A 105,933-nucleotide genomic window follows, 5' to 3' on the forward strand; every position below is an offset into this window, starting at 1 on the left:
TCCCAGAATGGCCCTCAGGAGTGGTTATTGAAACGGCTTAGGGAGCAGCGCGAGCAGCGCGCGCCGTGCGAGTGTGTCGGTGGAGTCGACTAGTCTAGTCGACTCTGCGCTGCGGAGGGGGTGGCCAACAACGGGAACGGGGGCTGATGAGGCGCGGCTCGAACAGACAGCCGTGTCTCTGAATTTAAGTGACTTTGCGGCTGCCTGTCGGGCTGGCTGTCGGGCTGGCCGGCCGGCGACCGCAGACCGCACGCCGACACGTGGTGGTGGCGGGGCCGCGCTGTGTCCGTGACCCCCCCCCCCCCCCCGCCCGGCGGTGTTGGATTGACTGGCAGGCCGATTGGGATTAGCGAAGCTACCGCAGTTACACATCGCGAGTTAAATTCGGGAACTGTTTAAATATAGAGTCCGTCATTACAGTGGTGGCCCCGGGCGATCGGAGAGATTGGAGGTTGGGGTGGGGGGAGATTGAACGGCCGGGCACGTGACTCCCTTCTCCGCCGCTCTCCAGCGCGGAGAGGCCCTCGGCGAGGCGGGCGAGGCGGACCTGGCGGGCCGGGGCCGCAAATGAACATTTACTGCGACACACGTCTCCATTACGGCGGGGCGGGGGACACATTCAAATAAGGAAGGCGCGGACGAAGACGCTGGGAGGTGGGCACTGCTCCCCGCCAGCCGCGCCCTGGGCAGCGCAGCGCGCTGAAAGGCGACCTCGCACTGCAGCGGCTGCAGCGCCCCATCAACGCAACGTGATACTCGAATAAAAACAGCCGGCGAGGTATTAAGTTCGAGATACTCTCGCCGGCCGCGCTCCAGCTTCATCATTATTTTTACCTCTTTCCTGCGCCGCGCGCTGCGGGTCGCTGCGGGTCCTCTACTACTATGGGCCGCGCTATCAAAAGTTGGGAACGGCGGCAGCTTCTAGTGTGGGGACGGCCCCCGGGCTCACCTCCCCGACTGCCACCCAAAGTCCCTCCCTCCCTTCCCCCGTCGCCTCCACTGGGCGAAGCGACGTCCAATTAAAATCAAATTAAACTTTTCGAAACAGATTCGAACTAATTTGGTTGAACCGCGGCGCGGCCTGCACGCGGCCGGCGCGGGGACTTTGCCTTCTTAACGGAAAAGGAGCGCTGGGGGGCTGCGGGGGCTCAGCGTCCTAATCGTTAAACGCGCCCCTGGCCCCGTGGCCCCGAGGCTGAGGCCGGCTTCTTCTGGGGTAACTTGAGCAGGGACTTATTGGGAGGTACCCGTCCAGAGCGCTGCGACGGGTGGGGCGCCTGGTTCGCCTTGGAAACACCGGCGACGCCATCTGTATCAAACTGGCGGTCGCCAAACAGATCTTCAGCAAAATGGTCCGAAGCTGTCACAACGTCACAAAGTTACTCCACGAATATAGGTGCCTGTTGGATAAGGTGGCAAAATATGGACATCTAAGGACCACATGCTTTGGCTCTCAAATTCAAAATTTGTCGGGCTGGCAAAGCTCCCTGGTGTCTGCCCGTTTGACTTGAGCTCCCTGCTCACCCGTCTCTGCGTCGGGCCGCCTAGCCGCGTCACATTGACAATTCCCAGTGACTTTGCATCGGCAGGAGGAACGGTTCCATCCTACGGCTTACACGCAGTCACGTGCACACACACACACACACACACACACACACACACACACACACACACACAGACGACCAAGATCGCACTCCTCCGCCATTCTTTCCAACTTTTGAGCCCCCCATGTGTCAGCCTTGAACTTGGTTCAGGGCGCTGCGGGCTGCAGGGACGGCGCTAGAGGACACGAGGGCACTCCCTCTCTCTATCGACTGCTGCATCTGCATCCGATGCGACGTGCCCCGTGCTGGTCGTCCTTGGGCTGGCCCCCGCCTGCTCCTAAAGCTCCCGTCCTATCTCCTCCTGAGCTTGACCTCTATCTGGCTCGCGAGCTCGCGTGCGGGGCGCGGCCGAACACGCCAAGTTACTGTCCGGGCGGCCAGTCGGGGCTGGCTCTGTCTCTCTCGCACCCGCAGGGGCAGGGGGCGACGTCTCGGGGTGCAAGAGGGACGGCCTCGGGGTGGAGCGTGCGGCAGTGGTGCGGCACTGGTGCGGCACTGGTGCGGCAGCGCGCAGCGAATCCCTGCTGTCTGCAACTTGGCGTGCGGAGATTAGTGGACCTAGTGAGCCGAGCCAGGGCCGGGCCGGGCCGGGCCACGAGTCACTTCATTTCACGGCTTCTGGAAGGAAACCGCACACGGGCCAAACGAGAGTAGTTGTTGTTGGCTTCATTTTCAAATCCTTGCCTGCGGCGGCCCTTCGGCGGCCCTTCGGCCCCGCCGCCCCCTTTGGCCGCCTCCGTGGTCAAACTTTCTTTTCAAAACATTTCCCTTGCGGCTCAGCCCTCATCTTCCGCGCCGAGGCCCGGCAGGGCAGCAGGGCGCACGCCCGGCAGGGTCACCTCCGACACTCTGCCTGCCCTAGTGCCCCTCTCTCAAATAATACAGCTGGAGGGAGAAAAAAAGTAGCTCGACCGATATTTCCAAGGATATCTCTCCGAGTGACTTTGAAGATCCTTTGTTTGTTTTTTTTTTTTGGTTTTTTTTAGTACGCGGCCGCTTTGTGCGTCGCACTCCAGCCGAATATTTTGGCTCTGTGCTCAAAATTTTATACTTCTTTTTTTTTGAAAGGTTTGAGATTTTTGCAATTCTTTTACCGGAGGCCACCACGCCCATCGACGGGGCGGACAAAAAGGCGAGACTAAAACGACAAGCAGCGACTGCCCCTTAATCAGTGTGGTCCTTTGAGGGGCGGGAACACAGGGCACACTGCCTCAACAGACTGTACCGCCGGTACCGCCCCGCTGCCTCGTTTGAGCCACCCCGCACAGAGCTCTTTACTTTTGCACTGTACCGACTTAGGCAGGCTGAGTGTGCTCGCGCGATGCGGACAGTCAGTGCCGCAAGTGCCTTGGCACACTCGCCACCGCCAAAATCACAAAGGGAACATGAAAAAAAGGGGGCGGGTGCACTCACGTTCAAAAACCGTTAGGGGCGATGTAACAGGTTCATTAGGTGTCCCTTTGGTCCCCCATCACGCGTTCCCTCGGCATGCCTTGCGGGGCCCCAATCGACCATATACAAGTCAATGTTCCACACTATTCAGGCCCTTAACTTAAAACTTAAGCCCCACCCGACCGGGCCTCGCACGCCTGGGGGTCTGCTGCTGGGGCTCCTGTGGGAGGCCCCCCTCTACCCACGCGAGAGGAGTATCAGGTTCAGCGTGACGTCCGAACGCCCGCACGCACCCACTCTTTGCAAAGGCCGACAGGCGGCGGCTCCAGCAGCTCTCCAGCAAACCTTTTCCTCCAGAATGGCCAGCTCTCCTCCGCAGAGAGGCGGCCCCTGCCAGCCAGCAGACAGGCAGTACACAGGCAGCCGGCAAGCAGCGCTACCGAGCGTGGGCTGGGCAGCCCGGCAGCTCCAGTTCACTTCCGCTTAGAGGCACGAGACACCCACCGGCACACACACAGACACACGGGCGGGCGCGCACCTACTCACACACACAAGCAGGCATAGAGACACACGCACGCACGCACACATACACACACGCACGCACGGCACCTGGGCGACCTTGTTAGCCCTGCAGGCGCGTGACGGGCTTCCAGTTCAGCTAGTTCGCGCCGAGCCCGCAGCCCTCCGAGTGCCGCGTCGTCAGCGTCGGCGTCAGCCAAGGCGTCAGCCAAGGCGTCAGCGCGGCCCTGCGCCGTGCGGCAGCTGCGTCGGTGGGGACGGTCGGGACGGTCGGGACGTGGCGGCAGATGGAGTCGGCCGAACTGCAGCGCCACAGCCACGGCAACGCAACACTGCCGCACACAATCACACACACACACACACACACTCGCAGAGAGTGCCACCCTCGACACCGCCCACCGCAGCGCTGCCGCTCGGCCTCCCGATCGTGTTTTTCCGCCTCTTGCTCTGAGAGGGAAGTCCGAGGGGGTAGTGCCCGGGGGCAGCGTTTAGCGCCGCCAACGGGGCCGACGGGGCCGACGGGGGCCTCGGGGGGAAGGGGAGAGAGTCGCGGGAGGATTTCGGGACGCAAATAAATCTGGAACCCGAGTGGGCTCTATCTTCGGGAGGCAGAGGGGCGTGGCAGCGTGTCCAGCCAGCGGCCAGCCAGCGGCCAGCCCAAGTCAAACAGACGCACTTCCCCACACGCACACACAGTGCGAGAATGTGGGGCGCGGCAAAGAATAATTTCCAGCGCGCACCCTATCAACCGCCTTGTCACGGGAAAAAATTGCCGTCTAAATAAATGAATGTATATCGGGTGGGGCCGAGCGACCGGGGCGATTCGCATTAGGCCTCGGCCTCTGCCTCTGCCTGTGTCCGGAATGCGTCTGCGGCCTGCTCGATTATGGCGGGCTGGCCGAGGCCCGGCGGGGCCCTACCCGGCCTTTCCGCGGCGCCATTTACCAGCCGGCCGGGCCAAGGCGGCCAAGGCCCTCCCGAAGCACCCCGGCCTCTGCCTCCGTCTTGCGCCGCCCGTAATAACTCTGCAGCCGGGGCGCGGCCGGCCAGGCCTTGGCCGGGCGAGGCCGGGGGCTCCGGGGATAGGCCGACTAATGCTGCGGTCTCGCCCAGGGCTGCGGAGGTGGTGGCCGCCCTGGCCGCCCTGGCCGCCCTGGCCGCCCGCCACACTGGGGATCCGTTTAGGCTCCGCCGGGCTCCGCAGGTGCGTGTTGTGTTGCGGGGGCACTGCTTTCGGCCTCGGCCCCGGCCGGCCGTCGACCGCGCGGTGCGTCTCCGTCCCCGGCCTCGGCCGTCGGGTCGTGGCGGTGGTGGTGGCGGTGGCGGCGGCGGTGGCGGCGGCCGGGCCGTGTTGATAGAGCCAGACCCGGCTTGAATTTAATCCACTACTCGCGGCGCCCGCACGGCTCGCGCCCCACTTTCGGCCCTCGTCGCGAGTTTTGTATTTCCAACAAGACCAGAAGCAGTGGTCCGCCGCGCTTATGCCAGTCTTTGCCGCCCGGCTCGACTTCATCCGTATTAGGTTGCAGCGACGGAATAACTTCCTAGATTCCCTTCGGGGCCGCTGCCCGTGCTGCCCGCGCTGGCCAGCCGGGCGGGGTGGGGGCGGCGCTGGCTCCCCATTGGTATGCCGCGTGGTGTCTCGGAACACAGGGAGCCTCTTTGGCGCCACGGAGACGAAACCCTGGCCGCCATCCGGAACCCCGTGCTGGGCTAGGCTGCTGCTGCTGGAGTACAATCCAGCCTGCCCTTGAGTGCCTCGTCCTCATTAAGCCGGGGCGACTTGCACTGCAGCAGCACCAAAGCTCTGCGCGGCGGTGGAGCCAAGCAGGCCAAGTGGACCAAGGAGCCCAACGAGGCCAAGCAGCAGGACGAGCGGGCCCGAGGCACGCCGGCCGGCACCCAACGGGTGAGCGCAGCTCGGCGCAGCTGATTTTGACGGTCACCAGTGCGGATCCCGACGAGGGTGGCCACTGCAATGTGTTTGACAAGTGATATTGGAAGGGACGCGTTGCGGGGCTGCGCCGGGCTGGACGGGGGTGGCGGCAGGCCGGCGGCAGGCAGTCGATCCATCTTGGACTGCGACAAAGCGGGCCGAAGCGGCTGAACCGGCCCAAGCCCGAACGAATAAAACAGACTGACCTAGGCCAGGCTGGCCTCCGGGACGTCCGCCAGCGTCCGTCAGGCCGCGGATCCGTTCGGGTCGACCCTGAGGACGACTCGAGCATGAATATGGTCATCGGCAAGCTGTATGTAATTAATTGGAGGCCCGAGGCAGACGGAGGCCAGTGGGTCCGGCTGAAGCGGTGGCGGACTGCGGGCGGCGAGGGTCGGCGGCGAGGGTCGGCCAGCCCTGGGCCAGCCCACGCCCCGCGGGGCCACTGGGTTGATTTACGCGACCACGGTCCCTTTTCACTCTGGCGAATCTGTCAGACCGATCAGCCGTGTCCGATGGATGTCACCTCTGAAACTCGGCCTCTATCTCCGTCTCTGTCTACGACCGGGCGGGGTGGCGCGGGGCGGGGCGGGGGCGCCCCGCGTGTGCTGCAAGGAAATGCTTTCAGCCCTTCTCACCCGGTGCCATATTTCCACGGACCGGGCCTGGCGGAGGGGGCGCGGAGGGGGCGGGGCGGGGGAGGTCCACGACGGGACGGGCCTCCGCGTCTTGCCGCCGTCGTACCCATCTTGTAGGCGGCCCGGCCTGGCCCGCGCGGCCCGCCCCGCCCGACATCGACCGTCGGTACCCTGGCCCAGGCCTCACCCCCACCCGCACCTTGGGCATTGGCATTCCACGAGGTAAGACGAAATATTCCCAGGGACATGCCTGCCCCGTGCCTGCCCGGCCCGGGGCCCGGCCCGCGGCCCGGCACGACCGCGCGTTCCAGGCTGCTGACTTAACCCTTGCCGTGGACCCGAAGGCCGGGAGGCCGAAAGGCAGGGGATCATTGGAGCCATTCCGAGTCAAGTCGACCGCGCTGGGCGGCATGAGTGACGTCACGCTGCAGGCGATAGCACCCCGCGCACTAAGTACCGCTACTGCGGAATTAAATTACAGCCGGTCGGGTTGGCTTGCCGCAGATAGCGTGCTGTCCATTCTTGCTCTGACTGTGCCTCCCCCCCTCCCCCCCCCCTCCCCACTTGTCGGGCGACGGCCCGCACTTGGCCCTGGCGCAGCAAGCTCCGGGCGAACTTGACGCGACCCCCTCATTTGAAATCGCTGCGGGTTCAAATACTGGCAGGTCCAGAGGGCGCTTTATCTTTTTCTTTTCTCTTCTCCGTCTTTTTTAATCTGCCGGATAGCGCGGCGTGCGGCGGCGACAGATCCACCGACTGCCCGGCGGACTCTGAGACTGTCGGAGACCGTCGGAGACTCTCAGAGGCGCGTCCCTTTTCGCGAGCCAAATCCGATTTGTCACCAAATCACATCGGCGCTGATCTTTTGGCCCTCATATTTATGCATGCCGCCTTGTATTCTGTTTCTCCGCCTCGTGTTCTGTTTCTTCTCCCTCGCGACCCCCGCCGACGTCCCGACGTCCCGCGGCGCCCCGCGGCGCCCCGAGCCCCGCCATTTGAATCGTCTGGAAAGTGGACCCGGCGTCAACAGCTGCCTGTCGTGTTTGAGTTATTCCTCGCGGAAAACACACTCGTTACTGCCAGGCGCCCCGCCCCGCCGCGCCCCGCCACGCACCCCGCGTGGCAACAAAGCCAGTGACGTACACGTGCCAGCCAGATAAGGCAGTTCGTCGGGCCGGCTCGGCTCGGCAGCCCCTGCCGCCCCACTGTACAGGGCTCGGCAGGCCTCGCGGCCTTGCGGCTCCACTCGGGCCGCTTCATCTCGCCTGGGAACACAGTGTAGCGTCCCAATGAGATAACAGTACCTAGAGCCGCCGCTGCCACCGCCGCGCCACTCAGCACGGCGAGCGGGGCGGGGCGGGGCGGCTTGTAATTCATGGATGAAAGTGTGCAGCTGCCACCTCATTCACTTTCACTTCCACAGTTATTGCGGCCCTCGTGCCGCAGACTCCCGCAGACGGCGCGCTGCTGCCAGGCTACAGAGGGGAGGAGGGGGAAGCCTCCGCGCAATTCGTCCGGGGTGGCGGGGGGTCGAATGGAAGGAAAACTTTGTGCCTATGACGGGCTGCGCCAGCTACACGACACGCTACACGGGCAAGCCGGGCAGGCCGGGCAGGTGGACCGGTCGATCCGAGCCAATGTAATGACCTCTTGACGTTGCCGATGCTGCGGCGCTGCACGCTTCACTGCGGGGCACACTGCCGGCTGCGCTGCCCTGTGCCCCCGCCGACGGGGCCCTTCCTAATCCAGTCAATGCTGCCTCCGGCTGCCTTCCGGACCACTTATGCGTGCGCTGCAGGCAGGCAGCCAGGCAGGCAGCCAGGCGGGCGGGCTGCCGGAACCGGGCGGGGTCTCTGTGTTTGACATGGTAATCGCCGTTTGCTGCATTGTCCCTTCCCCCCCACCACGCCGGGGCGCCAGCTCGCCGGGAAGCCCTTCACCTCCACGGCCGCGGTGGCGGTGCGCGGTGCGTCAGACACAACTTTTTCAATGGGTGTATCAAATCCTGCCGCCGGGGGACCTGCAGTGCCGGCGCTGTGGACTCCCCCCTCGGAGCCGCCGGGCCGGACGCCCGAGGCCCCCGTCGAGGCCCCGGCCGTCCTCGGCGGCTGCAACACCCCAAAGTGAGCAGGGCGTGCGGTTGCCACACCCCGGTCACGTCCCGGCCCGCCTTGCCCGGCACGGACGCCTTCTGACCACCCGAGTGGGCCAGGACGTGCGCGGCGGGGCGGGGCGGGGCGGGGCGGGGCGGCAAGAGGAGGACTCTTCACACAGCCACGGCACTATCCGCCCGCCAGAGCTGGGCTCCGCCTTTTACTCGACTGACCAGGAAACCTCGGTTCTCCATTTGCTGACGCCCAGGCCGAGCCGAGCCGAGTCGGACCGGGCCGAGCCGTGTCGAGCCGAGCCGAGCCAGTTCCGCAGTCGAACAGCGCTGCGCCACACCGAGGAGCGGTCCGACTGGGCCCGACCGTAGTGCGTGCTTTAATTCGCATGACAAACTGCGCGGCTGCCTTCGCCGCGTTGGGCGTCGGGCTTGGTTCTTCGGCGAGGTGCGGCGGCGAGGCGTTGGCAGGCGTCCCAGCCGTCGTGGCGTCCTGGTCCGGCCTGGCTGTGGCTGGCTGGGCCTGCCCACCCCACCTTGACAAAGCGCCGCGTGACCGGCAAAGAAAGGGCGGCCGCGCTCGTCTTCTTCCTCCTCGCCAACAAAAAGAAAGCCGTATAAAAAAGAAATAACTACGTAGCTCTTGTATCCCCTCGGATCAGGCCGTAAGCCGTTGTGGTCCAGCGCGCCGACGCGCGTCTCCCCGCCCCGCCCCGCGCCGCGCGGCCGTGAGTCCTAAGCCCGCGTTAATCATCGTTATAGAGGACGGCGTCCTTGGCGTGGCCGAGCGTCGCGACCACTCGGAGGCTGCCCGTCCCTTCCGCCGGCCGGCGGTGCAATCCAGTTTTTATTCCCCGCCAAATGGATCGCTCCGCGCGCGGCGCTCTCCGCGAGGTCTGGCCGTCCGTCCGCCGCGTTTGGCGTCCACGACGGCCACCTCCCGCGGCCTCGAGGTGGCCGTCGTCCCCCCTCGGCCGCGCTGCTTCGCCCCGCTTACTCCCGCCGTAATTGCATCCGTCCCTGCAGCCGGCCGAGGCGAAGCCCGCTAACGCCCTCATTTTGCCGGTCCGTGGCCGCGCTGGTCTCCGCCGCCTCGCCATGGCCTCGCCGGGGATCATCCCGGGTGACGGATGCGTGAGCCGCTTCTTCTGGGCGCGGGGCGCGGGGCGGGGACAGCGGGGCGGCACGGCGCGGCCGGCCGGGGAGCGCCTGCGGTGGCGAGGGTAGGCAACCCGGAGCGCACCGACGACCGCGGTCCACGCGTTTGCCTACCTCCCAGGGGCTCCGTAAGCAGCCCTCGTCTGAATATTTACAGGGCAGCCTCGTCGCCTCGCCACCAGAGGGCGCCGCGATTCGCGATTGCCGCGCCCCGCTGCCTCCGCGTCCACGCTCTTTTTCTCCCTCCACTGCGCCGTGCCGCCGTGCGATTTTTGTCGCGAGTTTCGCCGTGAGGCGCCCTGCCGGCCCCGCCGGCCCTGCCGTCACCGCGCCACTGCTGCTTTTTGGCAGAATCCTGTTTGATACGGCGTCGTGCTGCTGCTTTTTATGGAACCTCCTTGTGTCTGGGTTTGATCGGTCTCGCGGGGGATAAAAGAACGCCGAAGCAAGAAGGGGACGAGGGGGCGGGGGGCTTTTTTCAGTGTATAGCCCGGCAAGCCGGCTGGCCGTTGCTGCGCGCTGCGGCGGCGCGACCACAACACCTCGGCCTGTTCCACTTTTATGAAGGAAGTTGCTTACTTGGTAATGGCGAGCCGGCGCGGCGGGGAAGCGGGCGAAGCGGGCAAAGCGGCGAAGCCTTCGTCGGCCCTGCATCATCCCACACGCCACACGTCTCCCTGCAGTTCGGGGCCCTGCTTGTCCTCGGCCGCGCCGAGCCGCACCGCGCCGGGCCGGGCCGTGCCGAGCCGCGGCCGAACATTTACTTACCTCTGGATTGATGGCGCTGCAGTTTGTTTTGTTTTACTTTTCCCGGCTGCGGCCCCGGGTGAGGCCCCGGGTGAGGCCCCGGCCGAGGCCCCCGCCGGCGAGGCCCCGGCGCCGCGCTCGACTTAGAACGGATTGGCCGCTCCATCATACGCGGCTGACACACTCGTTGGGGCCGGGGCCGGTCAATAAGCCTGCGGCGCGAAAGCGAAATGAAGGGGCTGCTCGGCCCGCTTCACCGTGCTGCAGGTGGAGCGGCGCTCCCCGCAGTCCACAGCCTCGTCCTGGGCGGTCTGGCTGACTGGCGGGCTGGCGGGAACGCAGCGAGGTGATTCTTTGGGCCTCGGCCGCCCTGATTGCTCACTCTGAATGAACGCGGTGGGGCCTGCCTCGGCCTGCCTCGGCGTGCCTGGGCCTCGGCCACCAGCGGCGAGCCTGATTGGCTCCTCAGAAACACGCGGGCCGCGCTGGAAATCGGAATAAGCCCGCGCTCGATTTGAATACCTGAATATCCAGGTAATTAGAGAGGTAGAAACGTCGACGGCGCGCTCGGGTGGGCGCGAGCACGGCGAGCACGGCGTCAGCCAGCGTCAGCGCCCGTCTCGACGAGTCGGCGGCCCTTAACAGCAGCAGGCTCACCTTTGGCTCGACGGCGAGGCGCGGCGGGGCAGCGGGGCCGTGCCGCCACCACAAGACATAAATATCATCATAAACGGACCGCCTTTACGAGCTTGCTATACTCCGCGCGTCCCGTCCCCCGCGCCTCCCCCGTCCCCCGCGGCCCCCGCCCCTCGAAGGAGAATATACGAGTCGGCCAGCAAACCGACATAAACAGACATATCAGCGGGGAGCAAACAAAACGTGAGGGCCACTGGCCACGGCCCGGGGGGGGTGGAGCGGTGCTCGCCGTCCTGGCGGCCGATAAGCCCGGCGATCTCTCCAAAAGTTTGCCGTTTGCGGTGTCGCGGGGCAGGTCCTTCCACTCAGCGAGGGCGTATCGGTGGCGCACTCGGAGGAGAGGAGAGGAGGTACTCCAGACAAAAAGGGGCGGAAAACCCCGCCAAAACAGCAAGTTGTTGTACTTCCCCGGCAGTCCGACGCCGAGACGCGGCCATTATTAATGCGCGTCCACGGCCTCCGCCTCGGCTGGGCTCGGCCAGGCTCGGCTCGGCTGGATACATAATCCAGCGGCTGAAATCAGACATCGATATTGAATTATCCGCGGCGCGCTGCCGGCCGACGCTTGGCGCGCTTGGCGCGCTTGGCGCCGTTGCGGTGTGACGCAAACCAGGCCCTGTCGGCGCCACGGCCAGTCCACGCCGCCCGTGACACATCGCCGCCATTCCGACGTCCCCGGGCCGGCCCGCCCGGACCGCGCCCGCGCGCCAGGAACCGTTTATTTATACTTCCCGATATCGCTCGCGCCTCGCGCCTCGCGCCGCCTGCTTCCTCACTGTCGTCTCGTCATCCTTTCGGCCGCCCCGCGCCCCACTTGGAGCGTCGCCGCGCCGCCGCGCCGCTCGCCGCGCGAGTCGAGCGAGGAATCGAATAAGGCGGCGGCGGAACCGAGTAAAAATGGCGGGAATCGCGGCCGCACCGCAATTCGGCCGAAGCGAGGCAGCGAGGCAGCGCTCCGCCGTCTGAGTAACTAAGAGCTGCCTCCCGCCCCGCCCCGCCTCGCCCCGCCCCGCTCCGGCCGCCAGATGGCATTTTTAATGCCTTTTATTCATCATATTGCCCTCGATTCGCTCAGCATTCCATTTCCTCATGGAAATGCGCATGCAAACCGCACGACGGTAAACGAATGAGCAAAATCAGGCGGACGACATGCATGGCCAGGCCCGGCCGCCAGGCCCACAAAGAGGAAAAGGGGCAAAAAAATGGAATGAACGGAATTTTAAAGCGCAGATCGGCAGGTTGGCGAACCTGGCCGGAGGCTGGTGGTGAGGTTGGCAGGCCTGTGTTGCGAGTGGTGCAGCCTGGTGCAGCCCACCGGCCATCAATCTTTTACGCGCCTTCCTCGCGCCGCTGAGCGCCGAGAGATGGCGCCACTGAGCAGCCCATCAAGGCGGCCACCTACGCCATGCGCTATCTGCCCCGGCCGCCCCGTCGCCCTGCTTCGCCTTCTCGCCGTCACGGGTGTGCCAGCATCGCCAGCATCGCCAGCATGGCCAGCATGCACGGCCCGCGCCACCCGCGCACCGGGCGCTGCGTGGGACAGGCCCTGGGGCGGCCTCCCGGACATCCAGGGCACTGTACATACGGTACTACATGCCGTCGACAGGGGGGTCCGAGCGGGCCGCGCTCCACGCCGAGGCAGGGAGGGCCAAATCAGCCGCCGGCGGGGCCCTCCTACATTATTCAGCACAATCAATTAACAAGACGCTGTGCCATCCGGGTCGGTTTGTCGAGCACGTCGGGCAGGTCCGGGCAGAACGGCGGGGTGGGGCGGGGCTGGGCGGGGCGAAGCAGCCCACCACGCCGATCCATTTTTCCGGCACCGTGCGTCGTGCTCTCTCCATATCGCCGCGATGAAGTGCGCGCTGCTATCGGGGCGCGTGGGGCGCCGCGGCGTCCTGGGCGGCGTCCTGGGCGGCGGTCGGTATGGTCAGGATGGCGGCGGCCAGCGAGGAAGGCCCTCTCTGGGGTGGGCCTCGCTCGCAGCAGCCTTTGCAGGGTATACAAGCTCGCAGTGGTACCGTTTGCCGGGGGCTGGCAGGGCTGGCGGGGCAGGCGGGCAGGCGCTGCGAGGCAGTGTGCGAGGTGAGGGTAAAATACGGCCGAGGTCCTTTATCAGGACGTCGGTCGGTCTTACTCAGGAAAGGGCTGCGCACTGCGCGCTGGGAGCTGCCTGGCTGGCTGGCTGGCTGGCTGGCTGGCTGGCTAGGACGCTGGCGCCGCCACTGCTGGCTGGCTGAGGCTGAGGCTCTCTGCCGACTCCAGGCAACGCACCCCGTGTCCTTGTGCACGCGCCGCCCCCGACCGCCGCGCTGCGGGACACCAAAAAAAAAACAACAAAAACAACTGAGTCCCAGCGGTGGTCCAGCCAGCGGGGCTGGGCCCAAACTTATTAAAATTCTTCCAGATTGCTCGCTCTGTTGTTGTTTTTTGTTTGTGTTTTTAAAACTGGGAGGGACGGCTGAATGGCGTAATTGTTATTTCAAAATTCAAATGTGACGAAACGGGGAAGCTTTTTTTACCTCTCACGAGACGGACTGGGCCCGGGAGGAGCCTAGTGTCGTCTCGTCTATTTCATGCAAATGCTCCGAGGCTGGGGTGACGCGGGGCGGCCGCCGTCCGTTTTCGATGGAGTTTCGGCGACGGGTCATGGCGCTGACGGCGGCGTGACGGAGGCTGCGAAGTACCTGACCACGGCCAAGTCCTGCGGCGCCGGCGGGCGCTAGCGGGGCCGTGGGCGGCCGGCGGGGGGCAAGGAACCGGGGGACTGGGGTGGGGTGGGGGAGGAAGAGTGGGGACGGAGTAATTTTCGCGGGGTCGGGTCAAAGCACATGCCTCACTGGTCAAAGCACTACTGTGGGCCTGTGGGTGGGGGAGCACTGAGCAGGCGAAGCAGGCGACACGCCCGCCCGTCTGCCGGATTCCCGGCTCCAGCGGCACCAGCAGGGCCAGCACCCGGAGCGGGAGCAGGCCGAGAGCGGCGGCAGCGCCGAGCAGTTGAACCGTCTCAGCAGGCAGTTGGAGCGGCGCGCGCGGGGTGCGTGTGCGCTCCTCCTCTCGGTCTAGGCCTCGTTCTAGGCCTGTAGGCCAGTCTAGGCCGGCCTAGGCCTCGGCCCAGGCTTCCGGCCCAGGCAGCGGCCTGCACGGCCTGCACGGCCTTGGCCTTGCGCGCGAAGCGACGCGCTCGGCCTCCAAAGTGAAACATGTGCCCCCCGCTCATTATTTGCAGACAGAGGCGAGGCTGACGGCGCGCTCTTCGCGCACCACGCGCTGCTGCAGGCTGGTTCCGAACTGGGCGTCTCGCTCTCTCTCGCACTCATGGGGCGCTCCGCAGCGGTGCGAGAGAGACAGACCGATGGACGCCGACGCCCCCGCTCGGAATCGGCCTGCTGCGCGGGGCCGCGTTGGGGTGGGAGGCGGCGTGGATGAGGATGAAGCGGAGCAAGTAGGGTACCCGGTCGTCTCGGGGGCGTTGCGGCACGTCAAGGCAGTGATACATAAGCCTGCCCCGCCCCGCCCCGCCCCGCCCCGCCCCGCCTCCCGACGCAACCCTTGCACCTGCAGCGCCCTTCTCGGAGGCCTCGCCCCGCCCGCCCCGCCTCGCCCCGCCTCGCCCCGCCGGCACACACCGGGAACAGCGAGGGCCCCGCCCCGGCCTGTCTAAACACCGCCCCCAGGCTCTCCGCGGCCACGGCGGGGGCGGACGGGGGCGGACGCATTCAAAGTCTGGCCCTCGAAAAAGTGCTGCCTAGCTCATACAGCACGACAAAAAGGCGCTCGCCGTAAGAGAGCGGGAGCGTGGCGGAGCGTGGCGGAGCGTGGCGCACCAGAAATATATTTATACCCGCGTTGCTCCCTCCTCGCTCGCTCGCCCGCCTTTTGTTTTCCCCTTTTTTTGTTGTTTTCGTTGTTCGACTTTTGTTATTGTTGCTTTATCAAGCCGAAGCCGCAAGCGGAACACCTAGCACCAGCGGCCTTCGCGCGCGAAGACCCTCACCGCTGCGCTGCCGCCGCCCCCTGCAGGGCCCTGGCCGGCCCTGGCGGCCTCGGAGTGCTTGAGAAGCACTAGTTGCAGTCGCAGGGCGGCGGCTGAATCAAGGTGCAGACTGCATCTCTCCCTCACTCTTTCTCTGTCTCTCTCTTTCTCTCTCCCCTCCCTTTCATTCCTCTTCCTCTCTCCCGCAGCAACAACACAACTTTTGCTCGCGGCCGGCACGAATAAATGAAAATTCTTACTGAAAGCAAAGTGAGGCGACGACGCTGCGGACGACTCCCCCTCCCCCTTCCCCTTCCCGCCCCTGCCAGCCTCACCCACCGCCCCCTGCTGGAGAAAGTTTCAAAGACGGAAATGCAGCTGAGTGCGTCGAGTAATTGTAAATGGGCACGAGGACGAAGACGACGGAGTTGTGTCGGAGTGGGGCCGGGCGTGACGACACTTGTCATAATCTGGGAGGGGAGGGGGAGGGGGAGGGGGAGGCGAGGGGGAGGGGGAGGCGAGGGGGAGGGGGAGGCGAGGGAAAAACGGCAACTTAAAGCGTCCGCGACGTCAAACTGACGAACAGACGCGGTAACTCAATTACTGCAGCCTGCAGTGTAAATAGAAACTACTTAACTCGGGCGGAATAATGTTCCGGGGCGCCGCGCCGCTGCGTTGCCCGGCGTTGCCGCTTTCACGGTTTGCAGTGTAAACACAATGACACTTTGTGGCGTGCGGCTCGGCGTGCGACAGCCTCCATGATTGATGACGGGCTGCAGCAGCCTCTCCGGGACGCGCGGCAACGCCCCCGCGCCCGCCCGCCCCGCCCCGCCCGCCACGCCACGCCACGCCACGCCACGCCCACGCCACGCCACGCCACGCCCCCGCCCCGCCACGCCACGCCACGCCACGCCACGCCACGCCCGCCCCGCCCGCCACGCCACGCCACGCCACGCCACGCCACGCCACGCCAACGCCCCGCCAAAGGTTCCGATGTGTGGCCGGTAGGGGGCGCTGGTGTCATTAGTGGAACAGGGACCAAAATAGGGCTCTCCTTCTCCAGGACGGCGAGCGCGCGGCGCGGGCGGCCGCCGCCTCTGCCGTTCATCACCCCGGCCAAGCAGGCAGCCAAGCAGGCAGCCAAGCAGGCCGTGCGCCATCTGGGGCGCCGCCCCGCCCTGCGCCCCGCCACGCCCCGCCACATGCAAGCTCATTTCGGAGACCAATTTAGAAGGACCATTACTTATTGAAGACTTCATTATAAGCTTTGCTCGGGCGGTGCAGGTCGCTCACGCCGCCAAGTGGCAAGTGGGGGAGGGGGGAGCGGAGGGGCGCCGCGACTCCACACCAAGACCGACGACATCGTCACCCTGCTGCAAAAGTCGTGTCCGGGGCGTGCTTTTGATTCGGCTCCAGGAGGACGCCTTCGTCGTGCTGGTCGCTGTGATGGTGGCCGCAGCGCAAGAAGCTTCCGCGACGCAACCCCTTCCCCCACCCCCGCCGTCTCACCTCGGCCGCCGTGCCCGCGCATCGACGCCCTGGCTTTCCTAATTTCTTCGCCCTCTGTTTCAGGACCGGCAGCGACGTCGGGTCAACGCACTCGCCCCTAAGTGAAGGATCGGTGAGTGTTGCCGCTTTCTTTGCCTTTACTTTATTGTTGTTATTTCACTTCTCCTGGAGGCGGGTCCCTCAAGGAACGCGGCCCGATGACGCTGCAGGGCGCGAGGGATGGTTAGTCGGACTTATCAAGAAGTAATCGGACGTCAGAAGCAATTATCTCGACTCCAGGTCGGCCACACTCTCTCCACCGACTGCTGACGTGATCCTGGAGCGACGAGCGCGACGCCATGGCGACGTCTCGTCACCCCCTTCCCTCCCCCTCCGCCGCCAAAGTCCGACGGACCTGTCGGACTCCGCCGTGAAATTCGGTGCATTCCTCGCACTCCCCGGCACTGGCAGGACAGCGTTAATTGGCCTCGGAATTAAAACGGCGCGGCCTTCCGGCCAATCACGGGGCGGCGTCGCGCTTCCCGCCGAGAGCGAGGCCGCCCATTGGCCGGCGCGCCGAGGCCCCGCGCCGCCATTGGCCGGCCCGACGGCGCGGCCGGTTCGCGCTTCGCCCGCTTCGCGCCTCGTCGGCGATACTGACCGAGGCGATAAAACGGGATTTACCGGGCAGGGTCGCCGTGCGGCAGCGCCGGGCAGCGCGGCCGTACAGGTGGGCGGCAGTCCCGGCCGTCGTCGCGGAGGTGTTGCGACACGCGATGTGCACGCCGCGGCACGCCGCGCACACGCACGCACACGCACGCACACTAGCACCACCATTCGTTCAAGAGACGACGCCACAAATCGCTGCTGCTCGTGCCAACAACAGTAAAAATAAAAGTCTGGCACTTTCCGCGCGCGCAGTTGTTACCAGGGTCTTTTCCTGCTTCTCGCTAGTGCGAATGTGTGCGTGTGGGTGGGTGTTGGTTGGTGTTGGTGGGTGTTGGTGGAGCCGCCCGTGAGCGTGCTTTGAGACAATCACCAGCCGCCGAAGGGCATGCGCTGCTTGAAGCGTGCTGGGCAAGAGTGGAAATACGACACCCACCCGAGGTCACCCTTCGAGTCCTGGAACTGGGACTCCAGCCGCCTCCAGCAGAGCCTGTCCCCGAACACGCTCTAGGGCCTGCACGGCCTGCACGGCCTGCCGGGCGACGCGGTCGGAATCTCCGAACGCGCTTCGACGGCCCGCCGGTGACGCGGACGGAATCTCCGAAGCGTGATTTCAGAGGGAAATCAGACAGACGGCAGTGAAGCCGGGTGCGACAGAGACAGAGGCCATGGAGGAAGCTGTCTGCTGATGGCGCGGCAGCGCGGCCCGTCGCCCCACGGCTCTTTATGGCCAATAAAGACGGCCGCGACGACTTGGCGGGGTGAGGCGGGGCGGGGCGGGGCGGGGCGGGGCGGGCGCGACGAGTACGCCAGTAGGCGCCCCCACAGGGTGTCGGCGTGCAGCTGACCATTGCGTCTTGCGCCCGCCGAGGCGCCGCCGGAGCGCCGCCCGTACATTGTAGCCTTTATGCGGTGGCGCTGCGCGCAGCGCGTAGCACTCGGTGCAGCAGGCCGATTCCGAGCAGTGCTTCGTCGCTCTGTCTCTCTCGCACCCCTACGGACGGCTCGCGACCCGGCGGCCACAGGCATTGGGGGCGCCACACGGGAGGGGAGGCCTTTCGGGCCGCTTTCAGGATCTCCCCTCCTGGACCAGCCTCGACCAGCCTCGACCAGCCTCGACCAGCCTCCGCCACACACGCCCAGTCCAAATTAAGCAACGCGAGAAAACCGAGGCCGTTTTTAGTGTAGCAGAGCCTGGCCGACGGGGGTTGCTGCTGCGCGGCTGCGCGCCTTTAGCCTGCGTGTGTTTCCGCCCGCCTGTGCGGAGCGGGGCGGGGCGGGGCGGGGCGGGGCGAGGCGCACTGCGGGCCGATTGCTTCCCCTTCCTGATTGACACTGAAGTGGTTCTCCCGCCCCGCCCTGCCCCGCCCCGCCGCGCCCAGCCTTCCCGCCGCCGGACGTCCGTACGTCCACCTTCCAATATCGGCAGCCACCCACCTGAGCCCTTGCCCTCGCTGGCCGCCGGGCCGCTGGGCCAGTGGTAGCAACACAGCCGCGGTGCGCTTGAGCCGTTTAAGTGGCGAGGCTGGTAGGGCCCAGCGGGCTCCACCAGGCTCCACCAGGCCCAGCGCCCTGCCCGTTGGTGGCCTGTGGCTGCCTGTGCCTGCGGGCTTACCGGTGGGCAGGACCAATTCCGGACAGAAACAAGTGTGAAGCGGTGGAGGGAAATGATGCGCTGGCAGAGCTGAAGCGTGCTTGTACCGCCTCAGTTTTGCCAGTGATGTAACTTGTTTGGGATTTGTTTTGTTTTTGTGTTACTAACGCTCGTTGCATTGTGTGTTGCAGGCTGGCCCGTGGCACCACATCGCGCCCACCCCGCCGGACGCGCGGCCCCGTTGCTGCCCCGCGGAGCGGAACGCCGACTGACAGACCGACAGACAGGAACGAGCAGCCGGACGGACAGACACACGGCGCTGACGGACCGCGAGGGCGCGGGCCGTTTGAAAAGCAATAATTAGTTGGTGTCTATCGGGGCGCTGGCGCTGAGCTGGCGCGGCCCTGACGGCATGTCGGGGCCCCCACGATCGCCTCCACGCCCGCTGGGGCTGGACATGGCCTCGGACGCGGCCTCGGACACCGACAACGCGCTCCTCTAAGCGGCGGCCATGCACGGCGCGCTACGGCGGTGGCTGGCGGCCGTGGCGCTGGCGCACTGCCTGTCGCTGTCGCTGGCCTGCCCGTCGTCGTGCGAGTGCAAGTGGAAGAACGGCAAGCAGACGGCGCTGTGCGTCAACAAGGACCTGCGCGACGTGCCCCAGGCCGTGGACCCCGGCACGCAGGTGCTGGACCTGTCCAGCAACGCCATCCGCGCGCTGTCCCGCGAGCGCTTCCAGAGCCTGGACCTGGTGAACCTGCAGCGCATCTACCTGCCGCGCAACGGGCTGACGGAGATCGCGGACAAGGCGTTCCACGGCCTCACCAACCTGGTGGAGCTGGACCTGTCGCACAACAACCTGACCGCCGTGCCCACGCACGCCTTCAAGGACTTCCCGCTGCTCATGCGGCTCTCGCTGAGCAGCAACCCGATCCGCAGCGTGGCGGCCGGCGCCTTCGTGCCACTGTCCTACCTCATCAACCTGGAGCTCAGCGCCTGCGCCATCGAGACCGTCATGGACGACGCGTTCGCCGGGCTGGTGCAGCTCGAGTGGCTCAAGCTGGACGGCAACCGCATCAAGGGCATGCACGGCAGCAACATCCTGCCCAAGACGCTGCACGGCGTCGACATCCACAACAACCCCTGGGAGTGCGACTGCGGCATGGTGGACCTGCGGCGCTGGGTCGCCAACTACCGCCACCCGCTGGCGCAGGAGCCCGTGTGCCGAGGGCCGGCCAGGCTGCGCGGCCGGCCGGTGCGCGAGCTGGCCGAGGCGGACCTGGCCTGCCTGCCGGAGGTGTTCCCCACCACGCTGTACCTGGAGATCTCCGAGGGGAAGAACATCTCGCTGCAGTGCAAGGTGAACGCAACGCCCGAGGCCAAGGTGTCGTGGTACTTCCAGGGCAACGTGCTGCAGAACGACACCGTGGTGGCGCCCGGCGTGCGCCTGCTGTACTTCGTCGAGGACGGTGGCACGTTGCAGAAGAAGAGCGAGCTGTTCATCTACAACACCAACACGGAGGACAACGGCACGTTCGTGTGCCAGGCGGAGAACGCGGCGGGCAGCATGCACGCCAACTACACCATCCGCGTGATGGTGCGCGAGGACCCCAAGCCGCAGGCCACCGCCTTCCCCATGGAGTACGTGATCGCGGGCGCCGCGGTGCTGGTGGTGGTGGCCGTGCTGGTGTGCGTGTCCGTGACGGCCTGCATCATCTCGTGCAGGAAGCGGCGGCGGAAGCGGCGGAAGGCGGAGACCGGCAAGGCGGTGGCGCTGCACCAGAGCCAGACCGGCCAGAAGGAGGCGGCCGAGTGCATCGCCGTGTCCACGGCCGGCGCCAAGATGAACGGCACCGTGTTCATCAGCGACCGCCAGGACTACGGGCACGCCGACTACGAGCAGAACCCCGACCTCATCAACGACGCGGAGAGCGTGGGCAAGGACAGGCGCCTCAAGGGCGGCGACGAGTCGGGGAGCTACCAGGAGGGCAGCGCCATCGACGACCTGCCCGCCAACGCCGCGCAGCCGCAGCAGCCCGTGTGGAACGCGTACGCCGTGGCGGGGCCCATGTCGGTGCCCATGTCCGGACCCATGTCCGTACCGGTGTCCGGCGCCGTCGACATGTACCACACGCAACCGCTGTCCGCCGACGTGCACCTGTCCGCTGGCCGCTTCCTGGACGGCGACGGCTACCCGCTGGACTACGGGCTGCCCAAGATGCCGCTGCCGCACCCGGGCATGTCGGTGCACCAGCCCATGGGGGCCATGGCGGGCGTGCCCGTGGCCAACATGTACCGCACGCTGCCGCACAAGCCGCGCGCGCTCCACGCCGGCGTGGCTGTCCGCCGCTACTCGCGCGAGGCCGAGTTCCTGTCTCGGCCGTCGCCGTCCTCGTACGACCCGTTCCTGCCGCCCGACGTGCGGTACACTGTGGACGGCTACCCCACCACGGCCGCGCCCGTGCCCGTGTCGCCCGGCGCCACGCTGTACCCGGCGGGCACGCCGTCGACGGTGCCCGAGGACGGCATCCTGCCGTCGCCGCCGTCAGCCTACAAGACCGACGCGGCGCTTCCGTCCCCGTTCCCGTCGTCGGCGACGGCCTCGTGCTGCATGGTGACGCACTGCCAGCCGGCCGCGCGCTGCAGCGTGGCGGCACAGACGGGCGAGGAGGGGCCGGGCCCCAGCAACGCGCTCACCGAGAGCCCCGACGAGGGCTACGAGGGCGAGGGCGTGGACGCGGAGATGTGACGCAAGCAGCGGGCCACCGCGCCCGCACAGCCTGCCCCCGGCGCGCAGCCCTCCGCGCAGCCCGCCTGCACCTGCCCCGGCAGGACGCCGCTCGGCGCCGCGCCGGCCCCCGCCACCCTGGCGGCGTCCCTGGCGGGGTCCCTGACGGGGTCCCTGACGGGCACCTTGAGCAAGCGGCCGCCCCTGCCGCCCGCCAGGCAGCCCGCCAAGTGAAGACTTCTCACGCCGCACGAGTGTGTGTCGTGCCCCCAGCTCAACGCCCGCTAGGGTGACCCCAATTTCTTTTACACAACCAAGTATGCATGTATCGCATTCGTGCGGTGCGGCCCACAGACGGCAACTCAATGTAGAGACATTGGATGGCGACTGTGGACTGGAGGACTGAATGCCAGTTGTGTTTGATGCCGCAGTGTTGCGTTTGGCCAATGGCAGAGATTTGTCAATAGGATATCAAACATTTAACTCTGTTTTAATAAGCCTTTTTATACTGTACGATGATTAAGACGGAAGGTCATGTTTGTACAAACTGTATGGGATGAATTCGTGTACATAACAAGAGTGACTGTGATGTTTATAGTGCGTGTGTGAGCCCGTGTGCGTGTGTAGTACGGTTGTGAGCAAGAAGTGAATGAATAAAATAATTTCCTAGCAAAATTGATCGTGGCCGTGGTACTTGTTATCGGCTACCCTTTGGTTTTGGACACGCCCGGTGGTTGTGTCGTTGTGAAAGTGTGGAGAGAAAAGTTATGTACAAATAATAGTGTAACGTTATTTTGTTCAAAAGAAAATGTCACGCTCCTATCCGGTCCTGCTCATATTTCCCCTCTCCCTGGTTCTGTCATTTCTTTCTTTCTTTATTTATTTTTTCTAAACAATTCTAGAAATTTTTGAGTTGAGTTTTGTTGTTTGCGTTTCCAAAATAAATGGCAACTCTCTGCACTATTGCCGGCATGTGACAGCAAGTGCCTTACTTAACGCTGTCCTGTACTCGTCCCACATAGTTGCTTACATACTCGGACACAGTAGAAGTAGAGCAGCCGCGTCGTCCACGCGTCGACCAGGCTGGCCACCGGACCCGCCTCTCTTTGTTTTTTCTCTTATTTTTGTATGAGTTATCATTGCCGTTTGTAATAAGAGATTTATTTAAGCGACGAGAAGGGAATCCTGTTAATTCGTGGTTAGTGTGATCTTAACTGAATAAATGTACATAGGACAGATGTAAATTTGCATTAAAACGATTAAAAAGATGCGCACCTTTTTCTTTTCTCGCCTCATCACAAATGCCACACTGTGAGCACGCCTGAGTGAGAGGAGGAGAAGAAGATGGAGAAGAAGAATCAGAAGGAGAAGAAGAAGGTGGGGTGGGGCGGTGGCTTTATTACGCGTGACTAGAGAAATAGAGGTAGTCTGGTCTATTATCTCATTCCCAGATGGGAGGCAGTGAGTGCGCCTGGTCGGGGACGATGAAGGGTGGGAAGGGCCCGCTTGAAAAATGTACACGCTTTCGGCATGATTTAAGGGTGGCAGTCCTCAATTACCCTGCAGCTGGAATGCGCTCCAGCCCGGAGCCTCCAGCCCGGAAGCTGGCTGCCCCGGCAAAAAGTGAAGGGTGAGCCGCGAAGCGCCGCGAAGGGGAAAAAGTGGCCAAGAAAATTGGGGCATCAACTTTTCGAGGAGATGAACACCTTTTTGCGGTCCGGCTCCCCCGGGTTTGTAATTGGGAGGCCTGCCGCGCCCCGCCATGCCCCGCCATGCCCCGCCATGCCCCGCGATGCCCCGCTAGGGGCCGTAATAAATTGGGGCATTAAAATGAGATGTATTGTGAGAGCGCGGGCAGCTGTCAGCGAAGACGGCGGCGGGTTGCCACTCGGTGCTCTCGGCCGACAGCGCCGCGGATTTGCGGCGTTTCGTCATCCGGCCCTGAATGCGGCAACCCTACACGCGGCCCCCGCCGCCCCGTTCGCCTACGCACAATCACGCGACACTCTTCACCCAGCCTCGCGTCTCCTCCTGCACCCGATTCGTGACTCGCCAGCCCAGCGCAGCCTAGCGCAGCCCCGTGCGCCACATTCGTGTAACGTACTGGCGCCCCGAACGCGTCTCTATTTAACAGCAAAATCGTAAACGATAACATGAAATTTTAGTACGCACTAAATTGAGGCCCAGCAGCGGGCCTGCGAGCCCTGCAAGTGGCGTTCGCACCGTAAGAACGCGCTGCCGCCTCCCTTTCGCTTTTCCCCCTCCCTCCCTCCCTCTTTATCCCCCTCTCTCTCCCCCTGGCTGCTGCTACGGCCCTGCTGACGAGGAGCAGGTCCGCCCCGCCGCCTGCCGGCCTGGCGGTCTTGAATCCCAGTCGTCGTCGCCGCCAAAGGTTTTTCTGGGCACTTCTTGGCGACAGCTTCCCTCGGCCTTGGCCAGGCCCGGCCAGGCCCGGCCAGGCCCAGCGCGCGGTGGCCGCGGTGCAGCGGCTAAGGGGCGATCACCTCCGCCAGGCGGGCCGTAACGCCACGCCGCGCCGCCAGCGGCGATAATGGGAGTATATCGCCGCCATCGCCGTTCCCCGGGACGCGCTCTTGTTGTTGGCTTTTTATTTTTATTTGTTGTTGTTGGCGGCGCGGCGAAAGTGTCGTGATATGGAGAGTGCCTTTTGCCTGGCCTTGCCTACATATCCCGGCGCCGCGTTTTCGCCCGCTCCGCCCGTTTCGCGTGGTTTGTGGCCAGGGCCTGGGCCTGGCCGGCAGAGCGCGCTCGGAATGGCGGAAATATTCCAGTTTGGTTCGGCAGCTTTGTCGGCGGCCGACGTCGCGCGGCCCGCGACCGCCGCCATCCCCCCGCCCCCCGGACGTACGGCGCGCCGCACTTACAGGAAAAAAACACGCTCCAAGTTCCAGATTCGCAGCATTTCGCCAAGTGCCGGGGTAAACGCGCGGGAGTCTTAACGGTGACGTTCCGCGGCAGGCCGGCAGGCCGAACCGACCCAGTCCCCAGCCATAAATATGAAAATTGTTTGGAACAAGTCGGAGGTACACTGGATCCGCCCACCAGTCGGAACCACGTGAGACTCTGACGGGGACCGCGAACACACTCGCCGGGAAAGCAGCCCCCTCCGCGCCCCGCCCCTCCCCGCGCGGCCCCCAAAGGTCCACAATGGCGTCGGCGAGATGACATGCGAGGAAACACCCGGCGAGTACAACAACTGGAGACGTCCCCGGAGCTTCCTGGAGGGCCCTGGAGGCCCTGGAGGCCCTGGAGGCCCTGGAGGCCCCGAAGGTTCTGGAGCTGGAGGCCCCGCCGCCAGCCCAGCAGCCCCAGCAGCAGCCCCGCGATGCACTGCAAGTGGAGCGGCCTGTTCTTGACCCATATTTCGACTGTGGTGCTGGCGGTCCTGGCGGTGTGCTGGCGGTCCGCTCGCAGGGAAAGGGGTGGGGGCGGGGAAACCATTGGCACGCATTTGCCACACAGTCGCCCCATAGTGCTGACTTGACCAGACCCTTCACTGGACGAATCCAATATCGCTTCCATAGAGCCACCCCCGGCGACCGCGGCGACCACAGTTGGCTGCTACTCCAGCTGACCAGGAATTCCGCAGTGCCGGGCTCGTAATTTTTCGCATTGCGTTGGTGGGGGGTGGGGGTGGAACCGGAGAAAGGGGGAGGGGTTGGCTGCACCTAACGACTTTTCCTACAAGTTTGTACCTGGGAAGTAAAAATGGGCTTCCACAATCAGGGGGTGTTAGAGGTTACGCCCATTCAACAGCCCTGAGGCGACGCCGCGAGCGCAAAGTCGAAGAGTAGCAAAAAGTCGCCAAGAAAAAAGAGGAATAAAAAGGGCAAGCTGAGCCGTGAACGAAGTGTCTCATCAGGGCGCGTCCCGAATCAGCCACGGTACCCACTGGACCGTGTGATCGGCGGCCCGGGTCGGGACGGGTCGGGACGGGCTGCGCGCGCTCTCTTTTTGTTTGAGAAACGAGATTAAAACTCTCTAAAACTTTAAGTTGATTTGCAGACTAACCCCCCCTGACAAACTGAGGGCCAGGTCAACTCGGGGGTAACTCGGGGGTAACTCAGGGGTAACTCGGGGGTAACTCGGGGGTAACTCAAGGGGAAGTCGGGGGGAACTCGGGGGGAACTCGGGGGGAAGTCGGGGGGAACTCGGGGGGAAGTCGGGGGGAACTCAGGGGCAAGTCGGGGGGAACTCGGGGGGAACTCGGGGGGAACTCGGGGGCAAGTCGGGGGGAACTCAGGGGTAACTCGGGGGCAAGTCGGGGGGAACTTGATCGACTCGCCCAAACACTAGAAATACGCTCCAAACTAGCACCGTTGCCTTTGTCTCGTTGCCCCGATTCTAAAAGTGCCCCTACTTGCCCCTCTAGCTCAGCGGTTCCCAACCTTGGGGTCGCGACCCCAAATGGGGTCGCGAAAAAATTTTGAGGGGTCGCGGCGAGGTGGCTGGGGTCGCCTGGGGTCGCGGTGGTTTCCCGGCTGGCCCACACGCCGAGCACTGGCTGCTTAAATGCCGCAAAGTTGATCAAAACGGTCACAAATGTGTGTAAAAGATCGTGTTTTGGGTCGACTTTAAGCATCCACTGCTTCTGATCCGAGGCGGTAAATCGCCCTCCCTCAACGGGCAATTGGTCTTTGGACCTTCCTTTTGCATGCCTTTGTTACGGAGTGCGATTATCTGCCTTAGTTTGGGAGCAGTTTTGCCGCAAAGTTGATCAAAACGGTCACAAATGTCTGAAAAATAGTGTTTTGGGCCGACTTTAAGCATCCACTGCGTCTGATCCGAGGCGGTAAATCGTCCTCCGTCAACGGGCAATTGGTCTTTAGACCTTCCTTTAGCATGCCTTTGTTACGGAGTGCGATTATTTGCCTTAGTTTGGGAGCAGTTTTGCCACAAAGTTGATCAAAACACGATTTTTCAGACATTTGTGACCGTTTTGATCAACTTTGCGGCAAAACTGCTCCCAAACTAAGGCAGATAATCGCACTCCGTAACAAAGGCATGCTAAAGAAAGGTCTAAAGACCAATTGCCCGTTGACGGAGGACGATTTACCGCCTGGGATCAGACGCAGTGGATGCTTAAAGTCGGCCCAAAACACGATTTTTCACAGACATTTGTGACTGTTTAGACCAACTTTGCGGCAGTACTGCTTCCAAACTGAGGCAGATAATTGCACTCCGTAACAAAGGCATGCAAAAGGAAGGTCCAAAGACCAATTGCCCGTTGAGGGAGGGCGATTTACCGCCTCGGATCAGAAGCAGTGGATGCTTAAAGTCGACCCAAAACACGATCTTTTACACACATTTGTGACCGTTTTGATCAATTTTGCGGCATTTAAGCAGCCAGTGCTCGGCGTGTGGGCCAGCCGGGAAAACACCGCGACCCCAGGCGACCCCAGCCACCTCGCCGCGACCCCTCAAAATTTTTTCGCGACCCCATTTGGGGTCGCGACCCCAAGGTTGGGAACCGCTGAGCTAGAGGGGCAAGTAGGGGCACTTTTAGAATCGGGGCAACGAGACAAAGGCAACGGTGCTAGTTTGGAGCGTATCTCTAGTGTTTGGGCGAGTCGATCAAGTTCCCCCCGACTTGCCCCCGAGTTACCCCTGAGTTCCCCCCGACTTGCCCCCGAGTTCCCCCCGAGTTCCCCCCGAGTTCCCCCCGACTTGCCCCTGAGTTCCCCCCGACTTGCCCCCGAGTTCCCCCCGCCTTCCCCCCGAGTTCCCTCCGACTTCCCCCCGACTTCCCCTTGAGCTACCCCCGAGTTACCCCCGAGTTACCCCTGAGTTACCCCCGAGTTGACCTGGCCCTCAGTTTGTCAGGGGCCGCCAAACCGACGCGGGCCGCGCAGCCGTGAGGCGTCACGTCGGCACCATGGCGCCGCATCAGCCTGGGCGGCATCGGCAAGCATCGGCCAGCATCGGCCGCGGGGACTGGCGGGGACGGCGTGGACTAGCACGTACTAGCGGGGACTAGCTGGGACTTGTGGCTCCATTGGTACGGATTTATTGCGCCCTTTCCATACCCCGCCACGACGCGCCCCGCCCCGCCCCACCACGCCGCGCCGCGCCTCGGCCAGAGACAGGCCAGGAAATTGGCCGCAGGTGTGTTATTGGGGGATGGGGGGGCGGACCAGGAGGCGGACCAGGAGGTGGACCAGGGCGGGGGGGTGGACGGAGTAGGGAGTGCTTCGCTCGGCTTCGCTTCCGGTGGTGCAGGCCCGGCAGGCCGCACCGTCGCGTACAACACCAGCGCGCTGCATCCAATACAAGAAAAGCAACAAAAGAGGGAACAAGGGAAGGGCAGACTGCGGAAACGCAAACAGACCACAAGCAAGTCACCCCGGCCGGGCGGGGCGGGGCGGGGCGGGGGCCTCGGGGGACAAAGGCGCGCCAGGAAAGGTTTGCGGCCCCGGCCAGCCCCGTCCGCGGGCGGCCGTGCCGGCCAACCTGCGAGGGTCAACTTGGGAGTTTGCCTCCGCCTTAAGTTCTCTTGTATCCAATTTTCAATCCCTTCGGACGCCCTTTGGCCGCGAGGCCCAGCCCCGCCCCGCCGCTCCCCTTAGGCACATTGAGAGTTGGACCCGGCCGCCAAGTTTGTCCATAAATACTCGCCTAACTGAACTGACCCCTGCAATGAGGCCTGCAACTTTGTCCCTCCTTGTCAGATGCGGGAAAATTATTCCGCCAGCAACGGACTTAATTTTTACTGCGACAACTACTGTTCCAGTTCTTCCGCCCTCCGAAATTCGAACGCGGGAAAGCAGCGCGTCGAGGCATGCTCCAAACACGTTTGCCAAACAAAATTTAACGCAAAAACAGAGGACCGGAGATAAAATTAACAGATGAAGAAAATTTGAGCGAAAGAGGGCGCCCCGGCGAACCGGCCCGGAAATTTTTGGTCGTGATCTTCCGCCTTAATCAGCAGCGGCTGTGCGTGCACTGTGCAGCCGGCCCGTCGAGCGCTGCCCTCTCTAGGGGCGCAGTGACGCGCGTGCACATGCAGCGCCCGGTGTCGCCGAGTCTGACGCCCCGCAGCACCCCGCTGCCTTGGAGGCCGCTAGCGCTGCTAGGCCAGGCAGGCACCATCTGCGACTCACGCCGTTGGTCGCCGCGGCTCGGCTAGGCGCGCGCGGGGGGGAACGGGCGGGGCGGGCGGCCCCCGAGGCAACATGCTGGCCAACAGTTTATGAGAAAGTGATGTAAATTATAATCGCATGAGTCTCTCCTCGCATGCCCGCGTCTAGCTTCCAGAGCTATGCAGCACAGCAGCCTGCCAAAATTAATGCTCTTATCACACGGGGGTTGCTGGTCCCAGGTCCCGAGGTCCTGTGTGCCTAGGTGCTGTACGATCTACGGGCTCCACCTCCGCCTACACTGCAACACTGGCGCCTGGCCTGGCTTGGCCTGGCTTGGCTTGGCTTGGCCTGGCTTGGCCTGGCTTGGCTTGGCCTGGCTTGGCTTGGCCTGGCTTGGCTTGGCCTGGCTTGGCCTGGCTTGGCTTGGCCTGGCTTGGCTTGGCCTGGCTTGGCTTGGCCTGGCTTGGCCTGGCTTGGCTTGGCCTGGCTTGGCTTGGCCTGGCTTGGCTTGGCTTGGCTTGGCCTGGCTTGGCCTGGCCTGGCTTGGCTTGGCTTGGCTTGGCTTGGCTTGGCTTGGCTTGGCCTGGCTTGGCTTGGCCTGGCTTGGCTTGGCTTGGCTTGGCCTGGCTTGGCTTGGCCTGGCTTGGCTTGGCCTGGCTTGGCTTGGCCTGGCTTGGCCTGGCTTGGCTTGGCTTGGCTTGGCTTGGCCTGGCTTGGCTTGGCCTGGCTTGGCTTGGCCTGGCTTGGCTTGGCCTGGCTTGGCCTGGCTTGGCTTGGCTTGGCTTGGCCTGGGCCGGGCTCCTAATCAGGCGTTCTTCTTGCTCGCTTTCCTGCGTCGCCGCGTCTGGCTTGTCCGTTGTTCGTCGGCGAGGTGCTGGGCTTGGTGCTGGGCCGCAGTGCACCTCCACGACGGCCACGTGCACACCACGCAGCGCACCCATGAAAAGTTTTAAAATATGTGTTTTGGCCGTGATGAAAGTTGCCCCATAAATTTGGCGTCCGACCGCCGGGCCGGGCAGCCCCGCCGCCCCGCCGCCGCACCGTATGCACCGGCGGCGGAGACGCTGGCGGCATGCTGGCGAAGACGGTGGGGGTCGTCCTCGCAGTGCGCTCGCAGTGCCGCCTGGCGCACTGTGGACACAGCCCGCCACAACGCGCCGCAACGCGGTGGCGGTGACGTCAGGCGTCTCGCTTTTTGGTCCGGACTGCCGGAGATGGTCATTGCCCGGCACTGGCCGCGCGCAATGGAGCGAGAGGCGAAAACGGCCTCCTCGGGGTTGGGCAGTGGCGGGCAGTGGTCAGTCCTGGCCGCCGCCCCCCCACCCCACACCCCCCACGCCACGCGTTCATTCCTTGCATTATTCAAGCGCGCCGCGTCCAGCTTTTAAGCAAGATTGCATTTAGTTACATTCCGCGCGGCCAAGGCCCACGCCCGAACCGCGGCCCGCCCGGCCCCGCCCCGCCCCGCCCCGCCCCGCCCCGCCCCGCCTTGCTGTAGACCGGCGTGGCGTCGCTCCGCCGCTCGCACGCGTTTAATGGGTCGAAAGCGGCCTGCCGAGACGGGGGCGGGACGACGGGGCGGGACGACGGGGCGGGACGACGGAGCGGGATTCGGCGGCCGACATTGTATCGGGCTCGATGGGGAGGGGCAGCGGGTGCTGCAGGAGGCCATGCACGCGGACCGCGCGCGAGGTCAGCGGCGTGCCGCCCCGCCCCGCCGGGCCTGGCCGGCCTTCCCTCTCGCTTTTATGGACTTCAATAAATTCTTAAGCCAACTTGAGGTGAGGGTCGCTCGCCTCGCCGTCCCGAGTCCGACCCGTATCAATCGGAGGGCGGTGCGCGGCCACCCCGGGTCCGGGTACCCTTGCAGCGCGAGTGTTAAGACGGCTGGGAGCGAAAAATGGCCGCCGCGACGGATCGAGGACGCCGTCGGGACGCCGTCGGGACGCCGTCGGGACGCCGTCGGGACGCCGTCGGGACGCCAGGCGCTGGCTGCTGGATCCGCCCGGGATTGCTATTATTCCGCTTGACCTCGCCTCGTTTATATGGGCGGCGCGGCGGTGGCGGTGGCGGCGCGGCTGGCGTAGGGCGTAACCCGATTCCCCTTTGCATTGCGCTCCGCGCTGATGACTCAATCTCTCTTCAATTTGACCAAGGCGCGGCCCCGCAGCCCCGCGGCCCCGCAGGCCGCCGTCTTGCAGCGGCAAGATGTTCCATCTCGTGAGTGGTCGGGGCTACGTGCGCTAACAGCGGCTCCATCCCCGTCTCGGCGGGCCGGGGCCTGGCAGGGGGTGGCTGCTGCAGTGGGCCCTGCGCGCTGCCCCTGCAGCCTATGCAGCCCTGCAGCCCTGCACTGGCGTTCAATCACTTCGCTTCGTCCAGCAGTCCGCCGTTCCCATCACATCATGCCGGCCGGGCATCCGCATCGCCCCTCCCCCTCCCCCTCCCCCCCTCCCCCTCCCCCCAACTCTCTGCGGCGCCGACTGCTGCTGATTATCGTCGGATTTGCAGCGACCTGCGGAATGGAGTGCTGGAACACCGAGCCGCGCACGCCGCCTTCCAGCGTTGTAACTACGCGAGTGTGTGTGTGTGTGTGTGTCCGTGATTGTGTGTGTGAGAGAGAGAGAGAGAGAGAGGTGTTGGGGGGTGGGATCAGGTCGCGTTGACCCGAGATCTCATTAGGGCACATGTTCTGGGCATAGCCGTGGCGTAGCAGCGGAGGTGGCGGAGGTGGTGGAGGTCCCACACAACATCAACAACAACAACATCATCAGCAGCGACAGCGCGCGAGGCACCAGGTGCCGCGAGTTGCCTCCGAGAGCTCCCGGTGTTCGAAAACGACACCCCACGGTGCCGCGGCGCCGCCCCGCTCCAGCCCAGCATCAGAGGGGAGGCCAGCCAGGTACCAGGACGAGGGGGCGGCCGTGCGGGCGGTGCGTGGGCTGGCCCCTCTGTGTTGCAACAACCCGCGTCGCCAAGCAACATCGGCGGCAGGCGGGCCGAACAGCCATTTACATTTCGAACAATTTTTTTCCCCTTTTTTTCTCAAAATCTGTTCCGAGTTTCCAAGTACCGCTACTACCTCAACGCGGCCGTCATCGTCGCGAACCCCGACCCCCTCCAAGTCTGCCGAGTGGAGCTTGCCGCCTCCAAAATGCGCGAAATCTGTCACCTGCAGGCCGGCCAGTGCGGCAACCAGATCGGCGCCAAGGTAAAGCACCCCACGTCGTTGAGGCACTGGAAATCGGTCGGGAAATCGCGGGAGGCGCGGCCGAGGCGCGTTTTCGCGGGATTTGCCTTCCCGCCGTCCTTGACCCTTTCCCTTTTTCTTCCTTTTTTTCGGCCGGAAGGCAGTGGGGGCGTCCTTATAAATCGTATCCACGTCACGGACGCGCACCTCGCCAGATAACTTGGAGACTATCGACTGCTCGCTCGCCTGGCTCCAACCTCCGGGCGACCGCCTTGCCCAAGCCTTGCCTCTCCCTTCTCCCTTTCCAGTTCTGGGAGGTTATCTCTGACGAGCACGGCATAGACCCCACCGGGACGTACCATGGTGACTCGGACCTGCAGCTGGAGCGCATTAACGTCTACTTCAACGAGGCCAGCGGTGAGTCTGAAGGGCCTGGCAGGGCCTGGGAGGGCCCAGTGGGGCAGGGGGCGGCCGCGGCGGGTAGCCCGCGGCCACGTCAGATAGGCGGCGCGACGCGGTGGGCGGAGGGGAAGGGGGAGTGATATTAAAGTTTGCGCCGCCGCCACCGCGCCACGGCCCTCACATCACCGGACCAAGTCCCGCTGCTTCGCGGCTTCGCGGACTTGGCGGTGCGGCGTTCGTGTTTTTGTTCCTTCTTTACCTTGCCATAACTGCCATAACTGACCGGCCGCTCGAGACTGCTACTCCGCGAGGCCCGGTGGGCCGCGCCGCAACACGCGCATCACTCCAACTTTCCGCCTCGCCGAAAGTCGGAAGTGGCGATCATGGTTGTGGCAGCAGCACGCTGTTTGCAGCCTGCACTGTCGGCATGCAGTCCGGATGCTCCAAGAGACTGTAAGGTCGTTGGCTGCTGTTCGTTTGCGCACACTGTAAAAGCGGTGAGGTCAGAGTGGTCCAAAATTTGGTTGATAATTTTTTTAGCAGATGATACCTTCACACTTGAAACATACTTAAAACTACTATACACATGAAGGTGTCAGCGTGCTTTTACTCTCGAGTCCAGAAACGAAGCGCGTATCCTAAACAATATAATAGGGGCTGGCTGCCGGGGCGGGAAACCCAACGAGTATTGACTGAGAAATTTGAAAGGGAAAAGAAAAAAATTTGAACTCTACACCCCCTCCCCAGTCTTAATGGGGAGGCCTCCTGCTTTACTTCGGTGTTCGGGATGGGAACCGGTGCTATCAGGTACCTGGGGTTAATCCCGTCAGCGACTCTAAGCGTTCGCCGGGGGACCCAGTAGGACCCCAAAGCTCAGGCAGCTGGGTGAGAGCACCCAGTACGAAGCTCTTAGAGGGGCGGGACGTAGAGTGAGACGACAGAGAGACAGAGAGAGACTCAGACAGAGAAGAGGTTTGGTGGGAGCTTTTTGTTTTCGTAGGGTTGGTTGTGTACCCCATGGTACCCCCACTGTCCGGCGCTCCCGTACCGAACATACAGCGTTTTAGGCCAGCTTCAAAGGACTTATCATCGCCTCCCCGACAAGTCAAGGAGGCACCACCCGCAACCACACACCGGGTGGTCTGGATTGATGGATCAAATACTCCATCGCTCCAGTGCCGAGGCCAACCCGCCGAAGCGGATTGCTTTTTAGACACCCACAGCGGAGTGGCCAGGTGAATGTGACTCTGACCACTACGCTATCACGCTTGTACGTCTGGCAGCGTGTTGGACGACGGGTTTGAGTTGCACTGGGAGGAAGGCGGTCGAAAAATGTAATGAAATGATGGGATTCGATCCCCGGACCCCGCCATCGGGATCACACGACTTTACGCTCTCGGCCACCACGGCCCATGATGAGGGGATCGGCGTGAGGTGGGTTCTTGACGCAACAGGACTCGACCGACCCGGTCAAAATTTCGCAAGAAGTTGGGGGAGTCGAACCGCCGACCCTAGCATTGGGAACCGACGTCTCTACTCCCTGGACCACCACGTCCCATGCACGGAGTAAGCTCACGTTCACGGCCTTCAACCGCACTGGGTGAGGCAGTAAAATTAAATGGAAATATTTGTTAGGAGTCGAACCTCCGGCATGTGGGTCTGTTGCACACGGCTCCGCTCGGATGGCCTCGAACCACCACCCTTAGGATAGTAAGTCGAAAAAACTTATGTGACGCTGGTATTCGAACGCCGGCCTGCGGTAACTCGATCCCACGTCTCTAACCTCTCGGCTATCACAGCAGTTGTGAAACGCGACGGGTCATCTGCTTTCATTAACGTTCGTTGAATGAGATTTTTGGAACACTTTAATAAATATACCTAAAAACGACCTCTAAAACACTGAGTTTTAGTCCATTCATGACACTTCTTTTACAGTGTAACCCCACCCCCAGCCCCAAACACAGAGGATATTTAAATTAATTAAAATTCCCTCGAAAGGGATAGTGGCGAACTCTAAGCTTTCACCCTCAAAATCCCCCTTGGGTGTTGACACTCTTTATACTCTACGTCCCCCCCCCCCAAAAAAAAAGTCTCGGGGTGGGATTCGAACCCGCGCTCTCCTCCCTTCCTCTCCCCAGGCGGCAAGTACGTGCCCCGCGCCGTGCTCGTCGACCTGGAGCCGGGCACCATGGACGCCGTGCGGTCCGGCCCGTTCGGACAGCTCTTCCGGCCAGACAACTTCGTGTTCGGCCAGAGCGGCGCGGGCAACAACTGGGGCAAGGGCCACTACACCGAGGGCGCCGAGCTGGTGGACGCCGTCATGGACGTGGTGCGCAAGGAGGCCGAGGGCTGCGACTGCCTGCAGGTGAGCATAGAGTTCACCAGATTGATTCCCCTCATACTACACGGCGTGGTGCGAGACCCTCCCTCCTGTTTCGTGCTCTGCATCACCGTCGCCATGTCACAGGGCTTCCAGCTGACGCACTCCCTGGGAGGCGGCACGGGCGCCGGCATGGGCACCCTGGCCATCTCCAAGATCCGGGAGGAGTACCCGGACCGCATCATGTGCACCTACAGCGTCGTGCCCTCCCCCAAGGTCCCCGACAGGCTTGCCGACAGGTCCCCGGCGTGCGCGCGCGAGGCACGGCCACGCCGCCAGAGAGTGGTCCAGACCGGCGTTGTGCCCGCAGGTGTCCGACGTGGTGGTGGAGCCGTACAACTGCACGCTGTCCGTGCACCAGCTGGTGGAGAACACGGACGAGTCCTACATGATCGACAACGAGGCGCTGTACGACATCTGCTTCCGCACGCTCAAGCTGACCACGCCCACGTTCGGCGACCTGAACCACCTCGTGTCCGCCACCATGTCGGGCGTCACCACCTGCCTGAGGTACCGTCCTGGGAACGGCCCTCCGTCCAACCTTGGGGCCTTTCGGTCCTGGTTTCCCAGGACGCGGTTTTACAGTGGGCGAGGGAGACGGCAGGCTCCGAAGGCGCAGCCAGTTCTTGCCGACCGCGTCGTAACGATGCCGAATCCGCGGCGCAAACGTTCTCAACTCGCTCGCGCCTTACCGACCCGCCCTGCTTTTCTCGTTTTTGCTCGGTTTTTCCCATTTTTCTCCTCGGCGACTTCCGGGGCAGGGCCACCGCCCTGGCCGCCCTGGCCACTGCGCTGCACGCTAGCGCACGCTGCAGTGCTGCGTATTGAAACTCCATAAGCGAGGCGGAATATAAAGCAAAAAAAGTATCGCCGGCCCGGACAGCCCGGACCGCTAACGCCGATAAGACTGCATCAATATTCTGTATCTGCGAGCGCGCCGAGCGCGCCGAGCACGACCAGAGCGCGGCACCAGGCAGTGCAGCAATACTTTTCTGGCGCAGCGCCTTCAATCTTAAAATTTGATATCGACCGGAATGAGCTTGGCATTGGCAAAGATCACGAGGCTACATCCCGGCCCGACCAATCCCATCGCTTGGGTATGCAAATGAGACCCCTTTCCCTCCGGGCCCGCCAGGCCCGCCAGGCCGAGGCCGGGGATGTAGAACAGTCGCCACTGCGGCCTTGCGTCGCTCGGGGGGGGGGGGGCTTCCCTAAAACCACTCGGCTACTTTCTGACGCCCACATCTTTACGTGGGCATAACCCCGCGACCCTGCTTTTAGTGCGGGGACACTGGCCGCGCTGGCCGCGCTGGCCGCGCTGGCCGGCAGCCCCTCTTTACGGCCCGCCCCCTCCTCCTGCTCCGGCGCAGGTTCCCCGGCCAGCTCAACTCGGACCTGCGCAAGCTGGCCGTCAACATGGTGCCCTTCCCGCGGCTGCACTTCTTCATGCCGGGCTTCGCGCCGCTCACGTCGCGCGGCAGCCAGCAGTACCGCGCCCTCACCGTGCCCGAGCTCACCCAGCAGATGTTCGACTCCAAGAACATCATGTGCGCCTGCGACCCCCGCCACGGCAGGTCGGTCGGGGTCTAAAAAGAGGACAAAAATGAAAATTTTCGAAACTTTGCGACTCTTTTCCAAGTTTGGCTTCTCGAAATTTTACAACCCTTCGAAAATGTTTTTCTTTCACTTCTAGATATTTGACGGTGGCGGCCATCTTCCGGGGACGCATGTCCATGAAAGAGGTGGACGAGCAGATGCTGAACGTGCAGAACAAGAACTCGAGCTACTTCGTGGAGTGGATCCCGAACAACGTCAAGACGGCCGTGTGTGACATCCCGCCCCGAGGTGCGCCGCAGCAGCCCACACGGTGTCGCCGGGGAAGGCCGTCGAGGCCGTGCACGCCGCAGAGCCCGGCCCAGTCCGCGCCGTGCGATTGCGCCAATCGGGCGGCGGCCAAAGCGGAACTACGTGGACCTGCCGGCGGATGTGCCGATCGAAATTGGGCCGGGCATGAGGAAGCGCCGCGAGGAGGGCACGAAGGGAGGCGGAAAAAGTGGAAGAAAGAAACATGACGTCCAGTCAGGCGGCCGTCGGGGGCTTTCGACATCGGCGTAGCGGGGCGCTGCGGCCTTCGTGTTTAGGACCATTCCATTCTTTGCCTCCGCCCCACCCACCCCTACAGCCCCCGGGGGCCGCGAATCCTTCAGGTCAAATCAACCGTTCGTTCTTTGCATTTCTTTTCTTGCTACTTTTGAAACAGGCCGCACGGTACGATGGGCTTCGCCGGGCTTGTCGGGAACAAGACCATTGTTCGCGACTTGACCCTCCCTTCCTCCATCATCTTCTTCTTCTTCTCCAGGTCTCAAGATGGCCTCCACCTTCATCGGCAACTCCACGGCCGTGCAGGAGCTGTTCAAGCGCGTGGGCGAGCAGTTCACCGCCATGTTCCGGCGCAAGGCCTTCCTCCACTGGTACACCGGCGAGGGCATGGACGAGATGGAGTTCACCGAGGCCGAGTCCAACATGAACGACCTGGTGTCCGAGTACCAGCAGTACCAGGACGCCAGCGCCGAGGAGGAGGGCGAGCTCGAGGAGGAGGAGGAGGAATGACGGTCGCGGACAAGATCGAGCTAAACTGTAAAATTCTATCTAAAATTATTGTTCTTGTATAAACATTGTTAAAAACAACTTTTGAAGGGAAGGCCAGGTCTAGAGTCCTGTCGACAGCCCGGGAATTCCCCCCAACAAGTTTCTTCTCCGTCGTGGACGTTTTACAGTAAACCTTTTTTCCTAAAGAGTTTTCACGTCGCTAATTTCTAATTTCCCCCGGATTAAACCCCTCACAACGACAGGCTCATTCAATTATTCACCTCGGCACTACTCCGCGCTCTGCCCGGTGGCCGGCGCGCGGCGTAGCGACGCCGATACCCCGCGCGTCGGGGCGCCGGCCAGTGGTTGGCGGTGCGGCCGCCAGGCGGCAGCAGGTGGGTGGTCGCCTCGGCGGTCGCCGCGCCGCGAGTCGGCATGCGGGGTCCCGGCTCCAGCACGGCCCGCTGTCAGGTGGTCAAGCAGGTCTGCGAGGAGGGGGAGGGGAGGTGAAAGAGAGACTAGACGAGTACGAGTAAGAGCAGCCCTGGCTGGGCGTAACTGGCTCAACGTTTCGGTTGCGCTTGTTCCGACCGCGAGAGACAGAATCGGAAAGTTTAAATTCTGCGTTGAGCATTGTACAGAGCTTACCAAGGTTTACGTATGTGAATTATTTAATTTGAATTGGTAGTCTCTAATCTTAGTGTTGCATAAAAAATTTACATAGTGCCCAAACATTTTGGGGCGTACGGAATTTTCTTCCACTCGTCGGCCGGCTGGTGGTCGACTAGGTCGAGTAGGAGGATGATGAGAGGAAGAGACGGGACCGCGAGCGGCCCCCTTACCCCTTCCCTTAGGTGGGGCGGAGGTACCCGCGGTACTCCCCCCCCCCCCTTTCCCCCTCGCCGCCACGGTCCGGCTCGACTCTTTGTGGCGCTGGCTTTCGAGCGGAGCAGCTCCGCGCCGAGCCCAGCCGAGCCCCAGTGTGGCCGCCAGCGGCACCTACCTGGCCGCTCGCCCAGCCGCTCGCTGTCGGCCTGTCGGCCCCTCCACCCGCCGCGCCCCGCCACGCCCCCCGCCGCGCCCCGCCACGCCGTGCGCTGGTGCGCTGGCCGCACCTCAGCAGGGCCTGGCCGCCGTCGCGCCGTCGCCGCCGCCGCTCCAGTCGTGCGTTGAATTCCCCCGCGCGAGGATGTCGTTCGTGATCGCGTTGGTGGCGTTGGCCGCCGTGGCGCAGCCGTGCCTGGGCCACGCCCAGCCGCAGCCCCTTGCCCAGCCGCTGGCGCAGCCGCAGCCCCAGCCGCAGCAGTACCCGCCGCCGCCGTACGGCCAGCCCGGAGGCATCCCGCCGCCCGGCGGCTACCCTGGAGCGCCGCTGCCCGGACAACCGGGCTACACCGGCGTCGGCGGCGTCGGCGGCAGCGGCTACAACGCGTCCTACTTGGGGGCGTCGCCGTACGGCCCGGCCAACGGCGTGCCCGGCTACCCCGGCTCCAACGACATGTTCCGACCGGTGTACGAGTGGTTCAAGCTGGACTTCGCGTGGCCCGACGAGAACCTCAAGGCGGCGGCCCTGCGCGCGTCGCAGTACATCCCGGAGAACAACGCGCTGGCCGGCATCAAGGTGTGGCGCGACCGCATGTTCCTGTCCGTGCCCCGCTGGAAGGAGGGCGTGCCCGCCACCCTGACGTCGGTGCCCGCGCAGCCCCGCGGCGGCTCCAACGCGCCCCGGCTCGAGCCCTTCCCGTCCTGGGAGTGGCAAGAGCAGGGCAACTGCTCCGCGCTGCAGAACGTGCACGGCTTCGAGATCGACAACGAGGGCAGGATGTGGGTGCTGGACTCCGGGCGCGTCAACACACGCGGACGCAACCAGGAGAACCGCTGCCCGCCCAAGCTGGTCATCTTCGACCTCAACACGGCGCAGTTCACCGACAACTACTACAACAACGGCTACAACATGAACTCCGGCAGCTCCATCCCCGGCTCACCCGGCTACCCCGGCCCCGGTGGCGCCTTCAACGACCCCAACCGCCCTACGGCAGCAACCAGCCCTACGGCTCCGGCAACCAGCCCTACGACCCGAACAGGCCCTACAACCCCAACAACCCCAACCAGCCCTACGACCCGAACAGGCCCTACAACCCCAGCAACCCCAACCAGCCCTACAACCCCAGCCAGCCCTACTCCAGCAACCCCTCGGACCCTCACTACCGACCCAGCCAGTACTCCAGCAACCCGGCCGACCCCAACTACCGACCCTACTCGAGCAACCCGTCCGACCCTAACTACCGCGACCCCAACTACAGGTCTGGCTACGACAACAACTACAACGACCCCTACAACCACAACAACCAGTACGGCGGCGGCTTCGGCAGCAACAACCCCCTGTACCGCAACAGCCCCAACCGAGGCATCCGCGTCATCAAGTCCTACACCTTCCCCGAGGAGGCGGCCCAGCGCACCAGCGCGCTGCTCAGCAACATCGTCCTCGACAGCAACGACGGATGGTGAGTACCGCATCCAGGTGGGCGTGGCAGTGGCAGTGACGTCCAGGGCGTCCAGGGAGTGCCGTCTGTGACTGGCTGCCTGACTGATGGCGCTTCGACCCAGGGAGTCCTGCAGGACGCGCGTCGAGTGGCGGGGAAGGCCGCCATTTCTAGCCTCAAAATCAGAATCCCCGGTGGCGTCCCCCCGCGGTCGATCCTCGCGGCGACTCTCGTGGCGGCCACATCGACCACGCCCCGCGGAACGAGGCGTTCCCGGGCTCGCCGTCACCGAGGTGGTTCTCGTTCGCCACCCGGCCCGCGGTTCCCACCCTCCGCGCGCCGCCATGGTGCCGCCATGGTGCCGCCCGCATCGGCACACGCACGCCGCGCACGCACTGGCACACTGGCAGGCGCGGTCTGGTAACAGGTGGAGGGTGGCAGGTGCAATGTGACATGCATATGCATAGCGTTCGCGGCGTTCGGCACCCTCCGGCCCGCGGCCTCTTGTTGTTGTTTTTATTTAGAGCCAAGGGAGAGGGGTGCCGCGGCCGGGAACACCCCTTCCCCTTTCCCCGGCCTGCCCTTCCTGAAAATTAAATACCCACCCTCTCCCTCCGACTCTGCGCCGGCTCGCTGGCCTCCCTCGCGCACTTGGCGGCCACGATAATGAGCCCAACTTTTAAAACGGCGGCGGATGGACGAGGCGAGACGAGGCCGGCTGGGGAAAAGTTTGCGGGAGGCGTATGGCACCGCCAGGGGCGTGGCGTGGAGGGGCGGGGCGGGGCGGGGCGGCACGACGAGGCGGCGGTCGAGAGACTGTACAAGTACACGCTGCGGCAGTTAGCGCCGCTTGAACTTGAACGGAATGAACTCGGCTCGGCGACCCTGTCCGTGCCAAGTGGAGGTGCACGGCCTGCAGTCTGCACGGCCTGGTCGGCCTGCAGGGTGTCTAATTGCATTCTCACCCCCGCCAGACAGTGCGGCGCGGCCCGTTCCGGAAGGAGGGGAGGGGAGGGGCGCAACACAGCAAGCACGCCGTCGACCCGAGGGCGGGGGTCGAGGCGCTAGCGAGCATGCCTCGTTTCTCGTTTTCGCAACCCGCCGCCGTCACCGCGCGACGCCGCGACGCCGCGAGGCCCTCCGGCTGCATAGCGGACCGCGGCGCGCGTCTTCGGCGGCGCGCTGTACTTCTCGGCGACGTTGCCAAGTGGCGGCAGGTAGCGCCGCGACGCCGCGTCCACGTCAACGCCGTCGACGCGACGCTGTAGGAAACTATCCGCTGCATGCTCCGGCCAGTGCCAAGTGGCGCCGTTGGTTCGCCGGGGTGCGCTAATCCGCCCCGAGGCTGTCGAGGCTCGCGGGGCGCCGGCAGTGGCGTGGCCGGGAGGCGCCATGGACAGTGGCGGAGCCGGGCCTGCGGGGCCACCGCGCCCGTTCGGTGCACCAGGGCGCTCCGACCGGGATGGACACTCGTCCGGCCCCGCCCCTCTGCCTTGCCATCAGACCGAGTGGGTCCGGCGGGGTCCGGCGGGGTCCGGGGACCGTGGGGACGGCCGGGCTAGGCGGCCAGAGCTAGCCGGGGCGGCGGGGCTCACTTCCGGCGAAGCACTGAGATGCATCGGGCGTGGCCCGGCGTGGCGGTGCCCCGAGGCCCTACCGTTTCGCTGGCTCATCGCGGCGCCGGTAGCAGGCCGTGCAGGCCGACAGGGTGATCGATACCCCGCCAGTCTGTGTACGAGATCGGTGCTACGCGCCACGCCCATAGCACGCCCAGCAGTGCACAATGTCAATCGGGTCGGCTCCGCGCGCTGCTCCCAGCCGTGCAGACCATAAAGCAGCCCGAGATTGCATTCAGCGGCCGTCGTCTGGCGATAGCGGCACGGCGACGCGGGGCAGCACACCGGCTGGTCGCGTCACTGGAAGCTAGCCGAGCCAAAGCCCGCGAGCCGGCGCTGTAAACACCCAGGCCAGGGGGCGCAGGGGGTGGGGCGCTGCCCTTTGTCTGACGGGGCTGCGTAGGGCAGTGCTTGGCCTACATCGCGGCGCCGCCCGGCCCTGCCCGGCCCTGCCCGGCCCTGCCGCACTGCCGGGTCAACGCCCGCTCCACCCACGCACACACCGCGGCGCGCTGCGACGCGCTGCGACGCCCAGCGTCACCACTTGCACTGTCGGCACGGCCCTGCACGGCACGCCTACGGTGCCCACCACGCCACTGGAATGCGATGCCCGCCGGGCGAAATGACGGCACGATACACTGTCGTCAGCACGCAGGGCGGCGTGGCAGTGGCGGTGGCCCATATTCGACGCGGCCACCCCAGTGGGCTACGAGGAGCGCGTCGTCCAGCAGTCCGGTAGCCCGGCTAGCCAGCCGGCCAGCCAGCCGCCCCTCGGCCAGCCCGTTGCCGTTGCATCGATCCGCTTGCCCGGGCAGCCGCAGCGCCGCGCCGCCCGACCGCTCGCTGAGATATCGTATCGTATCGACCGCACGGCCGCGCGGCTAGCTTGTCCAGGCTCGTCCAAAGATGGCCGTCACCGCGAGTCGTTAGCACGGTGGTTGTCACACTGTGTGCGAATTCCCGAACCTTCCGGGTTCTCGGCGTCTCTAGGCTGATTCCGGTAACAGTCATCTCGTCGCACTCAAGGGCCACACTCCCTAAGGGTGCGAGATAGACAGAGCGACGAAACATTGTTTGGAATCAGTCTGGACGCACTCACCCTCTCCGTATCGCGCGACTAATGAGTCATCGTGTCACGCTCTCTATCAGTTCCGTACCTGAGCCGAGCCCCTCCACAATAATGATAGTGCTTCCACCGGCGCCCTCCCTCCGTCGAATGCCACCTCACCAACACCACGGCACGCCGCGCCCTATGCACGTGTTCACACACGTCCTGGCCGCGCGTGTGTATGTGTGTGTGTGTGTGTGAGTGTGAGTCGACAAGCAGTCGAACAAAGCGTCAGGGCCGTGCACCCTTCCCGACGTGACGGCCTGCACGGCCTGCACGGCCTGCCACCTGCACCTCACGGAGCGCACGCGCAAGGCTGGGTGGCCGCCTTGCCACCGCCACTGCTTATGGCGTGCGCGTGTGTTACTGCTTTTTCCGCCTGCCAACGTCGCCGGCGTCGCCAGCGTGGCGCGCGGGTTCGATCCCCGGCCCCGGTGGGGGACTTTCCGTGCGCCGTGCTTAGCACTTGTGCGCACACACAGATGCAGCGCCGCTAGGAGTCGCCACTCCCGAAAAAAACAAAAAAACATTCGGGAAAAGCAAACGCGGCGAAGGTAAATGTGACGCTCGCGAGTGAAAGCGGCTGTTTATTTCGAGGCGTGCTTTTGGCCGCCGAGCCGCGGAAACCGCCGCGGAGGCTGGCGGCTCGGTCTGGGCGCTCGGGCTGGCCGCTCGGGCTGGGCGGCGGGCGACTTGCGGGAGCTTTGATTGCGATTCAAGTCGAGGCAACGCGTGTCGGTGTCGCCACGCCGCGCTCCTCACTGCACGACGTGCACGACGCGTGCGAGTGCATATTCATATTCATGTTCACTTTACACTGCAGCGGCGGCCAGGCGGGCGCGGCCGCTGCACCCGCGGCCCGGTCGGCGGAATCCGTCGCAATCGCAGAAAAGGAGGAAAATCCGGACTTTTCGACCGCGGTTCCAGCGATCTTCCTCCTGCCCTCGCGCAACCTGCAGCGGCGTGGCGCGGCGTGGCGCTTGTCGGGGTGGCTCGGCGTTCGTGCCGGCACCGCGCGGCAGTTCTATTCGGACCTGTCCATCACTCGGGGGGAAATTGAGGAGCCGCGTGCCGCCCCGCGAGGTGGAGGTGGAGGCCGCCAAGGTGGAGGCCGCCCCCACGGCCCACGGCCTCGGCGAGGAGGGGAGGGGAGGGAGGGGAACATTCCGTGGGAAGTGTCCCCTGGGCCGGGCTGCCGGGGCTGCCGGGCTGGCTAATGGATTATCCCCGACTCGCTAACCGGCGGGCGGTACGTGCGCGCACCTGTGCCGCTTCCCGCCGCGGGGCTCGAGGACGCCGACGGGGACGCCGACGGCCCTCAATGGACGGCCTGTTCGTCGCGGTGCGTTCAGCGCGTTCAACTCGGACGACTGGAGGGACGGGGTCGGCGTCAGCGCCTCCCAGAGACCGAGAGTGCCGCGCGGCGCCGCGGCGGGTATTCTAATCGTCGAAGCGGTGACATCAGCGCGCTGCCGGCCGCGCCGCCGCGCCACTAGCGCCTCGCTCGAATCGCTCCTGCCGCCAGCCGCGCCGCGCCGCGGTGCCGCGATTCGCTGAGCCGGTCGGCTGGAGCTGGCTGGAGCTGGAATGTAGGACGGAGCGCCGCGGCGCCGCGATGACCCTCATGGCGCTGCAGCGCTGCAGCGGGCCCCTTCCACACAGCCACACACGCGCGGACTGCAGCCGAAGCAGTCCTTGCACTTTAACGCGATGCCCCCCTTGCTCAGCGCCTTTGTGTGTTTCCAGGTGGGTATCTCTCGGCCTGGCGGCGGCACTGTAACCGGCATCCTGGAAGACTGGAAGGAGCCCGTGCACGCCGTCTCGGTGAAGTATCGCACGGCGGCGGGAGCGCCGTGCTCTGGCCGGGTAGGCCGCCCGCCCGCACGGCGGCAAGAGGGTGGCCTACCCCGGACGAGGCAGGCGCTCGCCGCGCGGCCCCGCGGCCACGCCCGGAATGTCGTAGTGATTCCCCCCTTATCCTGACGCTTCGTGACGACCAGACGGTCTCGTAACTCTCGTCGTTGTCACCGTCCGGCCTTTGACCTTTGCCGTCCAGAAAGAACACACTCCGAAAAGTCGGAGACGGAGGAGCTATTTGTTTGTTTTTATTCATTGTGCTAGACGGCCGCACTGGTAAAACTATCCCGTCTGTTCTCAAGCGTAATCTGTTTTACGCTTGTAATCAAGCGTAACAGGCTCATCCGCTCGGATTCCCCGCTCAGCTCGGGGATTTCTTGTCTAGGCTTAAGTGTAACGTCTTGAAACGTAACTCGATGCTCGACCCAGGCACACAGTCGTCGTGCTTTAGTTTTACCAGTGCACCCCCAGCCCTCCTAATTGCTGGGCGCCCCCTTGTTCTGCACACGCTGCCTTGACTCACAAAGGGAGGGCGAGGCGACGCGGCGCCCGCCGTTCCGCCGCGGCGAGGACTTGGACTGGTGAGTCATGCACTGCCCTGCTGGACGCGGCTGGACGCGGCGCGACGCCAACTAGACGAGTCTAGGTGACGCACGCCGCGTTTAGCGACCGCCCCTCCGTTTTCGTTTTGTTTTTCGTGTGCTGTAGCCTCCGTTGATGGGGGAGTAGTAGAAAAGTATAATTTGGAATTTTTTATTTATTTTCGCATTGCGCACGTAATTGTGGTATTGTTTTCCAGTCGGTTCACATAAAGCTTGCAGCAGCACCCACACGTATCGAGCGCGGCTCGGTCGTGTACACTGTAAAATGACAAGTACGCATATGCATGAGCCGCTTTAGTGATAATTCGGCTCGATGGCCCGTCGTTAGGGACGGACGGACGGCCGTTTCCCGGTTCCGGGCGGGCGGGGCGGGGCGGGGCGGGGGCGGGGGGCGGGGCGGGCGGGGCGGGGCGGGATGCCCGGATTTGGTGTAGCAAAGCGTGACACACTGTCCCGCCCCGTGCACGTTTTAGCCTCCCGAGTTATTTTCGAACTCTGCTTCCCTCTGACACTGACCGTGACTCCCCCCGCCGAGGCCCAAGGCCACCAAGGCCTCGCCGCCACCCTCCCCGACGGCGTCTCTGGCGCCCCGTCCAGGTCGTAGTACAGCACGGGGGTCTGGAGCGGCCGAAGGGGCCGTAGCGGAGGCAGAGGTAAAGGTAAAAGGGCAAACAAAAGAGTGCCGGTCCCCGCGGTCCCCGCCCGCTTTCCAGGGTTCCAGGTGAGTGGGCGCGGCGCGCTCGGCTCGCTTCGGCCGCGGCTTCGGCTCCCCTCGGGCCGCCTCGGCCGCTGCAGGCCGCATGCAGTCACGTGACGGCCTGACGGCCCGACGGCGGTGCGTTCCGTTACCGGCGTTACCGAGTACCCTCGTACCTGTTCGCATGCCTGCCGGGCCGCGCCGTGGCGAGCCGCGCCGGCCAGTCCGAGCCAGCAGTTCAAGGCTGCGCCGCGTGCCGCGGCCTGCACTGCAGCCCACCACACTGCACCACACTGCACTCGCCGTGCACCGCAGGGCCGCTGGAAAAAGCGGCAGATTATTTTCCTGGATTGTTTTGGTTCGAAAAGGCTGCGACGCGTCCCCGCCGGATACCGCCCGATGGTACAGGCAGATAGGCGGACCTGTCACTCGCAGTGCCGCACTCACGCACTCACTCACCTACACTAGAGTCCCACAGTGTGTACGACTCTAGCCCACACCCGTGACTTGGCGGGCCGGCCGAGCCCGAACACACACCAGGGGAAAGTGACGCTAGTCGCGTCGCGAAGGGACGGCCGCTACGACGGCGTCGCGACGCGTCGCATACTCGCCGCCGGCCTGCCCTGCCGGTCCTCCCGGAGAAAGCTATTCCCACATTTCCGTTTCGGCTACACTCGATTTCGGCACGGCTCTGCCGGCTTCATACTTCATGATGCCGGCGCCCAGTGAGTCACCCACGGGTCCACCGCTCGGCTTCCGCGGACGGCCGCGCCGCCAAGGTTATCCGGAGCAGGCTATACTCAGGTCGTGATGCATGTTTGAGTCACTGCCGCTGTCTCTATCGCGCCTGGGTCGCTCCATGAGTGCGAGAGGGACGGCGCGGCTAGCGCGGCCGGGCTGTTGATGGGCTCGGCGGTGACTCAGGCTCGCGCAATCCGTGTTGTCATAATGGACACGCGCGTCTTCTCAGGTCTTCTCAGGCACGGCGGGGCTAGGTGTTCCAAGTCCTACAGCGTCTCTAGAGTGTCACCAGGGGAACCCGCGCGCGGCAACGCCGCCGCTCCGTTTTTCTGGTCTTGTGATCGCCCGCGGCTCCTGCATCAAGGTCGTCTGCAAGTCCGCCATGCTGCGCGTCTCGATGCGCTCCGCCGCCGCGACGCCCCGTCCCGCCCCGCCTTACCACGCCACGACGAATCCGAATCTGGAACCAGCGCGTGCAGCCGGAAAGGAAGTGACTGGCTGTGCCTGGCTGACACAGGGCGTCGCCGAGTGCAAGCTGTCGCCGTGGAGCGATACTCTTTCGGCACCACGCCACACGCCGCCAAAGTCTCGGGTATCTCGGCCTGATAGCCGAGCGTCCGGCCCACTTAAAGGCACCCGGACGCGAAGCGTCAAAAAGCAAAAATTCACACGCGAGTCATACCCGGTGTGAAGGTCGCAGGGGGCCGAGACGTCACCACCCCGCAGCGAATCAAGCTGTGAATACAAATTTTGGGAACGAAATCTCGTTCTGTCGCATTAGCATTCGGAATGGAGAGAGAGAGGTGCTCCTCACGTTCCCCCACTCCTACCGACGCGCACGCAAGTTCGTTCGTTACTGTCAGGAAGACGGGCGGCGGCATAACCCTTCGGGAAAAACTACACTAATTTGTCCCCGTATATTTTGTCGCGACGAGTCACTTTAAAAGTTTTCGGTTGGCGCCCCTGCGTGCTGCGTGTCGCCGTCGCGTAAATCGTCGTCCTGAGGGCCGCCCGCCCCGCCCGCGCCCCCCCGCCCCGCCCCGCCCCACCGCGCCCTCACACGGCAGCGTGACGGCGCGTTTAGGTCTCCATTGGCCACGGCGCCACGCCACGGCGGCGGCGGATGGCGGTGCTCCCGGTGTGGCGGTGTGGCGGTGCTCGCAAACAAAGCCTTACCGACCTTTTAGAATGAAAAATAAACGCCTTGGAACTGTGGCGCCAGGCTGCGCTGCTGCGCTAGGTGACGCTGGCGGGTTGGGCAACGCCGTGCGAATGAGGATGAGGCGTCGTCGCTTCCTTTCTTCTGGTTAGCGTGCGGGGCTCGCGTGGTCTAGGCGCGTCTAGGCGCGTCTAGCCGAGACCTAGACCTAGAGCTGGCCGAGCGAGACTGCGGCGTTCCTTTCCCTTCCTAGGCTAGCGCACTGCTAGCGCTGCCGACTGTCCCGACTGTCCCGGCCACTGTAAACTTGGTTCCAAGCCTCTCGGCGTTCGCGCGGCGCTCTGAAAGGCAAGGCCAGAGCGTGCCTCTGGAGAGGCGTCCCTTGTTGTCACTGCTGGCTGCCTGTGGGTCTGTTGGGCCGCCTTTTGTGCCCCGGCCTGCCAACCACGTCGCGTTTCCACGGCGCGGTCCTCGGTCCTGGAATGCCGAAGTGCGCGGGGGCCACGCCACGCTCCGCCGCGAGGGGCCAAGGGGAGAAGAGGCACGGCGTGCAGCACGGCGCGCCGCGTCGTGGTCTGCCCAGCCCAGTCCTGCCAGCATGCTGCCAGGCCTCCAGTCCGCCGACCGACCGCGCCGTTGGTTCCCTCTGCACGTCGCTCTGCGCCGCTCTGCGCTCTGCAGCCGAGCCGCTGCCAGGACTCTGCCAGGACTCTGCGCCAGCGCAGCCAGCCCGGGGTCAATGGCACCGGGTCGCCGCGGGACCGCGGGGGCCGCGGGGGCCGCGCGGCCAGGAGGGCGTTTGTGTCGAGCAAGTCGCGGGGCGGGGCGGGGCGGAGAGGTGAGGCGGGCCGCCGCGAGCACGCCGTGCAGTGCACTCGCCCGGGCCGTCCTGAACGGCCAGTTCAAAATGGCGGCAAGAGGGCACCGCAGGGTCCTGCCCGTGCACGGCGAGCCCGGGCCGGGCGTGCCCGCACCGAGCAGCTTCACGCTCAGCGAACCCGTACAGTGTAACACGATGAGAAATGCACGCCAGAATGGGACTGTCCGCATGCGTGGCCTCCGGCACGGGGGTGCTGTTGGCCGAGGGGCGGCGCCACGGGGCGGGGTGGGGTGGGGGGTGGGGCGGGGTGGGGTGGGGTGGGGTGATCGGCAAAGGGCGTGGCCGCCCTAGAATAAGGTCAACGACTGGCCGACAACGCACCGCACCCCGCAAGGCCGCCACGAATGTGTAACTGGTTTTCGTTTTTATTCTGTTGACCGTCTTGACCACCGCGACCAACCCTTCCCGGCAGCGCTTGCCTCGTGTTAGCGGGCACGTGCTACTGGCGGGGCTGGCGGGGCGGCGGCGTGTCGGCCGGACGTTGCACCGAGTTACCTCACGCACGCATGGTAAACCAAATCGACGAATCCCAGACGAACGACTCAGTTTTTCGGACATGCTCGTCACCGAGTCCACGCCATCAGAATCGGAAGGGCTGCTCAGCTCTCCGGTTTTCGTCCGAGCACGCCCAGACGTCCTGAATTTCGCGCAGATATCGCTCGAGTTGTGCTGGTTGTTATCGGGCCAGGCGACGGCAGTTTGCCAGAGCGTCCGTTGCGCGCCCGCCTCCTAGACCGCGTCCAGCTCGGCAGCCGGCTGTTTCAGAAGCGCGGTTCGTCGCTCTGTCTCTCTCGCACCCGCACGGGGAGTCCTGTGAGTGCGAGAGGGACGGCGCGACGCCCGGCAGGGGGCAGAGGCTCGCCCCCCGCTTCCCACGCGCAGTGCCACCGCGCCACCGCGCCACCGCGCCACCCAAGCATTGCAGAACCGGTGCACCGGAAGAGGGCGTCCAACGAATTCGCCCATTTTGCCGCCAACTGGGCGGACGTCCTTCTGGTCCTTCTCCCTGAAGGCTGAAGCTCCCTGAGGCGTCGCCGTCGCCGTCCAGCCAGCACGCGTCCAGCTCGGCGTGGGCGGCGTCGTCGCTGTCGTTCGAGGGCGTCGGGATGACTAACGGCTTTGCCGCGCGGGTGTCCGCAGCGATTAACTAACTTTTACGGCGTGCCGTCGCTACATTATGAGGCGAATGTGCAATTTAGAAGTGGTCTCCTTCGTTTCTTTGGCTGAGTTTTCTGCAGTGCGGTCGGGGACAAGGACCTCATGCCTGACGGCGCCGCGGCAAGTGATGATCATATCCTGTCATGAAGCAGCCAGCCTTGGTGGAGCCTTGGACCAGCCTTGGACTAGCCTCGGGCCGTGCCGCCATCCTTGCGACGCCAACGCGGCCGTCGTCTGTCCTCGAGGACGCCGTCGTACATAGGGAAAACCGCACTCGCCCGCGAAAAGACTTTGAACTGACAGGGGCTGCACCTCGAAGGGCCGTCCTTTCGAAAATCGAACTTGTTGGCTTCGGTGGTGCTGCGGTTCTGCATGGTGTTACACGCGGACCATTTTTTTGGCGCAGCCGTGCGTGCGTCGCCAAACGCGCGGCGTGCGTGCGTGACGACGCGTCCGGGCGGGGCGGGGCGGGGCGGACTTGGCGTGCTTCACTTTCCTCGGCGGCCTTGGCCATCAACCCGCGTGTATTACGACTGCCCAAAATGGGGATGACGCTGCATGCAAACTCCTTAGCATTTTTGTTTCTGTCTCTAACTGGTTTTTGCGCGGTTTTGCAGGTACGCCTACATCACCGACTCGAGCGACCCCGACCCCGGCATCATCGTCTTCAGCCTGGCCCAGAGCAGGTCGTGGAAGGTCCGCGACTCCAGGTCCATGCGCGCCGACCCCCGCACTGACTCGGTCACCATCAACGGCGACCGCGCTGAGATCCAGGTTGGTCCCGGGTTCGAACCCCGCTGGGGGAAGTTCGCAGTACTATTTAGTCGGCGTTTTCCCATTCGCTGATTTCGGGTGCCGGCCCATGTTTCTGGGTCAGTGAGTCCGCCGTCGCCATCCCTGAGGCGCCCTCACGCTGGCACGGCCAGGCACGGCGCGGTCCTCTTAATTTTGTAACAATGGCGGCTAGCCGGGGGGCCTCCTCTGCCTCCCCGGATGAATGGGGCGCCCCGTCCGCGAGATTATCCCTCCCCCCCCTCCTTTCGCCTAATAGAACGACAACCAGTCCGCGGGGCCCATTCATTCGTGTCGACTTGCGTCGTGTGTGTGTGTGTGCGCGTGTGTTCGTCAAAGGGGTTCCACGTCCACGAGGCCCGTGGCAGTGAAAGCATTGCAGAACACGCATTGTCCGCCAGGGTGATCGCGGCCCTCCCGCCGCCCTGGACTCACCAGTGGACTCACCAGTGGCCTGACTGACCCCACACTGTTGCCTCTCTTGCTTCCAGGTGAACGTGGCCGGCATCGCGCTCTCCCCGATGGCCCGCGAGCGCATGGTGTACTACTCGCCGCTGTCCAGCATGCGCATGTACTCGCTGCCCACGTCGGTGCTGCGCGAGCCGGGCCGCGACATCGGCGGCTCCGTCAACGACCTGGGCCAGAAGACGTCCGTCACGGACGGCATGATCATGGACAGCAACGGCGCGCTGTACTTCGGCTTGCTCGGCGAGACGGGAATCTCGCGCTGGGACTCGCACCGCGACAACTTCGCCGCCGCGCGCAGCATGGCCAGGGTGAGTCACCGGAGGAGTCACTCCCAGCTTGCCGCTCTGTCTCTCTCGCACCCCGCGCCCCTTGAGCGCGAGAGCGACAGAGAGAGAGAGAGGCGAAAGCAGTGTTCGGAGTCGGCCTGCAGCGCGACCTGCAGCTGATGAACGGGCACAATTGGATGCTGCGAGTTCATCGCCCTCCCCACCTCACACCAGACTGTAGTGGCGGCGCGATCAATGGATGGACATCGCCGACACCCGAAAAAAAAACTCCGGCCGATGAGTTGCCGTCTCCTCGCCGCTGTCGCCAAGGTGTCACGGTCCGGCGCACGCACCTCGTGTCCCCGGCGTGTCGTGACGCGACGTGACAGTCACGCGTGACGTCACGTGACCACGGCCTGACATCATTAGGGTGTCCCATGTGTTCCGCCAGTTTGCGCAGTACGCGCGCAGTTCGGGCGTTGCCGCCAATTTGGTTGTTTTTGTTTTTGGCGCGTATTCCGGCGCACGTACAAGGCGGGCGCGGCGGGCGAGCGTGCCGGTCGGCGGTATGAGAAATGCCGCGGTCGGAGTGTTGGTGTTAGTTTGAGCGAGTGCACTGACTGCGCGCTGCGCGTGCTGCTGCCCCCAGGACCCCAGGCTGCTGCAGTGGCCGGACACGTTCGCCATCGACCAGACCGGCAACCTGCTGGTCGTGACCAACAAGCTGCAGAACTTCCTCCGCAACAGGCCCATGGACCACGAGCCCACCTACCGGGTGCTGCGCGCCGCCCTCGGCGTGCAGTCCTACATCAGCGGCGGCGGCGCGGGCTTCGGCACCGCCTACAAGCCCTCCGTCGGCATCACTGGTAAGTACGGCCACCTGCCGGGCCTGCCGGGCCTGCCGGCCGCGAAGACTCATCCCTTTCTTCCAGGCGCTGCGGCTGCTGCAGCGGGTGCCCCACGTTTCTTTGGACAGGTTGGGCGCGAGCGGCGCGAGGGAGTGGTCGCGGGCTTCGAGGCCTGCAAGTCCTGCAGTATGGGCTGGCGTCGCCCGGCGTGGGCGAGACGGCCGCGGGGCTCGGGGACACTCGTGGACTCGGGGACCCACGCGTGCTCCGTGTCATTGCGCTCGTTAGCGACGTCGCGTCAAGGCAGCCAGCGCAGCGTGGCGCGGCGTGGCGCAGCCGCACAGGCAAATGGACACGCACTCACACAGACACACGCACACAGGGACTGAAGGGCTGCGGTGATGAGCTAGGCCGGTTTCGGGGGCTAGTGCCTGGCGCCTCGAGTGTGGCAAGGGGAAGGGTGGGCCTTATTTACGCAGGCCAGTCCGAGGGCGAGGCTGGCGAACAGCCTCGAGCACGGCAGCCACGGCAGCGCCCCGTGCCCGACGGCCGACGTGGAGGTCGGCCAGGGTCACCGCGAGCTAGCTAGGATTGCCAGGACCGGGAGCTGACCAGACCCACAGCTGCGGAACGTCCCTTTCTGCGTTCCCATTTTCACAAGTGGGAAAACGGAAAACGCAGGCGCGTTGCCCGGGAGCTATTTTGGATGTGATCCATACCTCCGCTCCGCGCGGCCTGGCGCGGCGCTGCTGCGCTCCACCCACGTGGTGCGGTGCACTTTCATTGAGGGCTGGCGGTGCGTGCGGCGCTAGGCCGGGGGGGGGGGGGGGTAATAGAGGCATGCAGGAAGCGACATGAATGGATGCACGCGGGGCCCCCGGGACCTGGAGGGGGAGGGGGGGAGCGGGTTGCCTATCGGAAAACCGGGAAACTGGCGTGCGGCGTGCGTCTGTCGTCTGCCTCGTCGCCGCAAACCACCGGCCGGCCGTCCGGTGCGGTGGGATTCGCGACGTGCACGTCCCCATCGCCAAGGCCGCGGCGGGCGTGCGACGTGCGTGGGCGTGGCCCTGGGTGCCGTCATGCAGGTCCCCGGCGGGCGGCGGTGGTCGCGGCGCCGAAATGATGTCTGCTCCGCGCAGCCCGTGCAGACACGTGCCACGCCGCGCCCCGTCGTCACGTTTACGGCCGCGCTCAAATTGCCCGCCAATGGCTGGGCCAATGGCGAGACGTGCTCATTGTCCGGCGCCGCGACGGCCGTCGGGCACCTCGCCGGCGCAGGCGGAGCAGCGACCGACGCCCACCGCGTCCGGAGCGCCGTCGCGCGGTCGCGCCGCTCAACGCATTCCGCGGGACAATTTTGCTATCAAGGCGGTCGGTCAGGGCAGCTTGCCCAGGGCGTTGGCCCGGCGTTGGCCGAGCCCACCACCAACTTGACGGGCGAGGAGTGCGCAGGCTTGGTGCCGGCAGTACTGGGCCGCCCCCCTGCCCCTGCAGCGCGGCCCTGTGGTCCACGGCGGAGACACAGCTTGTGCATCACCAGGGCCGAACCGGCCCGGCCGCGGCAGCCCCAGCGCGGCCCGGTCCATGGCGCGACCCGAAACCAGTTTGGCAACGCCCCGCCCGCCCCGCCCCGCCGCCAGCCGGGCCGCGCGCCGCAACCCTTGGGGCTGAAGGGGCCCAAGCCAAGACAACAACGCGGTGGGCTGCGGCCCAGAGCTGCCGAAGCCGAAGCCACTGATTCCGGCCCGATTCCAGCCGATGAGCGGTTCCCGAAAGGAAACTCGACGACCAGAGCACTGGTAACTAACTGTATGGCGTCCTGCGCCCACAGTGATGCCCGGGGCGTCGGAGGCGGGGCGAAGAAACGGTGACCCGCCAAAAGGAGTCGTTGTGAGCGTCCCGGCGGCGCTGGGACATAAGAGCAACCTCCGCGAGATTCCCGTGGGCGTGGAGGGGGAGGGGGGAGGGCCACAGAAATGCTCGCCGCGGCCGCACGGGCGGGCGGCAGGGCGGCAGGGCGGCGGACGGGTCACCGCGCGTTCCAGCCGCGCTGACGTCAGGCTCCATAACTGAACCGCCAAGATACAGCGGCGAGGCAGGCGAGGCGCTGGGCTCATCAGCGAACCTCGCCCCTCTTCGCTTGGCTTCGCTTGGCTGTTATTACTGGCAAGCCGGCGACGTGCTCGCCGATCTCCGAGCCGATCTCCGTCTCCGGCCCGGCAGCGTTCGGCGTGGCGGCACTAGCACTGGCGGCCTCAAAGTTGGGGAGAAACCTTAGAACCAACCGGGGGCCTTGCGCACCGCGCGCACCGCGCGGCATGGCAGTGCGGCCCATTGCGGCCCATTCTGGCCGCTTCGCTTCCCCGCCTCGGCGGCTTGGCGCGTTCCGCGCGTTCTCACGCCGCCCAATGCCAGTCACAGCTCCCTGATGCGTCGCCATCTTGCTGTCACGGCCTTACACACGACGGAGTTTCCCCCCGTTCTGTTGTTCGGGTCCCAGCGCCGGCGGCCTCCACAAAGTAACCGATGTTTAACGTGTGCCTTTTCTTTGCCGCCGTTCAAGTCGTCGCGTAGATCGACCGGTGCAGCCACAGACTGGACTCGACAAGTTCAAGACTAGACGCGATGCCGGCCTACCTGCCAGGGGCTTCGGGGACTTGAACCGCTGGGCGGGGACGCTGGGCCGCTAACTAACTCGATGCTTGGGACTGACGCTTGACCCCCGGCCTAACCTTAACGCCCCCGCTTGGTCTAATTCCCGTGCAGTCATTCTCGCTTCCTTGCCTTGTTCCAGGGAGCTTCGGCGCCGATGCCTACGGAGGAGCAGGATACGACCCCTACAGTTAGTGTCACAGTGTTATTCCCGTCCAGGTTTGCGTGGACATTGCATGAGTAGCGTTGTCGTGTTTTTCATCACCTGCTTTTGTAGCGGGTGGTGATCCCTTGCCATCGTCTGTACATTTCAATTTTATTTTTATTTTTTTCATACCAATTCTTCTTATGCTGTACATTTCTTGCATGGCGTGCTGCTTGCTTCACTACGTGGTTACCCCTGGAATGCCTAGTAGTTACATGAGGGTTTAGTCGGGGTCCTCTCCTTTCGACGCCGCTTGTTCTCGCCTTCGTAACGAAGCACTTGTTATCACGCAGGAGATGCAGTACGGCTGGCCATGCTATTTGTCTCTCCGTCTCTCTCACGCAGCGGCACAGCAGTCGGGCCCAGCCTCTCGTGTATTACAATAACAATAGTCCGTATTTATTCTTGTTAATCATGTTTTGCTCCCACCAATTAATAATCATCTTTATCCAGCGCCATTCCCAACCACACCTCTCCACCCGCTCGTGGGGGAAACAAGCATTGTTAATGTTCCTGTTCGTGGCCACTTGGCTTCAAAGAAAAACCGACTTAACAAAAATGAAAACTTGTTGAAATAAAAGAGACTGCTCCTGTTTCCCCCGGTCCTGGCTGCGCCCCCTCCCCACCCCTCCCCTCTCACGCCTGTGGTACTGTTCCAGATGAGCCTCCCCAAGATCTGTCCCGCGCCAAGCGCGCCGCCAACCCCCTAGCCCAGTCTCCACAAAACCCCGTTTACCCCTACGACACGGCTCGCGGCTCCCCCTGCGTGGGCATCGGACAGGTCCGTCCCGACGGCCCCTGCGACGACGCCCACCGCTTCCTCAGCGACCTGTCCAAGTCGTCGCGTCAGACCTGGGACGCCGTCCGCCGTGCCTGGGTGCCCAACCCCAACGGACCCAACGGACCCGGCAGCAGCAGCGGGAGCGCCTACCAGGCCATGCCCGCCCCCGGGGGCGGCTACTTCCCCCAAGCGTCGTCCGCCTACAACCCCCCGTACGGCGCGGGCGGCTCCAGCTTCGGGTACGCGGGCGTGGGCGGTCCCGGCGGCCAGTGGGACGGCGTTAGCGCCTCCGTCTCCAGCTCGGGGGACACCGTGGTGCGCCGCTATCACGGAGGTAGAGCCGCCGACTGCCTGCCGCCTGCCTGCCCTGCCTGCTAGTGCTGCCGACTGCCTGCTGCCTGGGCCTGACTGTGCTGTGCCGTGCTGTGCTGCGGTGTCGGGCTCCACTCCCTGTCGTCACCAGCCTTCTTCTGTACTACTCTGGCACCTTCAACACACCCTTGTCTGAGCACACTGTCGCACCCTGTTGCACCCTGCCGTGCACGCTGTGGAGGATGGTGGTGAGCCGATGTGTGAGCGTGGACTGTGTTGTGCATGTTTCAGGGAGTAACTACCTGGACGATCCCAACAGTAACCAGTACGACCCCAACTTCAAACAGCCGACGAGCTACGACGTGGACGGTACAGTCTGTCACTAAACGTGCTGCCACTAATTCACGACTGCGTAGCTGCTTACGTGTTTTCGTCGTGAGCGTGCCCGTCCGTGGCGTGGCTCCACTTTTTGGTCGGACTGTGTCGGCTTGACTGTTTCCGTTTTATCTCACTTTGCGTGCGCCTGGCGCCGCCTTGGGGTGTCCTGTGCGTTTTGGTTTTGTGTTGGTCCCATGGGAGTACTGTCTACCAGTGCACACGCGCTGGGCGGGGCGGGAGAAAATAATGCAACTTCAGTGTTTCATATCATATTATTTTTCGTGTCATGGGTGTATTGATTCCACTCGCAGTGGAAGCTGATGTCGGGCTAAGAAGCTGCGCAGTGTCTCTATTTTTGTTATAAAATTATTTTTGAGTAGTGAGCACTTAATTTTTCTTTCCTTGTGTCTCACCCTTGCTGGAGGCATCGGCCTTCCCTGTTTGAGTAGCTTGTAGTGGTGCAACTAAAGTGTAGTGCATTAGGGTGCATGCTAATTTTTTTTCTTCGTGTGTTTATGTTTCATTATTTCTTTTTCATTGTGCCAAGGGTCTCCCTGTCTGTCTGATACGGGATGTGTGTGTGCGGGTAGATGTTTGGGCGCGCCTGCTGTTTTGTGTTCCCTTTCTTTTTGTTGTCAACCCGTGCGTCTCATCACCGCCATGCTTCCCGTCCTGTGCGCGCCTGTGCGCGGGTGGGGCTTCTGCGGCCTCCTGGCCTGAGGACCTTGAGGACCTCGGTCCGAGGACCCCGTGTGCTTCCCGCCAGGGCCTTGTCTCACGACCGTCGGCCTCGTGTTCCAGGGCGTAACTACGACGACCCCGGCAACAACCCGTACGACAGCGTCTACAAGCAGCCGTCCAGCTTCGACCCCTACGGCGGCGGCGTGGGCGGCGGCTACGGCAACCAGTACGGCAGCCGAGGGTACTACGGGCGCTACAACGCAGCCACCGCGACGACCGCCCCTCTGACCCTCGTGGCCACCCTGCTGGCCGCAGTCCTCGCGCTGGGAGTGCTGGCCGACAGGCGATGAACCTCATAGGTACGGACTCTCAGTGTCGTAACACAAAGAAAACGAAGGCATGGCTAAATCTGCAAAGAAATTTTGTGCATCATGAATCTAAATCCTTCGTAATACGAAGCATTTCTTCACCTTAGACGTTTTTGAAATGCCCAGCTGTTAACTGCTCAAGAGTCATATTTGCTAATTGTGTTTTCACTGTTTTTCAGTCGCTGTCCTAGGGCACTTTCTGTCTTTGAAGCGGAGAAGAGGAAATGCAACGGCTCATTGGAAAGGAAGGAGCTGCCGCCAGATGTTTTGCAAGTTTTGCTGAACTGTACAAGCGCTCCAGAAAGTTGGAAACGAGTCCTCTGATACATTCCGCAAGTCCGTCCATAATTTTAAGGAGGAGTGAGAGTTCAACCTGCCTTGTTTCCTTTTTTTTTTTTTTTTTTTTTGTAAAACTGAATGGGTTGTGTTTTTGTTGTTAGTTTTAATCAGATCTCGTTTGATACCCAATCCACATTTTATTGATAATTGTTACAGTCTGGATGAATGTGTTATTTTTTTTTATATAGAGTGGATCTAACCAATTTATGACATTTTTTTAAATAAATTTTTGTTACCCCACTGTATTTAAGAGCAGACAAATTTATTTTATTATGACACATAATTGTATAAAAATTTAATAGATCTAAGTTATGTTTAGTTTTTTGTTTTCCAAAGTGTAAATGATCAATCAATTCTTTGTGCGTTTGCTCTTAATTGAAAACGACACTCAGAATACTGTTTGGATGGGCTGCATTTGTGCTCCTTGAATGGCCAATTCAAGTTCATGGATCACTCAAAACTGATGTGTTCAAGCTGTTCCTACAGCCTACATAGACTCCAAGAGTGAAGCAACCAAATCAAGATTCATGGTGTACTGATATTTTTAGCTCACCCCTTTTCTTTTTTTCACCAAGAAAAAAATTGTGTGTCTTTTGTGTCAGATCTTTTACATTAGAAATATTTGGTTAGTAAATCAAGCCATTTTAAATGGTGTTTTTGTTTGTTGTTTTTTTTTGTAAGAAAATTAGAAAAACTTTCCTATTTTTATCTGCACGGAAACACCAAGCTGGTTTTCAATCATCCTTCTTTTCGAACAAACACTTAAAAATGTAGGGGTATAAATCATAGGTAGAATAATCAACCATGTTATAAAGATCCCTCTGCTAAATGCATATTTGGCAGCTCTTAGAGCAAAAATCTTACTTTGTGTTTACAAAGTAGATTTAATGGCACTCATGCATTTTTTAGAAATATAAATGCTTCCTCAAGTGAAACATCACATATGGAGCAAAGTTGGAAGACATTTCACTTGTGATTGTCATTCTCAGATACAAGTAATCATATTCAAATGGAGAAACATGATCCTAGATGATAAGCATTGCCAACCAGGCACTGATGTTCATGATTTGTTGAACAGGAAGTTGGTGCCGAACCCTCCCCTGAAAGAGTGGCCCTACGATTAAAAGAGATCTATTATTGTATTAGATGCAGATGCCTGGTACTTAAAAGTACACATTAGTTAACAATCCAAAACTTATGAAGTTGCAGTTGTGATAAATAGATCTATGTGAATAAATGATTTTGAATTTTTAATTGTCTGTCTAAGAAAGGGCTTATATCTTTTGTTGAATTCATACTGGTACTCATTTTATCATTACATGTGTCTTTTGCCATTATTATGTACATGAATCTCATTTCTAATTAAAGTAAAAAAAAAAAAGCTACTGCAGTGTACACTTGAAGCAAAGCCCCCTTACCCCGAGCCCCCCACCCGTTCAACAAATATCTTACCGGCCCTCCTCCCGTTCTGACAGGGGAGTTCCACCGTCACAGCCGAGGGGAACTGACGAGAGTGCCCTGGAGAAACACGATCGGGCCCGGAAAGGCCAACGATCGTTTGTGGTCGAGCCATCAATGACAATCGCAATCACGTAGGCCACCGTCTCCACAACGGTGTGTTGCAGAGCGGGTTGTTGCCTACCTGACATTACCATTACAATTAAGGGCTAGACCACACGCGCTTCAGAGCGGGTGCCACAACAAACGAGAGCGGTGGTCGCAAATGCGGAACGATTTGAATGTCCCGCGCAACAGTTGAAACTCATTGCCAACCTACAAACAGAACATCGCGCTTGTTGAGAAGTCGGTTAAAACTCAAAACCATTATGGAGGTAAGTTAGTGCTCTTTGGAGCATGTTTTTCTCGCATTTCCTTCTTTTAAAATGATATTTCACACATCTGAAGTAGAAAAAAACATGAATAATTTTTTTTTAAACCTGTTTGTGATCTTTGTCTATCTCTGTCTCTCTCTTTCCACGCGGGCACACGCGACGGCAGGCGGTCTGCTAGCTAACCTGTCACTCGTTTCGCCACTTGCCTGCCAATTTTCGTTGTGAAGCAAATGTGGCAGAGCCTGAAAAATGAAGATTTTAACTAATGAGAAAAATCCCGCGGTGCTGAAACTCTTAGTTTCGGCGAGCTTGGCTAAAGTCGAGGTTACATGTCAAGATGTTTCTTTTGGTGGTAAGGACGTGACCATTTTATTAGAAACTGTGTGATCCTCGTTGTAATTCATTTTTATAGTTCTCTAATTTCTCTGTTTATCTTTGAAAATTTCATCTAATTTTCGGTATACGTACTGTTGTCATTCTTGGAGCAATTTCCTCTCTTGACAAGGTTAGACTGTTGCCGTATGTTCGAATCGTCTGCTCCTCTGTAGCTCCTTGGATTGAAAGAGTCAGTTAGATTTATCTTGTTAACATTTTCTACGTTCAGAACTCTGAGAAAATAATTGGTTTTCTAATTTTGGTTAAAGGTCTTTAGTCTCAGCCCTACACTTGCTGATGATGCCAGTTTAAAGGGACTTGTGCTTATGCTGACAGTTTTATAAAAATTGTTCTTATTTTTATTTTCAGATAAGAAGCCGTGTGTTGCACAATGCCTGCCAGTGTTACAGCTAGACTCTGGTTTAACCATAGCTTCTGTCAATCAAGCAGCACGTTTTATTTTTCCTCCATCAAGTTCAGCTGAAGCGGAAGTAGATCAATGGCTTGATTGGGATTCCTCTCAACTTCAGGTGCTTTATTATCCTGGATTCATTATTCTGCTATCCTCCGTCCCCATTTTTCTTTTCAAAAATATGATTGTTTGTCTTTTGTTATTCAGCCTGCTGTTGTGTACTGTGTATCCTCTCCTGGTAAAAGCAACACTCGTCTGCAATCTCTTCTCTCCGCACTTGATGTAGCCGTGAAGTCTGGCGAAACTCTTGTGAAGGTAATATTTTTTTGGGAAACTGAGTCTTGTTAACAGCTGAGGCAGCTGCGCAAGGCATTTTCGAATATCTTTTGGACCTTGTTTGTTTCAATTTTGTCTTCTTTTGTTTTTTAGGGTGGAATTTCTGTTGCCGATGTTTGTGTGTGGGTCTCCCTTTTTCCCATTGTTGCTGATACTAAACTTTGCTCTGAGTGGATTGGAAGTCTTCAAAATCTTAAAACCTGGTGGACAAAACATGAGACAAACCCTGCATTCAAGGCAAGTAGAGCCAGCTCATCCCACTACTTTCACAAAAACTGTTGCCAAATTTCTAAGTGTAGAATTATGAAACAAAAATAATCTTTCATGTATGTGTCACAGATTGCTGTGAGCAAATCTGGAGTATTTGCTGGGCCACAGGGAATTCAGACTTTATTGAGCACCTCCTGGAATGCCTCTGTTTCACATCAATCATCCAGTGTCCCCAATGAGTCTGAGGGAGCTCCTGACAAAAAGAAAAAGACCAAGGCCCAATCAGCAACTAAGTCAGCCACATCTCTTGAAAATGGCCTTGAGCAGCTAAGTATCTCTGTAAGTGTCTCCTCCCTAGTTTTTAAAAATATTGTGATTTCGAAGACAGTTTTTACAAAACCTTTCTACATGTGAAGTTTGGGAAAGTGTAGTAAAATATGTTTTTTCCAAGCATGCTATCACTCTGAATGGATTCATTGACGATGAGGTAATGGCTCGAACCTCTTCACCGATTCTTTTCAGTAGCATTTTTCTTATCTGTTATCAGTTGAAATCTGTGAAAGCCGACAAAAATTTTATTTCTTAAATGAAATAAGTTGTTTTTTTTTTTTTTTTTTTTTTTAATTTTTTTAGACAGGACCAGCAACAAGTGGCCCAGAATGGGAGAAAGAGTTGCAGGCTGCAAAACTTGCTTGGGACAGCAGTCAAAAGGTCAAGTCCAAAGAGAATGTAAAACCAGTGTAAGTATTATAAACATATTTCCCAAACAGCGTATATTGCAGGGACTTTTGATTTGCTTTACATACTAATAGTATCGTGAATTTGTTTTCATTATAGATTACCCGTATCTGGAGAGCGCAACGTTCTTATTACCTCAGCTCTTCCTTATGTCAATAATGTTCCTCATCTCGGAAACATAATTGGATGTGTACTCTCAGCCGATGTATTTGCTAGGTAAAACACTCTCCTTATCAATTTTATCATTTTACCTCGAGTTATGCTCTTATTAATTTTTATGTCTTTGCAGGTATTGTAGATTGCGGAATTACAACACCTTGTACATATCTGGGACTGATGAGTATGGAACAGCAACAGAGACTAAAGCTTTAGAAGAAGGCTTGCAGCCTCAAGAAATTTGTGACAAATATAACGCCATCCACAATGATATTTACAAGTGGTTTAATATTGACTTTGATCTCTTTGGAAGAACCACCATTCCAGAGCAAACTGAGTAAGTGAAGTATTTGAATCACCCTCTCTGTCAAATATGTTTTAAGCCTTAAACTAATATTAACTCTTTTCTTTCCTTTTTTTATTATTCTGCTAAGAATCACTCAACAGTTATTTTTGCGACTTCATAAACTGGGTTACATGCACACTGAGCCCATGGAACAGCTCCTCTGTCAGCGATGTGACCGCTTTTTGGCTGATAGATTTGTTGAGGGTACATGCCCAAAGTGCGCCTTTGATGATGCCCGCGGGGACCAGTGTGACAGTTGCGGAGCGCTCATGAATGCCACTGAGTTGATCAAGCCTCGCTGCAAGCTCTGCAATGATACACCAGTTATTCGAAACTCAGATCAGTTTTTCTTGGACCTTCCCAAGGTAATGACCAGAATAAATATGTCAAGCGTCTATATTGCTTTGTATTTCAGTGTCATTGAAAAGCATTTTATTTACAGATAGAACCAAAACTTTCTGCTTGGTTTGACAAATCAAGTAGTGGTTGGTCTCATAATGCTCGTGTTATTACCAAAGCTTGGTTGAAGGATGGTTTGAGGCCAAGATGCATTACTAGAGATCTGAAGTGGGGTATTCCTGTGCCACTGGACAACTACCGTAGCAAGGTATTTACATTCCTAATGTATTTACATATATTTTGACCTTGAATTTAAAGAAATAATGTTGCAGAAAAAATATTTTTTTAGGTCTTTTATGTTTGGTTTGATGCTCCAATTGGGTACATCAGCATGACTAAAAAGTACACTAACAAGTGGAAAGAATGGTGGCAGCCCAAGAGCAACACCAAGGTGGAGTACTTCCAATTTATGGCTAAAGATAATGTCCCATTCCACTCCATCATGTTCCCTTCTACACTGTTAGCTGCTGATGAAGGCTATACAGTGGTTACAAATTTGATGGCAACTGGTATGTTTCAGTCGTTTTTATTGTTGGATTCTTAACTCATTTTACCTCCTATTTTAAATCTTGTTTCTGGCTATCTTGACTTTTAGAGTACCTGAACTATGAAGATGGCAAATTCTCTAAGTCACGTGGAACTGGTGTATTTGGTAATGATGCAAGAGATACGGGAATCCCTGCTGATTATTGGAGATTCTATCTCCTATTTGTTCGACCTGAGTCACAAGATTCCAATTTCTCTTGGGACGACCTGGCTTTGCGCCTCAACAATGAGTTGCTCAATAATCTTGGCAACTTTGTTAACAGGTACCTTTTAAAGCATTTCAAACTCTTGCACGAAATCTCAATCAAATATTTATTTATGAGGCCCCCAAAAAAATTGTTCTTACATTTTTTACTTTTTGTTGCAGAGCTCTGATGTTTGTTGAAAAAACTTTCCAGAGTACTATTCCAGAAATGTACCTGGAAAAGGAAGATATAACATTATTAGCTCTTGTTAACCGAGAATTATCTGCTTATGTAAAAATGCTTGAAGCTGGAAAATTGCGAGAGGGCTTGCGTCATATTTTGTGTGTTTCTCGCCACGGCAATCAGTATATTCAATCCCAGCAACCATGGGTGAAAGCTAAGGGATCTCCAGAGGAAAAGTGAGTTCTTATATTAGTTGTGGTCATTACATGCCTTCTACAAAATCTGTAATCAATTTTTATTCCTTGCAGGAAGCAAGCTGGCACTACCGTGGGTGTGGCAGCAAACATTTCCTGTTTGCTTGCCATTCTGCTTCAGCCTTACATGCCTGAAATATCAAAAGTAATGCATGAACAAATGAACAGTCCAAAATCTATTAATGTTATTACGGACTCTATTGTGAAGCTGCTTCCTGCTGGTCACAAGATAGGAAAGGTGCCAATCATTTAAATTTTTGAGTCTTTTTATTTTTCCTTGAAACTCAAGTGGGCTGACAAAATGAAGCACTTAATTGTTCTATATACTCATTGTTTTTGTTTGTTTTCTTATTAAAGCCTGCACCTCTCTTCACTAAAATTGAAGCAAGCCAAACCAGTGATTTGAAAAAACGGTTTGCTGGAAAGCAGGCACCTCCTTCTGCAGCTCCCAGCAAAAAAGGAACTTCTGCTGCAGCTGCTACATCAGCTTCTTCACAAACTGTTGAAATGCTTCAGGCTGCAGTGGATAAACAGGTAAAATTTTTGCCATATCTCTGGAGTTTTTGCTCAACTGCTAAATTGGATCCCATTTTCAGTTGTCTGCAATGCAACTTATGATGTTTTTTGTTTTAAACTATTTTAGGCTAATTTGGTTCGTGAAATGAAAGGCTCAGGCAAGCCCAAAGCTGAGTGGCAACCCCATGTAAGTGCTCTTCTTCAGCTCAAGGCTGACTTAGCTGCTGCTCAGAAAGCTGCCGAATCACAGAGCACCTCTGCCCCCTCCACTGCTTCTAGCTCAGAAGCTGCTCAACCTGCTCAAATTGCGGAACTTGAGGAAGCTGTGAAAAAACAGGTATGATTTTGAATCTGAATTTGTACTCCATGATTAGCATTGGACTGTGTATTTTCAATAAATAATTATCTCATTTCAGGGTGATCTCGTCCGGGAAATGAAAGCCAGTGGAAAGAGCAAAGAAGAGTGGCAAGGGGAAGTTGCTAAACTGCTGCAGCTGAAACAGGCATTAGCTGCCGTGCAGCCTCCTACAACCACAGCAGAAAGTAAACCCACTCAATCTTCGGGCAGTGGGAAGAGCAAGAATAAAAAGAAGAAATGACAAAGGCACTAACTGCACCCCAGTGATGATGTTCTAAGATGTTTCAGGTGCAGTTTTATTATAAAATGTTGAGATATGTAATTACAGATAATGGAATCACACTATCTGTTTGTTATTATCATAGGGCTCTATTTATTTTGTCTGCATTCTTGTGTAAAAGGCATTGAGGCATTTTGGACTGACTCTGAAATGTGGTTGTGATTGAAATCTTGCTGTATTATAATAAATTATTATGGAATTTTTACTTTTTATGATTTGAATAAGAAGATAGTTACAATTATCACTGCATTAACTTAATTTCCAGTTGTATCTTGGATGAATAAACAATTCCACTGAGGGGATTCTGTTAACTTACTGAATTTTTGCCCTCCCTTCCCTACTTCCCGTCCCACGCAGAAAAATAAAAGCAAAAATTACAATTGTTAGCGCAATTTTCCCTTGAATATCGAGTACCAAGATAGCTAAGATAAGCCTGGGGACGCGTCCGAAAGCTCGGAACACTATGAGGTGGCAACAGGCAAAACCGGACGTTTCGGACGCATCCTTGCATGTGATGTGGAGGGGGGGAGGGGTTATGTGAGTGGCGTTGAATGGCCTGTGCTTTGGTGTAGTTAATCTCAAATCATCAACCATTGTTTAAGATGGCAGCTATGACTGTGAGAGAGGCCAAGCGTAGCGATTGTAGGGAAATACTGCGGCTTATTGAGGTATGTTGCTAAAGAGAAATACTGTACATATCACCATTTGAACAAAGCAAAACTTTATGTTCTCTTTCTCTGCTTCCAGGAATTGTCTGTTTTTGAAAAAGCGCCACATGGCCCCAATATAAATGAAAAAGGTATAGCAATAAAGTGAGGCCTGTATACATCAAGCATTTAACGATTAATGTTTTTTGTTTCTTAATTAGATCTTGAGCGAGATGCATTTGATGTGGATCATCCCTTCTTCTTCTGCTATGTAATAGAAGACCCTAGGGATGAATCGAAACTCATTGCTTATGCTATGTGCTACTATACTTATGGAACATGGACCGGTAAACGACTTTATTTAAGAGACCTTTATGTAACGGAAACATACCGAGGGAAGGGAATTGGAAACCTACTATTCAAAAAAGTTGTTCAGGTATAATTAACAACAGAGTACACTGATTCCGTTAATGGTTTGGCATTTTTTACTCCTTGCTTGGTCTCCTTTACAGAAAGCAGAGGAAACAAACTGCACTGATATGGCATGGACTGTATTAAATTGGAATCCCGCTACAGATTTCTACAAAGCAAGAGGCGCTCGTGATATGACAGAGGCTGAAGCTTGGCATGTTTTTCGACTAGGGCCAGAAAGCATGAAATCAGTTGCAGGGAAAATCTAACATCTTTCATCTGGAAAATGGAACTAATTACATTCATTCCACATTAATTTATGGAGTACTTTTTGTAATTGTAATTTTTTATACCTTCTCCCCTTTTGAACAAAACATTTCGTACCTATCAAAACGCAGCAGGTTCTTCGAGCAAAGATTCTTTTAAACCATTATCAAAATTATTATCATTATCAAAACAAAAGATGTATGATGTTTTAAATTTGAAACCGCGTTCTGATACATCCGACTTTTACATGTCCACCATCACAGATTAAAACATACCCTAATCCTCTACTGAATTTGAAGAGCCAAGCTTCATATTCTAAACCCAGGATTTTTCTTCTCGTTGCCCCCAAACCTAAGACTTTAATTTGTACCCTTGGGAACTTGTTAATCCCTTATAAGCGCCCTCTTTTTTGTTGAGATACTTTCATTTTATTTGGTTGGACACCCTTGCCGTAGCTTTTCTTCGGCAACAACAACAACGTACACCGAACAACAAAAGCAGGCTGTCAAGTCAGTCAATGAACGGTGTGCCTCAACAATAATTCGTAGACCTTTCAGAAATACAGCATTGTTCGCTGCTATCTTGACTTATATTTTAGCAGTTTCAGTGCAAGGTGAGGTTTTCTTTGTTTCAAAAACCAACCCAAGGTGATATTCTTAGTAATCTTGTCAATTATTAACACAGGTGTCCCATGCATCTCTGGCCCATGCAGAGTTTGGGTTATGTGCAAAATTTGTTTTTTAATTTTATTTTTTAGACGACAGCATACTTTGAACAGCTCGTCACCCATAATACCTTAATGCTTCAATCTCAATTCAGGGTTAGCCTCATTGGGTAATTTTTAACTGATTTTGTACTTGCAGTGTGTCACCATGGCGAGTGCAGATATTGAAAATCTGATCAAGAGTCAGGTCATGGAAGTTGCTCGAAATGTTGAGCAACAGCTTGACTCTGAACTTGAAAAATTGGAAAATATGGATATGGACGACATGGAGCGACTTCGTGGTGATCGGATGAAACAGCTCAAGGAACAGGCAAAGAAGCGGCAAGAATGGCTTGCTATGGTATGAATTTTTATTTTCATGGCCTTTTATTGATTAAATGTATGATCTGCAAATCAATACTTTTCTCATCTTTTAGGGTCATGGAGAGTATACCGAGATTCATGAGGAAAAAGAGTTCTTTGAAATATCAAAGAAATCTAAGGATATAGTATGCCACTTCTACAAGGATGGTTCTCCACGCTGTAAAATTGTTGATCATCATTTGAAGCTTCTCTGTCAAAAGCATGTTGAGGCCCGATTTGTTCGTCTGAATGTGGAGAAGGCACCTTTCCTCACAGGTAGGTCCTTACCACTTGGAAAAGCCTGATACATCAATTGTGGTGCATTTGTTAATTTTCGTTCTTTGTCATCTGCCTAGATCGGTTGCGCATTCGCGTGATTCCAACATTGGCTTTAATTAAGGACAGCAAGACCAAGGATTTCATTGTTGGCTTCACCGATCTTGGTAATTGTGATGATTTTTCAACCGAAATGCTTGAGTGGAGGATAGCTACCGCTGGTGTCATTGACTACAAAGGAGATCTGCTGAACCCTCCAGAGAAGAAAAAGAAAACCAAATCAATCCTCAATCATCCGAAGAGATCAATCAGAGGAAGAGACTCGGACTCTGATATTGATGATGAGGAGGATATGTAATTATACCTTCTTGAATGTTGTGAACCTGGATGACAATTGAAGTGTACTTCATGATACGAAACTGTTTCAAATTTTTGTTTTGCGCGTTACCTCAAGATGTGCAAGTTAATTTTTGACCTGTCTGTGATCAGAAATTGACTCATTACAGTATTTAAGTGACTCATTGATTTTAAACTATTTTATACTGTTATGATCAAATCACCAAGTGACAATTCAAGATGTAGACAAATCTTCAGATATATAGTTCACAATTTTTTAGAGTTTGCACAAATTACAGAACATTTCAAAGCAAGATCATTCCGACTGCTTGTGCCTAAGAAATTATTGCATGTGTGCCTTGGTTTTTATTATTTGTTATAGTCTCAACTTAAACCACTGTGTTATTAGCTGATGTAATATATTTTGTACTGCAAAGTAGCTATTTATGTGTGCAATAAAACTACTGTTTCAAGTTGCTTCAATGTTTAGTTATAGCCTATATTTTCCATGTGGCCAGGAGAAGGAGTTTGTTTTTGATTCAAAATCAAAATTGTCTCAACATAAATTAGATAGTGAGGCTTTATAATTATTCTCTAACAATAACTTATACAATTCTTCATTTGACACAAACATTCATAATAAATAAGTTATAAGTACTATTTTTTGTTCATTCTTAATTCATTTCCTAAGAGGACTCGACACAGAGTCATTGTCAATCACAATTTACATTTATAAGGACATCAATGAGAGTTTCTGGGACCCTCAAATATCCTACCTAACCAGAAAAATGCACAAATTCTTTAAGGATCGTTGAATGCTGGCTGCCTTAAAACTCCCTAGCCACTTGAGGGGAATGCCAGGCATGCGACAGAACTGCCGCGTACAACTTGCGAACACTTCGAGATCATAGTCTTCCTGTAATTGGAACTCAAACTTTTTAAACAGAATAACACTCAAAATGTGGCCCACTAATCTCTCAAAGTAAAAAAGAAAAGGAGCATTCCCCTCGCGATCTTCGTTTCTTGCGCGTCGTCATGGGGGGGGGGTTTCTTTTCGCACTCCAGGGCGAGTTGGCCGAGTCCCGTCCCCGGTGCTCGGCGTGCTCGCGACAGTGCGACGAGGGCAAGACACTGACAATTTCTTTTGATAACTCATCGCCCGGCCTGCGCTAAAGCAGCTAAAGCCCTTTGGCCTGCGCGTGCCGCCTCGAGACCGTGGACGGGGACACGTCGCGGAAGTGCACGCTCTTGGAGCTGGACGGGGACGGCGTGGATGACGGCGAGTGCTCGAGGCTCTCGTTCTCGTTGGCGTCCGGGACAGCGACTGCGCCCGCTGCGCCCTTCTTGGGCCGTCTGGCGTACGCTTTCCGGTAAAAGTCCGCGAACAGGTACAGGAAGATGATGACGTTGCCCACGAAGAAGAAGGTCAGGGACTTGGGCAGCTTGCAGTCGAACACGAGCAGCGTGCCCAAGTAGGCCAGCATGATGCAGAACTGGGCCTGGAAACGAAGACACGGCGGCCAAGTCGTGAAAACGTGGTCAGTGGTCAGCCACCTCTGAAATTGGGGGTCCTGCAGGGTGAGGCTGGGCCGCCCGTGCAGCCCGTGCCCCGCAGCCTCGGCGCACGCGAGCACGAAGGGTTGCCCATCAGCTGAGAGTCGGGCGGAGGATTGGGGGGGGGGGGGGGGGGGGAATCCGGGATCTACCACTGCTCAGAGTTCGCAATACGTGCAGTCCAATCAATCAATAGCATCGTCACTCACCAGCTGGATCTTGGTGACGTACTTCTTCCACCACAGGTACTTCTTGTATTTGGGCCCCAGAGCGGCAATGAGGTAGTAGGTGTACAGCACCACGTGGACAACGGAGTTGAGGAACCCGATCACGACACCTTGCTCGCCTGAAATAAAACAGCATTAGAATTCGCCCGAAACACTACTTTAGTAATGAGGGAGATCGCGCAAGCCGCCACATATGATCGACAGACCTGGCAGGTACTTGAGGTAGCACCACGAGAAGAGGCAGGTGACAGTGTGGTGGTACACGTTCAGGAACGACACTTGATTCTGTTTCTTTCGGAGCACAAAGAAGACCTGCGGGAACGAAAACAATATTTACACACTGATGAGGCCTCTCAGGACGCCGGATTATTGCAGGTAATCACGCTTTGACGTCCTTACCGTGTCTAACAGCTCAATTACTTTGGAGAAGAAGTACCACCAGGCACCATTTGACACCTAAAAACGGCAGCAATAAAAAATGAGACCGCTATTGCTTGTGAGTGATTGAACGCAGGGAAGTGCACTGTCATAATGCTCACCGCTATGGTGAAGGGGCTATGCTGGTTGTCACTGGGCTGGCATCCGTGTTTCAGCAGGTAGGGGATGGCGTTCACCCTCAACGGCTGAAAAAGATGGACTTTATCTCGTGACACGAATACTAAAACTAGGTTAACCCGTAAAAAGGGAGGGGGAATGTAATTTTCGCTACTCTGATGCAATGCATTCACTACTCACCATAGTGCTCAGCCACAGGCTGAAGAGGACTTGGTACCCGTTGTAGAGGATGAGGATCGGTGTCAGGTCGTAGGGCTTCCTGGAGGCCATGAAGGCGGGCCCCGCCTTGAGGACGAACCACAGGTACACGGCCAGGATGGAGAGCACGGGGAACGGGGAGCCCATGAGGAACCACGAGTCCACCATGGGGTCTGAAGAACGAGACAGAGGTGTGTGGGTTAACAGGCCGGCAAGGGCCTAACCTAACCTATCCTAACCTAACCTATGGAACGAGAGGAGTGTGAGTTAACTGTCCGGCGCTGGCAATGGCCATCGTGAGCGTTCTCGCAAGAGTCAACGCCCGCAGCGGCAGCAGTGCGCAGCCCGTTGTCGCTGTCTCCCCTCGCGGGCACGGCGTTGCAGTGTTGTTTTCGTGAGGGCGAGACTCATCTCATCGCCGCGGTGGCGCGGTGTCCACCGTCACTGTTGCCTGGAGGCAGTCTGCCCATTCTCCGCGCGACTGTCCTGCAGCATCCGGCCATCCGCGTCTTGGCAGAGTAACACAATACACCACGAGGCTGAGCGCCGCTCGTCCGTTAGAGGCATAAACCGTTCCACTGTCACCGTGACTTGCTATACTCGTCCGCGGTGCGCGGGTACCGGCGGGTACCCAAAGCACCCGGGGCACCTGCTGTACCGCATCAGCAGCAGCGGCGCAGCGGCGACGCCAAGGCGCCAAGGGGGACAGCGCGGGTCGCACCAGGACCAGCGCCAGCATGGCCAGCACCAGGACGGGGCCACGGGGACGGGGACACGGGGACGCGAGAATGGCCCGGGGACCACGGGGAAAGCCTGCTGCCTCAAACCCATCGCCTCACGTAGTAAAATCCATAGCCGAGTTCACCAAGGTGTCCGTGTTTGACGCCCAGATCGGGCGATCGAAACCCATCAATGACACATTTTTACCGGCTCTACCATTGCGGTTCGAATAACCATGACTTCAAGGCCTTCCATCCACGAACGCTTTCACACGAGCCGCGGTGGCCGAGAGCAGAGAGGCGTCAGGTCCCAACATGACAATTCGGGGTTCGATTCCCGTTCGATCTGGAATGTTTTTACCAAGCTTGCATCGCTCGAAGGCGGTTCAAGTATACAAAATCGGCCTCCGACCTGCGTGCCTCTCATAGCCCAGTGGTTCCGCTGCTGGGCAGGGTGACGCAGACTCTGACTACCAGTAATATGGCCCTGAGTGGGAAGGGGGCTGGGGATCGAAACCCGCCTACTGGGAAAGGTGGCAGAAATTTTCTTTATCGTTTTGATTACTCTAGTCATTCTCAGTCAGAACCGCACTCTACTTACCGACTTTGGTCTCCCTGATGATGTCATGGTAGTTGCTGACGACGGTCTGCACGATGGCCGACATGGTGGCGTGCGGAGTGGGTGTCTGCAACAGGAGCAGAGCGTTCTCAAGAGAGAACCCGGCTGGGGGTGTACACTGTCGTCAGGCCCGATGAGCGGAAAGGGGGAGGGGGTCAGTGGCGCTTCCCCCGCCCCGCCCCACCCCTCCCCGAACCGCAGCGCCCGAAACGAAAAAGCAAAGCTCGCGCTGCGCACGCCGCCTCGTCGCCGGGGGCGCACAGGGTGCCTGGCGAGGTGCCTGGCGTGCCTGGGGTGGGGGCTGATTTTGCCGGCCTGCGCGTACCGTTCCGCGCGCGTTCCGAAAGCCGAAAGTCGACAGCCCGGAGGAAAGCCCGGCTTCGCAGCCTTGCGGGCAAGCTTGCGGGTCAGTCAGGTCGGCGAGAGCAGCGAAAGGAGGGTGCCGAAGTGCGTGGCGCGACCCGCGACTGACCCGGACCGTTACACGTCGGAATGCGGCAGGTGGCCGTCGCATAGTCAGAGGGCGCTTAAGCCATCCCCTCGGCCACCTCGGCGCCGTCGCTTTCCCTCAAGTGCCTCCAGCCAAAGGCCGTCCCCAAGACAGAGACAGAGGCAGCGGCGGAGTCGAGCGGAGTGCAGTGCACTCTGGAAAACCGACGGCGTAGGGCGCGGCGACCAGAGGTGGTGCTCTCGAACTCGAGCGCCGCGTCGCCTTTGCCCGCCTTTGCCGACGCCGGCAAGACGCACGGCGGCGCGGTGCTGACCACGTCGACCTGGTCCCACGCAAACTGCGCGCACGCAGCACGCGGTGCGACGACGCCACGCGGTCTTCCTTCTCCGCGTGCCCGGGGCCGCGAAGAAAGGCACCGCCCTGCTGCGCCTTGTGCTGCGTCACGGGCCGCCGTCGTCGCCACCGCCATCAACACGGCCGAGTTGGTGATCGCGCCGCGCGCTGCGCCGCGAGTCGTAAATAATTCTCTCGTTCGTCGCGACTCGTCATCGGCGTGGCGCGGCGCGGCGCCTCATTTCCGCAAATTGAGCGCACGGCGGCGACGCCCCGCCCCCGCCCCGCCACGGTGCACGCCGCACACACACACGCCGCACTAGTACCTGGTTCAAGCAACGCCGCTCCTTTCAAAAAAAAAAGTAACAATGCATTCGCACTTAAAATTTTTCCGCCTGGCACCTTAAGTTCGAGAGGCGCCTGCCACGTCCCAGGGTAGGCAACACGTGCACACGCGTGCGCGGCGGCACGGCCCGCCCTCCAGGCGCTCCGGCTCGAAGTGGACGGAAACGGACGCGACGACGCTGTGCGTGCGCCTCTCAAGAGCACGCTTGCAGCCACCGGGCAGCCGCGGAACCGCGGACGACGTCATCGCTGACCGGCGAATTAATTTGGAAAAGTCCGGAGGAGGTGAAGTCCATTCTTTTGCTGCAGCAGGTCGGGGGCTGTGCACGCTGACTGCCTGGCGAGCTGGCGCAGGAGGTGGAGCGAACGCGGACACTCACCAACCGGGGTGGTCCTGCGGGGGCTGTGCTGGATCACAGCGGTCTCGTGGTGCCGGTCCCTCCGGTCCCTCCGGCAGCTTGGCGGCGTCCCTACGAACTGAACCCTCGTCCCGCGAGGCCGCGAAGCGAACACAGCCGCGCGCGCCGGGCCGGGCCTGGCCGGGCCGAGCGGAGTGGAGCGCGGCAGGGAGAGCGAGCCGAGCCGAGACCAGCGAAGGGCTTCGCGGAGCTTCGCGGAGCCGAGCCGCCGGGGCGGCCGGGGCCTCGGGGGTGGTGCCGCGACTCGCGACTGGAGTGACGTCAGCGACGGGCCCATGGACGGGCCGTGGTCGGGCCGACGGGACGGGCTGCACGCCACTCGACGCCGCTGCACCGGCTGCGGGGCACTGCGGGACGCCGCCGGATGGCTGGAGGGAGGAGGGGAGCACTTCGGGCCCTGCTGATGACGACGACGGCCATCTCAAGGGGGCCAAGCGCTTAAGAGCGAGTCCCTGGCCGCGGGCCGCGAGGAGGGCAAGGCGGGGCGATTCGCGGCTCCCGCCTGCACTGCAAGTCACCTGGCTGTCCCGGCTGGGCCTAGCTGCCCCGCGAGGCCGCAGGCTTGGCCCGAAGCGGGGCCGGGCCGTATCGACGCGGGGGCGCGGCGGTCGCGGACACGCACAGCTGTTCGACGACGACGGCGGTTTCGGATGCCTCGGACGCTGCCGGGAGTAGCGTAGCGAGCTACTCCGGTGTGGTTGGGGCAGTGCGGCTCGCGCCTGGCGTCACCGAGTCGCCCTTCTCCGCCTGGCCGCGCCCCGCCGCGCGGTGCGGCACGGGGGCGACATCGTGGAGGTGAAAACCAGGCGGGCCCGACGGCCACGCCCGCAGGCCGTGCCTCTCCGCGCCCGCCGAGGCGGCTTTGCAGATGTTGGGCGTCCGCGACAACGGTGCCCGGAAATCCGTCTTGGGCGGGTACCGATGCCCTCTGCCAGCCCCCTGCGCGCTGGCCTACATGGCGGCCGCCGCGGACGTGCCTGCACGTCTGCCTTCGACGGCCTGCTGGACCAACTGGACCAGGTCCGGCGTGACGCCGTGCCCCGCGTGGCCTGCCTGCGCCTCAATAGTCACAATGGGGAGGCAACGACCGTCTAGCGGCCGCGGTGCCGCGGTCCATCGGCGGCAGTCCCAGGCTGGCCCAGTAGCGCAAGTAGCGCGTGGACAATGCACGGCTCGGGCCGCGGGGACTCGCTGTGCCATCATGGCGCCATGCCACCGTCCAGGATGCCTCGCGCTGCTCGCGCCCGGAGCGCCCGGCCCGTCCTAGCGGCACGCGGCTGTAGCGCGGTGAGTGTGTGCGTGAGCGTGCGTGTAAGTGTGTCTAGCTGTGTCTGTATGTGTGAGTGTCTAGCTGTGTCAGTATGTGTGAGTGTAAAGAAGGGGGTGTCAAAATAAGACGCACTTGGTTTATCCTTAAACAGAAATTTAATTCATCACAATCAATCTCACGCAAACAGTTTTGTAGTTTTCACTTTTCCTTATCGAAAACGAAGTGAAACGATACAATGGCAGGTAACAAAATAAAGAACCTGCATTCGGTCCGGGATGACCACAAGGCATAAATAGAAGAACATGGCTTTCCCATTGCTTTACCTTAACGTAGGTTTACATAAAAAAAATTATGAATTTCTAATGTCTTTTTCTAACGTGTTCGTGATCGTGAAAACTGAAGCGCAACCACACTGCTGTGACAGTGAACAGCCCCGTCGACGCAGGGAAGGATTATAAATAGAAACACACTAGATTACAACACTCGCGTAAAAAACCTAATAACGAATACTTCAGGTGGAGAAGGAATAACACATCATTGAAAACAACACCTCAGATTTAAAAGACGCAGCCTCTTTGGCAACGAAGAGGACGCCGCGCAGGACGTGCCTTCGTTGTGGGACGAGGTCGCCAAGGTATGAGATCTATCTGGTCCTACTCTTAGTCTCTAGTCCAGGGCCTCCACCCCTACGACGCCTTCCTCTTGCCGCCGTACGCTTTTCTGTAGAAGTTGTAGAACAGCATGAACATGAAGAAGTTCTGCGGCACCATGATGGCGGAGTACACGTACTTGCACTGGTACTCGCAGTTGGGGTACAGGAGGACGGACACGGCGTGAAGGCCCAAGATCACGAACTGGACCTGGAGGGGCAGAAAGGCAGAAAAGCGGTGTTCAATCGGTCCAGCCACGCGCAGGCTTGGCGGTCTCGTCCACGAGATCGCCTGTGGCGTTTGACGGTCGCGGGGGGCGCTAAACGCCGCGGCACCGCCAGACGCGCCCCGCCCCGCCCCGCCCCGCCCCACGGTGGTGCACCCCTCGCGGCACACCCCGGATGGCTTTCAACTTTCACTCTCCGGACGGCCGGGCGACACGACATGGCCTGCATGGCGCAACGGGCGGCCGCTCTCCGACCTCTCCGACCTCTGCGACCCGGACGCGGACGCACACTGGAAGCGCCTTCGCTTCGCGCGCGTTGACGCGTTGCCCGAAACTTACCAGCTGCATTCTTGTGATGTACACCTTCCACCAGATGTTCTTCTTGTAGTCGGGGGCGACAGTGGTGAGCAGGTAGTAGCTGTACATGATGGCGTGCACGAAGGAGTTGATGAGTCCCAGCAGGGTGCCGTGGCCGCCTGGAAACGGTCAGGGCATCGTAGTCTCGTTAGAGGACAGCGCGGGAATTTCGCGAGATGAAAAGACCGGGTTTTCGATTGGGGCCATCGAATTCAGACGACCGAACTATCACAACAAAGTCTTTTCGACGCGATAAGCGTGTTGAAGCCGAAGCAGAGACTCGTACCCGGGAAGTACTTGGCGGCGCCCCACAGCATCATGGCCACGCCCGTGTGGTGGTACACGTGCAGGAACGTCACCTGCCGCTGGTTCTTCCGCAGCACAATGAAGACCTGCGAGACAAAGCGACACCGTTAGCCTTAGCGCCTTCGCGTTGGCCGTGGCTGCCGTAGTACTAGTGTAGCGACACCGGCGGCAGTGCGGCGGCAGGCTGCGCCGGCAGGCAGGCAACCCAAGTGGCACGGCACCGCGCAGAGCGCACCCGTCCGAGCGGCACCTGGGTTGCCTACCTGGCGGGCGCGGGCCGGAAGGGGGTTTACTCACAGTGTCCAGCAGGTCGATGAACTTGAGCATCATGTAGAACCACACGTACCAGGCGATCTGGGGACACAGCACAGTGATGTTTAGCAGAAGCTAATATGGTGTTTTAACTTTTGGTTTTGTTTTCTTTGTCGTTGGACTTACCTCCACTGCATGTGGGTCGTCGGAGAAGTCGATGGGCTGGCATATCAGTTTGTAGTGACCTCCGGGACCCCAGCCTAAGGTAAGGCACTGGAAGAAAGTTTCGGTTCAGATTTGATTTTGGTTAGAAAGGCAGATGGGGCCGCCCCAGGTAGGTCGTCTCTCACCTTGTAGAAAATGATAAGACTAGACACTATTTGGAAAATGTCGAAGACGGTGAGGAGGGGCTTGAGCTGAAACGGCTCCCGGTTCTTCATGAGCCTCGGCCCGAGGTTCAGGACGAAGTAGAGGTAAAAGCCGATGATGGCGAGACCGTAGAACGGGTTGCCGATCAAGGGCATGCTGTTCGTCCTGGGGTCTAAGCAGAAAAACAAAAGAGAGGTGCCAATTCTTAAATTCCGGAGATTTATTTTTACAGAGGTAGGGCTTCATGGGGGCTGCATGACAGCACACTCTTGCGCCCTCACAGCACCACCAACTCACCCGCCAGCTCGTAAAACAGGAAGTCGTAGTACTTGACCGCCGATGATATTAACGCCGCCATGGTGGTAGTGTGTCAGGCCTGCGCAACATAGGACAAAATACGTCAGAGACTGGGTCGAGCTGCGGACTCTATCCTCGTGGTGGCCAGCGAGGTTGGGGCCGCGTGGCCGGGCCTCGGGCCGGGCCGGCCGGGCGCAGTGCCGCCACCTGTCCTATTGAAGCGTCCGGGCAAGCCTCAACCCGACCCTCGCCGTCGCCTAGATTGGACACATGGTGGCCAGTGGCGAAATGGAAGTCGGTTCGGGTCAATGCTCCTACGACTTGGACACTCTCAGGCCAAGGGCGGCGAACTTGCCCTGCAGTTTGACACTGAGGGTGGCCCCGCCCCGCCCCGCCCCGCCATTCATTTGCGTGCGACATGCTCCGGGCGCCGACGTAGCCGATCGCTGAGGCGTCCGAGCGGTCCGAGCCCGGCCGAGCCACGCACACAGACCCGCCGCCCCCGCGCCGAGCCGGCCGTGCGACTCAGGACAATCTCTACCAATTTGTCATTCATGAGCGCCTTGCCGGTCACCGACTAAGTGTGCACCGTGGAAAAAAAACAAGACAATTGCAGCCAATATTTGTCCTCCCTTTCCGAGAAAAAAGGTGAAGGAAGACTCGAGACCTTAACGCACGCACGGAAAAGATGAGAACGTTTACCTGACGCAACAAAGTGGGCTAACGCGAATGGAACTGAAGTTCGTTTAAGTATCTGCGAAACCCGCATTTTGATACCCGCCCGTCCCGCCCTCTGCACGACCACTGTGAATGGCGAATCGCAGCGCGAGGTGCTGCCGAAGTGCTGCCGCCGCCACTCTGTCGACCAGAGACGAGAAAGGTGACCCGCTACCACCCGCTACGAAATGCGAAAGTGTCTCTAGTGAATGGTAACCAGAACAAGCCATGGAATGACATTTTCAAAAACAAATGTCATTTTGGGCTTGACGTTCGTTCCCACCGTTTACGAGTTACTAGATGGTCACTTTTCTCATCCCTGCTACCGGCCGGCAGGGCGGCAGGGCGGCAGGTCCACCGTTGCGCTGGTTGCACTCACCGGACCGCTGGGGCGCAGGGGAGCCGCTCTCCGTGTTCCGATGCCAACCTCGTGGGAGTGATAAGGGGACTGACTGGCGCGGGGGCGCAAGCGCGCGCTAGCCGCGGCCGTGGGGCGTCCTCACCGCCGCCCCGCCCCGCCCCGCCCCCGCGCCCCGCGCCCTGGCCTTACCGCGGCCACTACGACGTCCAGGCAGGCCGGCCGGCCCAATTCAAACCTAATGAAAGCGCGCGAAGCGTGAAGCACCGCATGCCCAGGTGACCGGCGACCCCCTGTTTTAGCCCGCATCCTCCTCGTGGGGGCACCAGCCTCGCGCACCTTGGACGCGGAGGCCGGACTACACCGGGCGGCGCGCGGAAGCGCCACATCGCGGAGGTGCTGCGTGCGTGAGCGTATTTCTCGCCGAAATTGGCTCTCGAGTTGACGGGCGTCGTCGCGCACGTGTGGCATCACGCCGCTCCGCCCCGGCGTCGTGAATCAAATGGCAACGCGGTGCGACGCGGTGCGCTGCCCCGCCACTGCTAACGGCCGGTAAGTGCAGGCAGTGCAGGCAGTGCAGGCAGAGCAGCCGGGCACGGCTTGACGGCTTGCCTCGCGCGGGGAATTCCACGCATCGAGCCACGCGACGCCGCCACGCCGCCACGCCGCGCAAACACAGCAACAAAGTGCTGTCATTTGGAACAAGGCCGATGAGCACGCCGACGGCCTTCGCCTTGGGGCCGAGGCCTGGAGCGCCGCGTTCGGCACCCACACCGCTCAAAACGGGAAACGCGAACCAATTTCTTGACCGGGCCGTGCCGTTGCTGCTGACCCACTTGGAAGCTCGTCTAATTTGATTGTTCTGCATGCTAAGGCCGCTGAAAGGAAGGGGAAAGGAAGCGGCAATACCAATCGGACAGTGCGGTGCGGTGCGGGGTCAACGAGCACTGCACGGCGCCGCCCGTTTGCGGGTCAACCCGCTGGGCGCCCACCGCGTCGATACTCCACGCATCCGTCCTCAACGCGACCGGGCGGCAATACTCCTCGCGGGGGAAGGCTTGCGCCTCGAATGCCAGAGGTCTGCAGAAGCCTAAAGGGTGGAAGGGCACGCCACCAGCCAGTAGTTCCTCTTGGCGGTCGAGGGCTGCATGGAGGAGTCAAGAAACCAACCTGGCTGGACTGCGTGGTGGCGGTCTTGGCGGTCTTGCAAGTCTCGGCGGTCTCGGTGGTCCGGAGCCGGGGCGCACTGCCGGTGGGCCTAGACACTGCAGTACACTGGCACGCGCCGCGCCCGCGCTGCGCCGAGCCCCCGCGAATCCGCGGAGGGTTCCATTCGGCGCCCGCTGCACCCCGCCCCGCCCCGCCCCGCCCCGCCCCGTTGCGTCACGGCTGTTGTTTACATCCGACGGCAAGGTCTCCCGGAGCATCCCGCCGCCGCGTCGCCCCGCACGTCGCCGTCGTCGCATCGGCCGCGCGCGTCTCCATGGACTGCAGCGAAGCGGCGGCGGCGAACGCGGAGTCAGCATCGCGACGCGCGGCCCGCTGCATTCCGCCGCCAGGTTCATCTCGGACGCCCCAAAGGTGTGCCCCTTGGCGCCGCGTGGGGGTTGTGGACTCGGGCCGCCGGAACGCCCGGGAGGTGGAAGGGGGAGGGGGAGGGGGAACGGTCGCCGATCGGATCACGACTGGTAAGGACCGAAAGGGAGCCTAGGCACGTGCCCATACCAAGCGAAGCAGAGCGGGAGAGGGGAGGGGGCACGCTGGTGCGGTGCGGTTTGAGGGGAGCTAATTTATTTAAATTCGTTTTTGGACCGGGAACCAATGAAACGAATGATGGTTGAAACAATCGTTCAAATCATTAATTAATTGAAACTTAGGGCTGATGAGTTGAGTGTCTTGTTGAGTGTCTTTTGTTCAAAATCGAAATTTTCTAGTCGCATCTTTGTTAGTTTCTCGCATTAGTGCCAGGCCGCAGGCTTCCACGAGCAATGGGCTCTTCTTGGCGCTTCGGCTGCTTCTGGCGGGGTGGGCCTGGGCGGGCCTGGGCGGGCCAGATCGGCGGCTGGGCAGCAGCGGCTCCAACCACCGCCTCCTAGACTGACGCGGCAAACCCGGTGTCGCGTCTCTTTGTGCCTCTCTGTCAATGGCCCGTTCATTTACCTCGCTGGCCGACTGGCCGACCAATCGGCGAGCCGCAATGTGGGACAATGTCCGCGGGGCTGGCGCTGGCGGCCTGGCTCGGCTTGGCTCGCGCTGGCGGGCACCTTGTGGCCTGATTAAGGACGCCCCCCAACCTCATTTATTCCTCGCCGGGGCGGGGCGGCCCCTAGGCGGCCCGGGTGACGGCCTGCCCGCCCTTTGGACTGCCGGGGATCTCGGCGTGTTCAAGGCGAGCGCACAGGTACAAAAAGCGGTCATTTTAATTCACACGCATTACAATATATTCACAATATGAGAAATGAGAGCTTCTCCAACGATACAGTCCTCGCCACGTATACACATGTGTTGCACTAGTAGTAGCCCCACCAGCAATCCAGGAATGTGACGTCACGTTCGATGAAATGGGAATCAGACGTAGCTCAAGCCCGGAATCGGCATTAGAACGGACGTGATACTGAAATCGAACGAACGCGACACGATTCACGTCCGCACGACCGTGCACATTCCTGGATCTCGAAATGCCGCTGTTGCTTCTCGCTCCTCCTTCATGCAGCCACTGTCGACAGGGTCGAAAACACCCCCGACCCCGACAACACGGGGGTGTAAACTGGGCCGATTTGGCAGGCCTTGGCTGCCGCCTCCACGAGCTGTTCGGAGAGCCACTGCTGTGGGCAGCATGGCGCACTGTGAAGCCAGCCGGAGTGCCGCAGCTGGCCAGGGTCGCCAGGGTCACCAGGGAGGTGCGCCAGTGCCCCGGCGCGTCCTGCGCCACAGACCCGGCTCGCCGACAAGCGTCCAAAACAATGTCAAGTCGGTTTCCAGCTGCTTCGGCTCCGCGGCCTAGCCGGCCCGCCGGTCCGCCTGGCTGGCGTCCGGCGACACGGCCTCCTTGGCGGAGCTGAGAGCGGCGGCCACCTCCGCGCTGGCCGCCCTCGAGTCCGTCTTCTCGGTCACAGCGGTCTCGGGTCTCTTCTTCGCGTCCTTGGGGAAGTAGGTGCGACGGTAGAAGTCGTAGAACAGCAGCCCCAGGAAGAGGTTCTGGGGCACGATGACGGCGATGGTGAACTTGGGGTAGGCGCATCCGGGCATGAACAGAATCTGCGTGTAGTGCACCACGATCATAGCAAACTGAACCTGAACGTGAAGGAAAATAGATTTTAGCGGACCTTGCTCATCATGGTGGGCAGAACAAGAAAGGTTTTGTTTGGTTAGGACGATCTCTTGGATTGTCTGAATTTGCGTACCATTTGCATCTGGGTGAGGTGCTTCTTGTACCAGCCGTTCCTGGCGTACTTGGGGTAGAGGATGGAGATGAGGTAGTGACTGTACAGGAAGGCGTGCACAATGGAGTTGGCCAAGCCGACGAACACCCCATGGCCCCCTGGAAAACAAAGCGGGTCAAGTCGTTGAAGAGAGACAACGGGTGCCAAAGGCTCGCTGAAATTTGGCTAACCTGGCAGGAACTTGGTGGAGTTGTAGCCGATCAATATCATGCCAGTGTGGTGGTACACGTGGAGGAAGCTGATTTGGCGCGACTTTTTGCGCAGCACGAAGAATACCTGGCACGAACATAGATTCAAGCATCAACTTCCCTGGGTCCGTATTCACCCCTCCCTAGTAGATCCGAAGCTCGTACTCACCGTGTCGAGGAGATCCACTATTTTAAGCATGTAGTAGAACCAGAAGCCGGCGGCAGCCTGAACGGAAACAGAAACAAGGGATACAAAATTGCAAAAAGTGGCATCTTATGCGACGCGCTCCGGCGCGCTGTGATAGTGCCCCCGTGTGTCGGCGATTGGACGATATTGCAGCCGCTCAAATCTACTTTCACGCGGCAGTATGCCTATGCATGAGCCCGGCGCGCACCGTGACCACGTGGCCCTAGCCCAGTGGCAGTGCCGGCAGTGCGCGGCAGCGGGCCCCGCGCGCCCTGGATCTGGATCTAGGGCGGCGCCCGTACACTTGAGGTGCAGATTTGGCAGGGGGCAAAGTCGAAAAATTCCCCTCTCTAGATCCACCCTGGATCCACTTGCTGTAGACCAGCGGTTCTCAACCTTTCTCGGCTCGCGACCCCAAATTTGAAGCCAAAAATTTCCGCGACCCCCAGGAAAAATTTCGCGACCCCACGGGACCCCTCCTTTAACATGCCACGGCGTCTGATCCGAGGCGGGCATTTTGCTCCCTCAACGGGCAACTGGTCTTTGGACCTTCCTTTAGCATGCCTTTGTTACGGAGTGCAATTATCAGTCTTAGTTTGGGAGCAGTATTGTCTCAAAGTTGGCCAAAACGCTCAGAAATGTCTTTGAAAAATCGTGTTTTGGGCCGATTTTAAGCAGCCACTGCGTCTGATCCGAGGCGGGCATTTTGCTCCCTCAACGGGCAATCGGTCTTTGGACCTTCCTTTAGCATGCCTTTGTTACGGAGTGCAATTATCAGTCTTAGTTTGGGAGCAGTATTGTCTCAAAGTTGGCCGAAACGCTCAGAAATGTCTATGAAAAATCGTGTTTTGGGCCGATTTTAAGCAGCCACTGCGTCTGATCCGAGGCGGGCATTTTGCTCCCTCAACGGGCAATTGGTCTTTGGACCTTCCTTTAGCATGCCTTTGTTACGGAGTGCGATTGTCAGTCTTAGTTTGGGAGCAGTATTGTCTCAAAGTCGATCAAAACGGTCGCAAGTGTCTTTGAAAAATCGTTGTGACTATTTTGGTCAACTTTGAGACAATACTGCTCCCAAACTAAGACTGATAATCGCACTCCGTAACAAAGGCATGCTAAAGGAAGGTCCAAAGACCAATTGCCCGTTGAGGGAGCAAAATGCCCGCCTCGGATCAGACGCAGTGGCTGCTTAAAATCGGCCCAAAACACGATTTTTCATAGACATTTCTGAGCGTTTCGGCCAACTTTGAGACAATACTGCTCCCAAACTAAGACTGATAATTGCACTCCGTAACAAAGGCATGCTAAAGGAAGGTCCAAAGACCGATTGCCCGTTGAGGGAGCAAAATGCCCGCCTCGGATCAGACGCAGTGGCTGCTTAAAATCGGCCCAAAACACGATTTTTCAAAGACATTTCTGAGCGTTTTGGCCAACTTTGAGACAATACTGCTCCCAAACTAAGACTGATAATTGCACTCCGTAACAAAGGCATGCTAAAGGAAGGTCCAAAGACCAGTTGCCCGTTGAGGGAGCAAAATGCCCGCCTCGGATCAGACGCAGTGGCTGCTTAAAATCGGCCTAAAACACGACCCCAGCATCGCCGCGACCCCTTAAAAAAATTTCGCGACCCCGCTTGGGGTCGCGACCCTAAGGTTGAGAACCACTGCTGTAGACAGCATCGGAGGGCAGGAAATCTCCTGGGCGGAGGAGGAGGCGTGAACTTTACAGACTTTACAGGCCTCCTGGTGCCCCGTGCCATGGAAGGAAATGAGTTTGCAGGAATGGCGGGGCGGGGCGGGGCGGGGCGGGGCGGGGCGGGGCGGGGCGGGGTGGGGCGGGGCGGGGTGGGGCGTCGGTCCAAAGGGCGGTCGGCGAGGCGGGGGCGTGCGCCGCGGTGCGCCGCGGCGTGAGGGCTACCGGCCGCCGCGCCGTCTTGCAACACGAGTCCAGCGCCCCGCCACGCCGCCACGCCGCCACGCCGCCACGCCGTACATCGCCGAACTTACTCGCATGGCTGATTCGCTGGTTCCGTGGTCCACAGGTTGACACAAAAGGCTGTATCCGTCGTAGAAATAGAGGATCAGGGCCTGGGGCAAGAGTTGAGTAGATCGTAAACACCAAAACCCAAATGAAAAAAAAAATTCATGTACTCCACTTCATCAGCGTCCAGAACGCACCTCCCTGACGACATGTAAGCTCGCCACCACCTGCAGGGCGTTGTACACGATCATGATCTTGTCCAGGTTGAAGGGCTTGCGGTGCTCCATGAGGCGCGGCCCCAGGCTGAGCACGAAGTACAGGTAGGCGGTCAAGAGCAGGGCCACATTGGCCGGCCCGCCCACCATGAACCACTCCGACGTGCGCGGGTCTGCCAAACCGGAAACCAACACTGCCCTTTTCACTGGCATGCACACAAACGAGTGGTTTCTTGAATTAAGATCATTTGTTTCATTGCAAGTAAATTGTCTCGGTTCAAGAAACCATTTTCTGACGTGTAGTGTTATTTTCCAAACTCAAATCAAATTGAAGCGAATTTCAACAAAATTAAACGAAAATCCGGTAATCTGCTTGTATTCAGTTCCAGAACGACTCGAACGTGACATAGTTTCACCTGAAAGGGATGACATTGTCACTTCTCCTGCTACTTGTTCCAAAAACCTTTGATTCGTAAATTTAATCTTTAGCCCCCCTTAGTCTCGGTACTCACCGCTCAGCTCGTCGAAGACGTGCCTGTAGAGCTCGTGCGCCCTCCTCAGGAGCAGCGCCATGTTGCGTGGACCGCCCGGACTGCAACAACGCCGAAGAGATAGAGACAAAAGAAGCTGCCGGCCACGTTCGGTGCGGAAACGACAGCAAGTCGCCTCCTGGAGGGACGCTGCGTTGTTTTATCGAAAGTTGAAGTCACTTCGGCGTCCTCATGGCATTCTTTGTGCACAGGGCGCGCCGGCCGGGGTCTTGGCCTTCCCGAGGTACGTACCTGGGCCGTGCTTGGCGGGGACTGGAGCCCGGGGCGTCCGTGCGACTGTCGCGGCGATCGGCGTCGTCCTGGGCCGGGGCAGGCCGAGGCAGGCCGACGCGCCGTGGCGGTACCGGGGCGTCGGCCGGGGCAGGGGCTGCCGTCGCTGCCGTCGCGGTGCCGGACTGTCGGGGCGCGGCGGCGGGTGGCGGCGGGAGTAGTAAGGGGGGTCCCTTACTACTGGCGGGTGGCGGCGGGTGGCGCGCCTCTGTGTCGCAATAAGGGAGTATATGCGGTGGGGCGGGCCAGGGCGGGGCCGGGGCGGGCCGCGGGATTACGTGTACACTGCTAATATAGTCACGGCGGCCCAGGGTGCAGTGTGACGACTGTGGCATTGTGGCCTGCAGTCAGGGCCACTCGGCCACGTGGGCGTCTTTACAGGTGGAAGGGGGCTCAAGTATACTTTCGACCCCTTTGGCGGTGTTTCTCGCTGGCCACAGGCTGCCACAGGCCCACCGTGAATTTCGCAGCCTTGATTCCTTGGCCATTCCGTCCCCTCGCGAGGAGGGAGCATTGCCTGGCTTTGCTTGCCTTGGCCGCGCACGTCACTTTTCCGGCCCCACAATTCCCATGGCATGCCGGCGTGTCCGCCGGGCCGGGCCAGGCCGGGGAATGACCCCAAAACCCAAACGCCGAAATGCGTGTTCCTGCCGACGACCTGCAGGCTGCAGGTGGTTGGCTCCCCTGCCTGTCCCGAGCGCAAGGCGCCGTCAGGCTCCCTGCCTAGGACTGCCTGGGACTGGGCCTGGGACGAGGCTAGGCCCGACGAACTGTACAGGAGGCTCGCCCTTGCCTTTGGCTCGAGTTCATTGGTTCTGACCCGTCTGACCTCAGTGAAGGTTGCCGTTAAAATCTATCGTTCTCACGATTTCCATAGCGCACAGATTGTCTGAGACTAATTGAGAGAAAGGAGAAATTACATGTAAGGGTGCGAAAATCGGCAACTTCGGTTCGTCCCACATTTTGGACATTTCGCGAAGAAAAGTAAGAGAGGGAAAATAAAACAGAGGGTACATGTTTATAGTCTTATCTTTATTTTTCACCCTCCTTGAAAACAACAGTAATGAAAATCAAACGTCATCAAGGGAATTAGAAACAGCCAATAATTACTAACCTACCATCAAACAGAAAACTAAAATGAAGAAGCGAATGAATAAGAGGGATCCTTTTGTCTGCATTTTGAGACCGCCACGGCAAGAATGAGCTTGTCGCCCCGGCGGTGTCATCTCGTCCCTCTGCACGCTCTGCACTCGGACAGAAGGTCACGCCACCGTTAATTCAATTGGAGAAAGTTGCGCGGCCGCCGTGGTGGTGCGCCGGCGGTATCGCCATAGGCAGGCAGTGTCGCGGCCTCGGCGCGGCCGCGCGGCCCGCCAGGCCCGCCAGGCCCGCCACACTGCAGAGGCTCTATCACAGAAAATGAGGGCGGGCAGCCCCCGCACTCGAAGGCACTGCGGGGTCTCAGTCGGGTGAAACAGCTGCACTGAGAGACACTCCACTGTAAGGTACACAAAAAGGTGCTCGACGAGCAGCGTCCGTCCTCAATTCGCTTGATTCAACCCTTTTGTTTTTGTTTTCTCGCTCTAATTTTCGAACTATCCCGCGCTCGTCGCTGGGCTGGGACGCGCCCTTCAGGTGCAGTTGACGGTGCTGTAGGGCAGCCCCCGCAGCTCCTGGTTGATGGTCTTGAGCAGCGGGTGGTGGCCGCAGCCGCAGCGGTTGCTGAAGTCGTCCAGATCCAGCGCCCAGATCATGCCGCCGCCCAGGCCCAGCTCCTTCACGAACTTGGACTGCGGGGACAAGACAGAGAGCGGACATTACCTTCCATTCACCTTTCGAGGTTTGGGCATGTGCACGCTGGAGCACCCACCTTCCGCCGGATGTCCTCCACGTCGTCGTAGCTGACCCACTGGTTGCCCTTGTAGGCGTACGGGCCGATGCGGCCCTCGGGGTCCCGCACCACCTTCCAGTCCTTGCGCTTCACGTCGTCGCAGATCTGCGGACAGCGACGAGTGGTCACTTACTGGTCGCACCACAACAAAGTATTTTTTCCGTGTTTGTCGGAGCTTCAAGCTTGAAACGAACCTCGTAGTACGCGAGGAAGCCACCGGCGCGCGTGAACTCTCCCGCCTCGCCGGGGCCGTAGGCCTTGGCGTTCAGGCCGCGCTGGTCGGTGTCGGCCAGGGCGAAGGACTGCCCGTACATCGGCATACCCATCACCAGCTTCTTGGGGTCCGCGCCCTTCTGCATCCAGTAGTGCATGGTGAAGTTCTGTTGAGGAGCAGTGGTTAGTGGATTCGAGTCCCTGCGCTGGTAAATCAAAGGCATAGTTTGCAGTGTGCAAGTTAAAGACGGCGCTCACCGCGTTGAAGTAGTCGAAGGTGTCGCCCGGCACGTAGTACAGCGGCGCCACGTGCCCGGTCTGCTTGTCCCAGTGGCCGTGGAAGTCGTAGGTCATGACGGCGATCCAGTCGAAGTGGCGCGACAGTGTGGGCACGTCGTAGCCTGCAGCCGCGGGGCAGCGCGGGGTGCGTTAGCACAGTTTCCTCCCTTTTCAAGGTAAGCAAAAAAAGCAGCCCTCTGGAGCTTACCTTCGTCGATGACCAGCTTGCTGGGCGACACCGCGGAGGAGAGCAGCCAGCCCCTGGGCTTGAACTTGAGGCTCAGCTCCGTGACGAGAGCCGCGAAGCCCTCCTTGTCGGACTCGGGGCCCAGGTTGCAGTTGACCTGGACACGGGCAGGACGTTAGCGGAGGCCGCCTGGTTCTCGTCAAACACAGCCCGGTTTCCACCCACCTGCCAGCACTTGGGGTACTCCCAGTCGAGGTCCAGCCCGTCGAAGTTGTACTTCTCGATGAACTGCACGACGCTGCTCACGAAGCGGCGCCTGGCCTCGGGGTCGTTCACCAGCCGGCTGTACTTGTCGCCCAGGGAGTCGTTCCAGCCGCCGATGGCGATCAGCACCTTGATGCCCTTCTTCTTGTACGCCACCACCTTCTGGTAGAAGTCTGCCAAGCGCCGAAAGAAAACAGGAAAACAGTCAGCACCGCGAAGTCTCGCACTCGAAGCCGCCTCCCCGGCGGGATTCGAACCCCGGACAGTAAGTTACCCACCGTTGTCGATGTCGGCCCACGAGTCGTGCGGCTTGATGGTGAGCGTGGGGCCGTCCAGCACGGCGAAGCCGTACGTGATGTGCGTGCAGAGGTCGCCGTCGATGTCGTCGGGCGTGTACTTGCCCACGCCCTGCCTGCGCCGCACAAATCAGCTTCAGTTTCTCTCCACTGAGCCCCTGCCACGGGACGGGGTAGGCAGCCCGCAAGCACCGGTACGCAACGGGACTGCCTACCGGCCGTACCATTACCATTAAGGGCTAGATGCGGCCGCCCGCCCTGCGACGCGTCTCTGGCGCTCCAGTCGCGAATTTCGAACTGGCGACTCCCTCAGTCCTTACCTGTACCACGCCCAGTTGGTGAAGTAGCACACCACCTTGTACTCGTCGTTGCCGGCGGGCTTCTGCACCTCCGAGGGCGGCGGCACAGCCACGTCGTCGGGGTTGACGGGGTTGACGGCGGGCTGCGTGACGGCGTCCATGGGCGCCTCCGTGGTGGTGGTGGGGATGTTGTCCGGCCCGTTGCTGACCTTGCACTTGGCGTTCTCGGGCCAGTCGCAGAGGCCGCCGTTCCAGTGCAGGCCCACGGGGCAGGACAGCAGCAGCAGCGAGCCGTGCTGGCACGTGTAGTACTTGTTGCAGTCCGTCTCGTGCGGCTTGAAGGCCGCGCTCTGCGCGTCGCACTCCATGCCCGCGCTCTCGCCCGCCGTGTCCACGCTTACCGACTCGGTGTTGCCTGCGGGAAAGTGTCGCGTGTTCAAGTACCGCCAACGTCACAGTGGAAAGAGGTTTCTCACCGCCCAGTCTTCAGCTTACCGGCCAGGTCGGCCTCCCCGACGCTCTCCACGACGTTGCTGTCGTCGCCGTCGTGGTCCTTGTTCTCCTTCTCCAGCGAGCACTTGGGGTCGGCCTTGCTGTAGCCGCGCAGCACGCGGTTGATGGTCCTGAGCAGCGGGTACGCCTCGCAGTGGCAGCGGTTGGTGAAGTCGTCCAGGTCCAGGGCCCAGATCATGCCGCCGCCCAGCCCCATGTCGCGCGCCCACTCCGACTTGAAGCGGATCATGTCGATGTCGTCGAAGGACACCCACTGGTCGCCCTTGTACGCGTACGGCCCCATGGCGCCGGTGGGGTCGCGCACCACGGTCCAGCCCTTGCGCTGCACCCGGTAGCAGATCTGCGGGAGAAGGACCAGCTTCAGCATCGAGCACCAGAGCGCGCCGGAGCGAGGACGGACGCTGAGCTCACCTCGTAGTACGACAGGAAGCCCCTGGCGCGGGTGAAGTCGCCGGCCTCGCCACCGCCGTACGTGGGCGCGTTGAGGCCGTGGTTGCTGTTGTCCGCCAGGCTGAAGGACTGCCCGTACAGCGGCATGCCCAGCACCAGCTTCTTCTTGTCCGCGCCTTGCGACAGCCAGTAGTCGATGGTGAAGTTCTGCAGGGCAGAGAGGGGCAGCGTAAAGCACAGTAAGGCTTCAGTTGTACCAGTGAGGCAACCTGCACTGCACTGACCGTGTTGAAGGTGGCGTCCGAGTCGCTCGAGTGCACGAACATGGGCGCCACGTGGCCAGTCTTCTTGTCCCACTGGCCGTGGTAGTCGTAGGCCATGACGGCGATCCAGTCCAGGTCGCGTGACAGGGCGGGCACGTCGTAGCCCGCGTCGATGACCGCCTTGTTGGGGGACACGGCGGCGGACAGCAGCAGTCCGTCGGGGTTGAAGGCGGCGCGCAGCTCCCTCACGAGGGCCGCGAAGTTCTCCTTGTCCGAGTCGGGGCCCAGCTTGCAGTTGACCTGGGGCCGAAGGCAGCCGAAGGGCGAGGCGACCGATTAGCGCCCGCTCGAGTCAACGAGGAGAGTGTCCTAGAAGCCTTACTCACCTGCCAGCACTTGGGGTACTCCCAGTCGAGGTCCAGCCCGTCAAAGTTCCACTTCTTGATGAACTCCACGACGTCCTTGACGAAGCGCTCGCGCGCCGACGAGCTGTGCACCAGCCTGCTGTACTTGTCGCCCGCGGAGTCGTTCCAGCCGCCGATGGCCACCGTCACCTTGGCGCCCTTCTTCTTGAGCGCGGTCACCTTCTCGTAGAAGTCTGCACACACGGGGAAAGAGCGTGAAACGGGTTGAAGGTCGGTGACAAGGTTTCTTACCCGAGGGAAACTCACTGTTGTCGATGTCGGCCCACGAGTCGTGCGGCTTCATGGTGAGCGTCTCGCCGTCCAGCACGGCGAAGCCGTACACGATGTGCGTGCAGAGGTCGGGGTCGATGTCGCTGGGCAGGTACTTGCCGAGGTCCTGCCGGTACCACGCCCAGTTGGTGAAGTAGCACACCACCTTGAAGTCGCCCGGCCTGCCCACGGGGTGTTCGCCCTCGTCGGGCTTCTTGTGCTGCTCCTTGTCGGGCTTGGCGGTGGTGGCGTCGGGCTTGGCCGTGGACGAGTCGGGCTTGGCCGTGGACGAGTCGGGCTCGGCCACCACGGGGCTGACCTCGGGCTTCAAAGGTGCCTCCGGCTTCTCCATGCCGGGCGTCTCGGGCTTGGCGGTGCTGGCGTCGATGTAGTGCTCCACGCCGGCGGCGCCCTTGGCGGGGCCCAGCACGCTGCGGATCGTCTTGAGCAGCGGGTGGCGGCCCTCGCCGCACGAGTTGCGGAAGTCATCCAGGTCCAGCGCCCAGATCATGCCGCCGCCCAGGTCCATGTCGCGGATGTACTGGGACTGCATGGCAAGGGACACGGTTAGCTCAGCTCAGGTCAAGTTAAGCGGTTCCAAGTCCAACGCCCTCACCTTCAGCCGGATCATGTCCACGTCGTCGTAGCTGACCCACTGGTTGCCGAGGAAGGCGTAGGGGCCCATGCGCTTCTGCGGGTCCTGCACCACGGTCCACCCACGGTTCTTGACTCGGTCGCAAATCTGGGGGCAGTGACCTAGTCAGAAAGGTGCCCGTTGTGGTTCCAGGCGGCTGTCGTGAAACTCTGACACTTGGGACCCACCTCGTAGTACGCGAGGAAGCCCGCGGCGCGGGTGTACTCGCCGGCGGTGCCGGGGCCCGGGGCCTTGGCGTTGAGGCCGTTGGTGGAGGCCTCGGCCAGCTGGAAGGACTGGCCGTACAGCGGCATGCCCATCACCACCTTGCGGCGCGGCACGCCCTCCTGGATCCAGTAGTTGATGGTGTAGTTCTGCAACAAGGTTCGGGCTCAGCGGCTGGCGGCATGTGTGGGAGGGGGGAGACGCCATCCGCCACTTAGACTCACGGAGTTGAAGAAGTAGAAGTCGTCGTCGGGGTGGAAGTACATGGGCGCCACGTGGCCTGTCTTCTTGTCCCACTGGCCGTGGTAGTCGTAGGTCATCACGGCCACCCAGTCCAGGGAGTCGGCCAGCGCGGCCACGTCGTATCCTGCGGCACAAGAGGGGCGCGTGGAGTATCGGCAAGGCGCGCACTCGGCGCACGCCGGGGTATCGCCAGGGTCGTCGCCCTACCTGCGTCGATGACCGTCTTGCTGGGCGACACGGCGGCCGACAGCAGCAGCTTGCGCTTCTGGACGTCGAAGGCCTTGCGGATCTCGCGCACGAACTCGCCGAAGGCCTTCTTGTCCGAGTCGGGGCCCTTGTCGCAGTTGACCTGCCAGCACTTGGGGTACTCCCAGTCCAGGTCCAGGCCGTCGAAGCCGTAGCGGTCCAGGAAGTCCAGCAGGTGCCTGATGAAGCGTCGCCGCGCCGCCGGGCTGTTCACCAGGCGGCTGTACTTGTCGCCCGCCGAGTCGTTCCAGCCGCCGATGGCCAGCGTCACCTTCTTGCCCCTCTTCTTGAGCTCCAGGACGCGCTCGTAGAACTCTGGAATCGAGCGCCGCAAAGGGTTCATAAATGAGTTTGGGCGACTGCAAATCCATCGGACCGCTAAGATGGCTTGGAACTCCAGTGGCACCCCGTTTTGAATGCCAACATTCGGCAAGCAAACTTAGCGATGGATTGGCAGTGTACGTAATATTGAAATGATTACTCACTGTTGTCGAAGTCCGCCCAGGAGTCGTGCGCCTTGATGACGAGGCTCTCGTAGTCCAGCACGGCGAAGCCGTACACGATGTGCGTGCACAGGTTGGCGTTGATGTCCTCGGGAAGGTACTTGCCCTGCCCGGTGCGGTACCACGCCCAGTTGGTGAAGTAGCACACGATCTTGTAGTAGCCTGAGGAGCGAAGCACGTGACAGGAGGGCGACTTTCGGGGGGAAACTAGCATTTCGAACGGGGCTTACCCGAGAGCTCCGGCAGGGGGTCGTTGTCGACCACGGGGGCCGGGGTGACGATGGTGGGCTCCCACGCCCAGGGGTTCTTGGTGGTCGTGGTGGGCTTCCAGGTGGCCCACTCGGAGCCGTCCGTCTCCCCCACCACCTCGGTGCCGGCCTCGTTGGAGCTGTCGGGGTCGGGGAACGTCTCCCCCACGTCAGGCTTCTCGTCCGGCTTGGCGGCCTCCACGGGGCGCTCCTCGTTCAGGTTGCTGGGGGGCTTCTCCTCGGGCATCACGTCCTTGCAGTCCGAGTCCGTCGGCCAGTCGCAGATGTTCTTTTTCTGCGGGCCCGAGAAAGCGCGGTGAGGGGTGAATTTCATGGAATCGAGGCAGTCACAGTCTCTCGGAAACCAAGACTTTGTGCGCTAGGCCAACCTTGTTCCACTGGAGGCCGGGCGCGCAGTTGAAGGCGACCAGCTCGCCGTGGACGCACATGTAGTACTTCCTGCAGTCCGTGTCGCTGCGGAACTCCCCCATCATGCACTCCGACTCGCCGCCGCGAACTACAACTAGCAGAACACGCTGTTAGGGACGGCCGCCAAGTCCAAGGGGCGCGACCAGGGATGAGAAAAGAGATCCGTTCTTGGCCCGCCGTGTGACCGCCTTCGAGGTACAGGTGCCTTATCTCGTCAACGGTCAAAGATTTAACTCTTAAAAAACATTAAATAGAAATAAAATTTTTGAGGTAAGTTGAGGTAAGCCCACAAATCACACCGTTTACGCAGACTCGGGAGCAAGTCACTTTTCTCATCTCTGCCGGGTAGCAGCCCGTCAAGCAAGGCAGTGGTGCGGACGGCCTACCCCCGGGTGGTGTTAAGGTCAGAGGTCTTAAGAGTACCAGGAACGTTAGACACACACAGGCGCACACACATTGTAAGTCTGGCAAGGAAATGGGGCGGGGCAAGCGTAAGGGAGTCTCCGTCAGGGCGTTTTGTTTCCGTTTTAGTGGGGGAAGGGGAAGGACTTGGAGGAAGAGGATTAGCCTGCCGGATCCACCGCCAGGGAAGAACCTGCTGCACACAGAACGCCTCAAAACGCCACAGAACACCGATTAGATTAGCACAGAGCGCGCCCCGCGGCGCCGATACCCCTCGCCTTGGCGCCTCAAGGCGCGCGGGGTATCTGCGCCGGAGGCGGTCGCCTACGATCTAGGAAGCGTGGCACGGCAAGCACAGAACACACAGAAGGTTCGCCGCGCACCCCGCCGGGTCAGCGGCCAGGCCAGCGGACAGCACTCACGGTCGTCGCGCTCGTCATCCCCACACTTGACGTTGAAGCGCCAGTCGCACATGTTGGTGTCCTGGTTCCACACCAGCCCCGACGCGCAGTGCTGCTCCACTCGCTGCCCGTTGACGCAGATGAAGAACTTCTCGCACGTCGAGGGGTTGGCGTAGTACTGGCCGTTGTTGCAGTCGCCGGGGGCGGCCGTCGACGGCTCCTGTGGACCGACGGGGTTCATGAGGCCATGATCGGAGCCCCCCGGAGCGTGCCCGCGTTCGCCCTGGCTCACTTACCGACGCGTTGTCCTCGGAAGTCGCTTGAGAGGTTGACGACGGAGCCACTGTGCTGGTGCTGGTGGTGCTCGGCGTCCACCACTCGTCGGGCCGCTCCGAGGTGGAGTGCGTCCACCACTCGTTGGTGGTGGTGGAGGGCGTGGTGGTGGACGTCGTGGACTCCGGCGACCACCACACGATGGGCGTCGTTGACGGGGCGGAGGTCGTCGTCGTCGTGCTTGTGCTCATCGACGTGGGGCTGGTAGAGGCCGTGGTCGCATCGGCGGACTCTGAAAACGGAGATAGTTGCAGTGAACGGCATGACCGAAATGCCCCCCAAAAAGCCAAGTTCACTTGAACTGATGATGGTGGTGATCAGTACTCACGGGACGGGCAGCTCTCCTCGGTGGGCCAGTCGCACACCTTGGCCTCCTTGTTCCAGTGCAGCCCCGCCGCGCAGTACTGCTTCTTGAGCTCGCCCAGCGTGCAGCGGTAGTACGCGTTGCAGTTGCTGGGGTCCGGCAGGTAGTCCCCGCTGTTGCACGCCTCGGGCTCCACCGTGGAGGTCGGGGCGGGCGTCGGCGGCTGCGGCGACGCGATGGTGGAGGACGGCAGCTCCGTCGTCGTGGTGGTCGCGGCGGTGGTGGACGTCGCCTCCCAGGGCGCGGGCGTGGACGTGGTGGTGTCCGGCTGCCAGCTCGGCCAGGACGTGGTGGAGGTCGTGGTGGAGTCCGTGGTGGAGGGGTCGCCCTCCTGCCAGCTGGGCCACGTCGTGGACGAGGCTCCGCCGGCGGCCTCGCCCGCGTCCACGCCCGTGGTCATGACGGGGGGCGCGGGCGTGACGGGCGTGGGCGGGCGCGTGCAGTCGCCCTCCGCGGGCTCGTCCTCGGCGAGGCGGCCCAGCACGCGGTTCAGCGCGCGCAGCAGCGGGAACGGCTCCAGGCAGCAGCGGTTGCTGAAGTCGTCCAGGTCCACGGTCCAGGCCACGGCGCCGCCGAAGCCCATGTTCTTGACGAAGCGCGCCTGCGGCACCAGGGGGAACGCTTACACACCAAGCCAGGACGACTCTACGCGTGCCTCTGGACTCAGAGTGATCGGCCTGCGGCCACCACTGGGTCCGTCTGGAGACTGCCTACCTTGGCCTTGACGGAGGAGACGTCCTCGAAGCTCACCCACTGCGTGTCGGAGTACGCGAAGGGACCGGTGGCGCCGCGGCTGTCCTTGCCCACCCTCCACGTCTTCCTCCGAACTGGAACACGAACAGCGCCCGGTCACAGTCCGCTCACTCATTGCTCGTGAACAAAGCCCTGCTGCCGCCGTCGGAACGCACCTCGATCGCAGATCTCGTAGTACGCCAGCATGCCTGGCTGCTGCGTGAACTCGCCAGCCTCTCCCGGGCCGTCGGCGGGGTCGCCCAGGTCCGCCATGTCCTTGTCCTTGAGCGTGAAGGACTGGCCGTAGAACGGCACGCCGGGGAGCAGCTTCCTGCGGTCCGCGCCGCGGCTCACCAGGTACTCCAGCGTCGCGTTCTGCAGGACAGCAAGCCGTTGGTTGACTGCGGCCAGCCCGCTTTGGCAGTGCCTCGCCTCGTCTCCGCGGACGCGGACTCACCGTGTTGTAGTAGGGGTTGCGGTCGCCGTCGCGGAAGTACAGCGGGCTCACGTGGCCCAGCTTGGCCTCCCAGTTGCCGTGGTAGTCGTACGACATGACGGTCATGTACTCCACCACCTTGCTCAGCTCGGCCAGCTCGTACGCGTTGTCGATGATCTCCTTGTAGCCGGACAGGCCGACGGCCAGGGTCAGCGGCGGGCTCTCCTTGCTGAAGGCCGCGTACAGCTCCTGCAGACCACTCGGTTAAAATGCCGCCCCCGCAAAGTTCAGTACATTATTTGATGGATCGGGCACGCACCTGCATGAGTTTGGTGAAGTTGGGCTTGTCGGAGGCGGGGCCCTTGCGGCAGTCGGAGTGCCAGCACTTGGGGTAGTTCCAGTCAATCTGCAGGCCGCGGAAGTTGTGGCGACGCAGGAAGGAGACGGCCTCGGTCACGAACTCGGCGCGCGCCGACGGCTTGGACACCAAGTCCGAGTACTTGGAGCCCGTGGAGTCCGTCCAGCCGCCCATGGAGAGCATCACCTTGAGCTGGTCCGCGCGGCCCTTGCGCGGGTCCGGCAGCGCCGTCACGCGGTCGTAGAAGTCTGAGGACAGCAGGCGCGGGTTCGATACCAGGCGGATGCGGAGGGTTTTCGGTTTCGAAGGGCCTCTACTCACTGCTCTCGATGTCGGCCCACGTGTCGAAGGGCTGCAGGGTCAGGGTCTCGGGGTCCAGCGAGGCGAACGCGTAGATGATGTGCGTGCAGAGGCGGGGGTCCAAGTGCTCTGGCACGAACTTGCCCTCCTTCTTGCGGTACGACGCCCAGCTCGTGAAGTAGCACGCCACCTTGAAGTTGTCCTCTGCGGCCCGGAAAAGGGGGTTACTCAACGTGAAGTCGGCCGCGTCAACCTCCGGCGACCAAGTCCTCACCTCCCACAAGGTCCCTGGTGGCCACGGCGCTGCTCTGCGGCACGCCGTACTGGCAGAGGCCGGTGACGGCGTCGAAGTGCTGGCCGCGCTGGCAGCGGAGGCGGTGCGCGCGCCCGCCCTGGCACCAGTAGTAGCGGTTGGAGTCCACCTGGTCGGCCACCACGCCGTCGCGCAGCGCGCACACATGCGCCACCTCCTCGTTGAGCTCTGTGGAGGCAAAGAAGGGGGTCTTGAAGGAGCGGCCGCCGGCAGAGTGTTCCGCGCAGAGGCTGTCCAACTCACCGGCGTACGCCTTGGTGCCGTCGGGCGTGCTGCCGGCTGAGGGGCAGCCCGCCCGGTCAGGCCAGTCGCACTGGCTGGCGGCCAGGTTGAAGTGCAGCGGCTCCGGACACACGTACGTGGTCCTGGTGCCCCAGTCGCAGCGGTGGTACACGTTGCAATCGACGGCGTCCCTCGCAAAGCCCGTGCCCGTGCAGTTGATGGCGTCGCGGTCCACCTTGACGGCCAGACCCGGCGAGGCTGCTGTCGGGGCGGGGGTGGGGGTGGGGGCGTCGGGGGCGGCCTCGGATGGCTCCGTGGGTCCGGGCGGGGCGGGGGCGGGTTCAGGGTGGTCGTTGGGCTTACCTGTGACGAGGGAGCCGGAGGGTTTGGCCGGCGCTCCCACCGCGGACGGCGTGTACACGGGGCCGGCGCCTGGAACAGGGCATGGCGTCAGGCACCTGAGTGTCGCCCACACCGCAGCGTCGAGTCGTGCTTACCGTCGATGTTGTTGCGCACCGCGTTGAGCAGCGGCGTCTTGGCGCCGCAGATGCCGTTGAAGTCGTCCAGGTCCACGGCCCAGATCATGACGCCGCCCAGCTTCTGCTTCAGGATGTACGACACCTGCAAACACGCGAGCGGCACAAGCGGTGAGACGAAGAGCTGTCGCCGGGAAACTCGTTGTAAACAGCACGCCGTTGGGTCCGCACCTTGTTGGCGATGCTGACGGCGTCCTCGTAGCCGACCCACTGGTCGCCCTTGACCATGAAGGGGCTGCCGGCGCGGTCCACGGCCTGCCTCCAGCCGCCCTCCGCCTGCAGCTCGCAGATCTCGAAGTACGAGAGGAAGCCCTTCTCCTGCGTGTAGCGGCCCTCCTTGCCCAGGCCCTTGATGGGCGAGCCTGGCGTGTGGCGCGCCGGGTCCTTGAGCGTGAAAGAGCGGCCGTAGAAGGGCACGCCCACGACCAGCTTGTCGTTGGGGGCGCCGCGCTTCATCCAGTACTTGACGGCGTAGTCCTAGAACCATTGCCAAAATGCCGTTATCCGATTTTCGCACGCGTGGCCCTGGCCTGGCGGGGCGGGGCGGGGCGGGGCGGGGCGGGGCGGCTCACCACGTTGTAGAAGATGTCGATGCTGGCGTCGTGCGGCCGCTGGTGCAGGGGCGCGTGGTGGTCCGCGGCGCTGTCCCGCTCGGCGTGCAGGTCGAAGGCCATGAGGTTGATGAAGTCCAGGCTGGCGGCGATGCGGGGCACGTCGTAGGCGTCCTCCATGCGGAACCTGGACGGCGACACGGCGGCGGACAGCAGCCAGCCGCGCGGTCGGAACACCTCGGACAGCTCGTCCACGAGGAGCGAGAAGTGGTCCCGGTCGGACGACAGCCCGCCCAGGTCCAGCGCGCCCGGGTACTCCCAGTCCAGGTCCAGGCCGTCGAACTTGTGCTCGTCCAGGGTGCGCACCACGGACCGGATGAACTCCCGCCGCCTGTCCGCCCTGCTCGCCATCTGCGAGAACTTGGAGCTGCCCTCCATCCAGCCGCCCACGGACAGCATCACCTGCGGGAACAGGAGTGTTCATTCCACTTCCCCCTTGCCCCTGGACAGCCGCCTGGAAGGTAGGCAAAAACTCCCCCCCCCCCTCGGTACGCCTCTGGATCCCCCACCGCGCCATACCTTGAGGTTAGGGTTCTGGCGCTTGAGGCCGACGGCGGCGCGGTAGCCGCCCTTCACCAGGTCGTACTCCTCGTCCTGCGGCACGACGCGGAACGAGTGCGGGTCGATGGAGGCGAAGGCGTACAGCAGGTGCGTGCAGGCGAACGGGTCCACGTTGTTGGCGCTGTAGGCCACCACGTCCTTGCGGTAGGCCGACCACGCCTCGAGGTAGCAGACGATCTTTTGCTGGGCTGCGGGTGGACAAGAGGGGTTTTATGGGGCCTTCGCGTGAATGAGGTACGCGGTTCGTCGAGACACTTACGCTCCCTGGGCTTGGCTGCCTGGTAGGTGAGGACGTGGGGCGGCTGCCTGTCCCCCAGGGTGTTGAACACGTAGTTGGGCTGCGCGATGAGTCCCCATCGCTGCTGCGGCTGCACCAGCAGGGGGTTGGCCATGCGCAGGGACGTGAGGTAGGTCTGCGGCCACGCCTGCGTGGACAGGGAAGGGGTGGGTTCGAACCGCAGTGGTAGAACCGGTAAAAATGTGTCATTGGTGGGTTTCGACCGCCCGATCCGGGCGTCAAATAAGGATGCCTTTGCGAGCTCGGCAATGCAATCCTGCATAATGTCGAAGAACTTACCTGCGACTGCAGCGCCACGGGCGAGGACAAGGGGATGACGTAGGGCGGGCTGGGCAGGGCGGCGGTGCGGGGGCGCCACCAGTCGATGCCCGCGGCCTTCAGGAAGGGGTGCGCCACGTTGTGCGGCCAGCCCACGCCGTCCGCACCGTCCGCGGCCAAGGAGGGCCTAGCCGAGCCGAAGGCCGAGCCGGCGGGCATGCGGACGACGGGCCTGACGGGCAGGGCGGCGCGCGCGGGCGGTGCTGGCGGTGCGGCCGCGGGGTCCGGAGGGGGGCGGCGCTCCACGGCATCACGCAGCGGGTATCTGGCGCGAGCCCTGCGAGAAGGACGAGGATGAGCGCCTGGGAGGCAGGCTGCACCGCGACGCTCGCGTGCGTAACGGGACGGCCTGCCCTCCAGGCGCTCGACCCGACGCCTCACCTGTCTCTGGAAGACGGCGGCCTCTCCACGGCGTCGCGCAGGGGCAGCGACCGCGTGCCGAACGCCGCGGACGGCGACCGCAGCGAGGACCGGTGGGCGCCCCGCTCGCCGTCGCCGGGCACCACGTGCGCGGGCACGCTCTCCACGGAGTCGCGGATGAAGCCGGCCACGGTGAGCGCGGCGCGCTGCCGCTGCGACAGCCCGCTGAAGCTCCTCGCGGTCGCGGGCCGCGCCTGCAGCAGCGCCACCAGCAGCAGCAGCGCCAAGGGCAGCACGGCGCCGCGCCCCATCTTCGCCATCCTGGGCGCCACGGTGGCCCGGGCTGGAAGCACAGAGAGATAGCAGTGGTGGTGAGCGTCGCGGTGAGCATCGCGGTGCTTCGGTATCGAGGTCCCGGTGCGGCCGCAGGCCTAGGAAGTATCGGGGCAGCGCACTCGCGGGGACTTGAACGGCCGAGTGGGCCAAGCTGCACCCCGCCCCGCCCCGCCCCGCGGTGCGCCTGTATCAGCCTAATGGCACGGGGCATTACCCGGTGACGCGCGCAGTGCAGCGCAGTGCCAGGGCCAGGGCGATAGCCGTAAGTGCAAACAAGAACTATGCGAATGCTTTCCACGCGACTCTTCGGCCACATTTCACTGGAGACGGTTTCGCCGCGTGCCAGCTTGGTTGTACGAGCCATCCTCGCGGAGGCCCTCTTCTTCGTCTTGTTGCCATGCGTGCGCCGCGTCGGCCGCGTCTTCCTTCGCATATTCCTGCCGGCGTCTAGCCGTCGGGCCATGAGTCGTGCCGTCGCCGAGGAGGCTGTAATTGTTGTGCGTCGCCGAGCGAGGTCCCTGCCCTCCTCCAACGCCCCGCCGATCCTGACCACTCCACGCCCCTCGTCCCGACCCTCGTCCCGACCCGCCCTGACCGGTCCGGCGTGAGGGGCCCCGGCGGCCCAGCCTCTGCCGCGGGCGGGCCCTCGCCCTCCCCGCCGGTCCCCGCCGCGCTCCGCACAACAAGCCGGCCGGCCAGCCCACTCGCACGGCACGCCCGGCCGGCCGGCGTCTTTATAATCGAACACCGAGCGAGATGAGCGACGGTAACCGGGGAGCGTCGCAAATCACCGCCCCAAGAGCGGAGCCTTGGCGGAGCCCGCAGTGCAGTAAAATGTCCCAAAACGTGAACCGCGCGATTACGCTGCTCGGACGGCGTGCTTCTGGCATGCTTCTGGCCTGCAGGGAGTGGAGCCGCTCGGCCCCTGTGCACCTAGACCCCCCCCCCTTTTGTAAACACACCCACGCCGAGGGCCGCGCCGTGGTTCAACATGACGTATGTCTTGCAGGATCGCGGCCAAACGGTACCTGCCCCTGGTGCCCCTTCCTCCTTCGTCCTGGAAGTCCTGGTGACGGCGTGGGCCTAGGAGGGTCCGCCGGAAGGGTCGGCCTCGGCACCATTCAGGTGGTCGCCTGGCCTCAATGGTTGCCGCGAGCTGGACAAGACCCCCGCCAAACACCCATGCTCGTCGGCGGGTCACGGTGTTTTATTTTTCGCTCTTGCCGGAACTTCTTTTTTCTCGACGAGATCGCTGAGGCGACGCGCGCGACGTGTCCTCCGGTGACAGTGACATCGGCAGGAGGCACGCGCGGCGCGTTGACACTGACACCGCGTGGCAGCGCGCCAGGCGACGCGACGCGACGCTCGCATGCACCCATGCACCAGGGGGACGCTTCGCGTTTTAGGAATGTAGGGAGGTGTAGTTTCGTCGTCTCGCAATACGAAAAGAATATGCTGCCGTACACCATTTTCGTGGTAGAGCTAAGCTGGATTGTGGTTTGTGGACGGGCCCCTCCTACTGCATCCTCTCCGTTCCCGGCGCCGGGTCCTTGCCAGTGCCTTGCCAAAGCGCCTCCGTACCGGGCCGGGCTGGCAGGGGCTAGCTGGGGCTGGCTGGGGGTGGCCGTGACCATGCCCATTGCCGAGGCGCCCCACGTACCACGCTCGCCATGCAGACGATGTGGTCCATCGGCACGTAGCGCGGAATCGGAAATGATACACCGTGGCCGTCCGAGGTGGCGGAAGCCGAATGGACTCGGGCCCCCGAAGGCCAGCCGAAGATAATCTCAGTTTCAGGGCGCTTGGCGAGTAGGTGGTCCCTGTCCACTGCATGCTGTTAGCCCTGAGTTTGACCTCGAACTTGAACGTGACTGCGTAGCATGGTCCGGAGACATCGGCCGCCAAGCAAAGTTTGGAGCAGCCAAAACCAACCCCCAGACACAGTCCCAATCAAACTCACTCAGTCTTCTGGTCTCCTCCGGCGTCGAATCCCTTTCTCGTGTCGAAACTCGCGCAATGGGCGGCCTGGTGGCGGCCTGGGTGCCCTGGGGGCCGTGCGCGTGCTGGGCTGGTGCTTCCCTGCGCGTCGCGCCGCGTCGCGTCGCAGAGTGGCACGGACCCGGGCAGGGCCAGGGCGGACAGAGCCTCCTCGCCGGGCGGCCGGCCACAGGCAGCCACAGGCAGGACGGCAACGCCCGGCGGCGGGGGGCTGGAGCGGGGGTAGGGCGGAGGCGCCCGAGCTCGCGATGCTGGACGTTGTTGTGGTGTTGGCTCGGCAGATTCGCGGGGGGAGGGGAAGGGGGTCCTGGTTGTCACCGCTCCGTCACCGCCTACGCCCCCGCGGATAACCAACGCCCCTAATGTGCGCCGAGGTGCCGCTGTCGCGGGCCGCCTAGGCCGCCACGGGGGGCCCATGTCATCGCCATGCCAAGCTGCGTGACAGGACCTTCTGGTCCAGGCGAGATTGCAAGTATCCCACCTTCGAATAATTTAGGCGTCGCGCACTAGGTTTCGCGCCGCGGAAGGCCGGTCGGTCGGTCGTTCGCGAAGCTTCTTCCTTCTGCCGGGACTTCTTGGTCGCCACCGCGTTCGACGGGTTGCCTGCTTTATCTCTCCCCCAAGTGCCGAACTCCCCCCTCGCCACAATGGGCAGCATTCCTCGCAGATTCGGGACCGACCCGCCCGCCCCGCCCCGCCCCACCCCGCCCCGCCCCACCCCACCCCGCGCCACCGCGCCTCGCAGCCCCGCCCAGCCTCCGCGGTCATTGCTCTGTTGACGGGTGAAACACCTGGGGACCTGGGACGGGCCCCTCTGGCCGCTCTCCTGGTCCGGGGAGGCTGACGCGGGGGGTGGCGCGTTGCTCGAGGCTTGGAGTGCGCCACGGCCCCCCCGGGTAGGGCAGTTAGAACGCCAAACTTCGGGAGAGGGCCGTGCTGCCGGTCTGATCTGATACCGCCCTGAAGACAGGCTGCACGCAGGGCGCCTGAATGCAGGCAAGAGGTGTGGCATGGGCCCCTCCGAAATGCCATAATCTCCGAGCCGCCCCTAGCGTTCGCACAGTGTCGCAGTTGCAGTTCAGGGAGTTTCGCACTCTCCCCACCCCCCTCCTTCTCCACCTGGCCCTTGACCCTGCCGCCGCCCGTCTTCTTGACAGTGTGCCGGCCGGCAGAGGCAACTGGTTTGCGACCGCCGGGACTCGGGCGTGACTCGGGCGTGACTCCAGGCGACGCCAAGCCGCGCTAAGCCGCGCTGTAGTGCCGCCCGCTGCCGGCTCCTCGACACCCGCCCCGCCCTAGCCCCGCCCAACCGCCTAATCGCCTCAGCCATTTCCCGCTTGGCACTTCAGCACGCGTGCCGCGGTCCTCGCCGGGGGTCCTCGGTGCGGTCCGAGCCTGTTCCGGCGCGGCGGGGCGGGCACCGTATGGCAGCTGGTCGCCCAGGTTCCTAGTTTGATATCAGTTTAGCGGGTCAGCCGCTGTCACTGACCCCGCGGCCAGCCTCCGTGGCGGAGCGGTCAGGAACAACCCGACGGTGTGTCGCGGCTTCGCGCTAGGCCGTTATGGTTCCGCTGCGCTCTCGTCCAGCCGTGCCAGCCGTGCCAGCCGTCCACCGACACGGTGCGCCGTGCGCTGTGCCCGCGGGGCTCATTTCAATACGGTCACACGCCCCGCGTGCCGTTAGACCGCACCCACGCAGCGCCGCGCTGTGTCGCAGTGTACGCATCCTGGTCGAGGCAAAGGCCGTGGCCGTGTCGCGCTGTACACGCGTCCTGGCCGAGGCAAAGGCGGCGCTCTTTTCAGGAGACCCGAAATCCTGATCCAAGCTCCAGATTGCAGACGGGGCTCGGCGCCGGCTCGACACGGGGAATGACAAGTCGCTGGGATGTGCTGCCCGCCCTGGCCGCCCTGGCCGCCCTGGCCGCCCTGGCCGCCGCCCCCGGCCGTTGAACTTGCTCCATCAGCGCCGTGGGTGTCACCGTCACCTGGTGCGCCGCGCCTTGACCACTTCTCGCCGCCACGCCCCGCGTTTAATAGGCCGACTTTTTTGGGGGAGAAGGGCGGGAGGAGGGGGCAAAGTGGTACTACAGCCGGTCGGTGACAAGGGAGGGGCTCCGACATTTTGAAAGAAAAATAAAAACGAAATAAATCGACAGTCCATTGCCGACAAGCGTGGAATTGACACTTCACTTTTGGAACGATTTGCAGCCGTTTGTTTTGTCACTGGCGTGGTCAGTCAAGCTCGGAAAGCCAACGATCATCTGCGGACCAACCATCAATAGCAATAACAGCGTCCAGCATCTCAAGTTCAAATTCAAACCCCAGCGTCCCAGCCGGCAGTTTGTGTTGGATGGGTTGCCTATCCAAGACTCAGCGGGCGTCGCAGTCGGCGGACAGTTGCCACATGGAGTCTTGCCACATGGAGTCTTGCCATCTTCGCTGTTACTCGCTTTGAAAGTGAACTGTTGTAGTTTATTAGTCAATATTTACATCTCACTCGACCTTGTATTTGCTAATCCCCACAAAGTTATATAAAACTCTACTTTCCTCAATATCTTTTTAAAGTTTTGGCGCGTTCCTGCATGGAACATGGTGGTTTAAACTGTGATTTTTTATTCAGTTTTGCAACTATAGATTTGCGGTGTTAAATCTAATCCAAATTCTTTCCTCGTTTTTAAAAGCCACTCTTCATTTTCTAGTTACTGTGGATACTCGTCCCGAGGTTGGTAGTGCCGTGTGCCGTGAGACACTAGCGCCCCTCGCGGCGAAACACCGAAGCCTCGCTTCCGGTTCCAGTACGGGAGCGGTTGATTGTTTCTCATTTTCCGTAGCGTGGCCACAAACGTCCAACCATGGTAAGCTCCTTTCATCCATCCAATATTTATTACATCTTAGCACTATTTCGGTATTATTTGTTTTAATATTAATGACCGCTTCTTACCCTTTACGTTTTTCGTTTCAGGCGAGTCACAAAACCTTTAAAATCAAGATAAAGCTTGCCAAGAAGCTTAAGCAGAACAGACCCATCCCTCAGTGGATTCGCATGAGGACAGGCAACAAAATCAGGTGAGTTACGGTCGTGCCTTTTCTTCTAAATTTGTATCTATGTGTCCTTATTGAACCAAGGCTTCTCGTTTCCTTAGTGTTAGACTTGTGCTAGATGTTTATGTACACACCGTTTGGTGAGGTTAGACCGGTTCACCCTACTAGATCTGTTTTGTTTTTCAAGTCCGATATTATTTCTTAATGGTCGTTTCAAATGTTCAAGTTCTTTTGCCACTGCATTAAATTCCGTCGTTTCTGAGTGGTAATCATTCCTACGGTTCCGTACCTACCGGTGCTGTCAATTGCATTGGTAGTATTTACAGTGGTCAAACATAACCTCTCTGCTCTTGCGCGTTGTCGGCATCGGACCTTGTTACATTTTCAGTGATCTCGAATTCGGTTTATTGTTAGTTTCCTTCTGATTACGCGAATCATTGTATTCTCTCTGCTCAGTGTCCTTGAATGCTACTGTGTATTTTCTTTTTTCCTTTCTTGCTGTCAATCGAATTCCCATCACTGTCATGATTTTAGTATTGCACGATTTTTTACCGTTTTGTGCTTTGTTTCAGATACAACGCCAAGAGGAGGCACTGGAGGAGGACCAAGCTGAAGCTGTAAGCTTCGACACCCAATTGCCTGCATTGCCCTATTTGCTGTCATGATGTGGTGTCCCATTAAATATTAATGTTCTCCTAGTTTGTTGCTTGATTTGATTGAGACCCTTCTTTACTGGACTCTGGTATTGCTGACTTTTTTAAATGATTGATACAAGCCATGGTTGTGTTTATTTTGTTTATTTTCATGATTAGAATCATAGCCCTTACAAAGCACGCATTTGGTTCGGCAGTTTCAAACCAACTTATCTTACTAAGGCACACATTTAGTTCAAGAATTCCAAGCCAGCACACCTCCTTTCGCTATATGGAAGATTGTCATGCATCCTAAATTAATCTGGCACTATTATTGGCACAAACAAAACACAGCAAATTAAAGTTCATGTCACCAGTGTCACAAGCCATCCTTGGTAATGGCAGCATTCTTTCCAGGAACTGAGTGCTGACCTAGTCATTACCATAACATCTAAAGGGATGATGTGCTTTTGAACTTGTGCAAAGACAATTAAACCCAAAATAAATGAATAAAAACAATAAATTACTTATTAACAAGCATAAAACAAGAAATTGTAAGAATCACACAACCAATTCATAAATGACAAATCAGTGATACAAATCAAATATACATGAAGTATGAACGGCGGTATAGTAAATGACATTTAAGGCACAAGAGAGGTAGTTAATCAAACTTCACAGCTGTGGTGGGCAATTAACATTACCAAATAATGCTTGTACACAGGAAAATCAAGGAGCATCAAAACATCAGGCCTCCAAGAGAAATGCAAATCACAGTCGCTTTGAATAAGGTGCAAAAATAAATAATTTTAAAGTGTGGTAAAAAGTTAAGAGAGGGGAAAAATCCCTCGTTAAGTTTCCAGTACTCAAAATGAAGCAGGAAAACATACCCAAAAATATGGGGTGAGATCACTGTATTGACAATGAAAATAAATTTGCATAGGAAACAACTACATGAGTCTTTGCTTAGGTCAGTCAGTTATTTTAATTATGATGTAACTAATTGATTGTTAGTTCTCCTTTCTTTAAATTGATGATAGTGAAACACAAGCACAAAGCCAATCCACTTTTTAAAGTTCTTTTAAATAAATAAAAATATTAAC

General features: G+C 60.4%; 12 protein-coding genes across 13 annotated transcripts in view; 7 read left to right on the plus strand and 5 right to left on the minus strand.

Annotated features, from left to right (window-relative positions):
- Nucleotides 1-22,163, plus strand: part of LOC117646232 (amphoterin-induced protein 2) — a 208,054-nt gene extending 185,891 nt beyond the window's left edge. The window contains exons 4-6 of the mRNA XM_034387065.1: nucleotides 16,343-16,391; nucleotides 18,710-21,132; nucleotides 22,149-22,163. Of these exons, the coding sequence (XP_034242956.1) occupies nucleotides 19,030-21,132; nucleotides 22,149-22,163 (2,118 nt within the window). The 5' untranslated portion in view covers nucleotides 16,343-16,391; nucleotides 18,710-19,029. The remainder of the gene's footprint in view (nucleotides 1-16,342; nucleotides 16,392-18,709; nucleotides 21,133-22,148) is intronic.
- A 9,167-nt stretch (nucleotides 22,164-31,330) lies between these two features.
- Nucleotides 31,331-37,108, plus strand: LOC117646068 (tubulin beta-4B chain-like). Its single transcript, XM_034386736.1, has 8 exons — nucleotides 31,331-31,557; nucleotides 31,845-31,953; nucleotides 34,077-34,303; nucleotides 34,406-34,534; nucleotides 34,629-34,828; nucleotides 35,689-35,892; nucleotides 36,012-36,163; nucleotides 36,678-37,108. The coding sequence occupies exons 1-8, from the start codon at nucleotides 31,501-31,503 to the stop codon at nucleotides 36,926-36,928; spliced, it is 1,329 nt and encodes a 442-aa protein (XP_034242627.1). The 5' UTR covers nucleotides 31,331-31,500; the 3' UTR covers nucleotides 36,929-37,108.
- Nucleotides 37,109-38,082: 974 nt separating this feature from the next.
- Nucleotides 38,083-58,679, plus strand: LOC117645927. Its single transcript, XM_034386489.1, is given in 9 exon segments — nucleotides 38,083-38,937; nucleotides 38,940-39,411; nucleotides 49,826-49,982; nucleotides 50,492-50,776; nucleotides 51,384-51,600; nucleotides 54,377-54,424; nucleotides 55,824-55,901; nucleotides 56,712-56,950; nucleotides 57,139-58,679. Coding segments are annotated over 8 exon segments (2,328 nt in total). The 5' UTR covers nucleotides 38,083-38,096; the 3' UTR covers nucleotides 56,942-56,950; nucleotides 57,139-58,679.
- Nucleotides 58,680-59,259: 580 nt separating this feature from the next.
- Nucleotides 59,260-64,735, plus strand: LOC117645926 (methionine--tRNA ligase, cytoplasmic). Its single transcript, XM_034386488.1, has 17 exons — nucleotides 59,260-59,482; nucleotides 59,875-60,035; nucleotides 60,125-60,232; nucleotides 60,347-60,490; nucleotides 60,593-60,802; nucleotides 61,097-61,203; nucleotides 61,301-61,417; nucleotides 61,491-61,694; nucleotides 61,792-62,068; nucleotides 62,146-62,310; nucleotides 62,392-62,611; nucleotides 62,698-62,911; nucleotides 63,016-63,252; nucleotides 63,325-63,508; nucleotides 63,628-63,804; nucleotides 63,914-64,123; nucleotides 64,203-64,735. Exons 1-17 carry the CDS (start codon nucleotides 59,380-59,382, stop codon nucleotides 64,383-64,385), a joined length of 3,021 nt encoding a protein of 1,006 aa, XP_034242379.1. The 5' UTR covers nucleotides 59,260-59,379; the 3' UTR covers nucleotides 64,386-64,735.
- Nucleotides 64,736-64,931: 196 nt separating this feature from the next.
- LOC117645932 (diamine acetyltransferase 2-like) lies at nucleotides 64,932-65,809 on the plus strand. The gene is made up of 4 exons (XM_034386498.1): nucleotides 64,932-65,092; nucleotides 65,172-65,223; nucleotides 65,293-65,507; nucleotides 65,584-65,809. Exons 1-4 carry the CDS (start codon nucleotides 65,027-65,029, stop codon nucleotides 65,749-65,751), a joined length of 501 nt encoding a protein of 166 aa, XP_034242389.1. The 5' UTR covers nucleotides 64,932-65,026; the 3' UTR covers nucleotides 65,752-65,809.
- A 394-nt stretch (nucleotides 65,810-66,203) lies between these two features.
- On the plus strand, nucleotides 66,204-67,910 carry LOC117645931 (thioredoxin domain-containing protein 9). Its single transcript, XM_034386497.1, has 4 exons — nucleotides 66,204-66,362; nucleotides 66,613-66,813; nucleotides 66,890-67,091; nucleotides 67,172-67,910. Exons 2-4 carry the CDS (start codon nucleotides 66,622-66,624, stop codon nucleotides 67,447-67,449), a joined length of 672 nt encoding a protein of 223 aa, XP_034242388.1. The 5' UTR covers nucleotides 66,204-66,362; nucleotides 66,613-66,621; the 3' UTR covers nucleotides 67,450-67,910.
- A 79-nt stretch (nucleotides 67,911-67,989) lies between these two features.
- LOC117645928 (elongation of very long chain fatty acids protein AAEL008004-like) lies at nucleotides 67,990-72,939 on the minus strand. The gene is made up of 8 exons (XM_034386490.1): nucleotides 72,809-72,939; nucleotides 71,282-71,366; nucleotides 69,944-70,134; nucleotides 69,748-69,831; nucleotides 69,608-69,664; nucleotides 69,415-69,520; nucleotides 69,191-69,327; nucleotides 67,990-68,926 (listed from the first exon to the last, which is right to left on the minus strand). Exons 2-8 carry the CDS (start codon nucleotides 71,343-71,345, stop codon nucleotides 68,606-68,608), a joined length of 960 nt encoding a protein of 319 aa, XP_034242381.1. The 5' UTR covers nucleotides 71,346-71,366; nucleotides 72,809-72,939; the 3' UTR covers nucleotides 67,990-68,605.
- Nucleotides 72,940-74,253: 1,314 nt separating this feature from the next.
- LOC117645930 (elongation of very long chain fatty acids protein 7-like) lies at nucleotides 74,254-78,939 on the minus strand. Of its 2 annotated transcripts, none has more exons than XM_034386496.1 (8): nucleotides 78,820-78,939; nucleotides 76,575-76,653; nucleotides 76,259-76,449; nucleotides 76,095-76,181; nucleotides 75,954-76,010; nucleotides 75,637-75,742; nucleotides 75,333-75,469; nucleotides 74,254-74,977 (listed from the first exon to the last, which is right to left on the minus strand). In XM_034386496.1, the coding sequence occupies exons 2-8, from the start codon at nucleotides 76,633-76,635 to the stop codon at nucleotides 74,804-74,806; spliced, it is 813 nt and encodes a 270-aa protein (XP_034242387.1). In that variant the 5' UTR covers nucleotides 76,636-76,653; nucleotides 78,820-78,939; the 3' UTR covers nucleotides 74,254-74,803. The 2 variants fall into 2 exon arrangements, with proteins under 2 accessions (XP_034242387.1, XP_034242386.1); XM_034386495.1 differs by lacking the exon at nucleotides 78,820-78,939 and adding an exon at nucleotides 77,671-77,789.
- A 1,106-nt stretch (nucleotides 78,940-80,045) lies between these two features.
- On the minus strand, nucleotides 80,046-84,518 carry LOC117645929 (elongation of very long chain fatty acids protein 7-like). Its single transcript, XM_034386494.1, has 8 exons — nucleotides 84,442-84,518; nucleotides 84,172-84,251; nucleotides 83,642-83,832; nucleotides 83,471-83,551; nucleotides 81,450-81,506; nucleotides 81,263-81,368; nucleotides 81,054-81,190; nucleotides 80,046-80,943 (listed from the first exon to the last, which is right to left on the minus strand). Exons 2-8 carry the CDS (start codon nucleotides 84,230-84,232, stop codon nucleotides 80,650-80,652), a joined length of 927 nt encoding a protein of 308 aa, XP_034242385.1. The 5' UTR covers nucleotides 84,233-84,251; nucleotides 84,442-84,518; the 3' UTR covers nucleotides 80,046-80,649.
- Nucleotides 84,519-86,111: 1,593 nt separating this feature from the next.
- On the minus strand, nucleotides 86,112-98,621 carry LOC117646234 (probable chitinase 10). The gene is made up of 36 exons (XM_034387067.1): nucleotides 98,424-98,621; nucleotides 98,106-98,271; nucleotides 97,805-98,034; nucleotides 97,247-97,687; nucleotides 96,846-97,151; nucleotides 96,636-96,759; nucleotides 96,160-96,570; nucleotides 95,878-96,084; nucleotides 95,625-95,807; nucleotides 95,265-95,551; nucleotides 94,967-95,194; nucleotides 94,686-94,884; nucleotides 94,492-94,604; nucleotides 93,742-94,378; nucleotides 93,377-93,645; nucleotides 93,102-93,300; nucleotides 92,238-92,365; nucleotides 91,831-92,143; nucleotides 91,583-91,762; nucleotides 91,059-91,412; nucleotides 90,833-90,975; nucleotides 90,572-90,757; nucleotides 90,366-90,491; nucleotides 89,747-90,296; nucleotides 89,462-89,673; nucleotides 89,097-89,375; nucleotides 88,834-89,019; nucleotides 88,405-88,762; nucleotides 87,931-88,324; nucleotides 87,593-87,726; nucleotides 87,276-87,487; nucleotides 87,072-87,207; nucleotides 86,843-86,985; nucleotides 86,566-86,751; nucleotides 86,351-86,476; nucleotides 86,112-86,270 (listed from the first exon to the last, which is right to left on the minus strand). The coding sequence occupies exons 1-36, from the start codon at nucleotides 98,619-98,621 to the stop codon at nucleotides 86,112-86,114; spliced, it is 8,703 nt and encodes a 2,900-aa protein (XP_034242958.1).
- A 5,231-nt stretch (nucleotides 98,622-103,852) lies between these two features.
- LOC117645933 (60S ribosomal protein L39) lies at nucleotides 103,853-104,899 on the plus strand. The gene is made up of 3 exons (XM_034386499.1): nucleotides 103,853-104,011; nucleotides 104,119-104,222; nucleotides 104,771-104,899. The coding sequence occupies exons 1-3, from the start codon at nucleotides 104,009-104,011 to the stop codon at nucleotides 104,817-104,819; spliced, it is 156 nt and encodes a 51-aa protein (XP_034242390.1). The 5' UTR covers nucleotides 103,853-104,008; the 3' UTR covers nucleotides 104,820-104,899.
- An 80-nt stretch (nucleotides 104,900-104,979) lies between these two features.
- LOC117645924 (unconventional myosin ID) overlaps nucleotides 104,980-105,933 on the minus strand; it is a 7,029-nt gene continuing 6,075 nt past the window's right edge. Inside the window, exon 15 of the mRNA XM_034386487.1 lies at nucleotides 104,980-105,933. This exon is cut by the window's right edge and continues 829 nt beyond it. The gene's annotated coding sequence lies outside the window, so the exon portion shown is untranslated.

The sequence above is a fragment of the Thrips palmi genome, unplaced genomic scaffold (genome assembly GCF_012932325.1).
Source record: "Thrips palmi isolate BJ-2018 unplaced genomic scaffold, TpBJ-2018v1 HiC_scaffold_19, whole genome shotgun sequence".
NCBI classification, from domain to species: Eukaryota; Metazoa; Arthropoda; class Insecta; order Thysanoptera; family Thripidae; genus Thrips; species Thrips palmi.

Bases quoted from the DNA above. Each gene is read 5' to 3' on its own strand.
- LOC117645926 (XM_034386488.1), top strand. From the start codon at position 59,380: ATGAAGATTTTAACTAATGAGAAAAATCCCGCGGTGCTGAAACTCTTA. The intron at 63,253-63,324 runs GTGAGTTCTTAT...TATTCCTTGCAG, and splicing joins AAGGGATCTCCAGAGGAAAA to GAAGCAAGCTGGCACTACCG. The intron at 64,124-64,202 runs GTATGATTTTGA...ATCTCATTTCAG, and splicing joins AGGAAGCTGTGAAAAAACAG to GGTGATCTCGTCCGGGAAAT.
- LOC117645929 (XM_034386494.1), bottom strand. From the start codon at position 84,232: ATGGCGCTGCTCCTGAGGAGGGCGCACGAGCTCTACAGGCACGTCTTC. The intron at 83,552-83,641 runs GTGCGTTCTGGA...CTCTTGCCCCAG, and splicing joins GCTTACATGTCGTCAGGGAG to GCCCTGATCCTCTATTTCTA. The intron at 81,191-81,262 runs GTTAGCCAAATT...TTTGTTTTCCAG, and splicing joins CTCCACCAAGTTCCTGCCAG to GGGGCCATGGGGTGTTCGTC.
- LOC117645932 (XM_034386498.1), top strand. From the start codon at position 65,027: ATGGCAGCTATGACTGTGAGAGAGGCCAAGCGTAGCGATTGTAGGGAA. The intron at 65,224-65,292 runs GTATAGCAATAA...TTTCTTAATTAG, and splicing joins CCCCAATATAAATGAAAAAG to ATCTTGAGCGAGATGCATTT. The intron at 65,508-65,583 runs GTATAATTAACA...TCTCCTTTACAG, and splicing joins TATTCAAAAAAGTTGTTCAG to AAAGCAGAGGAAACAAACTG.
- LOC117646068 (XM_034386736.1), top strand. From the start codon at position 31,501: ATGCGCGAAATCTGTCACCTGCAGGCCGGCCAGTGCGGCAACCAGATC. The intron at 31,558-31,844 runs GTAAAGCACCCC...CTCCCTTTCCAG, and splicing joins GCAACCAGATCGGCGCCAAG to TTCTGGGAGGTTATCTCTGA. The intron at 35,893-36,011 runs GTCGGTCGGGGT...TTTCACTTCTAG, and splicing joins TGCGACCCCCGCCACGGCAG to ATATTTGACGGTGGCGGCCA.
- LOC117645930 (XM_034386496.1), bottom strand. From the start codon at position 76,635: ATGGCGGCGTTAATATCATCGGCGGTCAAGTACTACGACTTCCTGTTT. The intron at 76,450-76,574 runs GTGAGTTGGTGG...TTTTCTGCTTAG, and splicing joins CCTGTTTTACGAGCTGGCGG to ACCCCAGGACGAACAGCATG. The intron at 75,470-75,636 runs GTACGAGTCTCT...GACCGTTTCCAG, and splicing joins CGCCGCCAAGTACTTCCCGG to GCGGCCACGGCACCCTGCTG.
- LOC117645931 (XM_034386497.1), top strand. From the start codon at position 66,622: ATGGCGAGTGCAGATATTGAAAATCTGATCAAGAGTCAGGTCATGGAA. The intron at 66,814-66,889 runs GTATGAATTTTT...CTCATCTTTTAG, and splicing joins GGCAAGAATGGCTTGCTATG to GGTCATGGAGAGTATACCGA. The intron at 67,092-67,171 runs GTAGGTCCTTAC...TCATCTGCCTAG, and splicing joins GAAGGCACCTTTCCTCACAG to ATCGGTTGCGCATTCGCGTG.
- LOC117645933 (XM_034386499.1), top strand. The intron at 104,223-104,770 runs GTGAGTTACGGT...GCTTTGTTTCAG, and splicing joins AGGACAGGCAACAAAATCAG to ATACAACGCCAAGAGGAGGC.
- LOC117646234 (XM_034387067.1), bottom strand. From the start codon at position 98,621: ATGCCCGCCGGCTCGGCCTTCGGCTCGGCTAGGCCCTCCTTGGCCGCG. The intron at 96,085-96,159 runs GTGAGTTGGACA...TTGCCTCCACAG, and splicing joins CGGCACCAAGGCGTACGCCG to AGCTCAACGAGGAGGTGGCG. The intron at 86,271-86,350 runs GTGGGTGCTCCA...TTGTCCCCGCAG, and splicing joins TGGAGGACATCCGGCGGAAG to TCCAAGTTCGTGAAGGAGCT.
- LOC117645928 (XM_034386490.1), bottom strand. From the start codon at position 71,345: ATGTCGGCCATCGTGCAGACCGTCGTCAGCAACTACCATGACATCATC. The intron at 69,665-69,747 runs GTGAGCATTATG...TGCCGTTTTTAG, and splicing joins ATAGCCCCTTCACCATAGCG to GTGTCAAATGGTGCCTGGTG. The intron at 68,927-69,190 runs GTGAGTGACGAT...CTTCGTTTCCAG, and splicing joins ACGTCACCAAGATCCAGCTG to GCCCAGTTCTGCATCATGCT.